This window comes from Pelodiscus sinensis, chromosome 3 (assembly GCF_049634645.1).
Source record: "Pelodiscus sinensis isolate JC-2024 chromosome 3, ASM4963464v1, whole genome shotgun sequence".
Classification (NCBI taxonomy): domain Eukaryota; kingdom Metazoa; phylum Chordata; order Testudines; family Trionychidae; genus Pelodiscus; species Pelodiscus sinensis.
In genome coordinates, this window is record NC_134713.1 from 94,156,247 (window position 1) to 94,277,543 (window position 121,297).

At 42.9% G+C, this 121,297-nt stretch overlaps 1 protein-coding gene across 1 annotated transcript; it reads right to left on the reverse strand.

The window, feature by feature from the left end:
• Nucleotides 1-36,809: 36,809 nt before the first annotated feature.
• On the reverse strand, nucleotides 36,810-108,768 carry MOXD1 (monooxygenase DBH like 1). The gene is made up of 12 exons (XM_006127288.4): nucleotides 108,064-108,768; nucleotides 86,586-86,732; nucleotides 84,919-85,086; nucleotides 84,708-84,791; nucleotides 63,883-64,062; nucleotides 60,320-60,422; nucleotides 56,629-56,795; nucleotides 54,955-55,146; nucleotides 48,787-48,846; nucleotides 45,541-45,683; nucleotides 41,616-41,784; nucleotides 36,810-37,287 (listed from the first exon to the last, which is right to left on the reverse strand). The coding sequence occupies exons 1-12, from the start codon at nucleotides 108,313-108,315 to the stop codon at nucleotides 37,117-37,119; spliced, it is 1,836 nt and encodes a 611-aa protein (XP_006127350.2). The 5' UTR covers nucleotides 108,316-108,768; the 3' UTR covers nucleotides 36,810-37,116.
• Between the last annotated feature and the right edge of the window lie 12,529 nt (nucleotides 108,769-121,297).

Consider the following 121,297-nt stretch of genomic DNA (forward strand, 5'->3'; position numbering starts at 1 on the left):
CCTGCTTCCGGCTTGCTTACCTCCTAGAGGGACAGCAAAGCTGCCACAGTGTTTGCTCTGGTTGCCCTGCTTTCTTGGACACCACAGCAGTTTCTTTTCTGGTTGGTTTTCCTGCTTTTCATTGTTTTTTGAGTCCATAGAGCCGGAGCTGCCCCAGGACAGGCGATGGCCCCACGCTGCCATGCTGCAGCTTCTGCTGCATCTTCATGACTCCGTCACGAGCTCCTGCCCCACATGGACCCGGACCAGAGCTACAAAACCTTTGTTCAGGATGCAGGAGCAATGTGCTTGCCTCCAAACTTTTTGGGGGACAGGCAGATTTGGAGGCATGAGACGAGTTCAAACTGGTGGGACTGGCCCGTCATGCAGCTCTGGGACGACGAGCAGTGGCTCTGCAACTTCCAGATGTGGAAGGCCATGTTCCAGGAGCTGTGTGCCTGGCTCGCCCCTGATCTGCAACACCAGGTCATGCACCTATGGCCTGCCATCCTCCTACAGAAGCAGGTTGCTATTGCCCTTTGGAAGCTGGCCACCTGAACTGAGGAGGAGCCCTCGATGGGACACACATCCCAATCCATGCACCACCCCATTGAGCAGCCCAATTTATTAATTACAAGGGCTATTTTTATATGGCGCTGCAGGCCCTGGTCGACCACCAGGGACATTTTATGGACACTTGTGTCAGGTGGTCAGGACGGGCACATGATGATCTTCTGCAACTCGTACCTGTACCTCAGGTTGCAGGCAGGAACATTTTTCTCACAGCGGGACCTTATGCTTGGGGACATGCAGATGCCGGTGTGCATCATGGCTGACGCAGCCTACTCCCTGATGCCGTGGCTCATGAAGCCCTACACCAGCCACCAGGATGCGAGCAAGGAGCTCTTTAACACGCATCTTAAATAGGCTCGCATGCAAGTGGAATGCGCTTTTGGCCACTTGAAAGGGAGGTTTCGTTGCCTCCCCACATGGCTGGACATTGGCGAACGCAACATCCCCGAGGTAGTGGCCACTTGTTGTGTGCTCCATAACCTTGTGGAGAGGAAAGAGGAGGCTTTGTTGCCAGGGTGGGGGATAGGTGCTGGTGGCGAGGAGAGGCCATTTCAGCAGCCCCAGACAGCTGCCATCTGCCAGGCTCACCAGTCTGGTGTTCGCATCTGAGAGGCCCTGAGGGAGAGATTCGCAGAACGAGCCCACTGACTCTCCTCAGGGTCTCCCCTATGGGGGTTTGGCCTGGCCCACCCCTACCTTACAATATCAATAAGGAAAATGTGCTAACTGTTTAAAACAAAACTTTCTCTTTTTTATTGTTCTACTGTTTATATACACGCTACAGTTTTCACTCAAAAATAAAGATTTTTTTACATCACTGGAATGTTCTTTCACTGGGGTGGTAGGGGACTGAAAACCTGGAGGGGGGAGGGGGACTGAAAACCGGGAGGGGGTTGAAAACCTGGAGGGGGGCTCAAGTAGGCCACTGCTTCTCTGATCGCAGGGTCCTGCCACCTTGCAACCTGGCACTGCCATGGTCTGGTGGAGCGAGAGCCAGTCCTGGGCTGGGCAGAGGCAGGGCAGCTGTTGGGTCTGTGAGGGCTTGGGAGCAGGAGGGGCTGGGGGAAAAGCGGGGGTTGGAGAAGAAGAGGGATGAGGGGGTCAGGAGGGACTTGGGGAGACGGGGGAAGGGTTGGAAGGGCAGGGTCCTGGCGTGCAGAAGGAGCGGTGCCTGTGACAGGGGCAGGCAAGGCTAGGACCTCCTGCATAGTGGCACAGATGGAAATGCACTGCTGGACCAGCTCATCCAGCAGCCTGTTGAGCTACTCAGCCTCTGCCTCTGTCCTCTGCTGAAGAGTCCTGTTGAGGTCCTGCAGGTCCACTATGTGCTCTTTCAGCAGGTCTGTGTAGACACGCCAGTGCCTGCGAGTGCCACGTGTCCAGGATGGTGGTCGGGCTGGTGTGGTGCTACTCTCTTGCATGGGGGGTCCAGCTGCAGAGGAAAAGAAAAGGAGACAATCATGTATGTGTGCACCCACTGTCCCTGAGGGCATGCTGTCACTGTAAGGGGTCCCCCTTCAGACAGGAGAATCAGAGGTTTTACACATGACACTGTGTGTGAGTTGGGCAGCAGCCTGAGCATCACAGGAGCCCCACAGTGGCAATGGGATCAGATGGCCCCCCGCACTGCCAACCTGGCCATGTGTGGTGACCAGAGCCGGCCCAAGCTACGGGCTGATGGGGCTACCGCCCAGGGTGCCCCATTTAGGAGGCGCCATGTGGGGCTGCTGGACCAAGCGGGGGCAGGGCCATGCATGCGCCAGGCGCCCGGGGCAGGGCCACGCATGTGCCGGGGCCCAGGGTGCACGATTGGCTTGGGTCAGCCCTGGTGGTGACCCCTCAAAGCACTCACCTGATGTTCCCCGTCCCATATCCAAAGATTCCTGGGAGGCCTCTGGGGTCTGGAGGACTGGCTCCTGGGATAGGGTTGCTGCTTGCTGTTCCTCCTCCTCCTGCTGGTGCAGCTTTCCTGTCCCTCCTTCTTGCTCATCCTCCCTCAGGAGTTGGTCCACAATATGGTGGGGTAACCCCGACTCCACAAGATGCAGCAGAGTCTGGGCTTCCCCACCGCCCAGAATCTGCTCCAGGTCTGCATAATATGGGCAGCTCTGGTCTCGGGCCTTTGCATACCCATGCCACAGTTCTTCTACGCTGGCCCTCGCTTGGTCCAGGGTGCGGGGGTGATGCCCTTTCTTGGCCAGTCCCTGGGCCAGGCACTCCTATATGTCCATGTTCCTGCGGAGCTACTGCAGGGCCTGCAGGGATTCCTCCTGAGACCAGAGCTCCAGGAGATGTTTTATTCAGGCCCTGACCAGGCTGGTGCCTGCCTTTTGAAGCCCCTGGGTGGGTCCTCTTCACTGTCCCGAGAAGGGCCAGGGGGGCCTTGAGGCTGGGACATGGCTAGCACGGGTGCTCTGGCTGAATTCCGGACAGCAATGCCTCTCTGGGTGCCTGTGCCTTTAAGAGACTGAAGACAGAAACAATAGAGGTGTCCAGCATGTAAGGATGGACTGTCCATCAGGGCTTCTTCCTGGAGGCCTTTATTAAAATAAAATTAAAAAAAAATCCCATGTCTACACATACCTTTTTTTTTTACAGATCTGTCGAAAATAGCGTTATTCCTCGTAAAATATTGTTTACCGCTGTCGACAAAACCGCAATGTTCTTTCGATTTACTGTCGACAGAATGCAGCGGCAGTCTAGATGCAGGTAAACTTTTTTCAAAAAAAGGACACTTTTTTCTAAAAAAGTCTGCAGTCTAGACACACACCCTTAGATTTTCACCAGCTGGATATCAGTACTATTGTGGCTCAGAGTCCAAACAAATATAGGGACTACCTATTTTGACTATAATCTGGTGAACTAGCTCTTGAAAGAACTTTTTGCAATTCAGCAGCTCACCATATCTACTGTGAAACTGACCTAAGAACTTTATTCCTACCTGCATGTATACTGATCTCTTAACCATGACTCTCTCTCTCTTTTTTTTAAATAAATCTTAGACCTCATCTACACTAATACCTGTCATCGATCTAATCCACATGACTTCAGCTACACAAATAGGCTACGTCTAGACTGGCATGATTTTCCAGAAATGTTTTTAACGGAAAAGTTTTCCGTTAAAAGCATTTTCGGAAAAGCGCGTCTAGATTGGCAGGATGCTTTTCCGGAAAAGCACTTTTTGCGGAAAAGCATCCGTGGCCAATCTAGACGCGCTTTTCCGCAAAAAAGCCCCGATCGCCATTTTCGCGATTGGGGCTTTTTTGCGGAAAACAGTACTGTGCTGTCTACACTGGCCCTTTTGTGCAAAAGTCTTTCGGAAAAAGACTTTTGCCCGAACGGGAGCAGCATAGTGTTTCCGGAAAAGCACTGACGATCTTACATGAGATCGTCAGTGCTTTTCCGGAAATTCAAGCAGCCAGTGTAGACAGCTGGAAAGTTTTTCTGGAAAAGCGGCTGATTTTCCGGATAAACTTGCCAATCTAGACACAGCCCACAGAGCAGCTAATGTAGATCCCTACTGAGGAGTCTAGTGTACACTAAGGTCAGTGGGAGCTGCTCTCCCATCGATACCAGCTACTCTTCTCATCCTGGTGGAGTAACAGTGTCAACAGGAAAGTGCTTGGAGATTGATTTATCACGTCTAAGCAGATGCGATAAATCACAGTCTCAATGTTCCCCATTGCAGAGTGAGCAGGAAGGCTATTATCACCCTTTAGTAGCTGCTAGAAAAAAGATAAAGGATCCACTACTACTGCTAGCTAAGGGAGATTTTTGTTTTTCCATAGAGTAGATGCCTGTTGTTCATAGGTGCATGTCTGGTTTGCAACACATGGATTCATTCTCCTCTTTTGCTCTCATCCTTCCAGATGGGCCCCTAATGTGAAGATCACCCAGAGTAATATTCAACATTGTAATATTCCAATCTTTGCATTGATCAATAGAGTTATTTGCATTCACGCATGAACACACACACACACACACACACACACACACACACACACACACACACAACAAGCATAAAGCAAACCCAGTTATTACAAATAGCTTTCTTTGAACTAAACTGTTGATACTACATAGTATCTATATAGACAAGCCTAGGGAATTGACAAAAATACATCAAAATTTCTACCAGGCCCTTCTGTGGGTAATATTTTAGTGTGTTCTTGGACGTCAGTTCTCTTGGCAGCCATTACTTTTTCCAGCTTTCCCTTCTTTCTATTGCAGTTTAGAAATTCAATATAGAGGGCTTACAAACCTGATCAAACAGAAGTAAATGGCAAAAATTCCAATTGACTTCAGCAGAACACAATCATCCCAAAGCCAATTTTTTTGGTTCCAGTTCTTCCAACACAAGCAATTCTTTGCTTCTAACACAGCAGGAAAGACCCCACAACAGTGAGTCTCGAGGCCCAGATGCAGTGATTCAGGGACATGGGACTCAGCATTGTGGAGTTAATAATAACTGTGTAGACATTCAGGCTCATGCTGGAGCTCAGTGTTTGAGATCCTGTCTCCTCACCTGGTTTCAGAGCTTGGACTCCCACCTGAGACCAAATGACTACACTGCTATTTTCAACGCCAATCAGTTGACTTGGATTCTGAGATGTGATCCTACAGATGTGTTTTTGTGGGGTGTGGTGTCTGCATGGGTTCTTCTTTAAGAGGCCTGATTCCGAGGTCACACTGATGAGAATAAGGAATAATTTCAGTGAGATCAAGTGGGTGATCCTAGAGTAAAACAAATATAAATGAATGAAAATCAGGCTCAGGTGGCTTATATGGCTGCCATCATACTTGATTTAGAGTTGTCTGTATGTTGATCTCATCATTTTCTAGTTAAGCAGAATCAGGCCTGCTCAGTATTTTCCAAGGAAACTGCAAATTCTAAGAAAATAGCACTGATAGGTGGCACTGTTGTATGACTCTGATCTAAACAAGATTGTGCTAAGAAACCACTGTTTTAAATTGTATTTTTTTTCTCCATTGTTGAAAGGATAACATGATTTAAAGGCTTATCAAGACCACTATAACATTAAGTCAGGCAGTTTTACCAGTTTAATCCATTTGTAAGAGGTACTGTCCCTAAATCTTACAACAATGATATGAAGGCGTTAGACCACTGTGATGGTCCCCACCATGCTTTTCTCCCCTCACTGAGTTGCCCGACCCTGTCCTTGTTCTTCCTCTTGCGACTAATGAATATGTAGAAAGTGTTCTTGTTATCCTTCGTGTCTCTAGCTAGTTTGATCTCATGTTGTTTTTGCATTGTCATCCTTCTCCTCCTCCTCTTCTGTCAAGTGCCTTTGATAGGTCAGAAACTGCCACTGGACTGCACACATAAATAAAGTTAACTACATGCATAAGTCTATAAAGTGCCTATGTGATTTACAATTGCTAAACATACAAGGAATAGTGCATATTTTGAAAGCGTCTGTTTCTTGTTCAAGCTTCCTCACTGTACCAATCTGTTTTTAATACTTATTTTTCAGCTTGTTGAGCAAAAGTCACATCAACATCTCCCTCCAATGGTAAACTTTGGTATTTTTTTACAAAAGGAGGTTTGTTAGGAGCATTATTTACCAAAAGAAACTGTCTGGCCTGTTGAATAATGAGAAGTATTTGTAATTTTAAAAACTATGCTCATTATAACAATGCAGATTGCTAAAAATGATTTTAGTCTATTATTGGAATATGCATACATTACCTTCATACATTACCTATATTTTATTAAAAGTATTAGTTTATTAGGTGCCGACATTTTTCTCATCACTGTTTTAAGGAGACATGATTCCTATTTATAGTCTAGTAGAAATGCAGACAGAACAGTTCAGAGGCATATAGAGAAGTACATACTTTAGCAATAGTATCAGCTGATAGCATATATATTATATGCAAATCTACATAAGCACTGTAGGCCAGATTTTCTTCTGTACCAAGATCTACTTGGCATGGGAATTACAGTTCTCTTATGATCAAGCTGACACTGCATTCTTTTTTAAAAGGAATATGTGAAAATAGAGACGGTGAAGAGAAGCAAGAACAGAAAGGAGAGAAGGCAGAAATTGGGGAAGGAAGAAACAAAAAACATAACAAAGAATTTGGATGGCCTCAAGACAGGAGCTGGCAATCTGGCAGAGAATGAGGACATTCAGACCTTGCAGCATTTAGTAGGTCAACCTCCAAGGAGAAGGCCAAAACATACAGACCACCACTTTATTCCTTTTCCATGAATGTATGTGACCTACTGGTTGCAAACTGCAAGATAGAAGGACTGGTTTTGAGACAGTTATTACATGATTGTGTTGGGTCTCCTTTTTCGCTCTTGCAAATCTCACACAAAATCATAACTGTACTGAGTAAACACAGAAGAGCACAGAGACTTCTCCTTTCCCAGTGCAAGCAAAGTGGCTCAAACGGTGTCAGAGGTGAGGAATGTGAGCCCATGGCCCTTCTCTGCCTTGTGAAGGGAAATATGATGGCAGAAGGATTTTAGTAGCTGGCATAGTCCCGTAAGGAGTCCCCTGAACTCTGCCATAACTCTAATGCATGCCAGTTCCTGAGGGCACATCATTATGGCTTGAATAGAAAAAAAAACCTAATAAGGTAACATTAAAAATGACATGATAAAACAATGACAGGAAGGTCTTGCAGAGAGACCACTGTTTTTGAGCACTCATAGTGTATATTAGATAAGGAGCCATTCTAATATTAAGTACATAATGTGAATCAGCAAAAGTATGCCTGTTGATGCCTGGTCAAGTTCCAGTGTAGGAATGTTCTGAGCACTTTTGAGCTAGTTAAACATTTGTAATTTTAGTGCTATCAAGATGGTTTTGGAGTACGACAAACTTTTGGAAAAGTTGACTTTGAGACTTGGTTGGCTGTCTAGACTGCCCCTCTTGTGCAAAAAATATGCAAATGAGGCAAAGCATGGAATATCACCATGCCTCATTTGCATAATTAATGAGGCTTCGTTTTTGCACAAGAGGCTTTGGCACAAGAGCCGTTCTTCCTGAAAAAAAGAAGAAGAACGGCTCTTGCACAAGAGAGGGGTTTTGCGCAAAAACGGAGCCTAATTAATTATGCAAATGTGGCATGGCAATATTCCACGCTTCACCTCATTTGCATTTTTGCGCAAGAGGGGGCAGTGTAGACATAACTGTTGTGAATATCATCTCTTTGCCATGGCAGCTTAAATGTACACTCAGAAATTGGCCGTGGATGTCAGAGAAAAGGTTAGCCATTTTTTAAAAATCATATCCATGCCCAACGATGTTCTCCAGGGCTGGCATTATCTCCTCATGCTCAGTGGTATGGGACCATTTTAAAAAGTGGAGGTGCTGAGCCCCCTTACTCTTGCCCAGCCTTACTCACTGCTGAGGCTAAGAGCAAAGCCCCAGCCGGTGGAGTCAGCAGTCTCCCCGAGCGTTTCTCAGCTGTTGCTCTGTGTGCTCATGTCTCTAATGCCCCTTGTTGTGCACGGCTCTAATTGTGACCCTAGAACGCGGGACTGGCAGCAGAGAACCCAGCGTGTGGGTCCAGCAGCTGAAAACCTGATGCACAGGGCGGCAGCAGGGACTCCAGGCTCTAGGCCAGGATCCCGGGGGATTCTACAGCACCCCCTGTATCCGTAGCTCCCATGCCTATGCTTATTCTGCAATGGAGGCTTAGGTCAGAGTTATCCAACTTTGTAGTTAGAACCAGACTCAGAATCTCACCAGTTTTGCAGACACGTTGGTTAATTAGATTCCTGTAAGTATGTCCCTTTTGTGACACTTGAGAGTCTTGGAAAGGTAAATAAGCCCAAGTTCAAAAGAAACTTTATTTAAATCTTGTGGAAGAAGGGAGAGATATCTACTGGCTGTGATAGTGTGTACCAGGTGTTTGCTGAACCCTCCTGGGCTATGTCTACACAGTTTATTTTTTGCGGTCAAAGAAATGCAAATGAAGTTCTCATTAGCAAATCTCGCACTCTCATTTGTATATTTTCTTCCAATCCTTTTTGAGGAAGAGGTTTTTGCAAAAAAAACCTCAGTGTAGACGGGGCCATTTTTCAGAAAAAAACCCTTTTGCGCACAAGATCCCTTATTCCTAAAAAAATGAGGTTTACTATACAATTTCCTTGAACTCTGCTTTGCTGTACAATTGCCTTATACTCTGAATTTTTTAAGAGGTGTCTCAGGCAGAAATTGAGTATTCATCAAAAGCTGGGCTACATTAGGTACTGGAGTGCAAAGAAAAACTCTACAAGCTTTGGATCTATAATTTGAAAATGTCTGCTATAAACTGAAGTTATGCAGGTCATTTCTTATTAGGACTTATACTCATTCTTAATAGAGTGTGCTTGGGGGAAAGGGTGGAATTGAGTGGAAAGGGGCAGGCTGTGAGGGAGCACGAAGAGACAAAGCAGAGGTAGGGTGTTGAGAGAAGAGGTAAAGTGGGGGTGGGGCCTGGGACTGAATGGAAGTTGAGCATCCCTTGGAGAAAGAAGGAAGCTGGCACCTGTGTATAAAATACCATGCTTAGTAAACAGTGAAAGGTCTGTGATGAGGTGTCTACCCCACTCAAATTCTGAAGACATTCAGGTGGCCAGAAAGGTCAACTAACTGCTTGCTTTGCATCTGAAGGGAGGCCAGGGATCAAGAAGGACTATTAAAGAGAACAAGAGGGGCCTATATAAAGATCAGTGGTTGATAGCAGAAGGGGGTTGCAGAGAGAGAAGAGAGAGAGAGAGATGTGATGCAGTCACTCTCCAAGTACGAGAAGGTAAGGTAGGAAGTAGCCCAGGGATACAGCAGTGAGGTGTGAGACTTTGCAGACTTTGACTGCTTGTTGTAGGATCTCTGGCCTGGAAACCAGTGTATAGTGTGGCCCCAGGTTCATTTACCAGTCACTGGAGAGTGGTACCATTAAGGGGTAGTCAGAGGAAGGAGCCTAGGACATTGGGTGAATGCCAAGTGAGACAAGGTATGATGGAGTGAGCAACTACAAAAGGGATATCAGCCTGGCAGAGCTCAACTGCAGAAGCAGCCAGTAGACATGCCAGTGGTGAGAAGAGCACCCTGACACAGGTCTTAACAAAACGTGCCACAGAATCCATGCTCAGCCCTTTGAAACGCATCACAGCACACAGTGTTCTCTGCTGCAGGTTCCCACAAGCCATACTACTAAGTAAATGTTTATTTCACCAATTTGGAAGAGGTGGAGAAAGATAAATATTTTGTACCTTGCTTGTGGCAGAATTTCACAAATACAGTGCTGAAATCTCAAAGTGTATACAGTAATTGTATTTCATAATGAAAATGTTGTGGTTTTATATGAAAGTAATGCTAATCCACTTATTAAAATAGGTGTAGCCTCTAGCAGAGTGTCTTACTACTCTGAATACTTTGAGCATTGGCCAATCACATCAGTATTGTACTGTTTATGATCCTTTACTCACATTCATACTGGAGCCAACTACACTTGGAAAGTTCAAGTGGACTGGGTGTTCTTGGCCAAGGATCGAGTGTTTTTTCCATAGCTGGGATAGGAAGGAGTCAGGCAGGTGTTCATGAATGGGAGGAGAAACTGGATAGGTTTCCACAGCTGAGAGGAAGTCAAAGGAAAAAGCTGGAAGCTGAGGAAGGGTGGATGCAAACCTCTTTCAGGGAAGGAATGGGGAGGGTTTCTGTCAGAAACCACATACTTTTTTCCCCGTGAAAATCTGATATTTGAGATGCTAAACAAGTTTTGAACAGAAAGGTTGGGGAGGGATTTGATATTCACATTCATATGCTTCCCTAAGGAAACCGGGAGGGTTTCCACCTAAGTCCAAAATATAGATCCTTAAAACCCCTGTTCAGATGATCCCTAAGGCTGTGTCTAGATTACATCCCTCTTTCAACAGAGGGATGTAAATTAGGCACTTCGAAATTGCAAATGAAGCCGGGATTTGAATTTCCCATGCTTCATTTGCATAATCACGTAATAGCACGCTTTCAGAAAAGTGCTATTTTGAAAGTAAAACCACAGTCTAGACATGATTCTTTCAAAAAGGGAAGGCTTTTTTGAAAGATCCTATAAACCTCATTTTTTGAGGTTTACAGGATCTTTCGAAAAAGCCTTCCCTGTTTGAAAGAACCACGTATAGACCGCGGTTTTACTTTCGAAATAGCGCTTTTTCGAAAGAGCACCATTATGTGATTATGCAAATGAATCATGGGAAATTCAAATCCTGGCTTCATTTGTAATTTCTAAGTGCCTAATTTACATCCCTCTGTTGAAAGAGGGATGTAATCTAGACACAGCCTCACCCTAAAGGTGTCTGAATTCCTTAGGCCAGTAAAATCCCTTTGGCACCCCCATTTCCATGCTATGCATGCAAAAAGTTGCCTGAGCTCTGATGCTACCAAGCTGTTCAGTATCTAAGCTCAGGCAGGATTCTCAAACTAGGTGTACCTCTGCCTATCTCCCCTGTGGGGCCCAATCCATCAGGCATTTTCAGAGGCTGCCTACCAAACAGAAGAGGTTCTAAGTCATTCCAGTGATTAAAGCACTCATCTGGGGTCTGTGGGGCCTGAGAGTGATGGGTTGGATCACAGCTGGCCATTCTCTCTGGGAGGCAAAGACTTTGCATGCTCTCTCATTCCCAGACCAATCAGGTCTGTGGGTGTGGAAGCAGGGAAGTGTCCTGGCTCCGCTCCTTCTGCCCGAGGCCCTGCCCCTTCCAGGGTAGCCGAGGGCCACTTAAAAAATTTCTGAAGTGGCCCCAGTGAAAAATTATTGCCCACTCCTGTTTTGGAGTCTGGCAACTTCTCTATTATTTGGTTTCTCACCTTTTTATTACTTTTGCCCAAGTGGAAATTCTTTGTGCTCAGTTCAAATTTTTCCCACCATTAGTGGAAAAGTACCAGATCCAAAATGGATTCAGTATTACGTGACCTGCCACATGTCTTTGTAGGACCAAACATAGTTTAGGCTTACAGGTGGAACAAACCCATTTATAGGTTGTTCAGTTGATCACGGAGCCATCAAGTTCTTAAAGTATCACAAATAGCTTTTACTACAGTACCTGGACTAATAAAACAGGTTTCCACTTGTTATTTCTAACTTTGCATACAAGAAACATACATGCACACACATGGAATGTACAGAGTCAGTGGATTACAACTTTTAAAATGACAAGTCATATGATTTTTTTGCATAACACATCGTTGAGTTATGCCATATTCTTGTTCTCCACCCCTATTGTGTCCACACAATGCCATCCAGCAGAACTGTTTCGAGTGGTGCAGGGCTTGTTACAGCCTGGCACTCATGATAAAATGGAGGAGCTCTTGACTTCCCACTGTGATCTGTTCATGAAGCACTTTGCAGATAAGATCACTCGCACCCGGTCTGATTTGGACTCTGGCTGCTATGTAAGTGTGTGTGGGGGGGGGGGAGTACAGACTGTGTTGAGCTCACCGCCCAGTTGTTTTTCTTTGGAACTGGTTCAACTATTGCAGACTGAGAAGGTGGACAAAATGCTTGGAGGAGTGCGACTGAGCACGTGTTCGCTTGACCCCTGCCCTTCATGGCTTATTAAATCTAGCCGAGAAGGCAGCAATAAAACCACTACTTAAGAAGCCTTCCTGGACCCACAAGAGTTGAATAACTATCTCCCAGTTGCTAATATTCCCTTTTTGGGCAAGGTACTTGAGTGGGAAGTGGCATTACAACTCCAAGCTTTCTTGGAAGAAACAGATTATTTAGATCCATTTTAGTGTGGCTTTAGCCTGGGTTTTGGAACTGAAACCGCCTTGGTCACCCTGGTAGATGACCTATGCCGGGAGATGGACAGGGGGAGTGCACATCCCTGTTGATTCTCTTGGACCTCTCAGCGGCTTTTGATACCATCAACCATGGTATCCTTCTGGAACACCTAGAGGAGTTGGATATTGGAGGCACTGTTCTGCAGTGGTTCCGGTCTTATCTGTCGGGATGTTTTCAGAAGGTAGAGGTAGGGGGCTGCTATTCAACCCTGTGGCAATTGTGCTACAGAGTCCCTCAGGTTCCATCTTGTCCCCTGTGCTGTTTAACATCTACATGAAGCCGCTGGGAGAGGACACAAGTTTTGGAGGACGGTGCCATCAATATGCAGATGACCCCCAACTCTATTTCCCGGTGACATCAGAACCAGGTGTGGCAGTGACTGATCTAAACTGGTGTCTGGAGGCGGCGATGGACTGCATGAAGTCAAACAAGCTGAAGTTGAATCCAGATAAGACCGAGATTCTGTGGATCAGGAGGCCATCTGTTTGGGAATGTGGCATGGTACCTGTTCTAGACAGGTTACTCTCCCCCTGGGTATGTCTACACTACCCTCATAGTTCGAACTAGGAGGGTAATGTAGGCATACCGCACTTGCAAATGAAGCCCGGGATTTGAATTTCCCGGGCTTCATTTGCATAAGCGGGGAGCCGCCATTTTTAAATCCCCGCTGGTTCGAACCCCGTGCAACGCGGCTACACGGGGCTCGAACTAGGTAGTTCGGACTAGGTTCCTATTCCAAACTACCATTACTCCTCGTGAAACGAGGTGTACCGGTAGTTCGGAATAGGCACCCTAGTCCGAACTACCTAGTTCGAGCCCCGTGTAGCCGCGCTGCACAGGGTTTGAACCAGCGGGGATTTAAAAATGGCGGCTCCCCGCTTATGCAAATGAAGCCCGGGAAATTCAAATCCCGGGCTTCATTTGCAAGTGCGGTATGCCTACATTACCCCGCTAGTTCGAACTAGCAGGGTAGTGTAGACATACCTTCTGAAAGAACAGGTGTGCAGCTTAGGAGTCCTCCTGGACCCTTTGTTAACATTTGAGAACCAGATTTCTTCAGTGACCAGGAGCGCTTTTGGGCAGCTTCGTCTTATCCACCAGCTCTGCGACCCTTCTTGAGCAAGCATGACTTGGCCACAGTGATCCATGCTCTTGTTACATCCCAACTGGATTACTGTAATGCACTCTATGTGGGGCTGCCTCTAAAGAGCCTTTGGAAACTTCAACTGGTCCAGAATGCAGCTGCTCAAGATTTAACTAATACCCGTTATATGGAGCACATTAGGCCAGTGATCCGGCAGCGGCACTGGCTTCCGGTATGTTTCCGGGCACAATTTAAAGTCTTGGTTATGACCTATAAAGCCCTAAACGGATTGGGTCCACGGTATCTGAAGGACCATCTTCTCCCATATGATCCTGAACAGAGATTGAGGTCAGCTGGAGAGGCTCTGCTCCGTGTTCCCCCACTTATGGAGATAAGATTAACATCTACACAGAACAGGGCCTTCTCAGCTTTTGCTCCCACGCTGTGGAATTCTCTTCCCCGGGATAGTTGCATGGCGCCAACACTAGCATTGTTTCGGCAACAGGCTAAGACCACCCTTTTTACTCATGCTTTTATTGGTGTTTGAGTATGTGGGTTCCTTCTCTCAAGATGTTTTTAGCAGGCTTTATGTCCCTTTGGGGTCTTGTATTTTAATTTTTTATATATATTTGTATTGTGTTTTAAAATTTTTTGTAAGCCACCTCAAATATTTTAAATAGAGAGGTGGGGTAAAAATATTTTAAATAAATACATTAAATAAATAACCCAATTTTCATAATGCATATGGGGGGCAAACACTGGAGTTCAAAATCCCACTCTGATTTGATGTGGGGACTTGAACACAGATCTCCCAAACCTTGGGGAAGGGGCTAATTCCTGGGCTACAGAGATGCATCTTATTCTTTTTCTACCTTATAAATAGGTACTGAACCAGGATTTGAACCTAGATCACTCAAGTGAGTGCCTTAATCAGTGGTTTATAGGTCACTTTCAGTCCCCCTCTGGCCTTATGACTCTCAGTAATAAGGTATCTGTATCCAGATATCAAAAATTCAGCCACCCGAATTTTTAAGAATGGTTGTGAAACTGTTTGCCTCTGACTATACCTCAATTTCTTCATGTGCAAAATGGAGTGCTAATTAAAGTACATGTCTTGAATCCCTTTTATGTTTTCATACTCTCTGTTATTCATTTCTTAGTTTCTTATCCACCTTATCCATCACAGAAGAATATATATTTCTACAGTAATGTATGGTAAGTTCTGTAAGTTTCAACCATGATAAAAGCCACTTTAAGAACCTTTTAGCTATACTGCCCTTTCAAAGTACACGGCGGGTAAATCACAGCACATAAGTATTTTTTCCCATTACGCTGTCCTTCCAATTCCATCTGTATTTTCCATATCAAAACTTTGAGAAAAATACATTTCTGCAGTTTAACAGGATATGAATAGCTCCTACATGTTTTCAGACAATTTTACTACTATGCTAATGTACACCTAGGCTGTCATATCCAGTTCTCTGATTATTCAACCCAATGTGATCTGCGTAAGTTGTTTTAACAGTCATGTACTAACAGTAAACATTGGCCTTTCTGTTTCCTATGTCACTGAGCTTCTCCTTTTACCCAAAAGCTACTGGCAAGCTGCCACAGACAGTCTGCTCACCATTTTGACTCGGTCATATTTATTAACTCAGTCTGGATAAACACAGCTGATCAGCTGCAGAGCAGCCAATGTACCTTACTCAGCTTTTTTTCCTGACAGACTTTAGAGTGGCCAACTGTCTTATTTGAAGTTGCTATTTCAACAAAGCTGTGTAGGAAGAACTGGTGTCATTAAGTGGAAACAGTGCAAACATAAGATTCCAAAACAAACTTTGGTGAACTTTAAAAGCTCCTAGGAAATAACCTTTTCAGAACAAATTAAGAAAACATAAATTAACAGGAATGGGGCTTAACTGGTGCACAGGAACCAATGGAGAATGACATTTCTTGACCCTACCCAATGAAGGAAAGACACAAAACTAGAGAGAGAAAAGATTGCAGCCAAAAGGCATGATTATCTTTAGGGAAGCTTGATTAATTAGCTGAGGACTAAATTATCCAAAAATTAGCATACACATATTTAATAATCTACTCAAGACTGAATATAGCATTTTTACAGGACACAGAACACTCAAATTTTTGTTGTTAAGATATTTGAATGGCCAAGCAAGTTGGAATTAGGTTAGGGCTAAACCTTCACAATTGACATAGGAGCTCAGTACAGGCAGTCCCCGACTTACACGAATCCGACTTACGTCGGATCCACGCTTACAAACGGGGCTTTCTTGCCCCGGAGCTCGCAGGAAGCGGTCCGCCACCTTGACCTCCGGGGCGAGAAAAGCTGCTCCCAGTGCCCCTGGTCTGCTGGGGACCGTCTCCAGCAGATCAGGGACACCAGGAGCAAAGCCGCAGCGGCGGCGGATCCCACGCCAGAGCAAAGCCGCAGAGGCGCGGCACCCTGCCGCTGCGGCTTTGCTCCCCGTGTCCCTGTTCTGCTCGGGGGGGGGGGGGGCACAGCTAGTGTGCCCCGCCCCCCCAGCAGACCAGGCTTTTGTTGTGGACCCTGGGGCAGAGCAGCTGGGGCGCTGCCGGTTGGTCCCGCAGCGCCGCTCTGGGCGCTACTGGACCAACCCGGCAGCACCCCAGCTGCTCTGCCCCAGGTGTCCTGATTCAGCCGCTGCTGGTCAGTTTCAGCAGCGGCTGAATCAGGACGCCTGGGGCAGAGCAGATGGGGTGCTGCTGGGTTGGTCCAGTAGCGCCGAGGAGCGGCGCTACTGGAGCAACCCAGCAGCACCCCATCTGCTCTGCCCCAGGCGTCCTGATTCAGCCGCTGCTGAAACTGACCAGCGCTGACTACAGGAAGCCCAGGGCACAGTTGCTCTGCCCCGGGCTTCCTGGAATCAGCCGCTGATCAGTTTCAGCAGCAGCTGACTTGGGGACTTGGGGTTCTTAAGTTGAATCTGTATGTAAGTCAGAACTGGCGGTCAGTTTCAGCAGCGGCTGAATCTGGACGCCAGTTCCGACTTACATACAGATTCAACTTAAGAACAAACCTACAGTCCCTATCTTGTACGTAACCTGGGGACTGCCTGTATCTCTCGTGATAGGCCACCCTAATTACAGAAGAATGATTGCCAGCGCTGCCTGGAATGATGTTTGCAGTGTTCTGTGTTTCTTTGTGCATGATAGGACTAAAATTGAACTGAAGTTTCCCAAAGAGAACATATTTTGCTGAATGCTTGGTACTGAACTAGTCGGCAAAAAATCTGCATTTATGAACCCTGTCTGTTTGCTGTTTAACTTCCTGTCTCAGCACTGAATTTTCCCCTTTGAATATCCAGCTTTGTATGTGTGTCTTAAAATATGAAACCGTCTAGCTGATTGCTGGAATTCTCTGTGAATCGGGCTTTATATTATAACTTTGCCAGACATGCCCTTAAAGGAATTACTTTGATGGGCAGTGCTTTGAGATCACATCTGCAGCTTTTGTACATTCAGCATCTTGGGGGGAAATGGAATCGCTCCATTGCTGACATCTGTGTTATAAAACTTTTCTGTATTGGTCACATTATGTTAAAATACTCTGACTCTAGTATATAAATTAACTTTTGATTTGGGCTTGCGATTTTTGCCATCCTTTCACTGAGTAGTAGCTTCCTCCACAAATAGCCCCATTCATATCAGGGGACTAGACTCAGCCCTAGATATTAATTCCCACTCTTACTCTTCTCCATGAACTCTTAAGAGTTTGGTTCAATGGACATAAGAATAAGAGGCACTGTGTGCCTATTTGCCTATGCCTGGAGAAGATGGATGGGAACCATGGAGGTTGGGAACATGCAGAGAGAGATCCAGCTTCCAAAGTGATCAGCTACCCTTAGTAAAGAACTCAGTGGATTTCCCATTGGAATTCAATGGAAAAAACATTGTCTTTTCATCTGTGACTGCTACTTCCTTGGGTCTCATTCTCACTCTTTAGCTGCAAAACTATTTTGTTTCAATGATCAAGCCCTGAGATGGAGGAAAGCAATCTATAGCCACCCAACCAGTATCATGTGTTATGACAATTTCTGAATGAAACATATTTCCAGGACAGGGAATGGGGATGAGCAACTAAGAGCAAGGGTACTAAACAAATACCACCAAGAACCCTGAATGTTTCCAATGGACCTTAATTTCATTTGAGGGCAAACACAAACCTTCTTCACAAGGGGGTATATTAGAAACACTATGAACTATTTTTCAAGTGAATTTTTCCCTCCTAACAGAAGACAATTCTATATTATTGACATTGCCCACCCTTCCTGAATAAAATGAACAGACAAAAGAGTAAAAACAAACTGGTATCAAAATGAATCAACTAAAAGCAGCTTAGTGAGCTGAGGGTTTTTAGGAGCTTATATTTCAGTTTACCTTAAAATACAAATAATGCAGGACCTGTGATTGCAAGGGAAAAGGGAAATTGGGATTGGGAGCTGGTGTGTCAATGGAGCATGGTGCTGGCTGGCAAAAAAACCAGGAACTGGGAGCTAGGGAAGAAAGTGGCCTGGGGGAAATAGAACCAGGGATCATGGGGGAAGAAGACTGATTAGTTGCGGAGATGCAGAGGAGAATGGGACTGAGGCTAGCTGGGCAAAGAGACAGGGACGAGAGGCCAAAGGACTTGAGAATGCAGTTTTGCTAAGTGAAGATTAGGGGATTGGCATAAGAAAACAGGATGGGAACAGATTGGAACAGAAGGACAAAAGCAATCTTGCTTTGGGGTGAGGGAGCAGGCAGTATCTGCAACCAGTACTATAAACTACTCTGCAGAGTCTGAAATGGAATACAAGATTTCCAAGTCTTACAGTCCTCTGCCATCAGAAAACAGACGTGAAACCAAATGGTGTGTCACACCCCCCTAGTGATGGTCAGTGTAGAAGATTACAACTTACTACTGCCACAAGTTACTTTGATAGCTCAAGGTCAATAGCAGAGACACAGGACCGTGAGGTACAGCTAAAGGTTCCCAGGCAGAGATCTGTGAGGCACCTAGAGCAGTTCCAAATGTACTGATGACCATGTAGGTGTCAATATGTCACATGACTGGATTTTGAGGGGAGCAGCCAGATCACTGATGCACCCATAGGTGGGGGTGTTGGCCCCAAAAATGGTATAAAAGGGGGCCATGTGGGGTGTTGAATAGAAGCTTACTGTCTGCTAATCCTATGTACTAGTCATGTGATTGTATAATGTCTGTGTGTGTAGTTAGGAATCTGTAATTGTGTAGATACTGAATATTTCCCTGCATGTCGTTGAGCACTGGGCAGAGCCCGGCCTATGGCCATGCAAATCAGCGAGGCCCTGTGGGACAATGGCACTCAATACGCCAAGGACACACTTAAAGAATGAGTGGTGACTCATACCTAAGGGCTACCAGCAGGGGACACAGGAAGAAGCCGTGGACCAGGTGACCTGCTGTAGCCAAGAAGAGACCAGGAAGGAGGGATAAATAGGCCATGTGGTGGACTCCATCTTGGTCTTCAGCTCAGCACTTCATCCCAGAGGCAGCAGTGCAGGGATCGAAGAGCCCGGAAGAACTGTGGACCCATCCTGATCCTAGGATACGCAACAAGGACTTTTAAACCAGCAGCTGTAACATCTCTGCTAGAGCCTGCATCGAGAACTGGGAGATTCGATGCATGTAATGTACTATTCTTTAACAACCTTACTCTCATGCTTTTCTTTATTGTAATAATAAACCTTTAGATGTTAGATGCTAAAGGATTGGCCCAGCGTGATTTGTGGGTAAGGTCCAGAGGGTAAATTGACCAGGGATCTGTGGCTGGTTTCTTGGAACCGGACAGAACTTGTTCGGGGTAGGTGGGATTGGGTGCTAGGACCCCCCACCTGTGTATGAGGCCCGGGGCCATCTGGGGCATGGATATTGCTGAGGTGTTGGAGGGGTTTTGCTCGTGAGGCTTCAGGTAGGCAGCTGAAGCGCTCTGTGGGACTGGTTTGTGGCCTGTTTGGAGAGGTCACCAGTCTGGGGGCTGTAAGGAGCCCCGGATTTGAGCAATTCACCCTGAGCGGACGCCCTCAGCTGTGCCCAGACATGGCCCGGTCTGTCACATAAGTCTTACAGTCCTCTGCCATCAGAAAACAGACGTGAAACCAAATGGTGTGTCACAGCCCCATAGTGATGGTCAGTGTAGAAGATTACAACTTACTACTGCTACAAGTTACTTTGATAGCTCAAGATCAATAGCAGAGACACAGGACCATGAGGTACAGCTAAAGGTTCCCAGGCAGAGATCTGTGAGGCACCTAGAGCAGTTCCAAATGTACTGATGACCATGTAGGTGTCAATATTACGCCACTATTCTTTTTTTTTTTAAGCCTAGGAAACTGCACAATAAATCATGTTTAAAAAAACTTTAAGGTTACTAAAACCAAGGACTGAAGAGTTAGGAAATCCCATGGATGCCTGTGCTCACAAGAAGATACAAGACACACAACTCAAAGGCCAAGAACTTTTAAAAGTTTGCATAAGGGAGTAAATTCTTACAGTATTTAAATATTTTTTCTCTTTCTCCTGCCTCCTTTCCCAATTATTCTCACTGTTGATGCTGTCAATAACTTTAAATGTCCATAGTAAGTAAATCTTGCCCTATATTTCACTAAGAGGGATGGATTTTTTCCTTTTTGCAGCAAACTCAATATCCCAGGAGTGCACCTCTCTCTCTAATTTGGGCACAGGGAGTCGCTGATATTAAGATTATCGATTCTGTGGTAGCAGAGCAAGCTTAAGTATTTTTTCCAAGTAGTTCTGAAGCAATGTCCCACCAAACTTGCTTATTTGGGACGGAGACGAAGCATGGAGTCTCACAATGAAGTTGATCATTCTGAAGATGGATTAGAAATTAATTTCTTGGAATGGACTATCAGTGTGTTTCTTTTTGCTAGGCAGTAATTCTCTCCTGATACCATTAGATGGCAGCTTCTTCATTCAAACCGGAAGTTCTTTTGCTAATATCTGAGGGTATGTCTACATTACCCCGCTATTTCGAACTAGCGGGGTAATGTAGGCATACCGCAATTGCAAATGAAGCCCGGGATTTGAATTTCCCGGGCTTCATTTGCATAAGCCGGGCGCCGCCATTTTTAAATCCCGGCTGGTTCGAACCCCGTGCCGCGCGGCTACACGCGGCATGAACTAGGTAGTTCAAACTAGGCTTCCTAGTTCGAACTACCATTACTCCTCATTCCACGAGGAGTAACAGTAGTTCGAACTAGGAAGCCTAATTCAAACTTCCTAGTTCGTGCCGCGTGTAGCTGCGCGGCACGGGGTTCGAACCAGCCGGGATTTAAAAATGGCGGCGCCCGGCTTATGCAAATGAAGCCCGGGAAATTCAAATCCCGGGCTTCATTTGCAATTGCGGTATGCCTACATTACTCTCCTATTTCGAAATAGGAGGGTAGTGTAGACATACCCTTATATTGCTGTTAAATCTTTTCAATTTCTCTGTAAATTTGTGTAGTAAATTAAAATCTTACTTTTCCAAGTGAAGAGCTTTTACACAGACTTGAAGAAGAGCCCTCTGGAGCTCAGGAGCTTGTCTCTTTTACCAAAAAAAAGTTGGTCCAATATAAGATATTAACTTACACATCTTGTCTCTGATTCCCAATGGTCGGGTAGCACTTTATAGACTAACAAAACATGTAGATGGTATCATGAGCTCACATGGACACAGCCCAGTTCTTCAGATGACCAGAGTAAGAAGTGGGCTGTGCCCACAAAAGCTCATGATACCATCTACATGTTTTGTTAATCTATAAAGTGCTACCAGATCATTTGCTTGCTGTTTTTTTCTGTAACAGATTAACTCAGCTACCCCCTGAAGCTCCTGATTCCTAATGTCACAACTGAGTGTTAATATTCCACAAGACAGCAGAGAGCACTATTCACTAAATTACTAATTGCTAGATATCCCACAGCACAGCAAGCTAAAACAGGAGGTAGCAGTTACTAGAAAGAAACAAACAATTGGGTGTATAAACAAAGCCTGTGTTACCAAAATCAATGAGGAGTAGTCACCTTAAAGACACAGGGCTCCTCCTTGTTTTTGCTGATACAGACTAACACAGCAACCCCTCTGAGACTGTTACACCAAAATTAGCCCAGAGTCCACATATTTGAGGGGAGAATTCTCCTTTTCCTGTTTATGATTATTGGGAAGTTTAGCAAGTCTGACACGAGGTGTAAGAAAGAGGCTGCCGTCTTCTCTGAGAAGTGGGACATTTTCTTTTCGCCATCACCAGAGTTAGTAAATGTCATGTTGATTTGACTACGTGTCAAAGATAAAATATTTCCTATATGTGTGCATTCATTTTCTGCCTTATTTAATTGCTTTTTAACCCTGTAAAACTTCAATACCAAATGCAATTTAAAAATTAAATTTCAAAATGTTGTTGGTAGCATTACATTGTATTAGTAATTTATCTAGGGTTCTCAACCTAACTGCACAAAAATGAACCTCTGGCCCTGCCAGATGACCTGACCCATATCTGAAGCCCCTCCCAGACACACTTCAAACCTCTCCTCCCTCCCTATTGCTCAGTGTGCCCCACCCTTACTCACTTTTACTGGTCTGGGACCAGGGCTGAGGCTGCAGGAGGGGTTCAGTGCTTCAGTTGGTGGTGCATGCTATGGCATGGGGGTGTGGGCTCCAGGGTCAGGCCAGAAAAGAAGAGTTCAGGGTGCCAGAGGGGCCTATGAGCATGGCTAGGAGGTTGCAGAGTGGGAGAGGGAGCAGGCTGTAGGGTGGGACCAGATATGAAGAATGCAGTAGGGGGCTCCAGTTTGAGGCTGAAGGTTTTGGAGTGCAGGAGAGGAGAGGGTGCTGGGTGCAGGCTTTGGGAGGGAGTTTGCATGTAAGAGTGAGTTCTTCTGGGACAGAGGATTTGGGCTACAGCCTCCTACTGGGATGTGCTTACCTCAAGGTGTTTCCCACTCAACTGCACAGCAGGGCAAAGGCAGACTCCCTTCCTGCCCTGGCTCCATGCTGCTCCCAGAAATGGCTGGCATTTCCATGCTGCCTGCTTCATAGGTGCTGCCCCTGCAACTTCCATTAACTGTGGTTCCCAGCCAATGCGAGCTGCAGAGCTGGTGCTGGGGGCAAAGGCAATGCGCCCTGGCCACCAATCACCTCTTCCCCAGCAAGAAGGAAATGCTGATCACATCTGGGAGTTGCACAGAGGGCTGGGGTAGGCAGGGAGCCTGCCTTAGCCATGCTGCAATGCCAGTGAGATTTTTACAGGCCTAGTCAGCAGTGGCCTGGTGAGCAGGGCTGACTGGAGCTGCCAGGGCAGAGGTGCTGGAGTAATTTTTGTAGTGGGGGCGCTGAGTACTACTGAACCAAACTATAAACACTGTGGCTGTGTCTACATTGGCACCCTTTTCCGGAAAAGGGATGCTAATGAGACACTTCGGAATTGCAAATGCCACGGGGGATTTAAATACCCCCGCGGCATTTACATGAACATGGCTGCCACTTTTTTCCGGCTCGGGGTTTTGCCGGAGAAAAGCGCCAGTCTAGACGGGATCTTGTGGAAAATAAAGCCTTTTCCGGAAGATCCCTTATTCCTACTTTCAAGAAACCCCGAGCCGGAAAAAAGCGGCAGCCATGTTCATGCAAATGCCGCGGGGGATATTTAAATCCCCCGCGGCATTTGCAATTCCAACTGGTCTCATTAGCATCCCTTTTCCGGAAAAGGGTGCCAATATAGACACAGCCTGTGCGTAATGGAAATCACTTCTAGCCGGGGATGCTGCAGCATCCCATGCATCCCTAGTTCCAGCACTTACGTGGCAGGGTCCCCTTTTGAGTGTGTGCTCTGATTGAAAACTGGACACCTGACAACCTTAAACTTGTCCCAGCTCATTGGAGGGCCCCATTGTACAGGGGGTTGTTCGTGCTCAATGTAAGACACAGTTCCTGCTCTTCTGAGTTTACAATCTAAATAGTAAAGACAGACAACAAATGGGAGAAGAAAAATATTATATTTACACATGGAGAACCAAGGGGATAGTGGGATTAAGTGACTTGGCCAAGATCACACAGGAAATTATGGGAGAAATCAAACCCAGGACTCTCTTGATTCCCAGGCCTGTGTCTTAATCATATCATCAGATTTCCCCTCTAGTTTTTAGTTAAAATGTGTCTCTGAGTAAATGTGATTGAGAAGATGGCAAAGAATGCTTAAAACAATTCCTTATCAAATCCTGTCTTTGTATGTGCACCTGAAGGCAACAAAATGAGTTTAAATTATGCATTATTCCTTTCAGATGGAAATGAAAGGCCACTTTTCTCTCTCTGTCACTCCCACATCTCACTCAGAGCCCCCACTCATCAAGGTTGGGGGAATATGGACAAAATATTTCGGATGATGTAGTGCCTCCACTGACGATAATGACAAAACTCCCACTGACTGTATTACGGATTTTTAGTGAACAATAAGAACCATGCTATGTTTTTTTTCCATTTTGCAAATTCCATAATTTCTATCACAAAAAGCTCATGCACGTACTTCAGCTGTAATTTTTGTTTGTTTGTCTGTTTTAAAATCTGGAATCAATTTGTGAATTTTCTTTCATAACTATCAGCTCTGGCAAATCAATATTCCCCACAGAGAAATAAGTCCTGTCTCCCAGCTCTGATTGTGAGGGAAATGCTTCCAGGTAGCCGACAGAAATTACCAAGGGGAGGGACTTATTTGGTCACCTGGCTCCTCCCTGGCCTAAAGTGGGATTGTTCCATTAAAAAAATTTCTAGAATTTTGTCAAGTCTAATGGTACATATTGTAGGCAATGAAGCTCCCACAACTGTCCTTCTGAGACCATTCAAGAGATGTCACCAATGGGAAATTTATTTGTAATATTCAACTTCACTTTTCCATAATGATATTTTACACTTTTTCTCCAGCAGACTCTGGAATAAGGCCTTCTCCTCCATGTTATATTTTACATTCAAATTTTTCTATGGCTCTCATCACTGGAATTCAAGTTCCTAACAAACATTAGCAGATGTATCCTCCCACCTCTGCCTCTGAAGCAGAGATATAATTATCATCATATAAAAAAATAAGTAATTTGCCCAGCACCACACAGGAAGCCTTCAGCAGAGCTGGGAATTGAACCCACAGTTCTTTAATCCCAGTGCAGGGCTTCTACTGTAACAACAGCCTTCCTTTCCTTTCAACCTTAAAAATATGTGGAGAATTCCTTATGTGTCTCTTAGCCCTTCACTCCTTCGAATCGTTGTTTAGCTAAGGTATACCCACTTAGTTTTTCAAACTTCTCCTCATACAGTAATTTTTCCATCCTCCAGCCTTTTTTCTCTGAACTCCTTCCAATTTGTCTGCATCTAGCTGGTGTTGAAGGGCCAAATTCTGTGCACGTGTAAATGGGTGTAGCTCCATAGTGGAGCTGTACTAATTTACACCAGCAGAGACTTTGGCCTGCCATGTTTAAAAATGCATTACAGGTTCAGTTCCAGTTTCCATCTCTCCAATGTCTGGGAAAAGCATCACCTAGATTTATTACTTATTACAAAAACTTAGCAGCTTTTATGGCTTTAGCACACTGCAAATTTGTAGTTTTCTGTCCAACAGCAACTCTGGGTCTCGCAGTATTACTAACTTGCAGGACTTGTCTTTCCCATTCAGTAACTACATCTCCAGTAACTTTCCTCAGAGACTCAAGTGTGGACTTCTGAAATAGAAACTTAATTATTTCCTGCCCATTTCTCTACCTTTTCAAAGCCACCACTTGATTGCGAGGCCCAGGCTGAAACAACAGGAAGAGTACAAATCAGAATTTAAGTGTAATTGCTTTCACTAGCACTGTATTAACTCACTGGGTTTTTTTTAAGGTTGCCATTAAGAGGATGTGTCTACACTAAGAAGGTCTGGTAACAAAATTGCTGTCGACATGCAAAAGTTGCCAGAAATGAAAATGGGTAAAACAGTTTTTTCTTCCTCCCATTGTCATTTCATGGCCACTTTGCTAGCACCCTGTCAACAGATAAGAGCAAAGCAATGTGGATAAGCATCCCATGGTGCAGTGTTGTGGGAAGGCAGAGCTCATCCCTGTGCTTCTTGGGATTCCCTCATACCTCTGTGAGCTCTCCAGGCTGAGGAATGTCAAAGCGGCACAGCAATCTCTCCAAGCCCTTCCCCTGCAGTAGCAGTCTTCCTGCTGCTGTGTTCCTAGTAGGACAGAATGGGAGCATTCCAATGATTTGCGCTTTGTTTGTTCTCCAAACGGAGCAGCTCACTCAGCTGTCAGATACTTCCTGGAGCTTTGAAAAGGGAGAGGCACCTGCATGCAGGGCAGCAGAGATCACAAAACACTGAGCACAGACATCAAGGAAGGCACTGTGGGATACTGGCAGAAGCCAGTTCTCTCAACAAAACAAACAGCAGAGTCCACAATGACTCTTTGTTGATAATAAAGGGAGGGGGAAAGACAAAAGTCTCTCACAGGGCTGGAAGCTTTTGGTCACCAAAACTGGGTGTTTTCCTGACAAATATCATATTCCAGTGTAAATGCTTTCACTGTTTTGTCACCAAAAGGCAGTTTTTGGTGACAAAATATATAGACAAGCCTTAAGAATCTGGTACAATTGGATACCGAGGACAGAATTAGTGCTGGGAATACAGAATATGGGTAGCCAATAGTATCTCCAATGGTATCTCCTGCAAAATATTTGTGATAAACACAAATGCAATGTCAGATAATGTTTGTTTTTATTGGGTTGCTCAATGCATCAGTGAGTCTGAGAGAGCTATTTTTTAATCATTCTGCATCTGCAAAGTAACAGCAGCTCTGCATCCCTCCTAAAGGCCTCATCTTAAAAAAAAAAAAAAAAAAAAAAAAAGAGAGGAAATTTGATCAAAACAAACAATGCACATGTTTATGAGGGTTTGCTGCATTCCTATGATGTTCTGCAATAGACAATATAGCTAGTGAAGGCTTGTGATGAAGTTTTTAATCACGTCCAGTTACAGATCTCAAGATTTCTCCTGATAGCAAGCAATGTAGATAATCTAGGCTTCTTATAAGCATCCAAATTGCTGAGTGTTTATCTGAGCTGCAATAAGCCAGAATAGCCTGCAAACCATTTGAAGTTCTCCTATCACTAATAACTCCTTAGAAAGAGAGTGAATAGTTCACTAAATGATATCAAGTTCTACCTTTTTTAAATCTCCCCATGTCTTTGTTCAAAGGACTGGCATGGCAGACGGGTTTGCACACGATGGCAGAGAAAAAGATTTGCCTGAGAGGATCATTATCTGGTCTAAGTAGGCCTTCATTTCAACCAGATTGCTGGTGGAAAGTACTGTTTTCGTCTTAACTGACTTTCCTGTTCTCAGTTATTTTTAACAGTTAAGTTCTGACAGTGTGCTGAGGAAAGGATTGCTCAAAGTCCATAAAACTAAGACTCATAGATGCATAGTGGGAAAAAAGTATCAGCTGTGCCCGAGCCTGCCAAAGAGAAGCAAAGAGGGCAGCTGCCCCAGGGCATCGTGATTTAAGAGTTCTGGGCCCTTTACATCCCCAGTGAAGCCCTGGGCAGCACATTCCAGGTGGTGCTGAAGGGCTAGCTGGGGGAGACTAGCCCGAGCCCCACCCCTTTCAAACAAGACCCCAATCCTGCCAGGGGCATGGAGCACACCCCACCTAGCCCACGAGCACAGCAAATCTGTCAGCTGCCCTAAACTGTGCCACTGTTTTTTTAGGGGAATTGGAACACACCGCTAATGAGACTGGCCTAGTGGCTAATTAGTGAAGGAACCAGACTGCAGCTCTTTGTGAAAGCAGCAGGTCTGCAGCTCCACACCACATTTAACATTGACCTCCTGACCTCCTTGAATGCCTGCTCCTTGGCTTTTACATGGCACTGCGGCTAATCTTGGTGGTAGCCCTTTTCCTGCCTCCTCTGAACAATCTGATCACAGACGCAGAGATACCACATTTCAAATTCCCAAATGGAAGACACCGTCAGGGAGAAAGGCAAAAGCTGAAGGGCAGATACAGCATTTGCTGCTTTCCAGCACCACTGCCAAAGGTAGCACAAGAATAAGGATGCAATACCACCCCATACCACCCTTACTTCTGTGTTGCTGCTAGTGGGGTCCTGGCCAGCAACCACTACTCTCTAAATCATGGATATTTGGTCAGATTTCAAAAATCTACCCAGACAGAGGTTGGAGGACCCAAAGGCTATGTCTACACTAGTGGGTTCTTGCGCAAGAACGGCTGTTCTTGCACAAGAACCCACAGAGTGTCCACACTGCTTGCCCACTCTTGCACAAGAAGATTTACGTATGGTGTCGGAAGACAGGGCTTCTTGTGCAAGAGCTATGCTCTTTTCTAACAAGTGCAAGAGCTCTTGTGCAAGAGGGCAGTGTGGATGTGCAGAAGGGGCTTCTTGCGCAAGAACTGGCCTCCGGGAAAAAACATAGGTGGCCTCTCCGACACTCCGTACATGCAATCACAACTTGCTGGTTCCCTCTAGCCGGCCTCCCTTAAAGGAACAGGCACCCTGTGGAGCTGCGCAGCACATGCAGCCTGGGTAGCAGCCAGGGGGAGTGATGACAGCCACCCAGCCACTGTGACGTCCCGCAGGCCCCTCCCAGGAGCCACCCCAGAGCACCCAGCAGGCCTACAGGGGTACCAAGCGATGGGCCCCATGCTGGGGCACTGTCGAGGTTGAGGCCCTCCTGGACCCCTGGGGCCAGGAGGAGGCCCTCTGGGACCCCAAGTCCAGGAGGCAAAATGAAGACATCTTCTCCAGGATGGCCCAGGTGCTGACCATGCAAGAACACTCAGGCCACCCCTCCCACCCATGAGGCCCTCCCTGTTAGGAGCTTCCCTCCTCCCCCCTCCCAGTTAAGCATCCCCCCCGTCTTCCCTCCCCACAACCCACCACCTTCCCCTTGTAAATAAACCTGCGTTACCTGTTAACCAAGTGCATGATATTTATTGGGAGGTGAGGGAAGAGGTGGTGATGGGAGCAAGAGGTGGGGGCATGGAGAGAGCCCTGCAATCGGAGGCATAGATGCGGCCTATTGTGGGGCCTGGTCAAGCAGCACCCGGAGGGCTTCCCAGATCCGCACCCCATCACGGTTGGCCTGCCGGGTGGTGGCTATCTGAGGCTGCTGGTAGGCCTGGCTCTCGCCTGCCATCCACCCCAGGAGGAAGGCTCCACCTTCCCCTCAATGATATTGTGCAGCATGCATCATGCCACGATGACCTCCAGGACATGATTCACCCCCATGTCCAGGCGGATCAGGAGGCACCTGAAGTTTGCCTTCAGACGCCCTAAGGCACACTCCACAGGGTTGCGGGCTCAGTCCACGTGAGTATTGAAGGCGGCCTGGCTGCGGTCCAGTTGGCCCGTGAGCCAGGCCATCAGTGGGTAGGCTGCGTCCCCCACAATGCAGACCGGCATACTGACGGCCCCGACCGTGAGGTCCTACTGGGGAGCACAGGGGCGAGCCAGGTGCAGAGCTCGTGGAATGTTCCTCTGCACATCCAGAAGTTCTGCACCCAGTGCTGGTTGCTCCATTGTCCCAGCAGCAGGTGCTCCCACCAGTCCCCACTGGTATCGTGGCTCAACAGGTGCCTGTCGGTGGGGGGGTGGGGGTGCCCGAGCACAGCTGCGGCATCGATGTTTAGCGCCTGCAGGTGCTGCCCCGTCTCCAGCTCCCTCTGGAGCAGTGTAGCTCCCTGGTGCAGCTGTTCTACGGCCTCGATAATGGCTGTGAGGGGACACTGCTGGCCGGGGTCCTCCTCCAGCTCCATGGCTGTAAGGAGTGGGGGGGGGGAGAGGAGTGAGGGTGCCCAGGGGCAGTTATGCCCTAGGAGTCTCAAGGTGAGCTTTTGCGGGCGTGGATGTGGCTCTCAGTCCCTCAAAGAGGTGCCTAAGCACACAGCCACAGGGAATCAGCTGTTCAGGGGTCCCTTTAAGCACGTTTCCCGGTGGGGGATTTGGCGCATGCCCACAGACACCGCTGGTGACCTCTTGCCATGGCCAAAGTGGTTCTGGGGCCACGTTCTTGCACAAGGGTGTCCCGCCAGTGTGGAGGCTTTCTTGTGCAAGAACTCATCATTCTTGCACTGCGCTTCTGGCTGTGTGGATGCTCTCTTGCGCAAGAGCTCTTGCACAAGAATACTTGCGCAACCAGTGGTAGCCCAGCAATACAGGCAAATTAGATGGTCCCCTAGGGCGCCAAGATAAATGGCCGTTGAGGGCTTTGGAGACGGGGGTGCCGATCGTGCGCTGATCGCGCATTTCACCTAAGGCGCCAGTTGCCGGCAGCTCGTCTAGGGTAGTTCCTGTGCGCAAGATGTTCTTGCACAAGAACCTGCCAGTGTAGACATAGCCAAAGAGGCCAGGTCTGGGAAAATGCAGATGTATGGTAACCCTACATAGATGTCCATGATTCTATGGCTGGATCGGAGCTGTGCCTGCACAACCTCTCTTCCTTCCCAACTCAGGAGATCTAACACCACTTATGTACTCCAGGCAGGAGTGCATCTGGAGCATGTATCCAGCATGCTCAGCTGGGCAGTTACACTCACTGAGCTGGGTAGCCAGGAAAAGTGATTTCAAAAGTTCATGGAGCTTTAATGGGGAAAGGCAGCTTCCTGTCTACTGTGCCCTTGGGCACCAGAATGGTAACCACAGTGATTACTTCCGAGGACAGAAACAGCTGGCATACGTAAGGCAGTGTCTACATTGACACTGCGTCGACCTAGCCATATTGACCCTGATTCTGCACGGCTTAGGGAGGTGGAATTAAGGCAGTTACAGGAGTGAAATTATAATTATTGACTTTTATCCACAGCTAGATCTATCTATACCGCCTTGCACTGACCTAACCATGCAGTGTAGACCTGGTCTTACTCACTAATGGCATATCTACATAGCAAGGCTAATGCTGAAATAAGCTACACAACTTGAGCTATGTCAAGTTGAGCTTTCGGCGTTGTCTACACAGCAGGAAGTCCTAGTTAGAGCACTCTTCCTCCGACTTCCCTTACTCCTCATAAAATGAGGGTTACAGAAGTCAAAGTAAAAAGTCCTCCAACTTGACATTATTTCAACATTATGTTGAAATAACTGCCTGCTGTGTAGATGCAGACTATGTTATTTTGGAGAAACTTATGTTATTCTGAAATAACACTGCTGTGTAGCTGTACCTGAGGACAGAAGTGGCTGGCAGCATTTAAAAAGTGATATACTTAATCCCATAGGGCTATAAAAAGGAGAGAACATTTCCAAAAAAGAAAGGCATTTCACTTTGCAATAACTCTCTGAATCACCAGGGCTATTTTTAAGGGTACTATATGGCTACGTCTAGACTGGCATGATTTTCCGCAAATGCTTTCAACGGAAAAACTTGCCAGTCTAGACGCAGTCTATGTGTTTTCAGTTTTCTCCTCCACAGCCTACCTCAGTCCCACAGTGAAACCCTGTGTTGGTGAAATCACAATCTGTGGCCATGGAAATGAATGTGAATGTGAGATCCCAAATTCAACATTATATGACTTATGGCAAGGAAAAATGGGAGAGGGAGCTGTACAAGAAGACATTCATTTAAAAGTAAATATTGATTGTAATTAGCAAAGATGACATGGAAAGTCATGGAGAAAACACCAAAACAAACAAACATTTTCTGAAACTGACCCCTGGTATGGAATTCCTCCTTTAAAAAATAATAGTGTCTTCCAAAGGAAATGTGTTCAGTCCAATCATCCTCTGCTATAAAGAGGATAGTTATAATACAGAGCCTGAGGGCATGTCTAGACTGGGGAGTTATTTTGAAATAACTCCCCTTATTTCAAAATAACAAGACAAGAGTCCACACTATGGGTACAGTTATACTGAGGATACTTTCAGTATCCCGAAATAGATATTCCATGTCTTTTGAGCAAGCCTGTTATTTCTAAATATAATGGGCTCGCTAGTCCAACGTCCCTGTAAATCTTGATCCACAAGGAGTAAGTGGCCTTTCAGAACAGTGCTCTATTTTGAAATTAACTCGAAATAAGCTAAGCTATTTGCATAGCACCTTACCAAGCCTGTTATTTTGAAATAATAACTCCTGCTTGTGAAGAGGAATAAGCTTATTTTGAAATAGTTATTTCAGGAGTTATTATTTCGAAATAACTTGCTTCAAAATAACCTGGCAGTGTAGACATAGCCTGAGATGGACTGAAAGTGCGAACAAAAAAAACTGGGCCCAATTTCAAGAGATGAGGAACCCCCAAAGCAGCTAAGTCAATTCAGTAAAATGTGGAAATGCACAGCACCGATGGAAAAAAACAGGCCTTCTATAACTGTAAAAAAATCCCAAATACAAAGCTGTGATTTATTAAATGTACCAGAGAATTAAAAGGTAAGTGGTAACTGCTATTAAATGGTCTGAATAATAAACATATTCTACATCCAACATCCCTTCAAATGGAGAAATGATTAAATATATTTTAAAAATTAATGGTGTTGGTTATAAATTCCAAGATGTCAGAGACATTGGGCCTGTTCCCTTTAAGGTGCTTTATTTTAAAAAAATTTAAAAATAACTCAAAAGACCTCTCTCCATCACTGTAAGTGCCCTGACAGATGCTATCAACACAATTCTAAGGAAGCAGCATTAAATAATTGTTTCAGCAAGAGTTCAAGCAAGAGGTCACCTAGAAAAATTCCTTTAATCATCTAGGACGCATAGTCAATGGCAAAATTCCACTGGCTTCAATGGAAGCAAGATTGTGCCCATAATGAAGCTCTAAATAGCCTTGATTATAAAAAAAACAACAACATTTGATTAGTTTATAGCGTGGGTTGCACAATAGCCTTTCTTACATTTCCAAGAAGCCGTATAGTGTTCCCGTTACATTCAATAGGAATTACATACGTAAAATCCCTGCAATAATTTGTTAATGAGCCATACAGTCTGTTCCAGTGTCAAATCAATGCGGAGGCTCAGAATACAATTTTAGTAATTTTTTTTTTTAAGAGAACTTGGCCTGATTTTTGTTATTTTCATTGAGGCCTAGAGAATTTTGCATAGCATCATTGACAACTGACAAGAATCTGGTCAGTTTTAAATCTGCAACCCCTTGGCAAGGTTATAAGCAGCAGCAGAGACTGTCTGTCTACAGACTTCAGAAGATAACACTAGCTTTATATGTTGAAGGTAATCTTCAAAGCCTTAGGGACTTTAATTGACGTTAAAGCTGTATTTTAAATGACAGCTTGGGTTCTGTAGAAGTTAATGGTACTTGCCCTAAAAAAGCATTTTTATGAATTAGTGTGCTGTGTCAAGCTGTGAAGTGTAGTATAGAAAGATATGTCTGCCAGTGAAATGTATTGCTTTAGGTCAGGGGTTTCAAACTCCCAGCTTGCGAGAGTCCTGGAAAGCCAGGTGCAGGCCTGTCCATTCCTGTCCTTCAAGTCCCACCCCTTCCCACCATCGCTCCATCCTCCCCCCATGATGGCACCTCATCCCCTGGGGATGCAGCTTTGGAGATTACAGGGTGGCCTGGTGTGGGGCAGCAACAACAGTTAGCCCTCCCCACGCATGCTCCACGAGCTCTAGCTCCATAGGCTAGAGCTGTAGGGAAGCACAGTGTAGCAGAATGAGAGCAACTGTTCAGTGCACTCCATTACCCCATACCAGGGCCTCCCTTTTAGTAATCCCTGAAGCCACATCCTTGGAAGATTGGATGACATTGGGGGCAGAGGGTGAGGCAATAGCAGGGGCCAGGGAGGGATTTGGGCATGAGAATGGACAGTGCATTCACCACTACCACACCAGCCTGTGGGATTCCTGGGCTTGATTGCACAACTGCTCCAACCAGGGATGGCCCATGGGCCAGGAATTTGAAATCCCTGCCTTAGATACTCTGAGGCTGCTTCACTATTGCTCTACACCTTCTGTGGTCATTTACAGCAGTGCAAAGTGGATTTAAACACTACTGTCAGAATGGTAGCATTTTTCACTTGCCTTGCTAAAGCATAAAAGTTTACATAGGCACAGGGCAATAGTGAATAGGGTGCTCCCAGGGCCGGCTTGAGCCATTCCTGCGCCCCGGGAAGCGGGCATGCAACGCATGCGTGGCTCCACCCCTGGGCACATGGTGCATGCACAGCCCTGCCCCCCAGCACACCTTACAGCTGCAATCAGGTGCACAGAGCCTGATTGCAGCTCTAAGGGGTGCCACGCGGAATAGCTTGCTTTTGGGCCCTTAATAATGTCCCTTTGAATAACTGCCAACTTTCTTCAGTTGTTTTTCCCCTTAGTCTTGCTTCCCATGGGACCTTACTTACCAGCTCTCTGAGCTTACCGAAATCTGCCTCTCTGAAATCTGTTGTCTCCATTTTGCTGTTCTCCTTTCTACCATTCCTTAGAATCATAAACTGTACGATTTCATGATCACTTTCATTCAAGATGCCTTCCACTTTCAAATTCTCAACCAGTTCCTTCCTATTTGTTAAAATCAAAGCTAGAACAGCTTCCCTTCAATTGCTTTTTCAACCTTCTGAAATAAAATGTTGTCTTCAATGCAGTCCAAGAACTTATTGCATTGTCTGCCCCGCTGTGTTAGTTTCCCAACATATGTCTGGACAGTTGAATTTCCCCATCACCACCAAATCCTACACTTTGGATCATTTTGTTAGTTGTTTAAAAAAAAAAAGCCTCATCCACCTCTTCTACCTGGGTATAGAATCATAGAACCAGAGCTGGAAGAGACCTCAGTATATCATCAAGTCTAGCCCTCTGCTCTAGGGAGGTGGCCTGTAGCATGACATCACCCTTGTTTTTTACCTCCGTTAGCCTAATCCAGAGACTCTCAACACATCTGTCTCCTACATCCATCTGCACCTCAGTCCAAGTGTATACATTTTTAATATACAAGGCAACACTTCCTCCCTTCCCCCCCCATCCTTCCTGAGTAAGAGGTACCCTTCTATACCAATATTCCAATTGTGTGTATTATCCCACCAAGTCTCTGTGATACCAACAATGTCATAGTTGTGTTTATTTATTAGCACTTCAAGTTCTTCCTGCTTATTACCCATACTTCTTGCATTTGTATATAGGCATCTAAGATATTGATTTGATCTTGCCTCCCAGTTCTGCCTTGTCCCTCCTTTTTCTCTGCTTTTATAGCCCACACTCCCTCCCATTTCTGACCCATCTCCCAGGTCTCCATGTTCTTCACTTACCTGTGGGCTTTGGTCACCTTCCCCCATTGAACCTAGTTTAAAGCCTTCCTCACTAGGTTAGCCAGTCTGCATCCAAATACGGTCTTCCCCTTCCTCGAAAGGTGAACCACGTCCCTTCTTAGCAGTCCTTCTTGGAACAGCATCCCATGGTCGAGGAAGCCAAAGCCCTCCTGGCGACACCATCTTCGCAGCCAGGCATTCACCTCCAGGATGCACCTGTCTCTGCCTGGGCCCCTACCTTTGACAGGAAGGATTGAAGAGAATACCACCTGCGCTCCAAACTCCTTCACCCGTACTCCCAGAGCCTGTAGTCACTTTTGATCCACTCAGTGTCACATCTTGCAATATCATTAGTGCCCAAATGGATGAGTAGCATTGGGTAGTAGTCAAAAGCCTGGATAAGCCTCAACAATGCTTCTGTAACATCTTGGATATGGGCCCAATTGTGCCAATACCAACACCAAAATTGTGGGTTAGACATACACACACACACACATGCCAAAAATCAAGAAATTGACTTTATTTTGACAGATTTTTTAAAAAGTATTTTGGAATGTTTTAATTTGCCTTTCAATTTTTGAGCTTTTAGGGTCCAGTTTTCTTGCTTTTCTGCCAAACCATGTGGATTGAAATTATTATAATAAAAGTTGAGATCTTCTTCCAGAAACTGGAGTTTTAAAAACCAACAACCTATTGCAAGATTCACAAGAAAATCATGTATTTGCAACAGTGGAGAAATCAGCAGAATGCAAGGTAAGAAAGGAGAGAGAGCAAGGAGATGATGGAGAAGGAAACATTCTATAGATTTTGAGGGGCTTCCTCTACCTTGGTCTCCTTTGTTGTAGTATCTGAGCAAGACACAATCTTTAACATATTCCTACTGGAGACACAGAGAAGCTCAGGGAAAAATTTCCAAAAGTATTGGGCCCCTAAAATGTACCTGTCACATAAAAAGCAATGTTGGCCTGCAGGGGTTAAATTTGTATTCCTCTAGGTCATCCATGAGCCCTGCTGGCAAAAATACCAGGTGTTCTTTATCAGACAGCCTTCATCAGCTGCAATTCCCTATGCTTGCTAGCTGACAGCCGAGTATGGGATAACTAACACGATCACTGGGAGTCCTGTCCCTCTGTGAGTCTCACCAGGGACCTAGACCTTGAAGAGTGCCCTGGACCCCCAGCTGGAGCCACACCCACTGGTGTGCAGTGACCGGAATGGGACTCCTCGCAGACTGAAGGGGTGTAAGCATTTCTAAGTGCCTGTTGCTCATTTATATGCATTGCTTTGCCTATGCTTATTGTTGCTGTGTAACCATTTGGCAGTATTAAGCCTGTAATAGTAGTGACGTAGTGAGATTAATAAAAGCAACTATCTCTAATCGACTCTGTCTTGAAGTGAATCCACAATCCTGTTGGACCATCCCCCCTGTGAGTTCACAGTACCCAATGGGATTTTTAAAAGTGCCTAAGAAGGTCAGGCACACATCTTCCAGTGAAATTAAATGCCTTTGAAAATCCCCCTAAGTCATTTGCCTAAACATACAGCAAGCAGAGTAGGAAAATAAACCCCAGTCTACCTACCGAGTCTTGAATTGACACTTCTAGTATCGGGCCATCATTCTCCTCTAAAGGCTCAGAAATTAGAGGACCCTATCACTGTTCCAGCATTACCTGGCATGCATTACAAACAACACACCTCAGAGGAAAAGCTACACTCCATTGTCTGGAAGCTGGGGGGCAGAGTTCCTGTGCTAGAGCCCATGCAAAGACAAAGTCTCTCTGCGTGGATAGTTTTGGCCTCTACAATGATCTTTGGGGTACTGCCCTGCACCATTTCCCTTGGAGGAGAAACCCTGCACCCTTATCTCCCCTCAAAGGGACTATGAAGGAGAGAGTGCGCATAGGATTTCCTGCAGAAATTACTTCCCCAACAGCTCTCGCGAATTTTACTGCAGTGAGGAGAGAGCCACCCCAACGTGTGTATAGTTACTCAGGTATATAAATGTTTGCAGGATCAAGCCTTCAATTAGTAGTCTTCATAATTTACATGTCTCAAGAATGAAGACAAAATAAACAGCACATTCCATGTTGATTAAAGTGAAATACTTAAATTTTCATTTATTAATTTTATCTGGATACAGAACTGTTTCTAGAAACATTGTGTGAAGTGCCAGGATAAGCTGTTACAAAACTGTAAGGGAAACTATTTTGATATTATAACATAGCAGTGTTCTTTATACATACTATACATCGAAAACAAAATAAACAGTGTTTTCAGAAGAAGTAAACATTTTATTTTGAACTAATAAATTTAGTTTTTTTAATATATAAAAAAATAAATCTACAATAGCAACAGTGCATGACATACAGAACATACACGAAAACAACTGCATTATTATACAAAGGGCCAACTGTTCCTGAGGGTACTGAGTACAACACATGCAATGAACAGCAGGTTAAGCAATAAACTGCCATGTAAATAGGAAGATGACTCTGAGGTACATATTTCTGGCTCTGTTCTGTATGGTCTCTCAATTTCAGGAGGTATAGCTGTCATGCCTTGCATCTACAGTTAAAAAATAATTGAAAATGATCAGATTTTCTCTCATATAAGGTAAGTAGTTTTTATTTTATTAGTCCAATGTTTGCATCACAAACTGTTAGCATGTAACATTTACACTGTGGTACTGTAGTGGCCCTTCCTCTGTAGCTGTCAAAAATCAACAGACCACTATGTTCCGGATCAAATTCTCAGCTGGTGTAAATCAGCATAGATGCATTGCAATCAGTTTATTAAGAGCAACTCCTCACAGAAGGTCTGGAAGTGAGGATATTCTGGTATAGGTCTTTTTCAATCACTCCTGTTTAATATGTAATTAAAGTGGAAGAACTTAATTGGGCCAGAGAAAGAATGATTCTCTCTCTCTCTCTCTAGCCCAATGGTTAAAGCACTCACTGAGGCTACATCTAGACTGCAGGCTTCTTTCGGAAGAAGCTTTTCCAGAAGAGATCTTCTGAAAAAACTTCTGAAAGAGAGATTCCACACTGCCAAAGCACATCGAAAAAGCGATCTGCTTTTTAGAAAGATAGCGTCCACACTGAATGGACTCTCTCGCATTTAAACTATGATTACTATGGACTGAGTAGCCACCAGGGCACCTGTGCTTTTTCCTCTTTCCTCTTCTTCCAAAAGAACTCTCTCTTCCCCATCCCCACACACCTTTTTCCGAAAGAGCTCTTTTGGAAAAAGGCTTCTTCCTCGTAGAAAGAGAATTACCAATGCCGGAAAAACCCCTTTGTTCTTTCAATTTTCTTTCTAAAGAATGCAACTGCAGAGTGGACGTAACTGACTTTTTTTGGAAAAATGGCCGTTTTCCTGAAAAAACACTCTGTAGTGTAAACATACACTGAGAGGTGAGAGATTCCAGTTTAAATCCTTTCTCATGGGGCAGAGGGAGCACTTGAATTGGGCATCTCCCTCTGATGAGAAAGGGCCTCTTTTACCAAAACCCCTCCTGTACTCCTCCCTCCACATACCACCTATTTGGAAGGCACTAGATAGCCTCTGAGCATGCCTACTGGATTGGGCCCAACAGGCAGAAGGATGTCTATCTTTCACTGATTCATGGATTACACTGGGGCTCTGATGGACAATCTACACACCTTGAGTGAGGCAGCTGTGCCTACCCAGAGGCAGAAAGTGAGGTACTGAGGGAACTTTCACAGCAAACATTTTAGACACAAAGTGAGTTTAGGCACCTGTAGAGTTAGGGGGCATCTGAGTGTGGGCTTTGTGGATTAGTAGCAGCACTTATAACTGGGGTTTAAGTGCCTGGCTCACGGTTCTTCAGAAGCAGCAGGTTTCATGCTGTCCACGCTTGCAGTGTCCTCTGCACATCCACCCTCAAAGAGTGGAATGGAGGGGACTGCTGCTCACAATAATGATGATGGAAAATAATCTTCAGAGAGTACTCCTTGTGACCTCAATGCCATTGTGATGCAACTCCCACAATCCCCATTTGCCCGTTTTGACATGAGAGTGGGGAATGGTGTGCACTCTGATTGTTGTGTTTCTTGTAGTAGGCTCCACATTAAGATAAACAACAATTTGAATGGAAAACAAACATGAATATATTGGAGATAAATAAGGGTATGTCTACACTACCCCGCTAGTTCGAACTAGCGGGGTAATGTAGGCATACCGCACTTGCAAATGAAGCCCGGGATTTGAATTTCCCGGGCTTCATTTGCATAAGCCAGCCGGCGCCATTTTTAAATGCCGGCTTGTTCGAACCCCGTGCCGCGCGGCTACACGCAGCACGGGCTAGATAGTTCGAACTAGCAAGCCATTCCGCACTATCTGTATGCCTCGTGGAATTATTTCAAAATTATTCCAACTTCTGTAAACCTTATTCTGTGATGAATAACGCCTATTCTGAAATAGCTATTGCGAAACAAGGTGTGTGTAGATGCTCTACTTCTTCTATTTTGAAATAACCCCTCAACAGAGCCATTCTAAGTTATTCCTCCTGGGGCTCTAAATCAAGATAGCACATCTACATTAAGGAAGCCTGTCTCAGACTAATTTTGAGGCTTCTCTGCAGTGTAGATGTTCTATTTCGAAATAAACTATTTTGGAATAACTATTCTGGACTAGCTTATTCCGAAATAACTGTGTAGTGTAGATGTAGCCTTGCAGTCCTACATTTCTATGATCAAGGGTATGGAATGGATTTCATATGAGAAGAGACTAAAAAAATAAGGGCTCTTCATATGAGGAGAGAGACTAACAAAAATTAGAAAAGAGACGACTAAGGGGGATATCGTAGAAGGAGAATGGTGTGGAAAAAGTGAACAGAGAAGTTATTTACATTTTCCCACTATATAAAAAACCAGAGGTCAATGAAATTAATATGCAGCAGGTTTAATACAAACAAGAGGAAGTACTTTTTTACATACTGCACAGTTAACCAGTGGAACTCATTGCTATTCAAGGATGGGGTAAGAAACACTGCTTTGCCACTCCACCACTGGCATCTGTGTGCCTACAGATCATATTATCAACCAAACAATTGCATCTGGGCTGCTTTAACTCATGGCCAGACGGGACAGCCCAGAATCAAATAGCCACAACTGGCTCCATGATGCCTTTTCTTTCATGCTCAGCAGAGTTCAGATAGAGGATAATTGATCCCTGAAGCTGTTTACAATGGAGTGAGCTATGCATTACAGTATTTCCTCCCCTGATGATACACTGGGTGTTCAAATAGTGCTTTGTCAATGCATGGTCAGCAGCTATGCTATTCCTTTTCTCACAGAGGGACTGATAAAAGGTGGTAGGACATTAAGAGCTGCTGTTAACTCAGTGGAGGATTACTTTTTACTTTACATTTCAAAGTGAATTTAGTGCTCAGAGAGAAACATCCTTGGAGGATGAAATCCTAAAACCAGACACAGGCGAAATATGGCAATTGGCAAACATGAATTTCCTTTCCTTGGCCTACCAATGCACCTGGTCAGTGAACTAGACCAGGAGCAAACTGGCAATCACAATAGGCCCAGGAAATGGGTTGAGAATAGCCCTCCCCATGACATCACCCTTGCATGCTCCTCCCCCTTTCCCAGCCCCAGGAGCGGCTTGCCATGTTTATCCGCCTCCTCCTCCAGCAGCCACCAGCCAGCCTGTAAGGGGGTCACAGGTCCCCAAGCCCTTGCCTGGGACGTCTTCCGGACTACCTCTTTACTCTCGCCCTCCCTCCGGGGTCCCGATCCGGTCAGACCGGCAGGGATGGGACCCCTCTTTCGGGCTTCTGGATACCCCTGGCATTAACGGCCACTTGTGCCAACTGTGATGGGGAATCTGGTTTCAATGGGGAGGGAGTCCTCGGTGGGAAAGGGAGGCTCGGGCCCTCCCTCTCTCCAAGCCTCAGCCCAGGACCCTAAGGCTACAGGGACCCTTTGTCTCTGTCCTGACTGGCGGGGCTGTAGCCCTCAACTCGCCAGTCTGCAGGCCTCTGTTCCCGGCCCCAATCTGGGCTACTTCCTTTCCCTCCATTTCCCCCTCCTGGCGTCTTACTGCCAGGTCTTCCTCTCAGCCCCTCCCCGAATACCTGGTTCCTGGCTCACTCCTCTCCTGTTCACCTTCCTCCTTCCCTCCTCCCACTGCGCACTGGCACAGTGAGCCTCTTTTGAAGGGCCCACTTTCTCTTCGCCCCGCTCCTTGCAGTGGCGTCCAAGCGTTGCATCACACCCTGCCCCACCCCTTAACGTGGCATCCAGACGTTTCCCCATGTCCGGCCCGCCCCCTGTGGCAGTGTTCGGGAGTTCCAGCATGCCCGCCCTGACCCCTTTACTCCCAGCCGCGGTGGACACCGCTTGCTCCAGTGCATCCAACACTTCTTGCTGCCGCAGCTTCATGTCCACACTGGTCTGGCCACGAGTGTGGGGCCATATCACCCCGTCACACGGCACTTCGGTTGATGGCCCACTGGGAAATTCCCGGTATCCCGCCTGGCCAGTCCACCCCTGAACTAGATCAACTCCTATGGTCAGAGATGTAGTCTCCATGACCTTTGACCCAAAGGTGATGAAAAGCTCCTCACTCTATTACCAATCCCATGTGTTAGGTGGAGTCCTAATTTTACAGATTTACCCTGTCAGTGCTCACATCAGAGGAAAATATCAATAATATGTATCAACTTTTTCCAACCTTTTTCCAACTGATTTTCTAACAGCCATGAGAAGCGAAGGAAAGACATATAATCAACTACTTGTTTTCCATCAATTCAAGAACAATAACTCCCATTTGAGTCCCTCAAAAAAAAATCCCATTATATTCATAGTATTGTTACTTCTTCAATAGCCCTTGGACAGCTAATGCAAGAATAAACTTACCGACCATTCTGCACTGTCAGTTTTTGAGCATCTCACATTCACTGGCAGTCTCAGAACAAGCTCATTGTAGGAGAGACCCTCTGATCTGGACCATTTAAACTTGTTCATCGCATCCATGAAAGAGAGATTTTTATATTGTTTTGGACTTTTGATAATGAAAGGCCATGTTCTGAACAAAAGAAAAATCCCTCATTAAGTCATTAACATTCATAAACAAAGGTATATACAATCCCCTTCTCACAAAGACAAACTCAATTTATTTCTAACGGTAGAAAACTCTCTTAGCACAGAAATATGGTTGCTATCTGGGATATCTTCCCCCTGCAAAAGATTTGAAAACCAGAAAACACTCAACTAGGTTTCCCTATGCAACCTTAGCTCTCCCCTCTTTCAGCAATGTCATCACACACACACACACACACACACACACACACACACACACACACACACACACACACACACACACACACACACACACACACTTACTTTTTACTCTTCACATCACACACTTGCTGAAATCATAACATCATAGAATTGTAGGGATGGCAAGGACCTCAAGAGGTCAAGTCCAGTCCCCCTGAACTGAGGCAGGATCAAGTAAACCTAGACCATCTCTGACAGGTATTTATCCATACTATTTTCACAGCCTCCATTGGAAACCTATTTGAAAGCTTATCTAACCATACAGTCAGAAAAATGTTTTTTTTTAAATCTAGCCTAAATCTCCCATGCTGCAAATTAAGCCCATTACTTCTTGACCTACCTTCAGTGCACAGAGAGATCAACTATTCACCATGCTTTTTATAATAGCTTTTGACATATCTGAAGACTGTTCTCAGTTCCCCAAACCCCTCTCTTCTTTTCTCAAGTCTAAACATGCCCAGTTTTTTTTTAACCTTGCCTCACAGATCAGGTTTTCTAACCTTTTATCATTTTTCTACTCTCCGCTGGACTCTTTCCAGTTTGTCCCTCCCCTCGCCCAGAATTGGATACAGTATTCCTCAGCAGTGCTTAGTAAAGGGGCAAGCCCAGCAGAGTCCAGGAGCTAGCCCCGCTGTGACTCTGCATGTTAAACGTTGTAAGAGCCGACCCAGCTCTTACCATGTTTAAAGTGCAGAGCCGCAGTGGTCCCGGAGCCAGTGCGAGCTGGGACTGAGCTGGGCTTGCTTAGTCCCAGCTTGCGCCAGATCTGGAACCTACCCTCATTGCAGCTCTGCAGTTTAAATGTAAAAGGAGCCGGGCTGACTGCACACTTGCCTCCTACTACACTTAAACTGCAGAGTAGCAGTGGGGTAGCTCCTGGACCCAGCATGAGCGGGGAATGAGCACTTCCCTTTATCAACTAATTGTGTACACAATTAGCCAATTAACGGCCTCTTAACATCCTTAGTTAAAACCTTGTTTATTTACAAAGAATATATGTAGAGGCCTGGACCCCTGAACAGAACAGGAATCAAACATCAGGAAATAGTTTCTATGCTCACTGTTACAAGTTCTTTTCAGCCAACACTCTACCCAAAAAACTTTCTAGCCTTTTTCTCAGAGCTATGATTACAGTAATTGTTCTCCCTGTCTCCTCAGCTTTTAGCTACTTTTCTGAAGTTTCTGCTGCTTCTCATCCCACACTAAAATCACACAGTTCTAACAACTTAATTCTATGTCTCTACATTTGTTAACAGACATCTAGGAAATTCTGAGCTGCATGGTTCAGTCACTGCCCAGTTTTGCATGCAGTGTAGTCTAGTGATAATTTTCCATTGTTTCCACTGTCACTGAACAAAGGGGCATTTAGTTGTTCCCATAGGGTACATCTACCTTGCACAACTATTCCGGGATACTGGAGGTATCCTGAAATAGTTACCCTGTGTCTGCACAAGCTGCCTGTTATTTTGAAATAACGGGCAGCTTTTGTAAGTGTGGGGAAGCTATTTCAGGATATTCCTGGTATCCCAAAATAGCCAGGCAGTGTTGCTGTACCCTAAGTGTGCATTTTCAAATATTTTTTTAAATAACAGCGCACTATTTCACCATCCTGGTAAACCTCATTGCACGAGGGATAAGGGATGGCTCAAAACAGCTTGTTATTTCAAAATTTGGCGCTGTGTAGATGCACCAAATTTCAAAATAAGCAATTTTGAAATAGATTTGAAATAAGATATGCAATTTGTGTAGCACAAATTGCATATCTTATTTCTAGTTTAGGGTGCTGTGCAGATGCACCCTTAGTTAGCTGGAGTGTAGTGGTGTACATAACAGTAACAAAGCGTTGCTTAGGGAAAACGTTACTAAAAACTTTTCTTTTTTTACCTACAAATACTTTTGTTTCACAACACAAAGGGTGCATCAAAACAGCAGCCTAACCTCAAAATAAGATACACAATTTGAGCTACGCAAATTGTGCCTCTTATTTCGAAACTATTTCAAAATAGCTTATTTGAAATTTGGTGAGTCTACAATGCACCAAATTTTGAAATAACATGCTATTTCAAGCCATCCCTTATCCCACGTGCAATGAGGTTTACCAGGATGGTTGAAATAGCATATCCATTATTTCGAAAAATATTTCAAAATAACAGGTGGCTTGTGTAGACGTACCCTAAGTGTACATTTTCATAAATCAAGGCACAATATATTCAGCACACACCCACACAAGTTTCATTTCAGAAATGGTTTGAAGAGAAACAATGCACACCAATGACAAAAGCCAAGAGTCTTGGAATATTGTATCATACATCACTTGATTTGTTTCCTCCTCTTGCGCCTAAACTTCCTAATATGCGAGTGGGCTGTTTTAGGCCAGGTCTATTCTAGACCCAGAAGATCGGCTTAAGGCACGCAACTCAGCTATATAAATAATGTAGCTGGAGTCTACGTACTTTAAGCTGAGCTTGGTGCCATCTCCCCAGTGGGAAGTCAACGGGAGCAAATGATAGCAAAAGATCGATCTCTGGCATGGCAAGTGGAGACATGGCTTTAGAGACAGTCCTCTTGGCTATGTCTTACAAGAGGCACTTTTTCTACTGGAATAATTTTTTTTGTTACTGTTTCTACCCCTTTCATTTGCTGTCTTGTTTCATTCTCTTCCTGCTACCTCTGATCTCTTTTCTAGCCTTTTCATTACTGCTTCCCCTGTACTTCCTCTTGCTACTTGCAATTGTCCTTCTCTCCTGAGTCTCTACCTTCCCTCCACAGCTCCTTCCATCTCTATTTAATCCCTTGCTCTCACCATGCTCCTGTCCTATCACCCTTTTTTGATCATTATTTCCAAATTATTTTTAGCTTTTGAATGCAAGCAGCAGTTCTAGGGCCTAATTCAGTGTAATTCAACTGACTTCAGGTCAACTGACTTTTAATTTAATCAGAGATTAATTAGGTTCCCAATGCCTAACATTAGGGTCCATGAACACTATAACAACCTTTTTTTTTTTTTTTTTTTTTTTTTTTAAACATTTATTAGCAAAAGGTGACCTTCAACAGCTTCTCAGGAACTAGTGTTGAAAACATTTTACCTGCTAGTAGTAACTCATTTTACCATAGAATTAAGTGCAGCATGGTTCCTTCAGACTTTTGTTGTAATGACACTGAAAATGATGTTGCTCTGTCTACACTACCCATCAAACCTTTTTTCAATACCAGTGAAGGAGGTGCCTCATGACTGACAAGCATGGTCAGCAATGTGCCATTTTTTCTACTCTAAGCATATCTTAAAAGTGCAACAATTATGAGATATCAGATGCTGGAAACAATTAGTAGCATTTCTTGTGTTTAATTCAAGTCATGCCAGTGATATTAGTTGAGGCAACATACTATGTTATTACAAGGGGTTCAGATAATCATATGGTGTAACTATGCAATGATCTCACAGATCTGAATGAATGAATGAATAAATACTAGGTGCACACTCACTTATATTTCCTCTGCTTACCTGACTGGTCTATATATTTCCTTCACTCCAATAAAATGGAGTTGCTCCATTATGTCTGGAATACTTGCACATCGGGTAAGATTGATCCTTGGGTAGTACAGTAGGTAAGACAGGCACATTTCATTTCTGGTACTCAGACCACCCTGTAGATGAAGACGTTTTAGCAATATAAGTGTATGATTTCTCATATAAAGACAGTGATGATAATTAATATGTGAGCTAGTGAACTGTATATGAAAAAATATTGACCAGTATGGCAAGGTTATTCTGCATATTCAGTTATCAAGGAACAAAAATCAGTAATTTCTTCATAACAAAATGTATTAAAAGCCCACTTAACATTATTATCAGATATAAAAATAAATGTTAGCAAAAGCAGATACCAGTTTGTTACAGACAGTGAAGTCAGAATAACCTTCCTGCTATTTTACACCTTCATACTCTTTCATGAACCCTTATTTTGACACTATTTTCCAAAGTGAGTAAAAGGAAGATGGAGTAAATTCACACTGGGGTACTATGGTCTCGGTTACAGCAGGAAGAAGCAGTTGGCAATGAGGTTGATTCAAGAGTAACTCTATTTTAATACCTGTCCATGACTTGCCTTTCCTATTGTACACCACTTCTACTGGAAGACGGGGAAATCATTAGACATTGGCAGCAGTTTTATGGGAAATGAAGAGAATGTGAAGAAACCGTTGAAGACAATACACTGAAGCATCAACCTCACCTGACATGTAATCATGGAGGAGACTCACTAGCACTAAGGATGATGAAATATGGGAGGGCAATGGGACCAGACTGTGCTCCAACTGAGACATTTACAGTACTAACTCATTGGCATGTAAGTCAGACTTGTTTTGCTCACCAAAATGCCAAGCCAGTGGAACTATAGTTCTAGTACAGCACTTGGACAATGACCAAATCTACCAAGTGTCTGTGGGAAAAATTTTGAGGTCCATGGTAATATTTTGAAAGATTGAATGACATAACTCCTTCCCTAAGTCTATCATTAAGCATGGTAATTTTCTCAAGTGTCACTTATGCAACTGAATGATGCCGACCCCTGCACATAGACTAAAAGCAATGTGTACAAGAGATCATGATTAAGCCAGCCATGAACTATGTATGGATCGGAATTCTAGGCAATGAGGGAGAACACCTACTTCATACTGCTGAAATGAGAATGCAAATGTGGACACTGTAAAAGATAGGAGCTGACAGGCTACTTCCTAAAACAGTATGAGCCAGGATGCACTAGGATGATACTTTATTACTAGGTTGAAGAGTAAACACAGAATCAAAATATAAAAATTATGTAGTGCCTAAACATAGATACATACTATGAGGAGTTAGATCACAGAAATCCTCTTGGGGTTGTCCTCTGATGTGCTGATCATGCCACTGATGCTTGCCATCCAGTCCTCTGGGGTGCCCCACAACACTGTCCTGCTTGGCCAGAAACTCTAGAGTCTCTCCCAGCCAAAGCACAGTTGGAGTTCCCCCTCCCCTGTAGAGCAACACAGTCACTGAACCAGCTCATCATGGGAGGGCTCAGTTATGAAGACCCTGCACCCAGGAAACCAGCCATCAAAAAAGGACCAAAACCCCAGACAAATCCATCTTATTCTGTGTAAAATTTTACAAAGAGGAAGCACTCTGTTGACAGATAAAGCGAAGGAATGTGAGTGAATATCCCACAGTGCAGTGTTGTGGGAAGGCAGAGCTGCTCTATAAGCTCTGTGTGCTGAGGAATGTCAAAGCAGCACAGCCATCTCGGCACTCCTCCTGCCACAGTAGCAGTCTGCCTGCTGCTGTGTTCCTAGCAGAATAGAACAGATAGGAGCATTCCTCACTCAGCTGTCACATACTTTCCAGAGCTTTGAAAGGGGAGGGTCACATCCCAGCAGGACAGCAGAGATCACAAAACACTGAGCACAGCCATTAAGGGTAGGCATTGTGAGAAGCCAGTTCTCTGGACAAAACAGACGGCAGAATCCACACTGTAAATGCTCTCGCTGTTTTATTGACAAAATGTAGTTTTGTGGCAACAAACAGCAGGGACAAGAGCTTAGATGTTTCCAGAGGGTGTCTTAGGCTGTAAGGGGGGGGGCATCTTCCAGCGTCTGGCAACTCCCCTATTGTTCAGTTCTCCCCGCTCATGTTCCTTTTGCCCAAGGTGGGAATTCTTTGTGCTCAGTGCAAACTTTTCTCACCTCGAGTGCAAAAGTACAAGATCCAAAATGGATTTCAGCATCAGGTGGCCTGGCCACATGTCTTTCTCAGACCAACCTCCATTTGGGCTTACATAGGCTTTAGGCTTAAGTACCGAATCATTAAGATCCTAAATTATCCCTAATGGACTTCATTAGCACATTTAGAATTAAAACCAGATTCATGCTTCATATTTCTAACTTCACATAAATAAAAGAATGATACATACACAAAAATAGGATATATACATCCAGCAGACTATAACTTTAAAATCAATATGTTGCATGAGTTATTTTTCTAAAGTGTCCTCGAGCTATATGTTCACATTCATAAGCCAGTTTTCATAAAGCACAAGAGGGGCATGACACACATTTAATTGTCTAATTACTATGAGTCAGACTCTGGTTTTGCAGTCCTTATTTGGTCTCTTAATTAGGGGAAATCATTCAGATGAAATCAATGGTTTTTTTGTCTGAGGACAAACTAAGTAAGGATTCCAGAATTTGACTCACTTTAATTAAGCACAGTTATGAGCACACAAGTTTTCAAGCACTAAACAGATTTGTTAGATAGGATCACATATTTTGATTCTACATTTACTGCTCAACCTAGTAATACAGTATGTCAATCCCCCAAACTTCATACTTTTATATTATGTGAAGGAGACAAATGCATGTAAATATCATCCAACTGTGTTGAAATATGGAAGTTTTTCCTGGGGATAGATTTAGTATAGGCAACAATGTTTTTATGTTAATGAGGAATAAAAGAGAGCCAGAATAAGCATTGTCACATAAGAAATCAAACTTCAAAAGGGAAGCCTGATGCCTTACTTGCATGCTATACAATTACAATTAGATAATGACATATATTAATCTCTACATAAATCCATAAGCAGCTTTGGTGCTTTCACCTAATAATGCTTTACTCTTTGCAATATCATTTTTTCCCTTCCAAATAAGAGTATATCATTTATGTATTTATTTCAAAGATATATGCCTTCAGTGTCAACTCATTTGAATGCTTCCTTACCCATGTCATACGTGTTCGATTTGTAGTGTTGTAGCGACATTCTGTGATTAAATTATCCCCCTGAAACACAAAATATAAGAAATTCACAGTTCTGAAGTTTAACAACATTTGGTTCAGGTGATGATTTACTATTGCAAATGTTTAACAAATAATGATCAAAACACTGGAGTCCAATGATTTGAATCTTAGAAGGAACAGAGGATGAGTACATTAGCCCAGACTAAAACTTTGATGGTTTAGTTAATTCATTATTCATTATTCCCAGTAAGGGTAAATTAGTGTAGCTCCATTGACTTAAATGAATGCATGTCAATTTACACCAGCTAAAAACCTAGTCCATTTTCTGTACAGCAGTAGCACTCAAAAGCTCCAATCTGACTCAAGACCCTAACATATATGAAAATCTGTTTCTGGCATCCAAAATCCTTACAACCTATGAGTACAGATATTTTGCTTGGGGTAATCCTCTCAGTTTAAATGAAACTACCCATGTGAATAAGGAAAAGATTTCCACATAATAAAAGCACCATAATATTTGCGATGCTTGGCAGTCTATCCTCAAGAGATCCTCAAACTTGATATGGTAGGAAGTGTGGTGAGTCATGACTGAAATGGATTGACAAATTTATTTGTAGACGGTTGCACATTTTCTGTTTTTAATATATTGAATTAATTATTCCCTTTTATGGCAATTAAATTGTTCTACAGTGTTTTTTAAATAATAAGCAATAGCTCACAGATAAACTAATCTTCTGTTCCAAATCAAATACAGTCTACATGCACCTATGTAAAACAATATGGATCAGAAATTATAACACTGGATTTCTGAGAGATGCAGAAGTACTGACTGAACACATTTGTATTAGTGTTGTGGGCAATTCCTGTTTGACCTTTAATTAGTGGAGTCAAGGGCTCTTACACGTGCTTGTTTATTTATTGACTGAGTTGTTTATGATTACCAAAAAGACAAAAGCCTACTTTTTCTGAGAAATAATTTTTACGCCTTAAGAGAGATGGTGCCAGAGTGGCTGCAGCCACTGCCCTTTGCGAATTAGTCATAATTTGTGACTGAAAGATCTGAAGAATGCAATGCCACAGGGACTAGGCTTACCACATAAAAAAGGTGTATTTTGTTAGCCACAAATAACCGACTACTCCCTCTTCAGGGGGGAAACTGAACAGGCTGGGTAGGGTTTAGAAAATTCCTATTTTCTCCTTAATGATTTAAACAACAACATTAACAAAAAGCTCACAACTTTCCCTATAAGTGGAAGTAGAGAACGAGACAGAAATAGAAATATGATACTTTGGGGGTAATTTCAGAGCATATCAATTCTGTGGATTTTTACACTTATTTGCATAAGGATAGCTGAGTTATTTGGCCCTTATCTTCTGATTTAATCTCCCTTGAAATGGTTAGATTACCTACCAGAAGTTCTGAATTTTCCTTTTTCTATGTTGTTCTGATAGTGTGTACACCTTTATAGCCTTGTAATTAAATCCTATAAATAGCTGTGAAATGAATAAAGTAGACTCACTGGTTCTAGGAGCAATCATTATCTTAATTATATTCTGACTTGAAGATATAGCTATAGGTGTGTGTGTATACATACACAGAGAGAGAGAGAGAGAAACACAGACACACACACATGCATGTTCTTAGGTCCAGAGGGAGGTGGGAGGCAGACCAGGTAGAGCAGTGGTCTCCAAACTTTTTACACCCAAGATCACTTTTTAAATGACAGAACAAGCCAAGATCTACTGCCCCGCCCCTTCCTTGAAGCCCCACCCCTTCCTTGAAGCCCTGCTCTCTCTATTCTTCTCCTCTCCATCACTTGCTATCCCCAATCCTTATACTGCTGCTTATTTTATTTTTTTTATTCTTCTGTAGGAAGAGGTTTTTCCAACATTTGGCCTATCTACACTGGACCAAATGTCAGAAAAAAACCCCTTCTTTTGGAAGCCACCTTTTTGGATGCAGAAGAGTTTATCTGGGATATCTCCAGAATCCTGAAAAACTCCTGCAGTCTATCTGGACCCTTGCTGTGTTGAGACAGAATGTGTAGGCTCTGGGGTGGGAATGAGGGATTTGGGTGTGGGAAGGGGTGAGAGGTGCAAGCTCTGGGAGGAAATCTGGATGCAGGAGGAGGTGGAGAAGGGGACACTGACTCGGGGAGGGGGCTCCAGGCTGGGCAGTGTTGGGATACTAAGCAAGCCACAGGCTTGCGGATGTGAGGGTGCAGGAATTTGGGTTGGGGTATGTGAGGGGCTGAGGGCATGAGGTTCCAGTGTTTGATAGGCTCAGATCTAGGGTCTGGGGAGGGGGGAGTGCAGGAGTGGTTGTGGCCAGATGGGGGCTTGGCCCCAATGGGGGTTTGTTGGCCAGGCTTCATTTTTAAATAGAATACTATGTTAAACACAAAAAGTTTCTGCATTGTCTTTATTTATGAGAATGGCAGGGAACCTGCCTTGAGTCAGGGGTCACTGACCCATAGAAAAGTCATTTGGGAGCAGGGGACACAGTACTGGGGAGGAGTGCTAGTGGATTCTGGAGCAGGGAAGAGGGTGCCAGTGGGGGCAGAGGAGAGGGGGCAGGGTGCCAGGACAGGTTTCTGCAGCAGGGGACAGGGTGCTGAGGGGGGACAAGTTTCTGTAGTAGGAGACAGGGTGGCAGAAGGAACTGGTTTCTGCAGGGGGGGCAGGGTGCTGGGGGGACAAGTTTCTGCAGGGGAGGGGGCAGGTTTCTGCTGCGGGGTCGGGGGGGGGGGGGGGCAACGGGGAGCCAGGAGGGCGGGGGACAAGTTTGGGGCAGAGGAGAGGGAACAAGGTTGGGGGCAGGGAATTCCCTACACCAGCTATGGAGGGAAGCTTCCGACCCGCGCTCCCTCCGGACTGACCGCAGGGCAGCCGGGCTGGAGCAAAGAAAAGCGGCTGCCTGGCCAGCTGGCCATGGTGCTCAGCCAGGGTGCCACCAAGCTCCGCGTGGGCAGGCGCAGAGGGGAAGCCGCCCAATCAGCTGGACCACAGTTCAGCCTACTCTGGGCTGAACACCACAGCCAGCTGGCCAGGCAGCTTCTCCTCTGCGCCAGCCCACATGGAGTGTGGTGCACCCTGGCTGAGCGACATGGCCAGCTGGCCAGGCAGCTGCTTCTCTTCCCTCCAGCCCGGCTGCCCTGCGCTCAGCCCAAGGAGGTTGCGCCTAGCCCAGCTGTGAAAGCCACAGTCAGCTGGCTGTGGTGTTTCAGCCCTCCCGACCTCCCAGCTCCCACCATTCCTCGCAGCTACTCACCTGTGTTGTTGCTCAGTGAGTAGCTGCTCCTCAAATAAGGAAATCTAATGTAAATGTACTGCGCAGGTGCACAGTTCAGAGAGGGCTCAAGAGCTACTCTTAGAGCTCCTGAGATCTACTGGTAGCTCACGATCTACTGGTTGGTGACCACGGAGGTAGAGCGTCTCGGAGTTAAGGGGTAAAAAACAGGGGTGATATCATGGTAGGGATCTGATATAGGTCAACAAATCAGGAAGGTGGTGGATGAGGTATTTAGAACAAACAACGAAAATGTCCAGAACACAAGACCTGGTAGTAATGGGGACTTAAACTACCCAGACATCTGCTGAAAAAGTAATTAGGCAAAAACACAGTACAGTATTCCCAATACATTCTTAGACTGTATTGGGGAGAACTTTTTATTCCACAGAATAGAGAAAGCAATAAGGAGAACAGCCATTTTAGACTTGATTCTGACCAATAAGGAAGAATTGGTAGCAAGCCAGAAAGTGGAAGGCAAGGTGGGTGACAGTAATCAGGAAATGATAAATGTCATCGTGCTAAGGAAAGGAAAGAGGGAGAGCTGCAGAACAAAGAGAACTGACTTCAAACAATTAGACAAACTAAGAGATCTGGTAGATAAAGTTTCATGAGAAGAAAATGTAAGGGAAAAAGCAGTGCAGGTAAATTGTCAGTTTCTCAAAGAGACAATATTAAAAACACAACTGCAAGCCATCTGGTAAGAAGAGATAGGAAGAATAGTAAGAGGTCAGTATGGCTTTATGAGGATCTCATTAATGACCTGAAAACAAAAAAAATATTATAAAAAGTGGAAAGATGGACAAATTCTTAAGAAAGAGTACAAAAGTATAGCATAAGCATGTAGGAACAAAATCAGAAAAGCTAAGGCACAAAATTAGTTATACACCTTGCAAAGGAAATAAAAGACAGGAATCAGGTGTGTCTACACAGCAGGGTTTAACTTGAAATAAGCTACGCAAATTGAGCTACATCAACTGTGTAGCTTATTTTGAAATAGCTTATTTTGAAATTGTGAGCATCTACAGAGCACTTATTTCAAAATACAGCACACTTCATCTGACTTCCCTTACTCCTTGTACAATGAGGGTTACATGAGTTGGAGTAAGAAGTCCTGCAGCTTGACAGTATTTCAACATTTCAAAATAAATGCCTGTAGATGCAGACTAAGTTATTTTGAAATAAAAATGTTGCTGTGTAGATGTACCCTATGAAGAAGTTCTTTCAATACATTAGGAGGAAGAGAAAGATGAAGGGAAGGTAGATCTAATCGTAGTAGGGAAGGAGCGATAATAATGGATGGCATCAAGAAAGCTGAGGAAGATGTCTGATGTCCCAGAAGACTGGAGGAGGGCAAATATAGTACCTAACTTAAAAAACCCCCAACAACCTCACCCTAATTTTGATACCTTGAAAGATGCTGGAATAAATTACTAAACAATTGATTAGTACATACCTAGAGGATAAGAAGTTATCAAGAATAACCAGCAGGGATTTGTCAAAAGCAATTCACGCCAAACCAACCCAATTTCTTTCTTTGACAGGGTTATTCGCTGAATAGCCAATGGTAGGAAATAGGTACTGTGATATATCTAGATTTTACTAAGGCTTTTGATACAGTCTCACATGAGATTTTTATAAGCAGACTAGGAAAATGTGACCGAGATAAAATTACTGAACTAACATTTTAGTGAAGACTGAATCAAAATAGGAATTTAATTCCTCAGCTTTCTTGATACCATTCATTATTACTGCTCCTTCCCTACTATAAGTAGATCTACCTTCCCTTCATCTTTCTCTTCCTCCTAACGTATTGAAAGAACTTCTTCATAGGGTACATCTACACAGCAACATTATTTCAAAATAACTAGTGTTATTTCAAAATAACTTAGTCCGTGTCTACACAGCAGGCATTTATTTTGAAATAAATACATTTATTGTCAAGCTGGAGGACTTCTTACTTCAACAAGCTGCCAAACAAGCTATTGTCATTCTGAGATGTATTATCAGGAATGTTGGCAATAACAAAGGTTATTGTCCTGCTCTATTTGGCACTGATGTGGCCTCAGCTAGGCTACGTCTAGACTACACCCCTGTCAGCAGAGGGATGTAAATGAAGCACTTTGAAAGTGCAAATGAAGTAGGTATTTGCATAATCACGTAATGGCTCTCTTTTGAACAAGCACCATTTCGAAAGTAAAACCGCATTCTAGACGTGGTTCTTTCAAAAACAGGGTGTTTTTTCGAAAGATCCTGCAAATACATGATGATTTTATTGAATTTGTTATTTTAAAAGTGTTAATGATTTTTGTATTTTTTTAAATTGTGCATTATATTATTATTTATTTTACAGTGCTCAAGAGTGCACTAAGTGCCTCAGAGTGAAAATAAGACATTATGATTTCTTGCCCCAAGGAGATTCAGTTACTCAACGAAGGTCAATGCACAGCATGATGAAGTAATGAAGTTTTTCCCCGTTAGCAACAAATAAAAATTTTAAAAGAAAGGAAAGACTTAGTTGACTGGTTTCCTGTGTGTAAGGTTGATCATAAATAGCTCTTTGCAAACACTTGATATTCAAGAGGTGCTGTGTTAGTTACAATTGGTCAGAAAAGCCAGATGGCATTGTTTCTTTTTTCTGATTGTATGAATGTACAAAAAAAAAAAAAAAAAAAAAAAAAAAAATCATACAAGCACTCACACGTGGGAGTTTAAAATTTGCTTTTCACAAACTTTTGTGATAGTAAAACCCATTTGCTCAAGTGTTTGTGGAAACCAAATACAAAATTAGTCCTATGAACAAAATATTAATCACTGTGGCTCCCAAATTATGGTGAGAGGGAAATGTAAGAGATTCATACAGGCAAGATGGTTCTTTCTTCCTGTAAGTACTGAAACTCCTGGAAATTGAAGTCAAACTCATCATCATAAGCAAGCAGCTTCAGTTCTTCACTCTTGCGGAAGTGACGCATCCTGATGGCTCTGCCAGCAAGATGGGCATGAAGAAGAACAGCAAACACTTGAATCCCACTTGGCCTCTCAGCATCCAAGGCCTGACAAGAGGGAAATCAGTGCATCACAAAAAGTAAATACTGTAGTTGAATATAAATGAACTTTAGGCTTCTTCAGTTTACAGTAATAAAAGCAGTATGCAATATACAGAAAAAGCAAACCTAAAAAACCAATAGAAAATGGAATTGCCATTGTATAATAAAAACAATTATTTTAGAGCTATTTATTATGCTTTGGTATGCACATATAGCTCTCATTAAAATTAATTGGCATGCTACATACCCTGAACACAGCCAATAGAATCTGACCTTTAAAAATACAGTTTTTAAAATGGTAAGTACATTTCATGGCTACAAGCTGCTGCTGCATATGAGTGTATCTTTTATTGTGACAAATGATTTTCAGTGTAATTGAGCATAAAGTTACTACATTACTAGAAAGCACATGCAAACTTTTAAGATGAAAGTTTGGATTTACTACTTAAGATAGTCTTCTGCCCAACTACAGGTGAAATTGCATCCTCACATTCCAAGTGGTGTGCATGTTTCAAATCCAGATTCAACCTTACCCTGTGGTTCTGATTTATAGTTAGATTCAAAGCTGGAAAGCACATGTTTTCCAGATTTGTTTCACACATGGCCTTGTACCCCAGAACCTCACAAGAACAGATGATCTTTTAGATTTTAGGCTGAAATTTTGCTACAACAACCAACACCACCAACATCTTAGTATAGTCACCTGCATACTCAAATCCTAGCTTTAGTTTGGCCTTAAACCCAAACCTAGCTTAAATTAATTGAACATTCAAACCTGTCCCAAACTAAATAGGACAAAATATCAATGAGAGTATTACTTAGTACCTTAGTCATGGATTTCATACCTTATCTCAATAATATAAAGTGGAATAGAATCCTCTCCCCAAAATTACATTAGAAGTCTTTTAAGGCAATCAAGACTGTACAATTTAATACTCAGGATATGAATTTTAACAATCTTCATTGACTGATTGGTCTAACACTGTTTTTTAGACTGTGACATAAATATATGGAAACTTCGGCTTTTGCATAGATCTTAGTTAATCTCTGTCCACAGTTCTCCTTGGTTAGCTTTCTAGACAATGATGTCTTTGCTCTGTGGAGTAAAATGTTATATTATAGAATCTTTATCTAGTATTATATTTTAAATGTATAAAATAATGTAGTATTTTATATAATACTTCATTACATAATACCGGTCTATTGAATACTGTGATCTCAAGAAGAGTCTCTCAAGAAGATCTCAAGAAGACTGTCATAGAAGAGTCTTAGCACTGAGAGAACAATTTTAAAAATACTAAAATGTCTATTGTTCCAAAAGGAGGTACTAATATCCAAAAAGATCCAAAGTTATAGTGCTTAGTAAGTGGCAAATGTCTTTGCTCAAGTGACTTTAACCAATATTTGCTATTCTTCCCAAGAATTTAAAAATGCTATCACAAATTAAGAATGAGACTGAAACCTAATAGTATTAGACAAGGCACATACTTCTTCCAGACATTCCAGAGTGCAGTGACCTTCTGACATGAATGCAGGCATGCCCGGTGGGATATTATGGAAGAGGCTAACCCAAAGACCAGCTTCAATAACTCCAGCATCATATTTCCGTAAATCTGGAGTATAAAATAGCCTCAGTCCAGAGTTATCTACCAAACCTGCAACAAAAGAGCACTGTCAACTTTGACTATAAATAAGCATAAAAATTCAATCAAGAAGTTTGTCTCAGATTTGTTCATACATTTTTACATGAAAATCATGCAAGGGTGGTTTAAAATGGAAATGAGTTAAATATTTTGCAGGAGTCAGAAAAGCAATAAATAAAGATAACTCACAAGAAGGTTATTAAGTAGGGTATGTTAATATTAGAAGCACATTAGCCATGAAAAATGTGTGCCATGCTCCTTTTAGTCATTTACATGTAAATTGGGAGACACAAAGGCAGATTATGGGCAGCCTTGGAAAGTGAATAATAAAATCTCAAAATGTGTGATTTTAAAATTAAATATTTGAAAAGCAACTCAATTTTTTAAGGTAATAGGTATCTATTTTCATCCTGCTGTGAGTTTCTTTTTTCCCTTCACATCATCAGTGGTATTTTTCCTTACTGTTGACTTGACTGGAAGGAAGCCTTTCAGATGGTAGCATGCTATTGGAGAGCAAGCAAGCCTCTTTTGCAACCTCTCTGATCCCTATCATCTCAGGGAGCCATTAATGATGAACATAATTATCCACTGGATAAATCCAAGGTAGGGGAGAAAGAACTAGGTAAGAATTGTTTGGTGCTACGATCAGGGACATCTCTAGATTTTGGCTGAACTCTGAGCAAACCACGTTTTGTAGCAGTGAATGTATTGCGTGCTGAGCTTCCTGTGGAAGTTCTAGGAACAATATTTTTTGTAGCCTGGCACATGTTCACATTCATATGAACTCATTAACAGAAGCTGAGCTTAGACAGGATATGACTTAAAAGAATATTACTTCCCTTATGTGTTAATTTTTATTATAGTTTCTATCGCTTCCTTCTGTGATTTTCCCCTCCTTTTTAAATATCTGCCTTGGAAAATTAAAAATGCAAGCAAATTAGCAAGGATGGAAAAGAAGGCAAGACATTTTCAAGTGATTCATATTGTTCTTATAAGAAACATAACAGATATGATGCCTGTAACCATTACATCATTGAATTTCATCAATACAATCCTACTGGATATGTTAAGACAGATCTGTCCCTATCTACTCATAGTTTTTCTAAAGTACCCATTCACCAAAGTATGCAGGATCTAAACTATGTAATTATTTGAGGACCTGGGACACCAGTTTTACATGTGTGAGTTGACAAACAGAATATAGATAGATCCTGCTTTCTCCATTTCTTTGCTATGCATGACCAGTTACCATTATTGGTCTACACAGTCCAGTGCATGGTTTATGATCTCATTAGAGGTGACAAGAAAATCAACAACATATTGATTTTTAATGATAGTTGGACTTGTGATTCTAAATTGACTTTTTTTCCTGATCAAGTATAGTATCTCACAAATGTAGTGATGGCTATGGCGAAAGATGGGATTCTGGATGGGTTGGTGCAATGCTCTGAGGTGAGTCTGAGCATTCTCTCTATGGGGCTTAGGTGGTTCTTGATCAGGGTCAGTTTGACTGACTGTCATATGTGGGGCCAGAAAGGAATTCTCCACCGCCTCCCCCACACTCCCCGCCCAAGCTAGACTGATAGTGATCTCTGAGGTTTTTGCTTACTTCTTTAGCAGGGAATGCAGGTCCCTTGCACTTGCTGGGATTATCTCTGTATATCTTAGTTAATGGATTCCCTACCATTGCAGGGGCCTTGGGAACTGATGCACCTTGTTCCCTCCTATTCATTGCCTGTGTCAAATAATTATTTAGTTTCCTATGGGCTGTAATACTTTGATCTAATTCTGATTGTTAGGTTTAGTGTGTAGATGCTGATGGCTTTTGGTAGCAAGAAATCAGAATAAACAAACAGTGTGGCAACAGTATCCTTCCCATAGCATCATGCACTATGGGTTCTCTTCCCCTTGCTTCTCATTTGCCTCCTTGAAGCAGGGCATGCAGTAGCAATGGAGGTGCGGGGGGAGGGTGGTACAGGGCCACCTTTGGTGGTATCCATGCTGTTCCTGCACTGCACAAATTTTCTCTTGACCCTTGCTGGCTGTTTGTGGCAACATATTGAAGCCAGAGCAAAAGGCAAAATCCTTCCTATGGCTTCCAAAGGTAAATCATCATTCCAATCTGCCCTTTCCCTTATCTTCTTTACAAGTCATTTAGATTAAAAAACAAAATTATGCAGTGTAATTAATTAAAATAGAACTCTGGTTCACATTAGGTGCTTTACTTGGAGCCTGAAATATCTGCTTTCCAGCTGATATTTAATAGAAAATCATTAAATGTCAATGATAATAATGGGGACTCTTGCATTTAGAGCAAACTGGTTTTAACAGATTTGTAGAGGTTTGCGAGATTTGCAGAGGTTTGAAGAATGGAAAATGTCTTTAAATAAATTTATTTTAAGTGGACTTGATTATATTAATAGAAAAATAGAAGAGTGATGGGGTCTTGTAAGTCATGATCTAAAGGATTTAATTTGGATATGAATTTATTAAGAATGATATATTAATCTTAAATGAGAATTAAAAAGTAATGCTATGGAAATTTGTACCCAGTTAATGAATTACAAATTGGACCTCTCTAGTCTGGGATCCTCAGGACCTGACTGGTTCTGAACCAGAGAATTTGCCAGACCCTGGGATGTCAATATTGTCTAGCAGCATTACCAACACTGCTCACTGGACTCCTAGAAGACATTTAGGGATAAATTAGAGGTAAATCACAGCTCAGAATACTGAGAGTCAGGACTTGTGGCTATAAACAAACTTTATGGGACTGCAGGAAACTTGGCCACACCCATAAGTGGACACCGAGCTAACTAAAATCATTCCTGACCACAGATGTTTCTGGACCAGAGAATGCCAGACTAGAGAGATTCGACATGTACTGATCTTTTCTGAATAGGTCTTAGCTTTGAAATGTCTGAGATTATTCTGAGATCTCTCTACTTTCACAGAAAAATTCCCTTTGCTTCTATTTGAGTAACAAGAAGAATACATATTTTAAGGTATGCATTCTGTAACTCATGATTTGTCTAGCATCCTGAATATTCAGTTTTCAGAAACTTCCCTCAAATGTGGTAGCTGACTTATTCTTTTAAAAATCTTGTTCCCTGATTCCTCTACTGAATTTTTTTGTTTGGATGTTTTCAAATTACGTATGCTTCAAGATCACTTGATGCAAGATAGTTAACACTGGCCATCTTTCTGCAAGGCTAAAACTTTTCAATGTAAGGAACAGGATACAAACAGACACATTACGAAATAGTTAGAAATAAAACAGGTTTGTGTTCTCCCTCTCTCTCTCTCTCTCAGTCTAATTCTTTGTGCATCCAAAACGTCTATTAATTTCAGTCAAGTCGTCTAGTGTGTAAGGAATGAAGGATTAGATATGATAATGATTAGGAACAATATCAGAAGAAAATAAACTTCCATTTTGCTGTTAATTTAGTTCATTTGTTCCAGTGAAAGGATGAGATACATCAACATAGGGTACATTTTGAAATCCTGAATATTATGGTTAGGATGAATGAACATACCTTCTATATATGATGGATTATCATAATGGACTTCCATAAGTACATACTGAGGGTCTGCTGGCATGCCAATGGACAAGCCAACATGAGGAGGATAGGTAAAGCCCTGTAATTTGAAACATGTACATCTGGTTAATAGGGTTCCTGTCCTAACCACATGTCAGTTTTGTTTTGTTCGATATATCTACTGATTTTACAAATATGCTATAACAATGTAAACAGAGTTATGCAAACTGAATTATGCGAACTGGGCAAACAACAATTCTTTTTAAAACTTACTGGATATGGCATCATGGAAAGATATATCCCATTACATAATAATGAATGCATTAAACCAATCCACTAAGCCCATATACAATATTCAGTTTTGCTGCTTCCTAAGGATTATTCATCTTATATTTGTCGAGTGAGGGGCAAAAGGAAATTAAATAAAAAAGTGTCAATACTGCCTCATTAAGCAGATTAGTTGGAAAATAATTTTTTTATGAACATTTGAATCTAACCTAAAAATGCTCTCAAATTTTAAAAGCAATAATTATCCCAGGTAATATGCTGGTTATATGATTTTAGACTGTTTTTCTTACACAAACTATTGCATTCTCAGTAAAATTATTTGAGCCTGAGACGTGATCTGACATCTATTAGATGAGATCATTTATCAATTTCAGACCTGTCAGAAATCATATTGTATTGTCTTGCATATACAAATCATAAATTTGCACATTGTATTTTAGGACCCCAGCATTCTAGTGGTTTACCTTAATGAATTAAACCTCACAACACTCATATGGGTAGTAATAAAGAATATCTTATCATCCCTATGTGGCATATAAGGAAATTGAAGCCCTAAGTGGTTCAGTGGCAAAGCCAGAATAGAACCCACTGCAATGCATTAATAACAGGATCATCCTGGCAAAGCTTGTGAAAAATCTTATTAAACCAGATTTTGTTTATATGGGCTTCTTATTTCACTTGAACCAAGGTAGAGGAAAGTTAGAAATATGAAACCAGGATGTAGAGCTATGGACTAAACGATGTATATTGTATCAGGAGTGATAGGCAAAAGTAGCCTAAAGTTGTCCATTGGACTGCCCTGATGGTGCTGGACTGTGTTTGGACATTCTGGCTGAACAGCATGGCACTGAACTACTCTAACTTTAGCATTTGCAAGGGACTGAAAACATAGCTCAGGACTGGCATGGAGGCAAGTTTGTGTCCCCCTTTCTCTAGTTATAAGAGCATAACAGCAGCCATACGGGATCAGGCTGATGGTCTGGCTAGACCAGTGTTCTGTCTTGTGATAGTGCCAGGTGCTTCAGAGGAAATGAACAGAACAGGCAATCCTCAAGTGAACCCTATCCTATCATTCACTCCCAGCTTCTGGTCAACAGAGGCTCGGGACCTGCAGAACATGGTAGAGAAATTCTTCCTGCTGTTTGATTTAAACCTGCTGCTTAATAATTTAACTGGGTGATCCCAAGTACTATGGTTAGGTGAAGAAATAAATTACAAGTTTTTATCCACTTCCTCCAGACCAGTTGAGATTTTATAGACTTCTATCATATCCTACCCTTAGTCATCTTTTTGCCAAGCTGAAAAATCACATCCTATTTGTACAGGTATTATAGGTCACCAATCCCAGCCCCCTGCTCTGTGGCAGAACTAGGTAAACCTAGATTATTCCTGACAGGTGTTTGTCCAGTTCAATGCTGGGAATTGCACAAACTCCCTTGGAAGTATATTCCAGTTCTTAACTAACCTTATAGTCAGAAAGCTTTTCCTAATAGTTAACCTATACTGCCTTGCTTCCCATTAAACCCATTACTTCTTGTCCTATTTTCAGTGTACATGGACAAAAGTTGATCTCCATCCTTTTTAGAATAGTCCTTAACATCTGAAAGCTGTTACAGGTGTCCTTTCTTCTTTTTTCTCAATACCAATTATGCCCACAATGCTTCCTATACTGTTTCCTACAGTAGGAAACAGCCAAATTACACCTGCTATGTGATGCAAAGTAGCAGCAGTGCACACAAGGATAAGTGCCAGTGTGAAATCAATCTCTGTCTTTGTTTAAAGAGAATCCTCCTGTCCTTACCTAGTTTTCATCACTAACTATGGGCAGTTTGTTTTCCTTTTCCCTCACCATCTTCTTCTGAAGCACCAGGTAGTAGCCATTGCTGGAGGCAGGTTTCCAGATTCAATGGGACAGTCTGATAAGACAAGACTTACATTCCCATGTCATTTATTTCACAAGTGTTTGCACTGTCTACATTATTTTAACTACTTTTAACTTAGTACTTAGGATCCCTATAATATTTTCTACAGAAAAGATCAATAAAATGTAACATTGTATGTTGAGACATTTAGCTAGCATGGCTATACATACTTAAATAAAAGAGTGTAAGGCCTGGATCTACACAGGGACATATTCCTTCAGACACTGAGCATTGTTAACTTCCAGGGTGCCCAGAAAATCAGGAAACACACTGCAATCCACATAGCCTGAGTTAGGAGCTTAGGTTCCCTATTCAATGCCTGGGGAGAGAGACGGGTGACTAAGAATGGGGTCCACAAAAGCCAGCACTCTAGCTGGGGTGGTGCCTAAGGGTGTGTATGGCCAAGGGTTTTGTCGACAAAAGTGGACTTTTGTCGACAAAACTATACCTGCATCTACACTACCACTGAGTTCTGTCGACATAACGTCGACAGAACTCAGCAGTTTTGTCGACGCTGGTAAACCTCATTTTACGAGGCATAACGCCTTTTGTCGACAGAGTTCTGTCGACAGAAGGTGTTACTGCATCTAGGGTTGTGTCTAGACTACAGGGTTTTGTCGATAAAGCAGTTTGCTTTGTTGACAGAACTGAATGTAGTCTAGACGCTCTTTGTTGACAGAAGCTTTGTCGACAGTATCTGTCGACAAAACTTCTGTCGACAAAAGCCTGTAGTCTAGACGTACCCTGTGTCTGGAGTTTAGAATCCTAAGTACCTTTGTTTAGGCTAAGTGACCAATTAAGACAATATCTAACTTCTTCCTGAAAACCTGTATTTACATCTTCGCTATGAAATAAAGAACTCTGGTCTCCCAATTTTTGCTGTGGTGGGTGTCATTTATAACAATCATTTCATGGCTTTGTGGAAATGGAGAGGCAGAGCCATGTTTCCACATGCACTCCTAATCCTCCTCATCCCCACTCACCCAGTAGTTGCTCTGAAGAGGGAGCCAGGACTCCACCCAATCCCCTCCACTTCCTTGTCCACTCCCTACCAGTTGTTTACTGGAGGTGGCATCCAAGGCAAAGCACCTGCACTGTCAAGACTGCAAGGCCGTGCAGGGAGGTGGGTGGGGGTAGAGCACAAGTTCTTAGTCCCTCTTATCCCCACTGTGCAGGTATGTAATGACACAACACAATTTTCCACACAGTTTGCAAATATGATAAAAGTCTTAGTGACCAAAATACTATAGCATGAAATCCAATTCATAAATTGGCAGTATGGAAAAACCTTCACGGTGATGCAATTCCTTTAAAGTTTTATTGATAAAATATTCCAGGTAACCATCCTACCTCTCCTCCAATGGCCCAAGCAACAATGATTGTCTCACATGTGAAAAAAAAATCTGGCATGTTGGGGTGGTAGCATTCATGTCCGTAGTCCAACACACTGTCATTCAAACTGCTGCTACACTGATAAAGTAGGATATGGTGCACCATATTCTCATGGCCCTTCTGTATCACTGGTTCAACCTGTTAGCACACACACATACACAAATAGATGACATGTAGGCTGAAATCATTTTAAGTCACAGAAAACAAGTACTATAGGTAGATGGCACCCAAAAATATTGTGGATTCTTATTTTAATGGAGAAGGCTTTGTTATAAAATGTAGCCTGTTTATAGTGTTTGAAGAGCTGCTGTGCAACTCCAAGAGGTGCTGTCACTAGGATAAAGAACACAATCACCCAACAGTATTAATGGGATACTAGATCCATGATCGATCAGTTTTGATTCAGAATCTTTCATAATTTGCATACTTCTAGAGTGAGAGTCTGGAAGCCCTGACTACCATGAAATAAACCCAACATCTCTCAGTGTGTAAACAGACACTTTCTACATGCCATGGTATTTTTAAGGAAACAGCATTAATTTTACAAACTATGCTACCCAGAATGTTTTACATGAAATCACCCAAAACAGAATAGATGCTCCAGTGTGTTTGCCGCGGTGATGTGCTGGAGGGTTCTCAGACATGCCTGGGAGCCTCTGGTTAAAATTCTGCGACTGAACTTAAGAGTGATTTCACTGCTGTCCAATGGAGTTCTTCTGTCTGGGTGCTATTAAATCATGCAAACATGGAGCAAACTTCAGTGTTTCTGAAGAGCACATTCAAAAGCTAAAAAAATATATCAGGTTCCACTGAATGTCTGGCTATCCAAAAATATTCAATGAGAGAGAACCTGCCTCTCACTGCCCTTTCAAAGTCTGCATCCCACTCCATCCAAGCCCTCTTCAAAAGAGAGAAGCTCTGTGACATCATATCAATATACTGCGTATATATTTCAGGGGCAAAATATAATCACTTCTGCCATGTAGCACTTAAGTTTGTTTGTCCACTGGTGTTGCTTCCTTTTAATGTTGTTATGAAAATACATTTTTAAATGGGAAAACAAGTGAACACATTCCAAAATCCTGCACATCATCACCTTGCAAACATGTGACTCCCTGATACAGGGGGCTTATAATTGGGTGAGAACTTTTTTTTAATCGGGGCCTCTTGCTAAAATATTTGGAGCACATTGCAAGTCTTTAGAAATTTATGTCACTAGAATTTATTCAAACTATTGGAATGGACACATATAGAGCAGGCCACACAGAATCTGCACACATCAAAGCCAAGTCCTCAACTGATGTAAATTAATGCAGTTTTATTGAAGGAAATGGCACTATACTGATTTACACTATCTGAAGATCCAGTATACCAGAGTTTGCCACTGACTGCAAATCTTAAAATCTTCCCGGATGTGGAAGCATGCTCTGTATTATTTTCCCCATTCTCCATTTTACCTCTTTCCCAAACCACAAACTACGGTAAAAATACAAAATGCATTTATTGGAAAAGAAGCTTTGGTAACACAAGCAGTTTCCCCCAGAGAAAAGATCTCCATACATATTATCCCCCCAGGAAAATTCCACCTTGACCTGATGTTGTTTCTCCAACCCAGCTCCATACAGAGTACCTGCATGTCTGTTCAAGAAGCTTAAAAAACAAAACCATCCCACACCACTGTTGCTTAGAAGTTAAATAGGAGTAGATGCCCCCAGCACTCAGAATCTCTATATAAATTCTGAATAGATTAGATGAAAAGCCTATGGGGAATGTTTTCTCTCTCTATGCCAGGGAAATAAGGGTACTTGTCCAAGCATGTGATGTGTCTGCCTGCTGTTGCAGGGTCCCAGCAGCCTGCTGTGCTTACACTCACTACTTCAAAAAGTATTCCTCTTCAAAGAAATCGGACATCACTAAAGTTAGAAATCCACATCCTGTCATTGACATCTTGTTATCTGTTTTCTAAACAATAAGCTTATTTTAGCTTTCTTTGAGCTTCTTTAAAAAATATTTTTTAAAAAAACAACCCATTTAAAAACCCTTCAGTTGTGCTTTGCAGTGCATTTTGTGAGATTTTATGGTTTTCAGGCAGAACTATACATGTACTGGATGTTGTTTAAAGTGTCAATGGAACGATAATACATTCATTTCTTATTGCAAGTTAGATAAATAAATGACCTCCACCTCATGCTCATCCTTATGGGGTTTTTTTAAGTTAATTACAGAGAAGTCCGACATAAGAAACACTGATGGCCAATATTTTCAAATTTGGGCCCCAAATCCAGCAAAGCCTATAAGCATGTAAGCAGTTCCATGTGTTTGAAGTTTAAGCATGTGCTTAAGTGTTTTGCTAACAGGTGCATAAAGTTTGGCAGCTGAAACCATAATTAGACACCTAGATAAGAGTGGCCTGCTGAGTACCTGCAGCTCCCATGAACATCAGTGTTAATTTTGGTGCTCAGCACCTTTGAAAATGGGGCCATTTTTATTTAGATGACTAAAAATGGACTATCATGCTTAATTTTAGGCACCCAAGCATGAAACTTTGAAGAAATGAATTTATAATTCCTGATTTACCAATTGTTTGAATTTTTTAAAGTGTAAAGTTAAAATTTGATTCTATGCCTTTTAATCCAAAAGCCAAAGGACCTGGAACTAAGCTACTTTAGGTTCTGTTCTACCTTTTACAAAACACCAGAAACAAACCAGTTACTCTAGCAAAGTTGTTATATTCATGAGTGACTATTAATTCATTATGGTGAACATAAGAAAGGAGGAAACCAAATTTAGGGGGGGAAAGGGTGCTAATTTGTCATAGTAAATTTGGGAAGGATAGAAAAGTCCTAGGAAAACTGATGAAAAGTCAGATAAGTCTGTAGTGATTCAATACAGAAAATATGTCACTAATTCATTTTAGATATAATTTTCATTTACACAAAAGCCTCTTTACACTGCTCTTACACTATGAAAGAGCCTTACAGCTGCATTTATATCCCACTTCCTGGTACATATGTACTGGGAGAGAGGCATACGAAGGGGCTATAGCATAAATGAGACTTAGGGCATTTATTTGTAACATTTTAGGGACAACTCTTGACTTGGCTATTTGGTTCCTTCACCTTTTCTTGGTGGTTCTTACCCAATTCTTGTAGCAAGATTTGGCCATCCAGTAGTCACTATGATTGAAAAAGAAAGGCAAGATAGAGGAATTCATTTGTAGTTCTCTGTAAATGTCCACGCAGTGTGCAGTGGCAGTCAAAAAAGCAAACAGGATGTTAGGAATCATTAAAAAGGGGATAGAGAATAAGATGGAGAGTATCTTATTGCCCTTCTATAAATCCATGGTGCACCCATGGAACACTGCGTACAGATGTGGTCTCCTTACCTCAAAAAAATATACTGGCATTAGAAAAGGTTCAGAGAAGGGCAACTAAAATGAATAGAGGTTTGGAACAGATCCCATATGAGGAGAGATTAAAGAGACTGGGATTTTTCAGCTTGAAAAAGAGGAGACTAAGGGAGGATATGATAGAGGAATATAAAATCATGAGTGGTGTGGAGAAAGTAAATAAGGAAAAGTTATTTACTTGTTCCCATAATATAAGAACCAGGGGCCACCAAATGAAACTAATGGGCAGCAGGTTTCAAACAAACAAAAGGAAGTTCTTCTTCACACAGCGCTTAGTCAATCTGTGGAACTCCTTGCCTGAGGAGGTTGTGAAGGCTAGGACTATAACATGGTTTAAAAGAGAACTAGATAAATTCATGGAGGTTAAGTCCATAAATGGCTATTAGCCAGTATGGGTAGGGAATGGTGTCCCTAGTCTCTGTTTGTCAGAGGGTGGAGATGGATGGCAGGAGAGAGATCGCTTGATCATTACCTGTTCGATTCACTCCCTCTGGGGCACCTGGCATTGGCCACTGTCGGCAGACAGGGTACTGGGCTGGATGGACATTTGGTATGACCCAGTATGGCCGTTCTTATGTTCTTACCTACAATGTTACCATCCCCACTCTGCTTCATTCTTTAGTTTTTTATCTATAGTATTTTAGCTGTTGTTGAAATGCAAGTGAGAAACAGCTGTCAGAACTGATCTGTAAGCTGTGTCATGAATAAGGCCGCTGGAGATACTATACTATCAGAGTATGTCAGTCACTTTTCTCCCCCAAGGCAAATGAATTTTCTGCTTCACATACCCTACTACCAGAGGCTTGGAGAACGAGCGCCCCACATTGAACAAAAATCAAAATGCCTAAAACACTTAGGAGTGTAAAAAGTATTCAAAAAAAGTCCTAAATCACTCCTACTTTTCACAAGAATAAATACATAAAAAAAACCTGCCACTTCTTCATTGCTGCCTCTAGTTCATGCTCACTTCCTCTACACTGCTCCCTTTGTAGCATGAGTTTGGACACAAGATTTTTCTGAATGACGTAGTAATAAGAGCTTGTGTACTCTTACACAAAAGCAGCACCATGGTGATCGATCCCCTGAAGGTCAAATTCACATTTGTAGTGAGACCTGTGAAATCAAACTCTAGTCACTTTCTTGTGGACTTCAGCACTGCACCAAAACAAGAAGCATAAGGGAAGTTAATGGGACGGTTTCTCCCACTGACCCCCTGCAGTGGAGGCCCTGTAGCAACTCAACCTAAGGTACGTCAACTATAGCAATACTATTCACATAGCTGGAGTTGGGTAAATTAAGATGACTTTGCCGCATAGTGTAGACCTGCCCTCATAGTCGTATACAGGCAGTCCCCGGGTTACGTACAAGATAGGGACTGTAGGTTTGTTCTTAAGTTGAATCTGTATGTAAGTCGGAACTGGCATCCAGATTCAGCCGCTGCTGAAACTGATCAGTTTCAACAGCGGCTGAATCTGGACACCAGTTCCGACTTACATACAGATTCAACTTAAGAACCCCAAGTCCCCAAGTCAGCTGCTGCTGAAACTGATCAGCAGCTGATTCCAGGAAGCCCGGGGCAGTGCAACTCTTCCTCGGGCTTCCTGTAGTCAGCCGCTGGTCAGTTTCAGCAGCGGCTGACTTGGGGATGCCGGCAGAGCAGCTTGGGTGCTGCTGGGTTGCTCCAGTAGCGCGGCCGCTCCTCGGCGCTACTGGACCAACCCAGCAGCACCCCAGCTGCTCTGCCCCAGGCGTCCTGATTCAGCCGCTGCTGAAACTGATCAGCAGCGGCTGAGTCAGGACTCCTGGGGCAGAGCAGCTGGGGTGCTGCCAGGTTGGTCCAGTAGCGCCAAAGAGCGGTGCTGCGGGACCAACCAGCAGCGCCCCACCTGCTCTACCACTGGCCCCGGGCTTTGCTCCACGTCTCCCTGGTCTGCTGGGGGGGGGGGGGGGGGCACTAGCTGCGTCCCCCCCCAGCAGACCAGGGAGACGCGAAGCAAAGCGGCAGAAGACCCGGGCCGGATCCGCAGCGCTTCCAGATCAGCGCCGCGGGTCCGGCCTGGGTCCTCCGTCACTTTGCTCCCCGTCTCCCTGGTCTGCTGGCTTCCCCAGCAGACCAGGGAGACGGGGAGCAGCTTTTCTCGCCCCGGAGGAGGCAGGCGGCGGGACCAGGCGTCCCGCCGCTCCAGTCCTCCGGGGCGAGAAAATCCCCGTTCGTAACTGCGGATCCGACATAAGTCAGATCCGCGTAACTCAGGGACTGCCTGTACATGTTTTATAACCCACTAACTAAAATTGATGTAATTTCCTTCATCGAAGGGATGTGTAATAGCCCCCCTCCCATACACACACACAAATAAAAGGAGATTCTCAAAGAAATTGTTAACGTTGTGCAAAGTAGTTAGTATATACAGTTAAATGCTTCATTTTACCACCCATTACAAATATTAATTGATATTACAGTGGTTTTTCAATTGTTAAGATTTTTTCTTAAGCTTGAGAAGTTTAAGGCTCTGGAATAGATTTGTGTCAGCTAATGTTGGAAATCTATACATCTTCACAAATATATACAGTGCCTCTGAGTATTATTACAATTATTAAGTTTTAAAAATATATTTCAGTGATGATCTCTTTACATACTATGACAAGGTGTATTTTCTGACTCTCATATTTTCAAAATTTCACTAAAACTTCTGGAAAACCTTTTTCAGCAAATTTTATTTTTACAGAGGGGAAAAAAGGTTTATCTGTTCATTAGGAGCTTCTTTGTGGGCTGATCAAGTCTTTAAGATTGCAGGGTTTTTTCAAGTATATGCCTTGGGCAAAGCAAGAACATGCCTTTTTAAAATCTAAATAGGTGAATTACGTTTGACCTGCATGACCTGCCTTGATGGGGTAAATAAAGGTTTTTTTTCAATTGTTCACATGCCCACAGATCTGAAATTTTTGAAAGTCCATCTTTGTTACAGGATTTAATCATTCACTTCAGCTCCATGAGTAGGGTTGCTAGTGGAGAGTAGGGTTTTCTCCTGGACAGTCCGGTTATTGCATCTTCTGTACGGTAAAAAAACCCAGAAAATACCGGACATGTAAAATGTCTGGTATTTTCTGTTTTTATTGGATGAGAGGCCGGCGGGGACATTATTCCTCTGCTGCGTCTGAGGGGGACTAAGGGAATGAGGAGCGCGGGAATTTAAAGGTGCAGCAGGAGTCCTGACACATTGGCACATTAGATCAAATTGAAATTTCATCCTGTTTAATGTACCTTGAAGCTGATTTGCAACAGGGCTGAAGGAATAACTGAGACTGAGAATCTGGCCTTTGATTTTTCACTCATCAATGCCCAATAATTATTCAGATAAATTCTTGTTCTCTTTTGCTTATTATCCATTTTCCTATTACATCAACGCATCCATAATGTTTTTCTTTTTTTAAAACACAGAATTATAGACAGGGGGTTGCATTGAGCCCTGTTGCAAATCAGCTTCAAGGTCATTAAACAGGATGAAATTTCAATTTGATCTCAAGTGCCAAGATGTCAGGACTCCCGCTAGGGAGAAATCTCATCATAAAGCTTGCTCTTGTTTATTACTATTTTCCATCTCTTTTTGTTTGCTTTACTTCCTTGAAGTTACAGCTGCAGCTTGTTATTAATGGCTGTTTCTCCAAATGACCCAAGCCAGGAAACTCTATCCCTCCTCCACCTTAGAAATACCTCACTAGCAAATCTGATCAACAAAATTTAGGAAAACAATGTTTGGACTTCTTTGCTGTGTAAATAAAACCCAGTTAGTTTTTGGTTTTGTTTCAGTGGTGTCTTCACACTATAATGTAAAAAACATCAACTAAAACTAAATCTAGTCTGTTTCTTTGTTCAGATTCAAAAGTTGGTTTCCATTTAATTTTTGTGTTTCAAATTCTTCAACTGAAATGCAGTTCTCATTATTACATATGTCTGTAGTCACTTCTGGCTAATTTCTATACCTGTTGATGGACAAGATAGTCCTCAAATGAAGCAGTGCAGCAGTAGGGTCACTAAGGGTATGTCTATACAACAGTTTTATTTTGAAATATGTTATTTCGAAATAGTTAATTCAAAATAGCTTATTTCAAAATAACGCATCTACACACAAAATGCATTTCAAAATAGCATTTTGCTATTTCAAAATAGTGTGTCCACACTGAGTGGACTCTGAATCGCATTTATGACTGGCCGGAACCAGTTGCGACAGGGCACCAGGTCAGGACTTACTGCGTGGGGCTGCTGCCTGAGGCGATCTGAAGTCTGTGCTTAAAGGGACCCCGCCCAGACAGCCAGTTCTCAGGTTTCCCTGCTTGGTTGTCTAGGTCGAGGAGGGACAGCAAAGCATTTTGTCTCTTTGTGCTCCAATTACCCTCACTCGGGACACAACAGCACTCTGCAACATGGAGCCAGAGCTGCCCCCAGGCTCTCTGGTGCTTCTATTGGACGTGTTGCTGCGAGCCTGGCTGTACTTTCTGCAGACTGCCATCCAGGAGGTCCATCAAGGGGCTGTCAGTATCCAGGAGGCCCTGTGGGAGAGCTTCCACCCTGAGGAGCATTAAGAGCCTCCCTGGTTTGCCCCACTCGGAGCTTATGCCTCATTCCTCCCTCACGTCCTTCCACTTACCTCTCCCTAAACCCCCTTTCTTATGTCAAATAAAATACAAGTATTTTCATAAACACAAACTCTCTCTAACAAAAATGGGAGGGGGAATAAAACTCTGGTGAGACTGGGGAAAGGAGATCGGAGAGGGAAGAAGTGAGGGGAGGGAGAAACCTGGGAGGAGGGAGCAGGAAGGGGGAAGCAAGGGAAAGAAGGGGGAGGGGAAGCAGGGCTCAGGGATGGGAGTCTCGTCGGACCAATGTGATTGTCATGCAAACCTGCTCCTGAGTTCGCATGTAGCCTTTGGTGGCCATGCTGGCAGCTATCCTGCCATAGACAGCCACGTTCCTCTGTCTAGTGTGGAGATCATGGACGTTGGGGGCATCCCCCACAAGTCTGAATAAAGTCCATGATCTCCAACCTGGACCAGGAAGTTGCCCACCTTCTCCGGGCCCTGTCAGGCTCCTGGGAGCTGGCAGACTGCTCCTGGGGAACGGTGGAGGGCTCGCTGCCAGTGGCTTGCTGGTTCATCTTTTGGGGCCACTGGGTCAGGGGCAGTGACTGCTGGCTCTGGGCTGGCAGGCTTGGAGCTGGCACAGACACTGTGGCCAGAGTCTACCCCTTTAAGGGCTCTGGGGAATGGCGGGAAGGAGAGAGGTGTTCTTGGTTGAGGCTGGAGTGGCCCCCAGGGCACCCTGAGAAGGCTGGAGGCCCCCTATTTCAAAATAAATGTCTACACAGCACTTATTTCGAAATAGCTATTTCGAATTTGGTGTTATTCCTCGTAGAATGACATTTACCAAATTTGAAATAAGCACTCCTCTATTTCAAATTTATTTCAAAATAGTTTGGCAGGTCAAATGAGCAGAAGCCCTATGTAGCTGGAGCTGCAGAGCTGGGGAGGAATCCTGACTCTGTTCTAGTCAGCAGCAGTTTGGCTGTGTAGACGCTGGGAAAGTTATTTCGAAATAAGGACTGTTATTTCAAAATAACTTTGCTGTGTAGACATACCCTAAAGTACTAGGCTTGCACGGGTCTTCACAATCATTAGCCAGAGGCAGAAGTGTCTCCACACACTGAAGCAAGTGATATTGACAATGCAGGCTGAAAAAAAAAAAAAAACGGGTGGAGGGGGGGGGGGCTTTTTTTGCACAGAGTAGGTATGTTCTGTGTCTTATGACCGATGCATAAGCAGTGTTTCATCACAGAAAAATGAATTCAGATCTTTCCCTTGAGTAACAGTCCCTGTCCCTGACAAGAGGCCCATTACTCCATGAAGTACATAACTATATAAATCACCCACATGTCATTAAACCATATAGTGCCCAAAACCTCCTGTGAGTGCTCCACTTTTAGCAAAGCACCATAAAAGGATGTACTCTTCATTGTAAATGTCACTTAGCAAAGCCATGGCTTTACACAAAAGCTATGCAGTAGATAGGTACAGTCATTTGAGTGTGGTTCCTTCTGCTGCCCATAGAGCACAAATCCTTGTATTATTTTACAGTCTGAAAAACTGAATTAGAAAAAATGACAAAAGATTTTGCATACTTACTCTTGGAGTTGAGGATGGTTTAAGATAAATACCTATCTAATCAGGTTCACCAAATGACCTCTGGCTAATTTTCACCAAACAGTTTCAATGACAGATGTACAGGGTACATCTAGATTACAGGATTTTGTTAACAGAGCCTTTGTCAACAGATACTATTGACAAAGCTTCTGTCGACAAAGAGCATCTAGACTACATCCAGTTCTGTCGACAAAGCAAGCTGCTTTGTTGACATGAAAGTGTAGACGCAAAGGACAGTGTAGATGCAATAACACCTTCTGTCAACAGAACTCTGTTGACAAAAGGTGTTAATCCTCATAGAATGAGGTTTACCGCCGTTGACAAAACTGCCAAGTTCTGTCGACTTTATGTTGAGAGAACTTGGCAGTAGTGTAGACGCAGGTATAGTTTTGTCGACAAAACCCTGTAGTCTAGACACATCCACAGAGTTTCTGTTCTCCTCTTGCTTTTGACATGTAGCATTACTTCCTTGTTTACTTTTACGGTCTCATAGCAACATAATTTTTTTAATTATTTGTTGATCTGCCTAATTGAGATGATAAGCTCCCTAATATAAGGTTGATGTTTTTCCATTATACTTGATTAAAGAGGTTTTTTTGCTGAAACCTTTTTTTAACCAAAAATTGAGTTTTAACTTAACAATAATTTTCATGGAAAGTATCGACTACCCTTGCAAGTTCTAGATTTTTCTTCAGAAAATTAAAAGCTGAAAATATTTGTCTGTAAATTGAAAGGATTTTGGGGAGGGGGAGAGGGTGACAAAAAGTTGATATTTTTCTCTGAAATGTTTGATGAAATGTATTTTGTTACTTTGGTCTAAATTTTCTGCCCAACATCCCCTTCCTCATTTTGTGATCAGCTTTACTTCTTATATACATATGTAAAGCACCATGCAAACCAGAGCAGGTCAAATGAGCAGAAGCCCTATGTAGCTGGAGCTGCAGAGCTGGGGAGGAATCCTGACTGTTCAAGTCGGCAGGAGTTTGGCATTGATTTCAATGAGGCCAGGATTTCACCCCTGATTTTCATGGCAGTTCCTAGGAATCCAAGGAGTTTGGGGACTACATTCCTGTCCCCGTTGCAGCCCTGCAAATACCATCATGTTGAGGACAGCATGTGTCAGAAACTGTGAAATTAAATTTACAGAAAAGCCAGGGCATCTGTCCATCTCCTGTGTGGTAAGCTGAAAAACATGCTTCAAATCCTTGAATTTTCGCATATGTCTGAATTCTGCATAGATTTACTACACATACTTAATTTTACCCACTGTGACTAGTTCATCAGATTAACGTGTTAGAGTTAAGCACATGCATGTGGTTTGGGAAGTGTGCTTAAAGTTAAGCACATACATATGGTTTGGCCACAGTGTAACATAGTCCATACTAAATTCAGTCCTTATTTCTAACTAATCAGTTTTGACAACTCCCTTCTAGAAAGAGGTCCAGGATTTATGTTGTACCAAATACATATGCATCTTTTTAAAACTGTGATTTTTGGAATCAACTGTATTAGGCATAAAAAAGTCACTGACATAGCTTCACTCAGAGCTATTTCTGTATGACACTGAGCACTGTAATGTATCTTGATATTCTGTCAAATGTTTTCTTACATTAGCTATGCCCCTGGATGTGGGGAAAATATCAATTATATTTTGGTGTGTGTGTTACGTGTATTCAGTGACAGTTTCAGATGGAAAACAATCATTTGTTTTATTTATTTTGTAAAATGTGATTTTTCAATCTAGGTTTAACTGCTTCTGTGGGTAATTTAAACAATCTAGTAAGGTTACTGGCCAGGGGGGAACAATGTTCTTACCATGTGAATGGAAAATATTATTCAGAGCATTGAAATTTCCTATTTATAGTTTTTAAAAAGGGACATTTGTTTGCTTAATGTAATAAGAGACTCTTATTTAAATTTCACTGTTATACCTCATTAAGACTTGATTATTGTACTGTAGCTTGAAACTTTAAGATATTCACTGGAATAAATATGCAGAGGTGGCCAGTGATGTTCTGGATTTTTTGTTTGCATTTGTAAATTCATTCTGGTCCCGTCCCCACCCATTTCCTCACAGATTATCATAATTAAATAATTATAAATTCATGCAATCTCCCACAAAATCATCATAATTAAAGTAAAAAATCCCGATGATAAATGTTACCCCTCCATGTACCCCATAAGCAGCCATGAAACTCTAAGCTAAATGACCTTACTTGGGTAAGAAAAAACAGCACAAAATAGTAACAGCAAAAATTTCAAAATGAGCACAGTGGGACAACAGTTACAACTCTCATAGGGTATATCTACACAACACCGTTAGTTTGAAAAATCTTATTTCGAAATAGTTAATTCGAAATAGCTTATTTTGAAATAACACGTCTACACACAAAATGCATTTTGAAATAGCATTTTGCTATTTCGAAATAGCATGTCCACACTGAGTGGACTCTGAATCAGATTTAAGACAGGCCAGAACCAGTTCTGGACTTACTGTGGGGGGCTGCTGCCTGAGGCTATTTGAAGTCTGTACTTAAAGGGAGCCCCCTCCCAGACAGCCAGTTCTCAGGTTTCCCTACTTGCTTGTCTACTTCAATGAGGAACAGCAAAGCATTTTGTCTCTGCATGCTTTGATTGCCCTCACTCAGGACACCACAGAACTCTTCAACATGGAGCCAGAGATGCCCCTGGGCACTTTGGTGCATCTCTTGGACGCGTTGCTGAGAGCCTGGCTGCACTTTCTGCAGGCTGCCATCCGGGAGGTCCATCGGGCTGTCAGTATCCAGGAGGCCCTGCGGGAGAGCTTCCACCCTGAGGAGCACTAAGAGTCTCCCTGGTCTGCCCCACTCAGAGCTTATGCCTCATTCCTCCCTCACGTCCTTCCACTTACCCCTCCCTAACCCCCCTTCCTGATGTCAAATAAAATACAAGTATTTTCATAAACACAAACTCTCTCTAACAAAACTGGGAGGGGGGAAATAAAACTCTGGTGAGACTGGGAAAAGGAGGTGGGAGAGGGAAGAAGTGACAGGAGGGAGAAACCTGGGAGGAGGGAGCTGGAAGGGGGAAGCAGGGCTCAGGGTTGGGGGTCTCACAGGACCAACTTGATTGTCATGCAAACCTGCTCCCAGGTTCACATGTGGCCTTTGGTGGCCAAGCTGGCAGCTATCCTGTCATAGATGGCCACGTTCCTCCATCTAATGTAGAGATCACAGACGTTGGGGGCATCCCCCACAAGCTTGAATAAGGTCCATGATCTCCAACCTGGACCAGGAAGGCGCCCACCTTCTCCGGGCCCTGTCAGGCTCCTGGGAGCTGGCAGACTTCTCCTGAGGAACAATGGAGGGATGGCTACCAGTGGTGTGCTGGCTCATGTTTTGGGGCCACTGGGTCAGGGGCAGTGACTGCTGGCTCTGGGCTGGCAGGCTTGGAGCTGGCACAGGCACTGTCGCTAGAGTCTACCCCTTTAGAGGCGGGGAGGGAGAGACGTATTCTTGGTTGAGGCTGGAGTGGCTACCAGGGCACCCTGAGAAGGCTGGAGGCCCTCTATTTCGAAATAAGTGTCTACACAGCACTTATTTCGAAATAGCTATTTCAAATTTGGTGTTATTCCTTGTAGAATGACGTTTACCAAATTCGAAATAAGCACTCCTCTATTTCAAATTTATTTTGAAATAGCGGTTTGGCTGTGTAGACGCTGGGAAAGTTATTTCGAAATAAGGGCTGTTATTTCAAAATAACTTTGCTCTATAGACATACCCACACAGTCCACTCCTAACTTCCTACTTTTGTTTCCAATTAATTAGTTTGAACTTTCCATTTACAAAGAGTTCCAGAACTTAAAATTCATCTCAGTCCAAAAGAAACAAACATCACAAAGACCAGTCACAAAGAATTGTTTCCTCTTCAAGGCTGTCCTCAGACTTTTCAGGTAACTGAGTGCAGTAACAGAGTGAAAAATGCAACCCTGAGGACTGAACTGATAAAATGTTTGGGTCAAGAAAATACTTGTTTCTTTCAGTTATCTTACTCTGCAGTCCTGTCATTTCTATCTTAAGCATGAGGAATACTGGAATGGTGTGATGTACACACACACACACACACACCAACCACAAACTCTCATATCTCAGTACACACTACACAAAATTAACCTGGAAGTAATCGGAAACACCATTACTATTCTGTGAAAATAATTAAGTAATATGCAGCTGATTATGGTTTAGATTAAAAAAAATCAGTGCAATTTAGCAAATCATTTGCCATGAAAAATGTGTTTAATGTGTAATCCTTTTTTTCCCCTCGGCAAAGACCCAGGAATAAATTATAATTTCCTTGTACTTGTTTTATTTGCTACTAAGAATATTTTACTTTATAGAGAAGACGCTTTTTAAAAAACTTTCTGTAATTCCTACTGACAATTCTCTGTGACTCTCCATTTAGGCACATGGTATTTTTTTCTAATAGCCAAGCCTAAACTATTTCCCAAATCAAAGTGAATTCATGAACTATTTCCATTTGTCCTGAAACTGCATTTTTGGTTAAGTAAACTATTCACTGACAATGTTTTGCCCACATCTCCTCTTTCTATAACACCAAACATTCACTAGATACTGTTGCAAATAAAAAAGAAAGACCTGGGATACATCTTTCAAAACCACTTATACAGTATGTCTTTTCCAGCACCCAAAAAAGTGGTAGATACACCATAAAATAAAGAGGAAGACACAGTCCATGTCTAAATATCTTAAAATATAAAATTAGTCCATACACAATAGGAAGGGCAATGAAAGAGAGGGAAGGGGCAGAGAATGTAATGAAGAAGTGTTCATCTGAAGCTTTATAGCAACTTTGTCTTTGTATGTTTTATCAGTTCAGAGGCAGTTTCTGTGTTTATATGTTTAAAATACAGTATGACCTACAGCTATATGTAGCCACATGTAATGTCACATAGGTCCTGGTGCAGAGGACACTCGGCAGCCACCAGTGATCCAGCTGTCACTAGCTGTGAATTAAGATGTTAAATTCCTTCTTAGGTCACACAAATGTAACTGATGTGGCAGAGTGGTTTTGCCTGAGTTTTTTTTCCATGCTTGTATTAATGTAGTTTTTTAACGTTAAGAGGTCATTGGAATATATGCCTCTGCACTGCAGTAGCTGTTTCATTCACTGGGCCTTGAAATAAGCAGTCATTGGAAAGATGAGTTCAGACTTGGGCTCAGGGGTCACTATGACACATAGTTTAATGGCGATAAGGGCGCCTACGAACTCCAGCTTTCTGCATTGGAAGAAGGGTAGACTTCGCATGATTTATGTGAAAGCCGAGGATGACCAAAAGATGCATTGTTGTAATGGTCATGGCCTTGGTTTCCTGAAAGACGACTGCCTCATAAAAGGTGCGTCCTAAGTACAGGAATATTATGACTCCCTGGTGCCGGAGTGAGGCCATTACAACTGCCAGGGTTTTGGAAAACACCCTGGGGGCAGTTGAGAGGGGTAGCACCTGGTACTGGTAGAGTTGGGTGCCCACTGTAAACCACAAGAAATGTCTGTGAGCAGGATGGATCATAGTGTGAAAGTAGGCATCCTGGAGGTCGAGAGCTGAAAGCCAGTCCTCCTGATCGAGCATGGGGATGATTGTTGCTAAAGTTACCATCTTGAAGCGGTGGTAGGCTTGTTGAGTCACCTCAAGTCCAGAATAGGTCGCTATCCTCCACTCTTCTTCTGGGTCAGGAAGTAGGTCGAATAGTATCCCCGGCCTTGGAATTCTGGCGGTACTTGTTATGTGGCACCCAATTGGAGAAGATGGGAAACCTCTAGGTGGAGAAGGGTTTCGTGAGATGGATCCCTGAAGAGGGACAGGGCTTGGGGGGCGTGTAGGAGGGATAGAAGTAAATGGGATAGAGTAACCGTATTGAATCAGTTCCAGGATCCATCTGTCTGATGTGATGAGGGACCATTGATGGAAGAAGGCCCAGAGGGGGTGATGGAATTGAAGAAGACTGGTTGTAGATGATGGCAGATTGGCTTTCTGGCTCTCGAACTGATTTTCAAACTTGCAGGTAGGTGGGGTGCGGAGTGTTGTTGTTGGCATTGAGGTCTATGCCACTGTGGTCTACGCCACTGTGGTGTTTGTTTCTGGTGGAAGTCATATCTAGTCTGTTGTCTAAAGGACTCCCTGGGGCGTTGATATGCCTGGTACTTTTGCATCTGATGCGACTCCCCTAGGCACTTTATGCACTCTGAGTGCCCATCAGACACGGGCATAGTGTCGCAGCATGACTCGTGTCTCTTAAAGCCCGGGGAGCCGGGCATGAGGCACTGGGGGAAGTGGCGAACCGCAAGAAGAATTTTTTTTTTTTAACTTGACTGGGAAGGATAAAAGGGCTAAAAAACTTGGATGGTGAGGAAACTATGGGGTAAAACTGGGTATTTGTTCTATTTTTTAACAGGACTTTGGGAGAAAGAGAGGCTCCGTCTGCTGCCGAGGACAGTAGAAAAGGAACTGAGGGGCCGCGCCGCGCATGCGCCTGAAGATTCCAACAACATGAGAGCCTGCTGCGGTGCCTGCATGGCACGGCAGAAATTGCTAGAAAAAGTCGCCAGTCGCCAGCGCGAGAACACACAACACCCCGAGTGGAGCACCCACGGGGACCACTCGAAGAAGAAACAGTTTGCCACAAGTTTGAGGCACACAAACACCAGGAGATGAAGAGACAGAGCTTGAAATGTGTAAGGTGTTTAACTTTGAGAAGTTTGAATTTCCTACCAGTTCAGTGGAGTGATTTTTGACATTGTATAATCTAAATGTGCCTGTACAGGCTTGCAGAGAAGCTAGAGCCCGCCAGATCAAAGGCCAGACAGCTTGCAAGCTTTGAGGCACATGATGAACCCTGCTGACAATCTAATTTTAGAGGACTGAAATTGTGCACATGCAATATACGTGTAAAATACAGAACTTTTTTGTTTCAGATTGACTGATGCAATTTGCCAGAGTTATGACATTAAGCAAAACGTAAGAGTTCAGGCCAGAGAACAACAAGAAGTTACTGTCTGGTATCATTCAACGTAAAAAACCAGTGCCCTCATTTAAGTAGCAAAGGCTACAAGTTGCCTCTCTGGCTCTTAATCAGTCAGTCTCTTAAACTGGAGACCCTTTGTGTTTTCCACACTAGAGTCTTTAGTATTACTAAAGCATTCCCACATCCAAAAGCCCAGTCTCTCTTGGCAACACAATTTTTCCAGGAATTCTGCTTTCTAATCAGTGATTACTATGAATCTGAAAATTAAGTTTAAGCAGCAGCCACTGGCCTACTCCAATGCAGGTAAATTTTGGTTCAAAAGGCACTTCCTTTCTGGAAAGTGGGTTACATATGTCATGCACAAGTGCATCAACATTTTTCAGTGTTCAGTAACTAGCCTTTTCTTGATGAATTACATGGCATGAGTTGATTATTCTCATACTCATCTTTTGATGATTAACAGCAAAAGAATAAAATAAAAAGCCTACACAAAAAATCCAAACCTATTAAATCAGACTTCTAGATGGGGCTTGGTCCTGCCGTGAGGGCAGGGCATTGAACCGGATTACCTCTTGAGGACCCTTCTAGTTCTACTGTTCTATGATTCTACGATTATTAACACACACACACACACACACACACACAGTTTTTATTTGTGTCAGTGTGTTATTTGTTTAATTGTATACGAGACACTCAGACAGAGATGTCACTGGTTAACCAATTAACTAGTAGCCCAGATGGGGGCGGCTACTGCAGCTCAGCTGGGGCCAGTGTGCTGCAACACAGGCAGAGAATGCTCCAGCGTAGCTGGGCTGGAACAGCTGCCCACCTGTCCACACTGCTGTGGACCTGACCTGGCTGAAGCAGCTCCCACCTATGGAGGGCCTGGCATAGCTGGAGAAGCCTGTGGTGTGGTGATAGTTAACTGATTAAAAAGGATTATACATCCTCTCTCAGAGATACTTGATATTTGAACTAACCAGATGTGTCTTGATTGTGTCTTGTATGTCTACCATATAAATTCTAAACTTACACCCATTTCATCATTGGTCAATGTTTGTTCCATTCTCATAAGTGATACTGCACAGTGAATGGAGAAATGTGAAAGATGGCTTAAGTATGTATCCAAACATCATCCATATTCTCTGCAAAATCGTGCTGGAAATCTCATAAAGGCAGGCTCTCTGATGGGATTTGAGCACTTTCTGGTTCCATTTGGTCTTGGAAATAATGCAGCCTTTCTTCCAGTATTTTGGCTATTCTGCCTCTGGTCCCAGACAGAACTACAAACACCATGGAAATTAAAAATAATGGCATGCAAGAGGGGGAAGAAACACACTGGCTAGTTTCTTTGTATCTTCAGCAAGTCTGGTTCCAAGTTCTGGCTAAGTTATTTGTTATTTTCTACAACCTGGTTTGCTGTATTTTAATACTAAAGAGGCAAGGAAGGTGAGATAATATATTTTATTGGACCAACTTCAGTTTATAACATCAATGTATAACATTTATAACTTCTATTGGTGAAAGAACGTATCTTTTAGAAGCCAAGAACTCCATAATCATTTTGCTTGAAGGTTTTTCAGCAGTAATGTGTAACACAACCATACAACACCCAATCCATTTTTTCCTTTTTATTTTCTTAATCTTTTTCTTCTTTTTTTTCCTTTTGATTTGCTGCAATCCCACATACTAATAGTGGGTACATGAATAGTCAGAAAAAAAAATTTCTGTGTTTATGAACAGAAAGAGATCAACTAAAACAAGTTTTAAAAATATAGTTTCTGGAGAAGTGTTTCTAGTGAATTTGAACTTGTCATTTTCATGGCATAGGCAAACATCTGTATGATGCAAGCTCAGAAAAAAGTAAGAAATATTGTCATTACATAAAATAAGACAAAATAAATTAATAGATATGTGAAGGATGAGAGTGTTCTTGTGCCATTTTTATATATTGTGTCAAAGTCAGACCTGGCAATTCTGGGAGGGCAGTTGAAGGTAGATATACTAATCTTAAAATGATTAAAGCCCTTTTTGCTATCAACTGAAAGAGGTTAGCACAAGTTAATTATGGGCACGAGTTAAATGAAGAGTAGCTTATGACCTTTAACAACTTATTCCAGTGAGAGAGATGAGAGAAGATGGATGAGAAGGAAGTTGCAGAAGGGTTCTGTGCAGAAAAGGGAAAAGGATTCTCATAGGTGAAGAATTCCCCTCCCCCGCATAAGTGGAAATGTTTTGTTAATATTTGGGGAGGAGGCCTTGGTTACCTCAATGTAGTTGAACCCAGAGAGTGTTAGAGGGATTGGTGGCAATTGGTAGCTGACATAAAAAGAGGCAGTATTCCAAGTGTCAGGAAATGTAATGTTTTTGTTTTTGTTTAAAGATGCTTTTGGGCAAACCCTGTAAATATTGTAAATAAAATGATGTGAAGTATTAAATCCCCACCATCAGCCTACTTAACCACAGCCCTCTAACACCAAAGGAAGAAATGCTGAGATCTGACATGACAAAAGAGATATGCTGTCACATGACATAGAATACATGATGGCACTTACATGGCTATGAGGAGTTTCAATGTGCCTCCAGGGGGGAACACTTACACAGAACAAGAAATAATGAAAAGAGTGGTTGAAAAAATGTAATCCTTGACAAGGTAAAATGGCATAACTCAAACTAATCCTTTTGTTACCTGCTCCAGACAGGTGACATACAGAGCAACTGGGGGTGTGGAGTTGCTCTCTCTCTCTTAGTAGCACAGCTCCTAACCCAGCCTGAGGGGTTGCCATAGCACAAGTGGCCCCTCTATGCCAAACATCCATACACCCAAAATCCATGCTCAGTATGGCTTATGCAAGATCAAAGAAAAGACTTTTTCATGGGGTTTAGTAGTGCATGTGGCTGCCCTGTCAGCAGAACCTCAACTCATTCCCTCTGAGAGGTTTATGTGGTGCAGAGGACTTTGATTTATGCATCTCTTGCTTGTACACTCATTTCAATAAAAACACATTTAGAAAAAGAAGCAAGACAAACATGACCATTTTCAAGAATGGCTATTTAATAATTGTAGAGAGCAGTGCAAGAATCTGAATAATCAACAGACTTAAACTTATGTTTTAGAAAGTCTTAGGTAACAAATACAACCCAGAGCCTGAGCCCTTACATTTGAGAAAACTCAGGGCTAACTTCTGTGTATAGGAAAAATAAAAATGCACTACATGGTAGAAAGCCCCAAGCATATGCCACATCCTGGAGCTGCAAGCAGCAAGACAGGCAAATGCACATCTAGCTGTGGGAGGTTTTTGAAGGAAAGAGGTAATATATACTGCTCCTATATAAAAAACCAGCTTCATCATGGGGTTTCAGAGCTACTGTACAGCCATCTTATAGGTCGAGCATGTTGATTAAATGATGCTTCACATACTCTATCCCTGACATACTGCTATTTTTAAAATTAGCCAGTCACAGTGATATTTGGTTCTGCAAACAGAAAGTTCACAATGGGACCAACAAGGTGGAGATAAAAGCTGACCAAATACTTAAAAGTTTAGTAAAACAAGAGGAAGCTGTTCTAATGAGTACACTGGGTGAAGTTGAGAAGTGCCCCACTCAAGATGGGCAACAAAAACCTGTTCAGTGCCTGGTACAGACTCTGGTTTAAAAAGCTTCCTCTCAATTACACAGGGTATACTTTGTAATTATGACAAGTACATTACAAATGTATTACTACTAGGGGGCTGTACCTTCTGTTTGCTATGCTTGCCAACCCCCCTCTGTTCATGCAGCTGGATCGTTGCTTCCCCTCCTACCCATCCTGCAGCCACCACCAGTCCCTTCCTGCAGCCAGATGAAGGCTGGACTGTGGGGCCTGCCCGAGGATAGGGGCCAGAGACAGGATGCTGTGGCTAGTTGGGGTCTGTGCACCGACTGGGACTAGGGTTGCCAGGTGTCTAGTTTTGAACTGGACTGTCCAGTATTTGAGCTTTCTGTTCGGGAAACAAATTGAGAAAATATAAATGAGAAAATATAAATGTCCAGTATTTTCTAAATAAGATGTAATGTAATTGTGATGTAATATCAAGTGTCATGAAAGTTTCTGAATTGCTATCCTTTGAACTTCTCTAAACATGAGGGTATATATTGAACTCTTCAGAGTCACATACCTTTATCACATGATGCTTTTCATGATGTATAGGTATCTTAAACATCTGGCACCAATATGTTGTGTCTTTGTCTGGTATAAATACCTGTCTTAATAAAAAGGGAAAGAAAACACTAAATTAATGTCAAACTTTTTTCATGTTTCTTCATTCCCCAAGTTTCTCCCCCATCTCAACCCTATCGCCAAATAAAACAAAACCCAAAGTAACTTACGTCTTGGTTTGTCAAGTCAAAGTATGACAAAGAGGCAGATATAACATTCTTTTTCTCAGGGTTCAATAAACGTAGACTCTTTGAGCCACGATTTGATCCATGGTAATTTTGACCAGCTTCTCCCATGTCTTTGTGGTGATAGGCCCATATCACCCTTACTGTGCTTTCCTTGAAAACAAAATCTTTTCTGATTAGGTATTGAAAGAAGCCCTACCTCACACTTTAGTTATAGAAATTCCCAAGTCAGATCCAAAGCTGAAGTGAACTGTTGCTCTGTTGGAGTGACCCCTACTCTGGTTTTGCAATCTACCCACATAGAATCATAGAACTGGAAGAAATCTTGAGAGGTCACTGAGTCCAGTCCCCCGCTACCACGGCAGGTCCAAGCACCATCTAAACAATTCCTGATAGATGTTTCTATAATGACTGTCCTCAAATAATGTTTTACAAGCATCTCCTTGCAGGACTCAGCTAGCCTCAGTTAGAGATGTATTTTGCCCCTGAGAAACGTGTGACATTAAGGTTTGTGTGTCTTGCCCATGAATGTTAGCAAGTTTTATGCACAGCCATACAAAGCAGAATAGCTCCCTAAACAGAAAATAAACAAGCAAATGAGGCAAGTGTTTTTTAGAGGGGTTACCAATAAAGCTCTGCAAACCTGTGGATATAGACTTTATATCCATGGGTATCTGCATCCACTCATTTTTGTGGATATAAATGTAGATGTGCATACAAATTTTGTATCCATGCAGGGCTCTAGTTATCAATGCTTCTCCTATGATCAGCTGCTAGAACAAGAATGCATCTTGGTTTCTTCTGTTCTCTGTTTGTGGCAAACACTAGTTTAATGTCCTGAAGACTGTAATACTTAGGTTTAATTCAGGTTGTTAGGCTCAAAGTGAGGGTGACTGACAGCTGGTGGTTTTGGCCTATGATATATGAGGTCAGATTAGACAATCCTAGCTCCCTTTTGGCCTTTAACTCTGTAACATTGATTAAAATAATGTCTCCTATCAGAACAAACTTTTTAGAGTTAGAAGATTAACATATAGCAAAATGAATGACTTGATGCAAGACTTTCTGCTTGTTCAGTCATCTTTAATACTACTGTCAGTGAATGCAAGTTCTAAAAACTACATAAAAAGAAATAAATATACTCTCGCAGCCACAATACTACAAACAAAATAATTTAATGTGGGCAATAAATGTGTTTATAAAAATTGTTCCACTTTAAAAACAGAGAAAATTCACAAATTCAAATATAAAAGTGTTTATCCTACTATATACACAATTTTTCCAGAAACTCACCTTTTTGTACTGAGGTCAAGCACATAAGACTCAGTATATAAGAAATTTGAGACAGCTCAAATAGACAGAAAGGGAGGGAAAGAAGTTGGAAATTCTACTATAACTGCCCATGCCTACTAAAATACATCCAAATATTGACATTTAATATGACCAATCTAAGCCCCAAAATGGAATTTTTGGAAAATGTGTGTATATAGCTGAACACATTTGGTAGTTGAATTTCTGTAGTTCTTTTTCTTTGTTTAACGTAAAGAGATTTTAATAACTGGCTTCAATATCATGGTACAATTTTATGTACTTGATCTATCTTATTTACTTGATATAAATGTATCTCTCTATAAAAAAGCAGAATACCTTACCGTTATAATCTTATCATTTGTGTCACAAGTGTGCAGCTCTCTGCTAAAAGCCAATATTGTATGCGTACTATTTTCCATAGCATACTCAAGATGGTAATCCTGTTGAGAATCTCTCTTCAATGCTCTGTTAGCATCTGTAAAATAATCCTGTTGAAAATACAACAAAAGAACGACTTGCTGTAATTCATTATAAAAATGATCTGGTATTAAATCCAAAATATGCATTTATGCAAAATACTGAATTGACAACAATTGTTTTTTAAATGATTTATTGTAAGTGAAATAGAATCATTCTCTGGATAAAAAGTCATCTAAGTCTTTTTCCAACAGGTGAATCCTACTGATAAACAGCTGAGACTTGGGAACTTAAAACAGATTCTTCTTTCACAATGGTATAAATTTACTGCTTGTGCCTACACACCTAGGAAAAACAAATAGGATACTAAAAGATAATGAGCAAATTCATATTTACTGTAACGCTACTGATTTCAGTAGAGGTATAGCAAGAATTAATTTCACTTAATGTTTATATCAAAAGTACTTCCTTTTCCTCTTTCCCCACAAGATAGTGTCTATAACTTTTTTTTAAAGGAAAAAAAATCTAAAGTTAATCTAAAAATCAACAGGAACCAGTCACTCCAGCATTAATTACTGAGTTTTCTGGAAAATTATCATTAAACTGCAAAATTCATCTTGTGATGCCATAGTCTTGTTCACGTCTATCAGTTTTAAAAGCCCAAATGTGCATTTTTTAAAAGAAAAATGATCACAGTCTTCAGAGTAGCATTCATGTCATATATAATGCAGAAACTGCTTCAGTAATGTCACATCATTAACCTTTTCACCCCTGAATTCTTTGCTGCCATGTGCAGCTGTTTGCTAGCTGTGCCTCATTCCCTCAAGATGACACATCCTCTTATATTGACAGAACCCCAACCTTATGCTGATGAGAAAGGCTTTCCAAAGGCTCAGAGACAGGGCAGCAGCATAGTCTTAGTTGCCTTTGAGTTTTAGATCTTTTCTGTACAGATTCTTTTGGGTTTTGCTACTCTGTGCACTGAACCCTGGAGGAGAGCATCTGGCCTGCGGTTAGGAAAACATTAAGAGAAAACTGCATTCCCAGCACATGCTAGTGTTCTCTGTTACCAAAGGATTTTGTCTGAAACGGATTTTTTTAACCAGTAGATGCGCTTCTGAAGCTAAATGTGTTTTATGTGGTTTCTATGACTTGCATGACTCCAGTTTCCAGAGACAAAATCTGCAACTGAATATGCAACTGAGAGAGTTTTAAAAGTACATATGCAAGCGTTTCAAAATGATTTTCAGGGCAAAATTTGAGGCTGAACTGAAATTTCTTCCAAAATCTGACTCCTGGCCAACAGGCATTCAGTCATAACCTTAGGTGAAATCTTGGCCCCAGAAAATCATATATAATCAGTAGTGCTGGAACTATTTTTGAGGAGCGGATGCTGAGTAGCACCCCCATTCTTTTAGACCTGTTGAGATCAGCTTGCCAACTCTTCCAGACCAGAGGGATTGAACTACATTGCTGCAAATAGCATCTGGTCCATCCAGTCCAGGAGAGTTGGCAACCCTCATTGCCCTAAATTTATCATTGCTTCTGAAAACTGAACTGGCTGCTCTTGCGTGTATGCACTATGATATTAATTACACGAGCATGCCATTATTTCCATGGGCCACTTTTCCTATCCAGACCACAGGATGGTCTATGTTAGGAAGCTGGATCAAGTCTGTCTAGTGAAGAATGCTATTGCTTGTTGGAACCTACTTCATTTGTTACAGAAGTTGCGTGATATATAGCAAATGAGGGAGAGGGTGGCAGGAAGATAAAGGATGGTCTCTTAATTAACGAAGCTGAAGGCTGCTCTGGAAAACTGGATTCTATACTTGCATGCACAGAGTTTCCATGTGACGCTTGGCAAGTCAACTGCACCAAACTTTTCACACATGGCCACTCATTGGATTTTATTTTAAGCTGTCCAACTGGAGTCTCTGAGGTTGATAACTTGCAATTGCAACTGAAGTCAGCATGAGCAGTGCTTTCAAAATAAAGTATTTAATAACAGAGAGGATAGTTCCCTCTCACCTCACAGGAATATTGAGAAGATAAAATTAAAATTAATGAATTAATTGTTTAGAAAGTACTCCGTTACAAAAGTGATGAGCATCACGGACAAATCCATAAAGAAATACACAGTTTTGTATGCAGAGCAACGTTTGAATAGTGTGCAGTAATAAGGCCTGTGGCTACATGTTAAACAATGGGGAAAACACAAATTGAGGAATAGGTGTTCCTTCATTGAGCACAGTTCATCCTGTGCACTGAGGCCAGAATCCAATCCACAATAAAAACAAATTTAAAATCCTCGTTCGTTGTCACAAAATGAAATTACAGTTGTCTGGACTGTCCCTAGCTATGTGCAGACAAAGCGTACGTTGAAAATTGGGTATGAGAGTATGTGTAAATAAGTCCCAGAATCAGCAGGATCCTGAATTGAGGTGTGGAGCAAAGGAAGCAGCTGAGAGATCTGGGTCTTATATGCATGTGCTAAGAGGAAGGGAATAGATGGATAGGTTGGGTTGGGTTGTGGAGTGTTAGCAGAATTGCTGAATTCATTTTACCAAGTGGAATTAATAGACTTACTTTCAGGCCTCTATTGGGGGAACTGATGGGTGGGTCTTATGTGGAGGTTCACTTGATTGATGGGGATATTGTGTTTGGTGATTAATATATTTTTGTTGCATGGAAACTATGGATTTTTTTTCATTGAGACAGTCACAAGAGATTAGATGGATTTGGAGTGGGGTGGAAGATCCATTTTCAAACTTTACTTGAATCCCATCCAAAAATTAAAATCCTGTCCTCTGCATCACTGAATTAGGTATAAAATATACCAATAGGGATAATGGATGATGATTATATAAATATCAGTATAACTATTTCATTCATCACATGAATGGAGAGGGCAAGTCATAGTTCTGCACAATTTACTATGAATGTCTCATTTTGATTCTATAGCAGGACGGTGTCCTGGAAATACTGCCCTATCAATGTGGTTTTTAGCACCTAGCAAAGGTGAGAAAAGCTGGTTTCAGTCATTAACTGTACAAATCCATTCACTTAGTTACAACTTTCAGCATGTGAAAAGCTCAGCATTTACTTAAAAAAAATGTATCCAGCCATTAGCTTGGGAACAATGTATATTTTTGGCTAAATCATTTAGTCCAGGGGCTCTCAACATTCCAAAGTATTGTCCCCCTTTCATCTCACTTAAAAACTTGCTTATAAAATCAGACATAAAAAATGTCACCACACCCTATTTATGAAAAATTGCTTACTTTCTCATTTTACCATACAGGCAGTCCCCGACTTACGCGGATCCGACTTATGTCGGATCCGCAGTTACAAACGGGGCTCGCCCCGGAGGACACGGACTGCGGGACCTCGCGGTCCTGCCACCCGTGTACTCCGGGGCTTTCTTCGCGTCTCCCTGGTCTGCAGACCAGGAAGACGCGGAGCAAAGCCGGGGAGGGGCTCGGGCAGCGGGGCAGCCCAGGCGCACCTGGGCTGCCCGAGCCCCTCCGCGGCTTTGCAAAGCCTCGGGGAAGCCGGCAGCGAGGAAAGCCTCGGGGAAGCTGCTGGCATCCTCAGAGGCTTTGCTCCCCGTCTCCCTGGTCTGCTGGTCTCCAGCAGACCAGGGAGATGGGGAGCAAAGCCGCAGACGACCCAGGTGGTGGGACCACGGTGCGTCTCGGTCCACCACCCGCGTCTTCCTGGTCTGCTGGGGTGCAGCTAGTACGCCCCCCCCAGCAGACTAGGCTTTTCTCCGGACGCCTGTGGCAGAGCAGCTGGGGCGCTGCCGGTTGGTCCCGCAGCGCCGCTCTGGGCGCTACTGGACCAACCCGGCAGCACCCCAGCTACTCTGCCCCAGGCATCCTGATTCAGCCGCTGCTGGTCAGTTTCAGCAGCGGCTGAATCAGGACGCCTGGGGCAGAGCAGATGGGGTGCTGCTGGGTTGGTCCAGTAGCGCCGAGGAGCGGCGCTACTGGAGCAACCCAGCAGCACCCCAGCTGCTCTGCCCCAGGCGTCCCCAAGTCATCGGCTGCTGAAACTGACCAGCGCTGACTACAGGAAGCCCGAGGCAGAGTTGCTCTGCCCCGGGCTTCCTGGAATCAGCTGCTGATCAGTTTCAGCAGCAGCTGACTTGGGGACGCTTGGGGTTCTTAAGTTGATTCTGTATGTAAGTCGGAACTGGCGGTCAGTTTCAGCAGCGGCTGAATCTGGACGCCAGTTCCGACTTACATACAGATTCAACTTAAGAACAAACCTACAGTCCCTATCTTGTACGTAACCCGGGGACTGCCTGTAATTATAAAATACATCAATTGGAATAAGTACTGCACATACACTTCAGTGTACTATATAGAGCAGCGTAAACATATTTTCTATATAAAATGTTAATTTGTGCTGACTTTGCTAGTGCTTTTTATGTAGCATCTTGTAAAACTAGATAAATATCTAGATGAAGTGATGTGCCCCTGGAAGATCTCTGTATACCCCCAGAAAGACATGTCCCCTCAGGCTGAGAATCATTGTTTTAGTTAATCCTTTTGCCTTTGGAAGGTCTTCTATCACAAACATGGAGAGTGGGAGAATAAGTATAAACACTGATGCTTTATGAAATTGACTTATGGTCACAAATAAGCATAGCTCGAAGATGCTTTGGGTAAAATACCTCATGTAACCTATTAATTTTAATGTCTCAATCCACTGGATCTGTATATCGGATTTTGGTGTATGTATCACTCTTGTGTGTAAAGTTAGAGATGTTGTGTGTGGAATGGTTTATGGTTTTAATTAAGCAAATGAAAGTTATCAAAGGTGTTTCCCTCAGTGTCTGGATGATCACTTGTAAACAGCCTCTTTTGTCCTGTGAGTCTATGCAGTGGTTGGTCTTAGGAAGTCAAGTTACCACCCCACCCTGGTAATTTTCCATGTAAGGGTGAAGATAGACACATAACTACCACCCAAAGTAGAATCTATAAAACAATGGGAAAATGGCAATTTCTTTGTCTTTGGCTGGCATGGTACACCCAAGAGGATAATTAAAGACCCATGGAAGAAAGAGACTTCCCTGGCTATGAGGCTTTAACTGGAATAAGAATAGTTTCAGGGTGAGTTTGTAATAAGTGCTAGATTTAGCTATGCATTTTTTATTATTTTACATTTGTAATTAATTCTCTTTGCTCTGCCTGTTTTCACTTGCAATTACTTAAATCCTACTGCCTGTACTTTTATTTACTATCAAGCCCTGTATAAATAATTGTTACCTGGGGTAGCAATTAGTTTGTACCACCTCCTTCCATTGTTAAAAGAGGCTTACCTAAATAATTTACATGGGATTCTGATCCCATTTGAGGAGTGGTTGCCCTGGAAGCTGGGCCCAGAACTACATTCCCCTTGGCCTTGAAAAGTTTCAGTGTCTGTATTACTCCTCATGAGGGTGGTGATCTTAGCTTTGTGCATTGGCTGGGGGGAGACTAGGTGAAATGGCCCAGCAAGACAGGGTGACAAGAAGCCACAGAAAGAAAGGAACGAGTGTCAGTGGCTGTGTCAGCACGCGGGGAATCATCCCCAAGGGGTCTTTTGTGATGCGCCCTGTAACAGTCCTGTTCCTACATTACTGATGGAATCAAACTTACACTGTCTTCTCAAGTTACTAGTGTGGAAGTTGCTCCCTAGCACTGGATTTGACCACAGTTACAAGTTTTACTGGCACAACTATGTCAGGGGCTTGATGTTTGCTTACCCCTGGTGTGTGCCCAGCTATAGCTGTCTGAGGAGGTCAAACTGGTACAGTTTACTCTACTTCCCAGACTAGAATAAGCTATACCAATATAAGCACTTTTATGCCAGTATAATTGTACCCATAGGGGCAGGGTTTTATCACTTAAACTATAAAGCTATAGTTAAAGCATCTAAACTTTCTATTGTTAACAAGTCCATATTGGTACACATTCTAAATGTTAGAGAGCTGAAACTCAGATCTTTAGTCACAATCAAGGCCTTGGTATAAGATTTCTGTATCAGTCTTAACAGCATGGAAAAATATAGTCTCATTTACTGATTCTGTACTTCCTATCCATCCATTATAATAAAGACTTAAGTCCTGAGTCTATTTATTTGCATAGCAATATCCCCACAGGTGCAAATAAGTACCTAGTGCATATAAAATACCACCAAATCAGACTGGTAGTCTTTTATACCCACTTTACAAAGATAGTAATGATTGAAGGAGGAGGAAAAGATCAGTGAATCAGGCCCTTTATTTTTTCTATGAAACCTAGCTCACTTGCTTAATGGTAAACCAGGTTCTGATTGTTTATCAAATTTTTGTTGAAAACTTGCAGTACTATAGTTTAATCTTTTAGAAGTAAATATTATTAGTTTTGGAACTTTACATCGAGCAAATACTTGGACAATATTATCACAATACGTTGTTTAGCAATTAAAACAGCATATGGAAAGTGAAAAATTGCACAGATTATACATGTTGTTGTGTATAATTTACAACAGATGAAGGCAATGATGTTAAATTGGTTCTCACATTCTACTGACCAATATCACTTTCATAGAAGAGCTTTGCAACAGACATATTTCTGATTGGCACTATACAAAACGGCATTGAAAGTAATTTCTTCTAGATGTAATAAAAGCTGTAAATACATTGTTTTATCCTTGAGAATGTAAGCACAGCTGCACAAGGAATCTTGAGAAAAAATATTACCAGCTGTCATCACACACTTGAACAGGTGTTTATAGAGAAAAAAAGAACCCTCAACATCTTTACGATGTCCAAGACTGTTTTGTTTAGGATATCCATTTCCTATACTAAATTTTACATAGTGTATTTCAACCCAAAGGATCATAAAGAACTGTACAGACTATGGCCCAATCCAGTGGTTTCATGTGTGAGCAGACTGTATAATTTTTAAAAGTTGCTTTATTCTTCTTAGGAGCACCAAATTTCAGTGCTGATTAGATGAGTATAGGGGAGAAAGTCAGAATCAAACAGTTAGGAAGAGGCATGAGAAGAGCTACAGCAATTTCCACCTTACAGACTATTACTAATTAGTGGAGGTTAGACCAGGCCTGGGGATTGCTTTAGTTTGGAAAGAGTTGAAGATGAGTTGGGCAGAGAATCAGGGAGCTATAACTTAGCAGGACTTCAGCACAGCACAGAATCTGACTCACGATATCTAGGAAAGATAAATCACTCCAGAAAAAGTAAGGACTGATTCAGATTTCTGTCTGAAATCTGCAATAAACCAACTCTTTATGGAATTTCTAAATCACTTGGCTAACCTTTTTTATTATTAATATTATTTTTCATTCAAATGGCATCCTGAAGTTCATGGTTCCAACAAGACTGGATAATATCACAAGAAAAGCTGTTTTGACATGGTAACTGTCATGCAAGAGGCCCCTGAGATGCGACCACCCAAGTTCCGATCCCCCACACTTGCAACCATTTTCATAAGTGCGGAAGGGGCCAGAAACCCCTGACTTATGTTCTCTGCCTGCATTTATGATGGTGTACAGCACGTACTGTAAATGCGGGTTCAAGTTACGAAGCCCCCGACTTGAGATGCTTCCTCTGGAATGAATTGCTTGGCAGGTCGGGGGCCTCCTGTAATTTTACAAATAAGGAAAACAAACTCCCCCCCCCCAATCTCAAATGAGTTTCATCTTAAATTTAGGGCACTGATTCTACTCAGTTCATATTTTTTTATTTAATTTAATTTATTTATTTATTAAGAAAGAAAGAAAGTTACCCAGCCCTCTCTCACTGCAGTAGCCTGGGGCAAATGGCCAGCATGGCCCCCTCACCCCAATGGGCATGCTGCAACAGGCATGCTTCCCCCAGTCCAGGATGATCCCAGGAAGAAGCCACTGGGTGTGCCACATGGCCCCTACTATTCCAGCCCTGGAACCAGGCAACACCAAGCAAGTCTTCTAATCTCATATATTTTAGAAATGTGCATCTGTTTGTCTGTCCATCTGTCCAAAAACGTCTCCTAAACAGTAAGAGCTAGGACTACTAAATTTCCTCTCATCATAACTGAAAGCAAGGTAAGGGTATGGTTGTGCCAAGACAATGGGATGTGCTTGCTGCATCTACAGGGGCTGTGGTCAGGTGCTTCTCACCCGGCTGCAAGCTGCTGCAATGAGAAAGAGCTGAGGTTTTCCTTTCTCAAGTGATCTACACCCAGATTCTGGCAGTCAGAGTCTAGGAACACCCTGGCTGAGTCTAGACTGGCAAGTTTTTCCGCAAAATCATCTGCTTTTGCGGAAAAACTTGCCAGCTGTCTACACTGGCCGCTTGAATTTCCGCAAAAGCACTGACCGATCTCATGTAAGATTGTCAGTGCTTTTGCGGAAATATTATGCTATTCCCATTCGGGCAAAAGTCTTTTTAACTAAAAACTTTTGCGCAAAAGGGCCAGTGTAGACAGCAGAGATTTGTTTTCCACAAAAAAGCCCCGATCGTGAAAATTTCGATCGGGGCTTGTTTTGCGGAAAAGCACGTCTAGATTGGCCACGGACGCTTTTCCGCAAAAAGTTCTTTTGCGGAAAAGCGTCCTGCCAATCTAGACACGCTTTTCCAAAAATGCTTTTAACGGAAAATTTTTCCGTTAAAAGCATTTCTGGAAAATCATGTCAGTGTAGACGTAGCCCAAGAGAAAGGGGTTGCATCCCTGAACATCTTGCTTACTAGCCATTGATGGGTGCATTCTCTACAAATGGACCTAATTTGAATCCACTTATAGTTTTGGCCTTCACAAGATCCCTGACAAAGAGTTCCACAGATTGACTAGGTGTTGTGTGAAGAAGTACTTATTTTTGTTTTAAAACTGCTGCATATTAATTTCATTGGGTGACCCCTAGTTCTTGTGTTATATGAAGAAAGAAACCAAAAACACTTATTTTACAGACCTCAATCTTGTACCCCTCAGTTGGCTCTTAGCCAAATTGAAAAAGTCCAAGTCTTTTTAATCTCTCCTTACACTGAAGCTGTTCCATCCACCTAATCTTTTTTGTTGCCCTGATCTGAACTTTTTCGACTTCTAATTCATCTTTCCTGAAATGGGGCAACCAGATCAGGAGGCAGTAGTCAAGATGTGGAAATACCATGTATATATATAGTGGTATTATTATATTTATTGTCTTATCTATCTTGTTCCTAGTGCTCTGTTAACTTTGTTGGCTGTTGCTGCACTCTAAACAGATGTTTTCGGAAAACTATTTTCAATAAGTCCAAGATTCCTTTCCTGAGAAGTAACAGCTAATTTAGGCCCCATAATTTTGGGTGTATTGTTTGGATGTTTTCAAATGCACATTTCTTTGCATTTATCAACTTTGAATTTCAATTGCCATTTTCTTGCCCAGTCACTCAGTTTTCTGAGATACCTTTGTAAATCCTTGTAGTCTGCTTTGCATTTAACTATCTGAATAGTTTTCTATGGTCTGCAGATTTTACCACCTCATGGTTTATCCCTCTTCCAAATTATTTGTGAATATGTTCAACAGCACTTAAGAGCCTTTGGTATAGGACAGGTATGAGGAACCTTTTTTGGGTTGAGGGCCATTGACCCACAGAAAAAAAAAATCAGTTGAGAAGAAACCCCCACCTCTCAAACCCCACCTCCACCCCCCTAAAAAAAACTCTTACTGATGAGGCCCCTGGTTGAGAAGAAAAAAAAACACTCTCCACAATCCCCTTGCACACCAGAGCCCAGCCTGTTAGCTTCTGTGTGCTCCAGCCCCATGATGGGTGCAGAGGGCTTAAGCCACAATGCAGGCTCCCCGATGCTGGGCTGGAACTCTGAGCCTCGGGAGCCAGATCTATGCAAGACGGGTCTGGATCTGATCCCCCAGGCCTTCGGATCCCCACTCCTGCTACAGGACCTTGTCAAAAGCTTTCTAAAAATCTAATACACTATATTCACTTGATCCTTACCCACATTTGTTAACCCCCTCAAATAATTCTAAGGGATTAGTGAGTAATTAATTATTGCCCTTTACAAAATCCATGTTGCCTCTTCCCTAACATCTTGTCTTCATCTATGTGTCTATATTAAAGAACAGAATTATCCATTTCAACCAGTTTACCTAGCCCTGCAGTTAGGCCTATGGGCCTGATCACCTCTGGAGCCTTTAAAAAAAATGGTGTCACATTAACTGTCCCCCTACTCATCCGGTACAGCAGCTGATTTTAGTGATTGGCAGTGCTGAAATTTTATATTTGAGTTCCTTTAGAATTCTTGAGTGAATACCATCTTGTTCTGCTGATATACTGCTCTTTATCCATTTGTTTCCAAACCTCTGCTATTGACACTTGAATCTACTTCCTCAGATCTGCCACCTAAAAAGAATTGCCCAGGGGTGGGAATCTCCCTCATATTCTCTGCAGTGAGGACTGAGGCAAAGAATTAACATAGCTCCTCCACATTGGCCTAATCTTCTTTGAAAGTTCCTATGGTTGCCAGGTGTCCAGTTTTGAACCAGACAGTCTAGTATTTGAGCTTTCTGTTCAGGAAGCAAATTGAGAAAATGTACATGTCCGGTATTTTCTAAATAAGATGTAATATAGATTGTGATGTAATGTCAAGTGTGTCATATTTTTGTTGAAGCCATCTGGCAACTCTACAAGTTTCTCTAGCATCTTGCTTGTTTTGTGGCCTCATTGGCTGTTTGGCAGACTTCCTGCTTCTGATGTACTTTACAAAAAAGGCTAGTTTTTCCATCTTTTGCTACTTGCTCATCACACTATTTTTGACCTGCCTATTTATGCTGCAGTGTCTTCTTGCATCCCAAACTCAAGCTAAGAGCTAATTAGTCATCTGGAAATGTTTCCACGTTTCTCAAAGGCATGAAATACCTCCAACAAAGCACCAACTAAAACACATTAGGATGGTACACATTTTGCATCTCCACTTTTATTGCCTTTCAACTTGTTGTCTAAACACTTTTTTGTTGCTGTTGGCATGAGTGCACTTCAAAACAGCATATTGCTAAGCACAAAGAATACTCACAGTTTTCTCACTTTTAAAATCCATTCTAAGCACTTTCCTGTAAGCAAATAAGCCAATTCTATGGGATACTTTTGATAACAGATATTCTTTAGTTTGGGTGAGGGTTAACAAGCAAGTCTGTAATGAATAATCAAGTACTTTTCAGTGACATACAGACCCTATTCACTAATGATTTACACCCTGAGTAAGGACTATTTTTGTGTAAGTTCAATAGATGAACCTTACAATGCAACCCTCTTGTATGACTTGCATAAAATAGGCATTCATCAAGGAAGATTACTCAAAATGGGGCTCTAAGCTGCTACATGCAGAGGGGCAGGATGCACAGTTTCAGACAGGCATGGAGACCAAAGCAGAAGGCTTGGATTTAGCATGAAAATGTATGTTGTGTTAATTCAGGAGCATAAATGAGAGGCACTTAAAAAAAATGTAGCTAGCTACATAAGTTAAGGCTGCACCAAAGCATCTTCTTGACAAGTAATCCAAAATGAAAGTTACCTTGGCAATATCACAGGTTTAACATTTTTATAGGTGGAGACAGTCAGTTTTTCCAATGGAGTCATTAGGAGCTCCCAGCATTCCTACAGCAGGCACCATTGTTTTGTTTCACTGTTTGTTCACTGTAGTAGTCCTCTGTGAGATCTGCAGCTATACCACTGCAATGCTCTCTGCTACAGCCAAGGATTCTGCCATGTTGCATCATCAACAGCCACAGTTTCCTGCCTCTTTTCTTGATTTATCTGTATCCCTCTCCCAACCCCTATTACAAGTAACCTATTGAGTATGCTGAAGTGACTATGCCATGAGACTAGTTCTCTGCACCCTCCCAAAATTGTTTAATAGGCTTCCATTCCAACAGCTGCACTCCTGAAATGCTTGGCCACTCAAGTACTGCCTGAACATTCAAATCACTGAGTCACATTTTTTTAAAATCACGTTTCCTTCTGTTGAGGTCACTGGGCATGATCCTAGGTAACTCGGAGGAGTGGAAGATCAAAAGAATCGATGAAGCCCCCCACGCTCTAGGCCCAAGCACCCTAAAAGCACCCCCCTTTTCCACCTCTTTCCCCCCGCCCCAGGCATAACTTTTCTCTGGCTCGCTAATAGCTGGGAACGGCAAGACAGACCTTAAGGTTGCCTAGTTACTATCAGTGGTATAGAAGAAGAATTCAGATGTGTCTCTGTAGAGGGGAGGAGGAGAATAGGGCTGGCAGCATGTCCCAGCGTGGGAAACTTGCTACAGTTCACTATTTTCCTGCAAGTAAACAACATGGGTATATAAGGAGGGAAAACTGCTTACGTTGGAATGCTTGATCTGAGATGTTTAGTCTCCTGGCACCTATTTGAGCGTTCAAATAAACTTTTTTTGCTTCTCCACACCGGTGTGTTTATTGGAGCACGCACACCGGGCACCGAACCCAGCTGTTGCCTCCCTCGGGCACTCTGTGCCGGCAACACTTCCATGAGATAATTATACCCTCCATCCTGATTTTTCTTCACGGGGTTTTCCAAAGTCCTTTTTAGTTTTACATTTATGCAACCAGAAATCTCTTCTGTTGCATTAAGCCTCAGGTGAAAATAAAACTTGTAATATCAAAGTCCAAGAGGCATTTAAAACACTGCAAAGTAAAATCTGTGTCGAATAGCAGGTGGGGTGATGACTGTGGAGTACATGTAAGAATGAAGAGGGCCAGGGAAAAGATTTTTTTCTGATCACTGGAAATCCTCAGCAGTCATTTTTCCAGTCCAATGAACTGATCTTTCACAGGGCAATAAACAGAATCTGGTTTTACAGTTGACTGAGGTAATTTTGCTATGCTTATTATGTCTGTTCTCAAATAATAACTTCTCTTTTCCTGTAACACTTTCTTTAAAAATAGAAGAGAGGGCAAAGAGTTGGAGCGGCAGAGATAGTTGCCAAAACTTTCACAAGGGATCACGGATTCTTAATGCCCACTTTGAATTGGAGGAACTGACCTAGATTGAGATGCTAGTGGAGGAGATTTTGGAACAAATTGATAAATAAACCAGTAATAAGTCACCAGGTCCAGATGATATTCAAGCAAAGTTCCTAAGGAACACAAATATAAAATTACTGCACTACTAAGGCTACATCTAGACTGCAGGCTTCTTGTTCGAGAGAGCATAAAAAGTCTGCATGGACACTCTAGCACAAGAAAGCTCTGATGGCTATCCACAGAATAGCCATCAGAGCACCTGTGCTTCCCGCCCCCCCCCCCCCCTTTCCTTTGGCGCTTTTTGTGAAAAAAACCCTGTTGCCCATCTACACACCTTTTTGCACAAGAACTCTTGCGCAAAAAGAAGTTACTCCTCATGGAAAGAGAAATACCTATGCTGCAAAAAGCTCTCTGTTCTGTCGATTCACTGTAAATTTACTTGTGCAAAAACTCGCTTGAGGTGTGGATGCTCCACGGGTTTTTGTGCAAAAACCCTGTAGTGTAGACGTAGCCTAACTGTGGTACATAGAGCACTGCTTAAATCAGCTTCAGTACCAGAGAACAGCCATGTCTGCTGATAGCAATCCCAGGAGCCTGGACAGAACATTCAATGGGCTCCCTGCCTCCTCCCTTGGCTGGAACCAGAAGGCTCCCCCACACCCAGAGAAGCCCTGAGTGCCCTCCCTCCACCACCAGCCAGAGGACCACCATTGCAGCCCTGTCCCACCTCCAGAGGAACCTCAGGCTAGCTGCAACTGCAACTCTCCTCTCTTCTCCAGACCCGAACCTGCTCTGGGGAAAAGCATCTCCTCAAAGACACTTTTGATATGCCCTATGCAGGTTAGAGGGTGACTGAGCAGCAAATACCACAGGAGCTTGCCTAGGGCAGATCAAAAGTGTCTTTGGAGAGAAGCTTTTTCCCAGAGTAGTGATAGAAGTGTAGCCATGTTAGTCTGGTGTAGCTGAAACAAAAGACAGAACTATGTAGCACTATAAAGACTAACAAGATGGTTTATTAGATGATGAGCTTTTGTGGGCCAGACCCACTTCCTCAGATCAAATAGTGGAAGAAAATGGTCACAACCATATATACCAAAGGATACAATTAAAAAAAATGAACACATGAAAAGGACAAATCAAATTTCAGAACAGAAGGAGGATGGGGGATACCATTAATGGACCTTACCAAGTGAGTTATAAGATCAAGAACACATATTCCTGTGCATCCAGAAATATAATTTATGCTATCATGTGCCAAAAGTGTCCGTCAAAAGTGCAATGTACATTGGACAAACGTCTCAGACACTTCGCCAAAGGATTAATGCCCACAAAACAGATAGACAGGATCACAAAGAAAAAACAGTTTCTTGCCATTTCAACCAGAAAGGACATTGTCTCAACGACTTAATTACCTGCATCCTGCTTCAAAAGCCTTTTAAGACTACACTTGAAAGAGAATCCTTTGAACTGTCATTCATGCTCAAATTCGACACTTTACACTTAGGTTTGAACAAGGACTCTAATTATCTTACTCATTACAAAGATAACTTCCCCAATTATCACCTCTAATATCATTAGCTCACAGACATTTACCTCTCCCCTCCCCATCCTCCTTCTGTTCTGAAATTTGATTTGTCCCTTTCATATGTGTTCATTTTTTAAATTGTATCCTTTGGTATACATGGTTGTGACAATTTTCTTCCACTATTTGATCTGAGGAAGTGGGTCTGGCCCATGAAAGATCACCACCTAATAAACCATCTTGTTAGTCTTTATAGTGCTACATAATCCTGTTTTTTGTTTCCCCAGAGTAGGCTGGGTCTAGGGAAAGGAGGACAGGTGTGGCTCCTCCCTGGGTGGGGAGGAAGGGGGGCTCAGAGCTTCTGGGCAGAGAGAAGGGGTTGTAGTTCCAGGCCAGGGAAGAGCAGCGGTTTTAGGACTCCCACCACTGGCAGAAGGTATGGGTGGAAGGAGAGAAGTCTGGAGCTAGCATTCCCCAAGGGGGGGGCTGCACCCTCAGCCTACATGTTCATGCCTGCAGTGTGCATCAGTGATTTAAAAGGGTGGGGTGGGGTTCTAAACTGTTGTTTACATCTTTTGCTACTTTCTCTCTCCTCGCCCCCACAAACGGCTGGCCTGGAAACAGCTATAGAAATGCCAAGTATCTCCAAAAGGTGATTCTGGCAATTATAACCCTGTAAGCCTAACTTCAATGCCAGCCAAATTAAGTGAAACTATTGTAAATAACAGAATTATCAGACACATAGATGACTGTGTTGGAGAAGAGTCAACTCAGCTCTCGTAAAGAGAAATCATGCCTCCAACATACAGGTTGGACTTCCCTGGTTCAGCACCCTCAGGACATTACCGGTCCCAGATGAGAGATTTTGCCAGACCTGGAAAGGTTATTTCTGAAGCTCCCCCTACCACCAGCCCCTTCCCCCGCTCCCGCCCAGCCATGGCCTCGCTACCAGCCTCCCAGACAGCTTCCCCCTGCTGCTAGCCCCTTGATGCAGGACTCCCAGCCCTACAGTGGCAGCCCCGGCACTGCAAGCACAGCCCCACTGCCTCCCAGTCCCCCTGAACTCCTGCCTCCTCCCTGCAGTATTGCCACTGGGCAGCAGCCCTACTGCAGGGCTCCAGGTTTCGGTGCCACAGGGCAGCCCTGCTACTGGGCTCCAAGGAACTCTCTCGTTATCCCCAGACCAGCAAGTCCCTGTTGAGAGGTTCAATCTGTATTCGAATTCTTTGAGGGAGGTCAACAAACACGTGGACAAAAATGATCCAGTAGATATAGTACACTTGGACTTTCAGACAGCTTTTGAAAGGGTCCCTCAACTAAGACTCTTAAGCAAAGAAAACTGTAATGGGATAAGAGGGAAGGTCCTCTCATGGTGTAGTAACTGGTTAAAAGATAAGAAACAAAGGTTAAGAAAAAATTATCAGTTTTCATTGTGCAGAATAGCAGGTTCCCCAAAATGATCTGTACTGAGACCAGGACTGTTCAACATATCATAAATGTTCTGAAAAAGGTGAATAGTAAAGTGAAAATGTTTGAAGATGATACAAAATTACTTAAGGTAATTACCTTCAGTGCTAACTGAACAGTCACATAGGGACCTCACAAAACTGAGTGACCAGGGAAGAGAATGGGTGACCAGGGAAGAAAATGGCAGAAGAAATTCAGTGTTGATAAGTAGAAAGGGATGCACATTGAAAAAATAATTCCAACTATACATAAAAATGATGGGGACTAAATTAACTATCATCAGTCAAGAAAGGCAGTCATCAGGGTAGTTCTTTGATAATATTCATGCAATGTGCCATAGCAGTCATAAAATCTAAACATATAGAAAAAGGTACGGATACTAAGACGACATCACAACAATACTAACATATGAATCTTTGAGTACAACATGCAGTTCTGGTTGCCTCATCTCAAAAAAAGAAATATTTGAACTGGAAAAGGCACAGAAAAGGACAAAAAGAATGATGAGAGAGGTGGACCAGCTTCCATATGAGGAATGATTCAAAGACGGAGTCTGTTCAACTGAGGGAGTATTTGATAGAGGTTTATAAAATCATGAATTGTGTGGAGGAAGTGACTAAGAAAGGGTATTTACCCCAACACAAGAACCAGGGGTCACCCAAATCAATTAATAGGGAGCAGGTTTAAAACAATCACAAGGAGGTACTTCTTCACATAAGAGACACAGTCAACCTGAAGAACTCATTGTCATGGATTGTTTGAAGTCCAGAGTGGCCTGACAGTCTGCTTCACTCTGCCCCACCCCATCCTCTCAGCTCACTGTGCTCTGCTTTCTGCTGCCCCGGCTGTGAAGCTGAGTGCCCTGGCCTCAGGCTGGGACAGTCTGGCTCCTGCCACTGCGGTGAATGCAGGGGGAGGGGAGAAATGACCCCTGCTGCCACCCTGCACCAGGCCCCTGCGTAATTCCCTGACTTTCTGGAGGGGCAGAGCAGGGACGGAGCAGTGGTGGGGCAGGAACTGGGTTTGGGGAAGGAATAGAGCAGGGGTGAGGTGGGGATGGAGCAGAGATGGGGTGAAGGCTGTGGCAGGGGTGTTGCTCTGGTCCTCTCACTTGGGACATTGGGGGGCATTGTCCCAGGCCCCATGCCTCCATAAGGCTGGCCCTGATTATTGGAAGACAGGATAGTATAACCATTCTTATATAAGACTGTGCCCCATTTTACAGAAATGTTTTAGGATGCAGCATTGGGGAAAGGATGATGGACAAAAGGAGATGCTGTCAGCAAGCTGACGACTGGCATTGCTGCAAGACTATTTCATACTGCAACAAAATAAGTCCTTCTGCTTGGGATAACATAGGTTTATGAATCAAATGGGCAGTTCTGAAAAACAGTAGGAAGCCACTCACATTACTTTCTCAACTCAGTTGTAATTTATTGACAATGAACAAAATCTTTTTAAGGTTTACTGGAATACTACACACAGTTCTGGTGACTGCATTTTAAAATTCACATTGAAAAATAAGGAAGGATGTAGAAAACAGTCACAAATTATTTGAGAACTGGAGGAAACTCCTTACAGTTAAAGATTTGAAGAGCTCTATCTAGTTAGCCTATCAGAAAGAAGATTGAGCACTGACTTGATAACCATATATAAGCACCTTAGTGAGCGTGGTTAGCAGGTGAAGCCCCCAGCAGTTACGTAAGGCTAGTTCCCTTCTCATCCTGCCCTCTCCTCACCTCCCCTTCTGCCTGACAAACTCAAAGCTGTCACCCTTAACATAAGAACATAACATAACATAAGAACGGCTGTACTGAATCAGACCAAAGGTCCATCTAGCCCAGTAGTCTGTCTGCCAACAGTGGCCAGCACCAGGTGCCCCAGAGAGGGTGGACCAAAGACAATAATCAAGCGATTTGTCTCCTGCCATCCTTCTCCAGATGGTTTCTGACCAGAAACTTCAAGATCTCTACCAAGCATTTATAAACCTCAACTACCCACCCGGAGAAATAAAAAAGCAAATTGAAAGAGCCAGACGAATACCCAGAAACCATCTACTACAAGACCAGACCCAAGAAAACCAACAATAGAACACCACTTGTCATCACCTACAGCTCCCAACTTAAACCTATCCAACACATTATCAATAAATTACAGCCTATACTGGAACAGGATACTAAACTCCAAGAAGCTCTTGGAGACAGACCCATAGTCTCCTATAGACAACCACCTAACCTCAAGATGATTCTTACCAACAACCACAGGACATACCACACTAATACCAACCCTAGTACTTTCCCTTGCAACAAACCCCGTTGCCAGCTTTGTCCACGTATTCACTCTGCTGACACCATTATTGGGCCTAACCAAGTGAGTTATAAGATCAAGAATACATATTCCTGTGCATCCAGAAATATAATTTATGCTATCATGTGCCGAAAGTTTCCGTCTGCTATGTACATTGGACAGACGTCTCAGACACTTCGCCAAAGAATCAATACCCACAAAACAGACATTAGATAGGATCACAAAGAAAAAAACAGTTTCTTGCCATTTCAACCAGAAAGGACACTGTCTCAATGACCTAACCACATGCATCCTACTCCAGAAGACTTTCAAATCTGCACTTGAAAGGAATCCTCTGAACTGGCATTCATGCTAAAATTCGACACTCTCCGCAGTGGGGGGGGGGGGTTTGAACAAAGACCCCAACTACCTTACCCATTACAAAGATAGCTTCCCCAATTATCACCTCTAATACCATTAGCTCTCAGACATCTTTCTTTCCCCACCTCTAATATCATTAACTCAGACATTTACCTTCCTTCCCCCCCTCCCCCCCCGCATCTCCCTTCTGTTCTGAAATGTGATTTGTCCTTTTCATATGTGTTAATTTTTTTAAATTGTCTCCTTTGGTATATACGGTTGTGACTATTTTCTTCCACTATTTGATCTGAGGAAGTGGGTCTGGCCCACGAAAGCTCATCATCTAATAAACCACCTTGTTAGTCTTTAAAGTGCTACATAGTTTTGTTTATTGTTTTAATAATTCCTAGCATCCTATTTGCCTTTTTGACTGCCACTTCACACTGTGAGGAAGTTTTCAGGGAACTATCCATGATAACTCCAAGATCTCTTTCCTGATTTGTCATAGCCAAATTAGCCCCCCATCATACTGTACGTATAGTTGGGGTTATTTTTCCCCGATGTGCATTACTTTACACTTATCCACATTAAATTTCATTTGCCATTTTGTTGCCCAATCACTCAGTTTGGTGAAATCTTTTTGGAGTCCCTTACAGTCTGCTTCTGTCTTGACTATCCTAAACAGTTTGTATCATCTGCAAACTTTACCACCTCACTGCTTACCCCTTTCTCCAGATCATTTATGAATAAGTTGAACAGGATCAGTCCCAGGACTGACCCTTGGGGGACACCACTAGTTACACCTCTCCGTTCTGAAAATTTACCATTTATTCCTACTCTGTTTCCTGTCTTTTAACCAGTTCTCAATCCATGAAAGGACCTTCCCTCTTATCCCATGGCCATGTAATTTACACAAGAGACTTTTGTGAGGGACCTTGTCAAAGGCTTTCTGAAAATCTAAGTATACTATACCTACTGGATCCCCATTGTCCACGTGTTTGTTAACCCCTTCAAAGAATTCTAATAGATTAGTAAGACATGATTTCCCTTTACACCCTTGCCCCGGCCAGCTTCCCCCTCCAGCCTGCAAGTGCCTGGTGAGCAGGGACAATGCCCTACCCAGAGCACAGAGCTTGCAGTGCCCAACATCCACCCCAGACCTGCAGTGGGTACTGCCACCGCAAAGATCCCTGACCCCAGCCTGGGAGCACCTGGCAAGTGGCACTGCCACAGCATCCTTGACTGAACACCAGGGAAGACAGTAGCCCTAGCCTCCCCAAGTCCTCCTGGTGGCCTGCCACACCCCCAGCCTTACCCAAGCCTGTCCTGCTGGAGCCGAACATGGTCGGGGCCACACCAGGCTGTTTGGGGAGGTTAAACCTCCGCCTGGCTACAATCTCTGCCTGCCACCACCTGGCCATGAAGAGAAAATACCTGGTAGAAAAGGGCTCTTTAGTCTACTAAAAAAAAAGTTATAACAAGAGCCATTGACTGAAAAGTTTGGAGAGTTCTGGAAATGTTCAAAGTCAAAATAAAGCAATCGCTTTAATAGGGAGACATTGGAACTAACTACCAAGGGAAGTAGTAATGAAATCAAGACTGGATGTTTTTCTGGAAGATATTTGTTAGTCAAACACAGGTTATTGGGTTCTATTCAGGGGGGATTGGATGAAATTGTATGGACTATGTTATATATGTCTGTCTAGATAATCCAGTGGTCCCTTTTAGCCTTAAACTCTATGAATATAGGAGCTACATTCCCAGATAACTAAACTGGTCTCATGATTTTGTGTTTTATTCAGAGACTGATTTTCTGTAAGTCTTCACTTTGAAAGATCAAAGAAAATTTCTTTTTGCATGAAATTATCAGTTAATAAATGTCTGCTCTTCAAAGAACAAAATATTCCAAATGTTGAACATGTTCCAAAATTTAGTTTATTTTAGAAAATCTGATTGATTGCCTGATTGAGTTGATGTAACAGAGAAATTTTAGGCTTGGTTTCTTCTGCTTAAGTTTTACAGATGGCATATGCTTAAAATAAAAGTACCTCCAATTTGTATGAAGTCACTTTAATGATTAAATGCTTCTAGTAAATCCTGGAGGAGAAAAAAAGGGCTAATGTTAGGCTACCTCCACACCACAGAGCTATTTTGGGGTACCGGAGGTATCCTGAAATAGCTATTCTGCGTCTTTTGAGCACACCTGTTATTTCACAGAAACGATCTCGGGTACTTGTCTTATTAGGAGATACATTTTGCAAGTACAAACACTGCAGTGCTCATTGAACCAAGTTGCTGCTGTTGAACCCCCTTGTGAGAACAAGGTCAAATTAGTACCACTTCCAGGTTCCAGCATCGAAGGCGTGGACAGAATTAGGGAAGTTGCATCCCGATTATAAGGGAGTCCTAGGGTCCCCTAGACTGGCCACAAAGGAGACATTTGACGGGCAGGACGATTGTAATACATAAAGCCTGCGCTCCTCACTCACTGAACTGTGGACGGCAGCAGGGTGCCACGGATGAAGTTCCAGCGAGCCGAAGGGCTAGACCGCACAAGGCGAGATGCGAGGGGGGAGCCCAGCGCGGAGCAAGAGGAGAGAGCAGCCAAGGCAGAACAAGTGAGGGCTGCCGAGCAGGCAGGGGGCAGCCCGGGACGAGGACAGAGAGCGGGCACCGGCGAGGGCAGAGCGTGACTTTGCCCCCAGCGCTCCGTCCTCTCCCCGCTCCTCGCACCACGGCCAGGCAGGGCGGGAGGCGCGGTCCTTACCTGCAGGTAGGGCTTGCCCCTGGCCACGCCTCCTACCACGATGTCCGCGGAGGCCATGGCCCCGGTGGGGGAAAGGCCGAAGCCCACGTAGCCCAGGGTGCGCACCTCCAGGCGGAAGGCGATGCTGCTGCCCTGCTGGCCCCACAGGAGCCGGTAGGCGGCCGCCCCGTCCAGCACGGCGCTGTGCGGATAGCGCCCGGCGGCGGCGACTGGGAGCAGCAGCCCCCAGAGGAGCAGCGGCCAGCGGCGCATCCTGGCCGGGCGCAGAGCGGCTGGGTGCGGAGACTCCAGCTGGGGCTCTGCTACTGCAGCCTCCGCCGCGCTCTCCACTTGGGTGTGTGTGTGTGTCCTGCTCAGCCCGCCCCTCTGCGGGCGGCACCCGCGCGACCAGCCCCGCCTGGGGCTGCAGGGGAAGGAGGGGGGCAGGGGTTGGACGGAGGAAGCAGGAGGCAGGGCGGGGGGAGAGAGGGAGGTCAGGGAAGGGAGGTTCAAGGGAGACGCGGCTGGGTGAGTCAGGAGCCTTCACACCCCCCCAGCCTGACAGGGGGCATCCCAGCCTTGCTCTGCCCCGCCGCCCTGCAGGCGGGAGATGGGCGCTGCCGGGGGGGGGCGGGATGTTTGCGTCTGGCCTGGACCCAGAGACCCGCTCGCTGCCCTTGAGCCAGTCCCGGGCTAGACAGAGCCAGGCCCCGGCCACACACTTCCCACGGCTCCAGTTCAGAGCGGCTTTGTAACCTGACACGCGAGGGCACGGCCGGGAACCTCCAGTCGCTGCCGCGGCTTGTGCCTGGGAACCGGCGTTTCCCAGTGGAGAGATCAGGGAGATGTTAATCACTGGTGGCCACGTTTCCCGGCTGTGACAGGGCAACAGAGCAACCGGATTGGAAAGGCGCCTCGGGAAGCTACGTGGTGAGGGATGCGCAGCAAGAGCGCTCGCCCCACGCAACAACCCCCCTTTAGCGTTTGCATCCACAGGGCACCTAGCTGCTTCCCCCTCTCCCCCCACAAGTGTATTCATAGACATGAGAGAACGTGCCCGGTGGGGTGGGGAACGCGGCTCTTCTGCACAAGGCGCAGGTTTGCGTGTTCGGCTGCAAAACTCAGGCCCCTATCACCACGTACATGGCTGTCTGACGCCTGATTCGTCAGGGAAAGGTGCAGAATGAAGAAGATCGTAACTTGATAAGGTAGCAGAAGCAAGGAAACACTTGTTTCCCCACTTGGGAGGAAATCGGTGGGTACTGGGGTCTGGACTTGACCTCTCCCCTCCTCCATCCATGCCCTTTCCTGTTATATTGCCAACACTAAGCAATGAGCAACAGGACTTCACGCTGTCCTGTGTCCCTTTAACTCTCAGTTTAAGTTTTTTAGCTCTTTCTGTTTAAAAAACTCCTACTCCTGTATAGCAAATGCTCCTCTCTCAGGCCAGCTCATCCTCAGTGTTCTTTATCTGAAAGCAAGAGTGCAGGCTCCCCTTTCCCATGGCTTCTGGTAGGTTCACCACACAGGGCAGGTGTTCTGAAATAGCAGTCCCTCAAGGCTGCAAAGAGCATTGCCTCCAAGCTACCAGGCTTGCATTCACTTTTAAAGCTACTTATCCCTTCACTAACCCTGTGCGTTAATTCATTTGGAAGTCAATTATCATGACTATGCAGAAACATATCCAGAGATGGGGTAAAGGAATCTCTTAAAAGAGGAGCCTGATAATTTCAGGCCATGGGGGGAATGGAGGAGGAAGGAAAAATTAAAAGAACTGGCAGGCTAGTACAGAAAGATTATATACTTACAGATTCTCAGTGCTTTCTTCTTTCCTTCCATCTTTCCTCAACAACACTGCAGATCCATTCCTGCAGAGGAGTTGGGGAGGAAACTTGATTATCCAGGGTGTGAGTCCCATAGAACCCTCACCAACCAAACAACGTCAAAGAGAAAACAGATACAAATCAAAACCATAAACCTTACCCGTTTTACTCGCAAAAGGCATCAGAGCCAGAGACTCCATGGAGGTTCACTAAGGCTTTCACCATGCTATTGGTTTCAGAGATTCTAAGAGCTCAGATACCAGGATGATGAGCAGTAGTTAAAAAAAATTAAGGTAACTAATCTATATACATGCTCCCACTACTTTCCATTTGATAGTACTTGTGCACCTTACAAATATACCACTGGAATTAGGGTAGTACATATGATGCATCCAGGTGTGCTGTATCATAAGAACCATTTAATTGATGGGAAACCAAGGTAAAGAGATTATGTGATTTGCCCATGGTAAAACTGAAAATCTGTGGAGGAGCCAGAAAAAGAATCCCAATATTTTGAGTAGCTTACCCAGTGCCCACAAAACCATCCTTCCTCACTAAACAGAAATCCCAACCCTGTCAAGTGAAGTAGGATGTTTTAATTACTCCAGAAATTGCAATCAGAACTGAGTTACTTTTCATACATTAATGACAGATCAGCTTCCATCTATGGTTAGAAGTGTCTCAGATTGCTAAAGCCTCATTTCTCATGGAGAAATGTTACACCCACATTCAGGCAGAATTAAACAGAAAAGAAAAAGGTCATATGTGGGTGTATCTACACTTGAAATGCTACAGCTGCAGCACTGTAAATCTTCAGTGTAGACCCATGGAAGGGGCTCTCCTCTCAGCATAGGTAATCCATTTCTCCAAGAGACTGTCTACACTGGGGCTTAGATAAATTTAACTACATAGCTCAATGGAGTGGATTTTTCATACCCCTGCATGACATAGCTGAGTAGACCCAACATTTTAGTGTAGACCGGGCATTAGTCACCCAAATAGTCTCAACTGGCTTTTAATTTTCTGTTGATAAGAATTTTAAAATTGAATTATTCTATCTATTTTATTTCATTAGTTTGAATTAATTTCTATATGACTTTAGGTGGCTGCCTGCCAGTCAGATGAAATGGTATATTAATTTTATGAAAACCAGTCAACCAAGTACTTTTAGCAAATTAGCAACAACTTGTCTTTAAACTCATAAATGAGCTATCCATCTGTCCAACTATAACAGACCTTTATGTTTAAAAAATACATTCCAGGAGCATCAACACACAGCTTAACTCCACTTATGATCAGTTGACGTGTGGGATACAAACTAGGAGAATGATTCTAGGAAGAGGAAGATAAAAAAGCATAAGTAATACAGTAAAACTCCAGTGGTCCGGCATCCAATGGTCCGGCACCCCTCATGGTCCGGCACCATCTGGAACCCGGAAGTGCTCCGAGCAGCCAGACAATTGGAGCTGCTCCGCCCACGGCTTCCCAGATTTAGCCGCTGCTGAAACTGACCAGCGGCTGACTCGGGGAAGCCAGGGGCAGAGCATCTGGGGTGCTGACGAGTTGATCCCGCAGCGCCGAAGGGCGCATCCCCCGCAGTCCATCCCAGACCCCTCCAAAACCCCTCTTCCGATAGTCCAGTATATCTGATAATCTGGCACCCGCTGGGTCCTAAAGGTGCCGGGTTATCGGAAGTTTACTGTAATAAGAAATAATGGGTGAATAATAATTTAAAGCAAATTATCTAAATATGAATCAAATAAAATAATTCAATAACGGAAATAAAGAAGAGAGCTGCTGGCCTTAGAGTCCTAGTTCAGTTCTAGGGGGCATGAAGGGGTGCAGCTCAGCAGCTCTTTTCCAAAAACTCTCTCAGCATCCTTTTATTAGTGTTTGAAACAGGAATGCAAAGCAAGAATTTTTTAAAAAAAGATTGCAATGTGATATTAGATCTTAATGATTTAATATTGTTTCCATAAAGCAAGATTAAGGTGTGAAAAATGTCAGAAATTCTTAAACACACAGAACAGAATATAGGCTTTTTCTAGAAACATAATGGAGCACAGATAATCTCACACAATACCGTGAGTATATATAAGAATCTCAAATCATTTTAGACAACTAGTAACATGTGCAAATCCTTCTTTAGATATTTAGAGGTCAAATTTTGAAATCAGTACAAATTTAGACACAGTTTCATGGGAACAGGACTGGGCTCTTGGAATCTCTATATAAAGCTCCGCATACAATCACATGGCTGAAGAAAATATGAAATCACTATCTACAATACTGTTGAACTCCAGTCAATCCAGAACAAATTAACATGGTCAAAGTTCACTACCCAGTCCCTTCCTGAATCCAAGAACTGGGCGCTCAAGTCAGTTAAAGCATCTGGAGCCTCAGAGAAAATGTCCAAACTCAAGGGCTGTGTCTACATTGGCACCCCTTTCCGGAAAAGGGATTCTAATGTAGACTTCGGAATAGCAAAATCCACGGGGGATTTAAATACCCCCCCGCGGCATTTGCATTTACATGGCTGCCGCTTTTTTCCAGCTTGGGGATAAGCCGGGGAAAAGCGCCAGTCTAGACGTGATTCTCCGGAAAATAAGCCCTTTTCCGGAGGATCTCTTATTCCTACTTTCAAGTTTCACTTTCAAGTAGGAATAAGAGATCCTCCGGAAAAGGGCTTATTTTCCGGAGAATCACGTCTAGACTGGCGCTTTTCCCCGGCTTATCCCCAAGCCGGAAAAAAGCGGCAGCCATGTAAATGCAAATGCTGCGGGGGATATTTAAATCCCCCGCAGATTTTGCTATTCCGATGTGTCTAATCTGCATCCCTTTTCTGGAAAAGGGGTGCAGTGTAGACATAGCCAAGCTGATCAGCTCTGAACCAATAGTCAATTAAATCTTAGTTATCCATTATGTGAGATGAAAGAAGCGTGACTCTCTAAAATCTCGTGAGAGATTCTCTCAAAACAAGCACACAAGCACACACACAAGCACACACACACCCCCACCCATCAGGGAGACGCGGAGCAAAGCCGCAGAGAACCCGGGCGGCGGGACCGCGGCGCGTCTCGGTCTGCCGCCCGCGTCCCCCTGGTCTGCTGGGGGAGGGGGGGCGCACAGCTAGTGATAGAAATGATAGAAATACTTCAATATTTAACTCAGAATTTTGAATAGAAAGCTAAATGAAAATTTGTGCCAGAGAGGTAGTTGTCTTAGTCTGTAACTTTAAAAATAACAAATAGTCCTGTGGCACCTAAGGGTACATCTACCCAGGAGGGCTAAAGTCAAATTAAGCTACACAACTTCAGCTACATCAGTTGCATAACTGAAGTCGAAATAACTTAATTCAGCTTTCGGTGCTGTCTACAGCAGGAAGTCAAAGGAAGAGCACTCTTGCTTCGACTTCCCTTACTCCTTGTGAAATTAGGGTTATCGTGAATCAGAGTAAGAATTCCTCCAGCTTGACATTGTTTTGAAATAATGGCTTGTAGTATAGACACACACTATGTTATTTCACAATAACATCAGTTATTCTGAAATAACGCTGCTGTGTAGACGTATTTAGAGACTAACTATATATATATATATATATATATCATATCATGAGATTTTGTTCACAAAACCCACTTCAGATGAGCTTGAGTGAAGAAAAAAGGGGGACCCAGAATTTGAGAGAGATAAAAAAGAGAAAAAAAGTACCTGTCAGTTCTAGTGCCGGTGCTAATGAGGCTAATCGACTGGACTGGACTGGACGTGTCCCATACTTTTGATATCAATGAGAAGTTAAATGTAAAATGTACAAGATCTTTATTAGGCATTCTTAAAACTTAAAATATCCACCTGCGGAAATGAAGAAATAGATTGACAAAGCCAGGAATCTGCTTCTTCAAGACAAGCCCAACAAGTAAACCACCACCACCACCACCCACCATCATCTACAGCCCCAAGCTTAAATCCCTCCAGCACATGATTGGCAATCTACAACCCATATTGGAAATCAATCCCTCTCAGGCCTTGGGAGACAGGCCAATCCTTGCCTAGGAGACAGATTCCCAATGGGATATGCGCCATCAAGTGCCAGCAATTCCTCTCTGCCATGTATATTGGCCAAACTGGACAGTCTCTACAACAAAAGGATAAATGGACACGAGTCAGATATCAGAAAGGGTAACACAAATAAACCCCTAAGGGAACATTTTAACCTGTCTGGGACTCAGTCAGGGATTTTAAAGTAGTCATTCTTTTACAAAGGAATTTCACAAGCCAATTACCGAGAGTGCGGAATTGATATGGTTTCCCTGGACCTGAACAGAGGCATTAACTGGATGGCCCATTATAAAACCAGCCTCATTACTTTACCTCCTCACTGACATCAAAAGTTAAGAATGGGACACGTCGAGCCCACTTAATTAGCCTAATTAGCACCAGCATTTCAAGTTGACATCTACTTTTTTTCCCCCCTCCCTTCTTTTTCTCTTATAAATTCTGGTTGTCCCTTTTTTCCTCTCTACTTAAGTTCAGCCAAAGAAGTGGGTTTTGCCCAAAAAAGCTCATAATACTATATATATTTGTGTTAGGCTCAAAGGTGCCACAGGACTACTAGTAGATTGATATTTATATATAAATAACATAACTCCATTTCAAAGCACATTTATCAATACAACAATTGTCAATGTACACATTTTAGAGTACATTTTCCTAGAGGAAGGCATTGTTGTACAGGCTGTAGGGTACTGGGTAAGGAAGCAGGAGGCCTGTCACTATTCCCAGCTCTTCCCTGACCTGCTGTGTGACTATCAAAGTCCCTTTATCGATTTCCCTCCCTACTCTCTCTTTTGTTTAGAGCATATGCTCGCCAGCACTGTGATTGACAGCAGGCACCAATCTAATTTAGATCCTTATGTGCCACCTTAACACAAATTACTTATATGTTTTTATCTATCTATTTTAGAATGAGTCTATCTGCGAGTCTGTTCAAGAAGTCCTCCTAACTGGTAAGAGCTAGGGCCACCAAATTTTTTATGCCGCCTCCTCTTCTCCTACCTTAAAGCAAGGTCAGGGTCAGGTTATGCCAGGACAACTGGATGCCCTCAAACAAATATACATATTTAAGAGAAAAGGTGAGTAATGAAATATCTTTTATTAGACCAACTTCAGGTCTGACCTGAAGAGAGCTCTGTTGTGTGGCTTGAAAGCTTCTCTCACCCACAGAGACTGATAAAATAAGAGAGATTACTTTACCTGGTGTCTCTAATATCCTGGGACCAATGCAACTACAATGGTGTATGCCTATTGACATCCATCCAAAATCCTTATTTAAATCTGTAATGGGTGCTGAATTGATCCCATATTTAATACTTGTAGTGAAGATTGATTGATTTTGCTCCACGTCCATCGTATAACCCATCAGATGACTCTAACCACAGAGAACTGAAGGGAGAAGGAACCATCACACAGAGGAAATGGATTATTTTGCTGGCTGCTCTTGTAACCAAGACTTTAATTCTTCATACATCAGTCATAACATTAACAACAACAACAACAACAACAAAAAGATCTCATTGTGCCAAAACACTGCAAGACTGCGGTGAAGGACCAACATATTCCCAGAACAGAACTGACTTAGAAGTGCCAGGGCCCAAGCAAAAAAAGTAAACATTGAATATTTATTTTCAAGAGGCTATATATATATATATATATTTTTTTTTAAAAACCACACACTTGAAGAAGTTATGGCTTCAGGTCAGTCTGCATGGTCCTTCCGTGGCTGTTAACTGGTGCTGGGGCAAAGGAAACAAGGAGCCCACTCTTACTTGAGGACTGAGTACAGAGACTATCCTTGCTTAGAACATTGCAACAACGGCTATCCCCTATTCCTTGGCGCTACAAAGAAAAAAAAAATGTGCAAGAGAGATATACACAGGGTATCTGACTCCCATCCTCTTCCCTTTGCACGTACCAGCAGAGCTGCCCTACTCTGAAGGAACCCACATCACCAGCAGAGTATTAATTTGAAGGCCTAAGGACTAGAATTAGCAACCAGGACAAGGTGCTTTCTTAGAAGGTTCCATCAACTGACTTCAACTATCCCTGAGGAAAAGGGAGGTGTAGATATGGACTTGATGGGTTCCTCCGTCCCTCACCCCTACCCCACTAGAGAGCAGCCACTGTTCAGTTGCTTAAGTTGGGCACTCGTTCAACTGTTTCAATAAAGGTTTCCCCTTCAACCCTCACCATGGGAGGAGTGGTGTTTTGGTGCTGCAGCTTTGTCCAACTAGCTCTCTACTGACATGCCACCTGAACATAAATTGATACTGGTTTTTATCTTTGCTTCACCCAGGTAATCTGCCTATTTTATTCCATTGCTCACAGGATACACTTCAACTTCTATTAAGAGCAAATAAGTGTTATTAAAACTTTAGTACTTTACAAGCTCTTAAAATATGGCTCAGAACAGCATGAAATTATTCCCTAATACTCATTACCCAGGGCTAAATTCTTCTCTATGAAACAGAGTAACTCCTAACTTAACTGTGTTGAAAACGTCCTCATGAATTTGCATTCTCAACTAGGAATTTGCAAGACTCAATTTATTTTCCAGAACTCTGGTCAGAAATTAAACATTTTTTTTTCTATTCAATGGTGTTTGATAATGCTGTTCTTTTTACTTCCACTAATTAGACATTTTGTGACTAAGTGATGAATTCAATTTAGGACATTTTGCTTGGGAAGAAAATCTCTCATTGGTATCCTAAAGTAAACCTTCAACAACAAGCAGACTGCTATGGCACCATGTGAAATTGATTTACCTAACCCTCCTGGGCAGTCACTCTGTAACCAGGACAGTCACAGCAGGATGTTACGACGACTAATCACAATGTTTACATGGCTGCAATTGTGATGCTCACCGGCAGAACCAAACCTGGGACCCCAGGAGCTTAGTGCATGAGCCTCTACTGCATGCGCTAAAAGCCAACTGGCTGTTAGCTCAGGCTGTAGAGCAGTGACTCTCAAAAGTTTTTGACCAGTGGACCACCTGGCTCAACACAAACCTTTCCTTGGACCATCAGTTGCTAATGGAATCACACTGTTAATTACATAACTATATCAGAGCCATTTTACTAGTGCTGCAGCTAGGGAGAATAGTTTAATTTAAATTAAGAAGATTAAGTGTTTTCACTCGTTAGTTTATCAAACTTCATTTTAAATAAATAAATTCAGGTTGCACCTTCCTAAATCAGGACTCTTGTCTAGCAACATCCATGGTCTGGCAGGATCGTGGATGATGCTGAACGAGATCGCCCTGGGATAGGAGGACCAGCAGCTGAGGCCCCGCAAAAGCTAAGGCTGGTGGTACTGGGGCCAGGCACTCAGCAAACCGGCAGCATGGGGGCGGGAAGGCAGAGGTGAGCTTGAGATGTGGACCACCTGAGAGGCTGCCATGGACCACTAGTGGTCCGCGGACCACACTTTGAGAACCATTGCTATAGAGCTCCTCTCTCTTCCCCTCCTCCCCCCCAGTGATCTAAGTACCACTACATTGGATAGAGAACTGCATCCAGTAACATAAGCAAAGTACACATGAACAGGACTGGATGATGCTTCGTCAATTTCCTTCATCAAGCCCATCTGATAACGATTAAGACAAAGAGCACACTGAGGGCCAAGAGCTAGTTATTAAGAAACAAGAACAAAAATAAAGGAGTATAAACAAATAGTTCCCTGTCTTGTGCCATACCCAGGATGCCATCAGAGCTGATCAAATAAATAAGGGCTCCATGATGTTTTTGATTTCATATAATTTGGTTAGGTTAAATGAATGGATCTGAGGGGTGGGGGAAGTCAATATATTTTGCTTTATGTTCATTCACTGAGTAATCAGATTATGGAATCAATTGATTTCTTGTAGTTGCAGTGGTTGTCATTAGCCCAGCCCTCTTAGTTCTAAAAGCAGGTAGCTGCATTATCACATTGTACCATCTAACTAACTGAAAAAATTATATCTGTCAAACAGAAAGGGCATAAGTCAGGAAAAGTTCAATAAACTGAGCCTTCTTCTGTGCTCATAACAGAAATAATTATACCAGAAAACCAAAGCCTTTCCGGATATACATGAAATACAATATGCAGAAGAGCTATTATGGTTTTGGTCCCTGGACAATGAAAACGCAACTGCAAGTATATTTTCTGGTTGTAGAAAAGGGTTGCCTTCCAAGACCATGGAGAAAGGGTAATTTTCAATATTTGACTCGGCACAAATAGACAAGTCAATCACTGTTCTCTACAATAGTCAACATTCCATGATGTTATATAGAAGATTCTGGAGTTACATGCAGTTTCTAGACACTTTTGGTTTACTCATTTTTCTAAAGTAGAAGCTACCGGAAATTTGCTTCCCTCTTTCCTATAATTTTTGTGGTTGGAAATGCGGATTTATCAAAACCAGAATTTTTTATAGGAGCATATCCATGTAGACAACATTTTTGTTGGGAAGGTTGCTTGAGTCCAGGATGAAGCTACTGGTCAAAATCAGAGAGAATGACACACAAGCTTAGCCACTAGCTACATCATAGCAATGTAAGCCACTCTTTTTTTCCCCCCTCTTTTAAAAACACACACACTTCAACAACCAATTCCTGCTCATATGAAGTGAGGGAAAACTAAGTATAAATCACTATGGTTTCGGGGGAGGGGGAAGAAAAGAGGGAAGAGTAACAGAAAAATAAAATGCCCCTGGCAATTTTCAAAATAAAATGTCCTTGTTTTTTTCCCCCATCGCAAAGATCGGTTAAAGCAATATTCCAATTCAAAGTAAGCTAATGTGTAATACTTTCTTGTACTAACAAGCCTTTGAAGTGAGATTCCCTGATTTAAAAAAAAAAAAAAAAAAGGTTGATATCAGTAGAGATTCTGGACTTCTGCCACAAATTGTTTCCTCTACTGAATTTTTGCACATCAAGTTTGTCTATATAGACACACTCACAATCACTATGCTGCTGAACATTCCTTCTACTGTCCCTTCCGCAAAATCTGTGCTCTTGCACATGGAGATCAGAACACATCTTGTTGCATATTCAACCCCAATACTTCCACATTGCAATATTATTTCTAGCTGCTGTTAAAACAAAATGGGAAAGCACCATACATGTGATTCTGCATGCCCTAAAATGGACACATACAGCCAGCACCTCACTAATGGAAAAGCTTATAACCAATTGTGTAATTAAGAAAATCTATGACAATTTAAACAAAATACAGGACTATGTAGCACTTTAAAGACTAACAAGATGGTTTATTAGATGATGAGCTTTTGTGGGCCAGACCCACTTCCTCAGATCAAATAGTCGAAGAAAATAGTCACAACCATATATACCAAAGGATACAATTAAAAAAATAAATTTAATTTTAATTGTATCCTTTGGTATATATGGTTGTGACTATTTTCTTCCACTATTTGATCTGAGGAAGTGGGTCTGGCCCACGAAAGCTCATCATCTAATAAACCATCTTGTTAGTCTTTAAAGTGCTACATTGTCCTGTATTTTGTTTCAGCTACACCAGACTAACACGGCTAAATTTCTATCACAATGACAATTTAGTCATTTTATGACAACTTATCTGAAGACATTTCATGTTTTCCCTCTACCTTTAAGTCAGAATTTTATTACAGTTATGGCCCTTACTAGTTACCACTCTTGTACATGTACATTTATTCAAATATTGTCTGACTTGCCTATCTTCAATGGAAAGAAAATAAAAATACTATGAAAACAGTTGCTGGTATGTCATCACCTCCAAAGTGTCTTAATGAAAATGCTAAATAAAATTACTCCAGACAGAACATTTTCTCTAGCATACTGAAGAGCAGCTCTAGAACATCACTATTTCCAGAGCCATTAGCAGCTTGGAATATAAATCAGATAGCCAACAATATTTTCTCTTTTAGATTACTACCTCCCTCAACTAAAAATGATTTAAAATGCTTAAAGTAATTCCTTTGATTGCCAACTCCCCAGCCCACTCCTCAAAGACCTCAAACATTGACATCACATTTGAATATACTTGCTGACATAATGCACACAATAATGGGCCTGCCTGAAGAGGCTGTTGGATAGTAAGTTTGCAGAGACTGGATAATCCTAAAAACAATTTCCAAGAGGGAAAACAATTCACAAAAAGCTTCTGGCTTTTTAATTTTTACCCCCTTTGAAAAGTAGGAAAGAAAAGCAGCTCTATCGGTATATGGTTAAGAATAAGAAACTAAAAAACTATTTTTACAAGGTCTTACCGGTGAAACTTAAATGTTTTGGCTGCATATTTTTGCCTAATTTGACATGTTAATGGATAATTTGGAACAGTTAACATCTGTGTTCTAGAAGACAGTCTTCTAAACATCTTAAACCAGGAATGTGGTTAGCTTCTTAATAGATAATCAAAACTTCAGTATTTGTGGATTATATTTTATATATGGTCAAGGACTTTGTATTTATTGGGGAAGAGATTATAAAGCAGCTCCATTCAAATTTGCTGTTTAAAGTGATCACTGACAGACATCTAAATTGCCTTCCCTCACCAAACTACTTTAAAACTCCTGCCTATGCCCCTTTGGTTCTGCTTATACCATGCCAAGTTTCACAGTATCCAAACTAACAGAGAGAAAACTTTAACTAGTTTAAAGCCAGGTCTCTTCTAGGGGGCAATGTCAAACTAAGTTAGTCAACTTCAGCTACCTTGATAGCATAGCTGGAGTTGATGTACCTTACTTTGAGTTACTGTGGCATCTCCACTGGGGTGGGGGAGGTCGATGGGAGAAGCTCCCCTTATTCTTCTTGCTCCATTGGAGAACTGGAGTCAATGGGAGTGCTAAATTGACCCTCTTCCCCCGCCAAGAGATCCATCCCTGTAGCACCAATCTCTAAGTATAGACAAGACCTTAGCTTCTTCAGCAACATATCAACTCCAATTGCAAATCCAAGTTTTGCCTTCAGTTACATTCACATAGCTTCCTTTGAAGATAATGAGTTTGCACAAGTGTAATTGATGGAATGTGCCTGCAAAATTTTCAGTACCAAGGAGTTGTGGGTGGGTGAAATGGTGAGTCACAAGATACGGTGAAAAAAAGAAAGTCCTTTAGGATCTGAATTTGTATCTGCAGTTCTAACATTTAGGGAAACTACGTATATTCTTATTTTACTTGCTGATTCCAAATAAACGTGGAACAATGCTGTAGTGATATTGGTACAGAGTCACTTTTTGGACACTATGTTCAATTCTAAAGATTGCAAGTGGATAAAGATATTGCCCTCCCTCCCCTTCTTTTTAAGTTTTTATGAAGAAATTTTAAGACCACAGAAATGTTCCCATAATTAGAGATTCCAGCCACCCCACTGCCCCAACCAACCAAAAGCTTTAAGTTGGGGGTG

Excerpts from the sequence above, each read along its gene's own strand:
- MOXD1 (XM_006127288.4), bottom strand. The coding sequence starts at position 108,315 with ATGCGCCGCTGGCCGCTGCTCCTCTGGGGGCTGCTGCTCCCAGTCGCC. Across the intron at positions 85,087-86,585 it reads CAAATGATAAGATTATAACG|GAAAGCACAGTAAGGGTGAT; the intron begins GTAAGGTATTCT and ends TTTGTTTTCAAG. Across the intron at positions 41,785-45,540 it reads GAAATATATAGACCAGTCAG|AACATGGCCTTTCATTATCA; the intron begins GTAAGCAGAGGA and ends TCTTTTGTTCAG.